This window comes from Peromyscus maniculatus, chromosome 5 (assembly GCF_049852395.1).
Source record: "Peromyscus maniculatus bairdii isolate BWxNUB_F1_BW_parent chromosome 5, HU_Pman_BW_mat_3.1, whole genome shotgun sequence".
In the NCBI taxonomy this organism is placed as follows: Eukaryota; Metazoa; Chordata; class Mammalia; order Rodentia; family Cricetidae; genus Peromyscus; species Peromyscus maniculatus.
Window position 1 is genome coordinate 7143322 of NC_134856.1, and position 144179 is coordinate 7287500.

A 144179-nucleotide genomic window follows, 5' to 3' on the forward strand; every position below is an offset into this window, starting at 1 on the left:
ATGTTGTCATCTAATTAAAATGAACCTCTTGGTATTTTTCTAAGCAAGTCATATTTAAGGCACTGATTATAAGGATTTCTTAGGCTGCATTACGAGGCTAGGTCTGCAATTCCAACTACTCAGGTGGCTGAGGCAGGATAATATAAAATTCAAGGCCAACCTAGGTAATTAATAAGATGCTGCCTCAAAGTAAAACTGCAAACAAAAAAGAAGATAAGGGTTAATAGTAGGGTACTTGAAATGCACCCACAAAAACCAGGCATTAGAAACTCTAGCCCCACAAGACAACAATGGCAACAAAACACATTCTCACCTTGGACATATCGTTCATTCACTTTTGATGCCTGAATTTCCAGGTGAGCTGAAGTGATGAAGGTCCTTGCAGTCCTCTACAAAGCATGCTGGCTACCTAATAGAGTTTGTTTACCGCACCACATTACTTGTTAAGGAAAATCCTCATGAACAGCAGTGCCACTACACCCCACATCTGTAAAGCTAGAACCCAACATTCATCACATTCATCTTGGAATTAAATACCAGTAACAAAAGTGTTCTTCCACATCTGTTCACATCTTTATTTAGAGACACCATTGAAAATGGAGATTTCATTTCTTCCTCATTTAGCAATACCACAGCTAAACATGTACTTAGATTCAGGTGGGTTTTATTTAATCAAAACAGACATTTAATAATGATGACATCTTCTTCAAATCTTGTGTTAGAAACCCTCAAATAGCCATAATTCACCATATCAAGATATACTACTATAATTGAAAAAGACTCTATAATGATGAAGGATTATAATAAATTATGTGTTTGATGAATGAACGTGTATGTTATCCTGAGTTCTGTGTGAAAACAAATGCAAGAGAATGATTCCAGAATAGTTGCACAAAGTAAAACTGGCCTCCATTAGATACAGCTCTTAACAGCTAGAGAAGAAGAATGTTTCTGCACATCCAGTGGCAATAAGGAATTTACGAGCTCAGGTTGTTTTAAAATGTTTAGTGACTCCATTAGAAGTAATCAAAGGGTCATCCACAATGAGGCAGATAGTGACAATTTCTCAACTGTGAAAGTCTATAAGGAACTAGAGCCCTTGGTTATATTGATGTGAGTTAAGATATGTTAATTTGGAACCAGAACAATGAAATAGATGGAATGGAAAAGTACTCATCCACAGTCTAGAGATTTAGCTAATGAAATATTTCCCTAAAGAATGAGGGGAAAGGACAAATTAGAAGAAATTATGTGCTAGGTTAATCTGTAGATATTCATTTTAGAATTTAGAAATGTGGATACACACAGTACTTAGAAGCTGGGGTGATAACTCACTGACTGATAGTCCTTATTTCATAAATATACACATAAGTTGAAATGCAGAGGATCCACCTAGTCCTGGATTTGGTAGATCATATCTGACCAGTCCTCCTACTGCAAGATAGGACATAAGGACAGGAAAAGCCCTAGAACCTGGAGGGTCAAGCTAGCCAAGATGCCATGGCAAAATATCTAGAGATCTTTTTCAAGATGATGTCAATAGGAGATAGTTTCTTTGAGTGGGGAGCATCTGGGAGAACTTGGGAGAGAGGAAACCAAGTTCAGAATACATTGCTTAAATTATTTTCATACTTAGATTTAGGAATAAATATGAAAATAACAGAGAAGAGAGAGGTTCTGTCTTAAACAAGGTACAAAGTGAAGAATGCTACCCATGTTTGTCCTGTGATCTCCTCACACATGCATTCACATGCGTTATACATGTGCCCTCATTTGCACACACACACACACACACACACACACACACACACACACACCTAATAACATATAGATCAATTGCCAAAAAATTTCAACAAGTCCCCAACAAATGGTTCTTCCATTTTTCCATTTAGTAGTATCCCAGAAATGCTCATTAACTAGAATATTTTTAATTGGAAATTTGGTCCTTTTTTGGGCCACCCAGCTATATAACATGCTTCTCTCTTTTTGGTACTTTCAAAACAGCATACAATTAATTACATGATATACTGAACACTTTATTGAAAAATTGACTTAATGTTAGATAATTTTGTCTAACTATAGTGTGGTAAGATCCCTTGATGTCTATGACGATTTATTCTGGAATCATCATCATTAAAACAAAGAAGTGAAGAAAAGAAAGAAAAAAAAGAAAGGAAAGAAAGAGAAAAGAAAAAACTCTACAGATGATAAGTCTCTTCCATAAATTGTAGAAGTTTGCAAATAACAAAGGCATGTCCTGCTATATACTATAAATTATTTCTATGTTACTTATGTACCATATGCCATGTAAATATTTTCTGTGCTGTAATTTTTATGAAATTATGTCTTTTGTTGCTCTCCCCATCCCTGTTCCAGCTTGACCATCCCGTTAGCAATGAAAGAGATACCTTGATAGAGGAAGACATTGTGAGGATAGGGAGAAACCCGGTGCTAGGAAATTCCCAGGAATTCACAAAGATTACTGCTGCTTAGACTACTAGCATTAGTGGAGAGGGTGCCTGAGCTGGCTTACCCCAGTAATCAGATTGGTGAATACCCTAACTGTCATCATAGAGCCTTTATCCAGTAACTGATGGAAGCAGATACAGAGATCCACAACCAAGTGACCAGGCCAAGTTCCAGGAGTCCAGTAAAAGAGAGAGAAGAATTTTATGAGTAAGGGGCATCAAGATCATGATGGGGAAACCTACAGAGGCAATCATACCAAGTTAGTGGGAACTCATGAACTTTAGACCAACAGCTATGGAGGCTCCAGGGGACTGGAATAGGCCCTCTGCATAAGCAAGACAGTTGTGTAGCTTGATCTACTTAAGGAAAACCATGGCAGTAGGATCAGGATCCAACTCTGGTGCATGAGCTGGCATTTTGGACACCTTGAACAGCCTTGATGCAGGGGGAGGGGCTTGGACCTGCCTCAACTGAGTGTACCAGGCTCTGCTGACTCCCCATGGGAGGCCTTACCTTTCAGAGGAGGGAATGGAGGGTGGGTTGAGGGGGGAGACTTAAGGGGGGTTGGAAGAAGAAAGAAAGGGCAATTTGCAATTTTGTTAGTATGCAAAATGAATAAAAGTTTCTTAATAAAGAAAAAAAGAAATTATGACAAGAAGATATAGCTGTATGTGTTCAATATAAAATTGTTCTTAATATCTTTGATCAGAAGTTAGTCAAAACTGAGTGTGGGGAACCTGAATCTACTGGAGAGTGACTGTATTTTATCCATGTTTTATTAGACTAATTATCTATGCTAATGTGCACAATGTGCCCACGATTAAATTCAGATTTTTCTTTCCCTAACTTCACCTTCATGACACTACACTTCCTTATGGTTTCTACATAAGTTAATTCTTTTCATCAACACATGAGGATCTTTTCAATGGGTACTTAGGGCTTAATACACCTAAAATAGCATGCCTTTACCCTCTCTGCACTAAGCAACTCATTTCACTCGACAGGCAAAAGATGTAGTTTTTTTTTTTCTTAGTACGGCTACATTTCACTTAGAAAATTTTGTTTCTTGACTCATGCAACTGAATAATTATCTCCAAATGTCTCCCAAACCCCTGAGCCTATATATCTTTTCATATACTAAGAAAACAACCTGGGCCTCTTACTTTAATTTTAACATTATTTGGAAATATGGGAAACAATACTTCACAAATTTGCAGGAAATTTTTAAAGAGCATTAAAACAAAACTTATTAATCTCCAATTTGAAAATACACACAGGGAGAAATAATATACTATAAATCTTCCCAAAAAAGTGTGTGAGGGCATTTGCAGATACTTTTAAGGATATTTTGATATAAATATGCTAGAAACTCAAATATATGACCATTTGTACTCTTTAAAAAGTAAGATTATTCCCCATCTCAAGACTATAAATTAGTAGAGAATCAGTCTCAGTATTATAATGTTTGAAAATATAATATTATCTTCAAGATACACTAATAATTTTATTTTTATTGACAAAGATATCCAAGGAACACTCTACCTAAAGTATAGCCAGTCTTCTTCTAGACCCTTTTTGTCATCCGTAAGGGTCATTCAATAATTTTTCTTGAAATTTTGGTATAGTTGACTACAGAAAAACATAAGGAAAGCATCTCATCTTTATGATAATTTAAAGGAGAAATTTTGCCTACTGGCTCCAATATTTAAATCCTTGGACCATTGTTACTGGCTCTATTTATTCAAACACTGTTTTCACTTTATATTTCCCTATTATCAGATATAAATTTGCAAAGCCCTGGAAAGTAAAAGCAATAATTTTATTTGGCTTTTTAATTGGCTAAGGTGAATACTACAAGTTTCGTATGAGTTAAACTGGAAGTCTGCATTTTATTTACACATATAACAGCATAGATAGTTGTTACGTATTTGTGGTTAGGATAGGAAACAATATTGTAGAGAGCTGCAGACCAATCTGTTTCTCTTTTAAGTTTTTAGTGGTTATTCAGCAATGTCTAGGAGTAGCTTTGTTTTCATTTGTATTATATGATTTCTTATAGGCTTACCCTGTCTAGGGTTAAATTTCTCTTCTTAAAATTATAAACAATTGCATTCATTTGTGGTTTTTGTTTTGTTTTGTCACCCAGTGCTTTCTACTAAGAAAATGGAGGGTTTTTTTCTGTTTTTCATTCCTAAATCCCTAATTAATATTTGTGCATTATAAATCTGTTTTACTGTTTGTGAGTAATCTCTTCAAGCATAATAGAGAACTTGTTAACTCTCCCTACTGAGATACTAATATTTATTGATTTTTATCCTTGTAAACATTTTCCTTTATTCATTTCTACAGTTAAGAATACATTTTCTCTTTTCTGAAATCCATTATTATTTTCCTATATTGTCCATATTCTTTCTTTTAATATATAACCCAAGGTGACCACAAACTTGTAATCCTGTGTCCTCAGCCTCCTGAGATGATTACAAGTGTATGTCACCATGACTAGCTCTATTTCCTTAAATTAAACTTGTATTGAAATATTACAGAAATAAAATACCTTTATGTTTCCTGCATTGTTGCTAATTCTGGGGAGTTAATTTTACTGTGTAATATGTTATGAGTAATTTTGTCCATAAGGATATAAATTCTTAAAGTTCACTCACCAGGATTATTGATGGATACTCATCATTTAAAATTCTTAAATAGCTTTTATGTTTATTTCCAACTTTGGATTCCCAGAGCTATATTGATAATATAAATAAAAATATAATCATTTCTGGAACATATTTACATATTTTTCCCTAAGTGTCAATTCTTTTTCTTTCTATAGTACTACCTGTAGTCTAGATTTTTTGTTGTTGATTTTGTCTCAAATAAACCAGTTTATGTAGCCAGAAGTTTTCCTGTGCCTGCCCAGCTTCCACAGTCTCACGGTCCTGCCGCTGCTTAGACCCAAATGAACACACAGATACTTATATTGATTATCAATAATATAATTTATATTTTTATGGCCATTAGCTCAGACCTACCACTGACTAGCTCTTGCATTAAACTCAGCCGATTTCTTTTAATCCATATGTTGTCACATGTTCCATGCTATTACCTGTGTGCCATTACATGCTGCTCACTGGACTGCAGGCTGGTTTCCTCTGACTCAGCCTTCCTGTTCTCAGAATTCTCCTTGTCTGTTTACCCCACCTATACTTCGTGCCTGGCTACTAGCCAATCAGCTTTTAATTCTTCAACCAATCAGAGCAACACATTCACAGCATACAGAGCAACATCACCCATCATATATATTAAGTCTTCAATATTTCTTGTTTGCATTGGAATGACTTCTGAATTTCCAGTCTCTTCTAATAAAGAGGGCTAAATCAGTTTCTTACCTCCAAGTGGAGATTAGTGGAGGAATGATCAAGTCTAGTCACTGTAGCAAACTGACCTCAGACCTCTTTTTGCTAGTTCTAAACCTGCAGTCACATTAGATAAAATGTGTTTTTAAACACACACAGTGAAATTTGGAAATAAAGGTAATAAGTTGCTAAAATAATACAGTTTAGAAGAAACTCAAATTTAAGATGTAAGGAAATTTAGGATAAGCCAAAAGGAAACATGTGAATTGTTAAAACAGTTTTCTCTGGTATCTGATTCTAACTTTTTAATGACTTTGAACTATTCTACAGTTCTATAAGGTACAGAAAGCTAACAGCAATGTGAGATACTTATTGTAGAGAACAAAATAGTCTTTTGTTGCAGTGGAGGGTAAACTAACTCTTCTCATCCTGCATGGGCTGGTTTTGCTTGTCAACTTTACACAAACTACAGTCATCGGAGAGGATGGAGCCTCAGTTGAGGAAATGCCTCCATGAGATCCAGCTGTAGGGCATTTTCTCAATTAGTTATTGATAGGGGAGGGCCTAGCCCACTGTGAGTGGTGCTGCTACTGGGTTCTTTAAGAAATCAGGATAAGCAAGCCAGGGGAAGCAAGCCAGTAAGCAGTTCTCCTCTATGGCCTATGCATCAGCTTCTGGATCCAGAATCCTGCCCTGTTTGGGTTCCTGTCCTGACTCTCATCAGTGATGAACAGCAACATGGAAGTAGAAGCCAAGTAAACCTTATCCTCCCAACTTGCTTTATGGTCATGATGTTTTTTCAAAGCAATAGAAACCCAAACTAAGATATATCCCATGGAAAGAGCTAATTTTATACTTGTAAGACATGTCAAAAATCTTGTATAGAAGCTGAATTTTCTTATTTTCACTTTTGAAACATTTGAAAAAAACTACCAGATGTATTAGTTATATAATGAAAGCATCTAACATGTATTCATTCAATATCTGCTTAATTTTACCTTCTCATACATAAATATATGGGTAGATAAACAGGTAGATATAGATAGATAGGTATATAGATACAAAGATGGATGGATACATAGATAGACAGGCAGATTAGATAGATAGATAGATAGATAGATAGATAGATAGATAGATAGATAGATAGATGATAGATAGGTAGGTAGATGGTTCGTCAAAATGCAATGCTATTTCATGCTCTAGGAGACATTTAGTAACCCTTTTTGCATATCCTAAATTTCCTTACATCTTAAATTTGAGTTTCTTCTAAACTGTATTATTTTACAGACTTGTTTCCTTTATTTCCAGCTTTCACTGTGTGTTGAAAAATACAATTTATTTACTGTGACTGCAGGTTTAGAACTAGCAAAAAGAGGTCTGAGGTCAGTTTTCTACATTGAGTAGACTTGACCATTCCTCCACATCAAATGTTTCATGGGGGTTTGGGGGTAATTAATTATTTTTATCATGAGATTATAATAGTATTACATCACTTACCCCTTCCCTTTCCTCCCTCAAAACCCTCTCATGTATTGCCCTTGCTTTCTTTAAAATTCATGGCCTTTTTTTTTTTTCATTAACTGTTTTTTTTTTGTGCTTCAAGTTTATCATCTTTCTACCCCTAATTCATAGACTAGATCTCCTGTTTCCACTGAATTTTCCCATGGCCTAACTTTTGGCAGTGTACAGTGGGTTTTCTCTCTTTTAACTTTTAATTTTGTATTCATTCTACATACCAACTACAGGTCCTTCCTACCTTTTTCCTCCCCCCCAGCCCACTCCCTCATCCACTCCTCCAAAAAAGTAAGGCCTTTCATGGGGTGTCAACAAAGCCTGGTACTTTCAGTTGAGGCAGGACCAAGCCATAATACCCTGCATCAAAGTTGAGCAAGGCATCCCACCATACAGAATGGGCTCCAAAAAGACAGCTCATTCACCAGGGAAAGATCCTGGTCCCACTGCCAAGGGCCCCTCAAACAGACTAAGCTACCAAACTGTCTCCCACATGCAGAAGGCCTAGTTTGGTCCCATGCAGGTTCCACAGCTCCTGGCCTAGTGTTCGTGAGTTCCCACAAACTTCATTCAGTTGTCTCTGTAGATTCCCCCATCATGATCTTGATGCCCCACCTTGCTCATATAATCTCTCTTCCCTCTCTTCGACTGAAATCCTGGAGCTTTGGCCGGGACCTGATGCTTGGCTGTGGATCTCTGCCTCAGCTTCCGCCAGTTACTGGTTAAAGGCTCTATGATGACAGTTAGGGTATTCACCAATCAGATTAAAGGTGAAGGGCAGTTCATGCACCCTCTCCACTATTGCTGGTAGTCTTAGCTGGAGTCATTCTTATGGATTCCTGGGAATTTCCCTAGCACGAGGTTCCTCCCTTACCTCATAATGGCTCCTTCTATCAAGATATCTCTTTCATTGCTCTCCCACTCAATCCCTCCCCCAGCTAGACCACCCTGTTTCCTCATGTGCTCATTCCCCATCCCTTCCCCTCGACTGCCACCGCCTGCCCCCAGTTTACCCAGAGGATGCCATTAATTTCCTCTTCTCAGGGTGATCCATGTGTCCATCTTAGGGTCAGCCTTTTCTCCTAGCTTCTCTGGAGCTGTGGTTTGTAGTCTGGTTAGCCTTTGCTTTACATAGTATCCACTTATGAGTGAGTACATACTGTGTTTGACTTTCTGAGTCTGGGTAACCTCAATCAGGATGATATTTTCTAGTTTCAATCATTTGCCTTCAATTTCGTGATGCCATTCAAAAACACTGTGGACAGCTTATGTTGGAGAGAATGTGGATGGAGAGGATGCTATGTTCATAGCATTATTCGTAATAGCCAGAACCTGGAAACAACCTAGATGTCCCTCAACCAAAGAATTGATAAAGAAAATGATATCATGAAATCTGTAAGAAAATTGATGGAACTAGAAAATATCCTGAGTGAGATAACCCAGACTCAGAAGGACAAACATGGTATGTACCCACACATAAGTGGGTACTAGATATAAAGAAAAAGGAAATCAGGCAACAACCCACAATTCCAGAGAAGCTAACTAATAGGGAAGACCCAAAGAGGGACTCATGGACCACCATGGGAAGAGGAAATAGATGAGATCTCCATGAATTAACTGGTGTGATAGGAATGTCATTCTGTATGCTGTGAATGTGTGTTGCTCTGATTTGGTTGGTCAATAAAACTCTGATTGGCCAGTAGCCAGGCAGGAAGTTTGTATAGGTGGAATGAGGAAAGAGGAGAATTCTAGGAAGAGGAAGGCTGAGTGAGGAGTCACCAGACAGACATAGAGGAAGCAAGATGTGCAGGCAGAACTGAGAAAAGGTATCAAGCCACATGGCTAAACATAAATAAGAATTATGGGTTAATTTAAGTGTAAGACCTAGTCAATAGTTAGCCTCAGTTAATGGCTGAGCAGTTTTAATTAATATAAGCCTCTGAGTGTTTACTTGGGACCAAGCAGCTGCAGGGCATGCGAGCCAGGCAGGACCAGGAAACCTTCAGCTACACTAGGGAAGAGGATTGGGCAATGGAGAGTAGGGGATAGGGGATAAGCTCATAAGGGAATGGGATGGTTGAGCTGGAACAGGAAGGGAGAAGGAATGCAATGAAAGAGATACCATGATAGAGAGAGACATCATGGAGATAGAGAGAAACCCAGTGCTAGGGAAGTTGTCAGGAATCCCCCAGGATGACCCCAGCCTGGGCTACAAGCAATAATGGAGAGGGTGCCTGAACTGGCTTACCCCAGAGATCAGACCGGTGAATACCCTAACTGTAATCACAGAACTTTTCTCTAATGACTGATGGAAGCAGATGCAGAGATCCATAGCCAATCATTAGACAGAGATCCAGTTCAGTCAAAGAGAGAGATGATGAATTGTATGAGCAAGTGCATCAGGATCACGATGGTGAAACATGCAGGGACAACCAAACCAGACTAGAGGGAACACATGAAAGTTGGATCAATGGCGGTGGAGCCTACATGGGACTAGACTAAGCCCTCTGAATGGTGAGACAGTTGTGTAGCTTGATCTGCTTGGAGGCCCCCTGGCAGTAGGATCAGAATCCATCCCTGGTGCATGAGTGGGCTTTGTTGAGCCCATTACCTATGATGTGACACCTCATGCAGCTTTGAAGCAGGGGAAGGGGCTGGACTTGCCTCTACTGAATATGCCTCCCCATGGGAAGCCTCCCCTTATTATGGGTATGAATAGGGAGTGGTTGGAAGTGGGAGGGGATGGGAAGAAGGAAGAGGAAGATCTTTGATTGGTGTGTAAAATGAATTAAAACATTTTCTTTAAAAAAAGAAAGTGTACAAATACACAATAGAGTATTACTCAGTTGTAAAAAAAAATCAATGGATTTTCTATCTTGGTATTTGTTCAGTCTATATCACTGATTTTATTATTAAATACTTTTTCTATTTTGATGACCTGGAAATTGACACCTAATTGCTCTGATGCTTCTGTAACTTACTTCCAATTTTTGCAGCAGATACAAACAAATGTGATTCCCACTGGCAGGTGGATTTGACAAGAATAAAACTAATGTCATCAAATATCCTCTACCCAGTCCTTGAACATAGTTTCCAGACTCTTTCTTTCTTGTGCACCCCTTCCATGTTGTGGTTTGACCAGCAACTCTGCACTTAAAATACACTTTAGCCTTTATAGCAGTGGTTGTCAACCTTCCTAATGCTGTGACACTTTAGTACAATTTCTCAAGTTGTGGTGACCCCAAACCACAGTATTATTTCCTTACTAATTATTAACTGTAATCTTGCTACTGTTATGAATTGCAATGTGAATATCTGTGTTTTCTGGTGGTCTTAATTGACCCTTGTGGAAGGAAGGGTCTTTTGACTCCAAAGAGGTCACGATCCACAGGTTGGGAACCACTGCTTTCCAGATAGATGCTTGTTGCTCATGCTTCCCCACAACTCATCCTTCTTCTGGTGCTATTTTCACTGCTTAACCCACCCTAGCCACAAATTCAGTCTTCATGTAAAGATAGTATGTGTTATCTTTAAGGCTTCTTGCCTACTTCCACATCTTTTGTTATTACTAACATCTACTAAAATTATATTTTATTTGTTTCCCAGTGTTGCTTTTACAATTGGTTCTTTACATTTATCTGCTTCTCTTAGAATTATGTAGAATGCACTGTAATTTGTCATATTATCTTATTTCCAATTGTAAAATCCTCTCCACCTGTTTAACAGATTTGTACCTAAGAGTTGAGTTTTAATATACCCTTTTCCTCTTTTGTAGCAGGGTCCTTGCTGTTGTTTCCTTTTGGGGCAGGGTCCAAGTAGGCACAAAGTCAAACCACACAGAAGCTGGGAGAATGTGGAAACAACAAGCTTAGTTTAGTCAGGAAGAGGCAAGCCTTATATACCCTCCACCCGACCCTGGGGGGAGGTCTGATGAATATGCATCTGCTGGTGTGACATGGCTGCCTCTCATTGGTCCAGGTCATTTCCAGATCATGTTTTAGCTGCTGTTGCTAAGGCCCTTAAGCAGGCCCAGGCTGGCTCTCAGAAAGTATCTTTTTTATTTGTTTGGGCAGGATGGCCCACAAGCCTCTTAGGGATGATGAGTCATCCCACAGTCTCTTAGAAAGGAAAAACAGTGTGTTGGTTTATAATTCACAGTCAACCATAGAAAGATGTAAGCTGAGCTTCTTAGCTTCATCAGCTCATCCACACTTGAAATTAAAAGGCCAACCATACAGAAACACATGCTCTTTCAAAAACTTACTGTGCTGTTTTTTCGATAAAATCACCTTCCCAAGCTATATTCTCTTATATAAACTTTCCTTGGTTAGGAATTACCTGTTCTGTGAAAATACAAGGTTCCTAAATTCTGAGAAATATTTTAATTATATTGTAATATCACCAGAAAAAGAATAAGAAGAGAAGGATCAGAAGGAAAAAAAGAGGAAGAGGAGGAAGAAGAAACTGAACAATATCAGAAAGTCAACTACTCTTTGTTCCAAATTATTATTATTATTATTATTATTATTATTATTATTATTATTTTGAGAGATAGCAACTACCATTAAACATATTTTCCTGTGAGTTCATCATTGTGGACAAGATTACCAAAATGAGAACATGTAAAGACAATTTTTTCATAGCTTATTCAATAGCAAAAGCATAAGCAAATATCATTTGTATTTGGCAGAGACACAAAGACTATCAATGTCATTAGAAAGTTTTATAATGGGGATAAACAGGGAAGAGAGCTTCAGATGTCCTCTACTTAGAAACTGTAGGCACAGGGAAGACCTGGATGAGTAAATGATATCAGGGTGCCCTGTGTGATCAAACATAGGTTCAGCTATGGCTTTGTTCAGATGTTCTGATGATATGAGTGGTGACAAACATTAGGGAAATTCTCAGTTATTAATAAAGTCCTCATTACTTGGGACCAACTATTTTATGTGCTATTAATTGCCTTCCTGGAAAGCTTGCTGAAGATAGCAGTTTGAATTTCTGGACTAGTGGCTACAGATAATGGGTTGGCTTCCTCAGACGGTTGGTGCAGATTGTAAATCAAAGCACAGTGTTGCATGTAGTTAGAAAAATTTTCTTCTTGAGTCTTTTCTATTGCAGGAAATTTGTATTTCTATGACTTACCACCATGATTACACTAAAAACACATGTATGTTAATTTAAATGTTCTAAAATTTCATTTCACATCACAATTCAATTTTCATGTGAATGCCTGTTGACATATAGATAGTTGATATCAGTTTCCATAATATAGGTACAATAGTCATAATAAACAATAAGGTCAGATGAAAGTGGTAGGAACAATACTACATATAAATGCTGATACATGGCTCTAACAAATCATGCACTTTGATTCTCTGATTCCTGGAAGTGGAGGCAAAGGAAGAATATCACCAATTACAAAACATAATATTCTAATGAAGATTTACATTCCTGCCATTAACTTTAAACATCCTTTAACAACTAATTATTTGTACCTGAAAGATGTCTTATGGGTTAAGAGCATTTGCTGCTCTTCTAGAAGACCTGCATTCAGTTCCAAGATGAACTGGAATCCAGGCTGGGATGATCACAAAAGCATTTGCCTTTCTTCTAGAAAAGTCTGCATTCAGTTCCAGATGAACTGGAACCCACACTGGGAGGATCATATTAGTAACCATGTTATTTATTAATTGAATTATTTACTATTGTATCAGTTTATGAGGATCTCCATAACTACCACAAACAATATCTGTTAATATAATGTAAATTTATTTTCTCAAAGTTCTAAGGGATCTCAGTTTAAAAGAAAGATGAGGACATGTCTACACTTCCTCACATATTTCAAGAAGGAGTCATTATTTGCCTCCTTTAGTTTGTGGATGGTTACTGACAAATGTCTGCATTCATTGTATCTATCAGACATTTATGCAATCTAAACAATGCCCTCCTTGCCAGCTCTACAATTTTCTGGCTCCTCCATTTAACTCTTTAGATGTTATTAAATATATTCAAAATAAAGGATCATGGAAGAAATGAAATTCAAATACTGACACCACCATAGATTTGTTATCATATATAAGGATATGAGTATGAGCCAAAGGTTGGTGAGGGTGTTTATCATAATATGGGTGAGATAACTAATCAAAATGAAGAGAATAAATGTCTCTGAACAGAATGCTCACCCACCCATGTAATATATATCACATCCCTCCACAGGACTCAGAGGCCATTATGCAAGGAGGAGAGAGAAAAACTGTAAGCGTTTTCACTCTGAGAAGAATGGAGCAAAACAGCCTCTTCTGGACATGCCAGGAGCACCTCTCTTACAAATGCATGTGTGGTGCCATGCATGATATCAAGCCTGTCAACATTCTAGAAAGAAGGGGAAAAACTCATGGTTATCCTGCCTTACTGAGAAGTTACTAATATTTGGCAGCTTCTGGAAGAGGAGAAGTCAGGTTTTTCTAAGTGTGTGGCCCCTCATAATTCATCAGTGGGTATCTGAGCATCCATGAGTTTAGAGGCTACACTCATTTGACTTCTTGGGTTATTAAAAATAGAGGAGGGGGAGACATGAAGTGGGCATGGAGTACAGTGTGTAGGAGATGGATCTGAGAAGAATTAGGGGGAGAAGTGACTAAACTGGATCAAAATACATTGTACTTAGGTATGACACTCTCAAACAATTAATAAAAATGCTATAATTAAATAGCGCTATTGGGAATTGTAGCAACATACATAATCATTTTGGTGCAGTCTTAAAACATCTGACAATGAAATACAGAAGTTACAGTTCAGCTATGGGCTGAAGGCAAATATAAACATCTTCTCACACAGCTGCTATGTAAAGTAAGGGTGTTATTCATAGTGGATCAAAACTGCAAATAAACCATTGCTATCCAGTTAGAAAATTAGAGAACAAGTGGTATATATATATATATATATATATATATATATATATATATATATATATATATATTGCAGAATTACTGCTTAATAATAATAATGTATAGACACAATAAATTATTATTTGCACAAGTACAGCAATGTGATAATCAAAAGACAGTTTGAAAAAGAATGTATACCTAGTTTTAACAAAGGTTTGAAGGACTCAGACAAAAGAAAAGTGAGGTTTATTAAGAATCAGCATCAGCTGTTGAGGGTCGTGAATAAGGTACTTAAAGCTTGATATCTGAGGGTTGCTGTGTGGTTCCTGTACTGACCAAAAGTGTCCAACTGCACTTATGATTATTCAGTTCAGGTAAGTGAAAATGTACCACTCCAAAGCAATAAAAATTGTAAGTGGCTTGCTTTGAAAATATTTAGTATACTATATTTAATATCAAACTTTCTTAACAGTCCAATAGTGAAAGTTTTGTTTCTAATGTTTTTCATGCCTTTTTTTGCTTGACAACCAGTGGAACAAGACCTTTCTTTTCAAATCCTGTTAATTGTTGTGTCTCTCAAAGATAATTCTCATTTTATCCCAACTCTAGATCCACCACCTGCTCACAGTCCGATTTGGGACAGCCAAATTCATTTAATTCAAATTTTCTTTCCTTTTGTTGTTAATCAACCAGTTAATTTCCAAATATCCTTCCTGTTCTCTTTCTAATAAAGACTAGAGTGTTAGAAGAATCAATCCTGAAAAATGATTTTAACAACAAAACCATTCCAAGTTGAAAAGAAGTTTCTTTGTAGAGAGAGATGTCCTCTTCTTTGTGGGGAGCATGCTCCTGTCTATCTTTCATTTGCAGTCAGGACAGACAGATCCAATGCTGATGGTTTCTTACGCTGGAAGTGAGTCTGTACATCAGATGCATCAGCACTTTCTCTGAATGTACCCCCAAAGCACAGTTCTTCTTTCAGTAAACATTGAATGTGATCACCATCGGAAACATAAAAAGGGAAAGGAGGTTTAAAGCATGAGTCACAATCAGCTCTTTTCACTCAGAATTTAATCCTAACACTGGAACTCAGCACAAAGCTCAATCAGGAAAGCACTTGCCTCACATCCTTCAGGACCTTTGGGTCCTTAGACTCCATGTAAAATAATGCATGCAAGGGATGGGGTCGCAGAAAGAGGAATATCCCTGGGCACATAGGCCAGCTAATGCAGGCAGTTGATGAGATTCAAGTCAGAAAGTTAGGTAAAATGTCGGTTGAGGAACTCATCTGATGTTGAACTATGGCATCTTCACACATTTGTAAAGCATACCAGTGCATGCGAGCACACACACACACACACACACACACACACACACACACACACACACACACACAAATAATAATAATAATAATAATAATAATAATAATAATAATAATAATAACAATAATAATAAAAATAAAAAGCAAAACTTGAAGCCAATTTGTATCACAAACATAGTCACTCTAGCCAAAATCAGCTTTACCATGACTTCACAAATATTTATTTTCTAAAATAAAACTTTTTCTATCCCATTTTTAATACACCCAAAACTTGGCAGAATATGACAAAAATATGACATATATGAAGTAATGTATATGTCATATTTTTGTCATATATATACATACACATTTCATCTTGTGGGAAAAATATGTTTCCAATCACTGAACATCACTCTCTTGATCATGAAATACTATTAATTGGTCACATTCCACATGTCATGCAGAGCACTGTACTTTACAAACCTTGGGTGGTTACTAAATGCCAGTTCAACTGTTGGGTGTTAGGGCCTACAGTGGGGATCTGTCAATTGTATCTTCATTTCTGTGACATTGCATCTGTTCTTTGTCTGTATTCTCTTTATGTATCATCGACAATTTGTTGCTATTCTCTCATGGTACCTCACTTTTTCTAATTCTCTGAGATATTAGTATATAATCTCTTTAGCAGCACTGTTTTAACCGCCTATCTACATACATATACCTTGTGTACTTGTGATACTTTTTTTCTCAACTCTGGTAGTTTCTTTTTAATCAGTAAGAGGGGTAAGATAGTTTATGCTCAATAATTTTATACTTTATATAACCAAGAGACATTACCTAGCTTTCAGTAAATATTGGCTGAATAATTAGATCATCATCATATACTTTCCCTAAACCTGATGCCAATGAATGAATTTCATTTTTCTCTATGAAGTATTCCTCAGAATTTTCTGATTTATCAAGAATTGATTGAGTACCTACAATGTGCCCACATTATGCTATGTGCTTGAAATACATATGTTTAATTGTATAAATTTACTTCTTTCTCCAGAGAACATGACCACAAGAGCAAGTACCACCTGAGCAAATATCACCTTCAACAAACAGCCCACAGTGGATCAGAAAGTGATATTTTTGTCCTAGTGTTGTGCACACCTTTAGTCCTACTGCTCTGGAGGCTCAAGCAAGAAAATTAAGAGTTTGAGGGCAGCCTGGGCTACATAGTGAGTTCTATGTCAATCTTGCCTATATAATCTCTGTCCAAGGAAATAAAACACCCAACTGACTACAACAAAAATGAACAAGGATAATAAAAAGAAAGTGATATTATGGTATAAAAAAATAAAGCCACATAAGAGGATTAGAAGTGTTTGAGAGACTGATATAAATTAAGTAGCGAGATCAGGGTAAACCGGATTTAATGAGCATCACTTGATCCAGGACTTGAAAATGGCAAACGGTTTCAGACATTCAGATTTTGAGGAGCACAATGAGAAGCAGAGCATACATATCGCACAGAACTGTCTTCTCTAGGGTTTAAATATCTCAGGAAGGACACTTCAAAGTCTGGTAGCAGAATTTTCAACTAGGTAAGAAAACTGAACTTCTGGAGAATAAGTAGGTGAGCAGAGATTTTATTCTATATCCTTTCATGTCTTTGAGAATTTTAAATCTTTTGAGTACATTATTTGTTTAAAACAGACACATTCTACAGGGAAGCCTCTGAAGATTTGTTTAAATGTCCTTAAATATTACAATACTATTGTTTCTTGGACAAACAAATAAAACTTGAATATTTAGTATGGGCTAATTTTATTGGTTAGCATTTGCTGCATAATTTAAAATCATAGATATCTCAGAATTGAGAACTGAAAGTAGATTCCATTTATACAGCTCAGGATTCTGTGGCTTCACAATTTAGTTGATTCCAGCTGGGCAGCTCTTCAACTTGGATCATCATGGCTTGATACTATATTGTCCCATTTGTAGGCACAAAGGTTTCCTGGGGTCAGGCATGTGAGATGGAACTAGAAGGGAAGAACTGACATTACTGGGACCCTTCTGACTGTTCTCCTAGCTTGAAATGTGCCTTTTAGGAGTCACAATATACAAGAGAACCAAAGATTCTTATAAGTTTCCTTGGTGTGGGAGCTCAGAATTCCCCCAGCAGTGCTAGGAGATATTTATGGTGATATTTTATTTGTATTAAAATGTTATTTGTATGTTAATAAATAAAGTTGCCTGGGAGTCAGAGCTATTAGCAAGCCATAGAGAAGCAGGGCAGTGATGGCATACACTTGTAATCCCAGCACTTGGTAGACAGAGCTAGGTAAGTCGCTGTGTGTTCAGGGATACAGCCAGCATTGGATACACATGCCTTTAATCTCAATACCAACCATAGAAGACCTGGAGGTCTGTACAGACAGGCAGTGATGAGGCAGCCATGTGGTTGGGTTTACAACCAATGAGATGGCAGAACAGAAAGTCTATATAAAGACTTTAACACAGGAAGTAGGTCTCTTTCGGAGAGGTAGGAGCACTGCAGGAGGAAGGGTAAGGTTTTAGCTCTTAGCTCTGATTTCTTGGCTTTCTTCTTTGCCTTGGTTCTGTGTTTCTTATTGTATAAGATGGTTGGTTACATCTACAAATGGCACCCAACGAGTTGGCAAGAGCTTCCACCGAAAACCTGAGAAAAGATTCTAAAATGGAGCTAAAAACAGCTTCCTAATTGTCTCTCTCAAATGAGTGGCAGCTTGCTGGTTTGAGCTACTGGAGGGTTCCTAGCATGAGTGTTCTATCTGCAGTATGGCAGGAATGAGGCCTCTGCAAGTGGCACATTAAGCTGCATGGTGGATTTAGCCTTTGCTAGTACAAAACAAAAAAGAGGTTTCTGGGCTACACGCTGCTTGGATAAAAGCATAGACCCACAATAGCTCCCAGAGCTGGCGGTAAAGGTACTACTGCCATGTTGGGAAGCTGAGGTGGGTGGAGCCAGCAGCCATAGCGCCATTTCAGTCTTACAAATGCTGCAGTTTAAAGCAATAAATTCACAATAAGACAGATTCAGATGTAATAGTTTACAATGTGTGTAAAATATACATAGGCTTGAAAGAGACAAAAAAGGTGATATATACAGTTATATAAACAAATACATAGTTTAAAAAAAATAAAGGCTTTAAAGAGACAATAAAATGAATATAAAAATAAGCCACATAAAGATGAATATTACACAGAGAATCTGGATTGTGTTGTCTTTGGGATTTTTAACTGCAGAAAAACATTTGATCCTAAAAGATGTTGAGTTAAACCAATGTGTATATTTTAAAGATACCTTGACTTCAAAATTTGTATGTAAGGATGTGTTGCTTTGGAAAGGAGACTCTGCTTTTGTTCCCACAGAAAGCCAGAGGCTATGGATTTGTTCCAGATTAAGATACATCAGGTTTGACCAGCCAAGACCCCCTGAAAGGTCTCTGATGACACCATGGCACAGATGATCCAACATCCAGAATCGTTTCAAGGCAACTGGCTCAGACGATACAGCCTCATGGACTATTCTATAATCCTAAAATTTTCTTTGTGTCCCCATAAGATACTGCGCCCCCCTCTAGCAGGAAGTAGTAAGAGAAGCTATGCCCCAATTCCCAAATTATATGTAATTTTACTTGGTTAGGGGTAAAACCTTCCCTTTTGTAAAAAAAAAAAAAAAAAAAAAAAAAAAAAGAGGAAGTGCTGTGGGATGTTCTGTATGGCAAATGTGTTGCTCTGATTGGTCAATAAATAAAACACTGATTGGCCAGTGGCTAGGCAGGAAGTATAGGCAGGACTAACAGAGGAGAAAAGAAAGAACAGGAAGGCAGAAAGAGTCACTGCCAGCCGCCGCCAGGACAAGTATCATGTTAAGATGCCGGTAAGCCACGAGCTTCGTGGCAGGGTATATATTTGTGGAAATGGATTAATTTAAGCTATAAGAACAGTTAGCAAGAGGCCTGCCATGACCATACAATTTGTAAGCAATATAAGTCTCTGTGTTTACTTGGTTGGGTCTGAGTGGCTGTGGGACTGGTGGATGGATGACAAAGATTTGTCCTGACTGAGGGCAAGGCAGGAAAACTCTAGCTACAGATATTGCTCAAAAGGTAAAGGTATCTGGCTTGAAATCCCAAATTACTTAGTTCAATCCCAGAAAATTATGTAAAGGTAGAAGGAGAGAAATGTATCTACAATTTTAGCCTCTGATTGCCACATGCTCATCATGACATACACACACTCACACACATACAAAATGATAATAAATAAAATAATTTCATTAAAAATACTTTCTACACAATTATTCCCAATAATGCCATATTTAAATGCCATATTTAAAGTGTGGGGAAATAGACTCCATCTCTTGAGAGAAAGAGGTACAATATTGTGGCTATTTTAAAATTTTCTATGAGTACAAAGTGAAAATTAAGAATATTAATGTTGAATTACTCACAGATTGGAGGTGGAAAGCAGATATTCATTCCCTGGTTGTGTATCAAATGTTGCAGTAATAGAGAATTGAGAGGTATTATAAAGATCACCTTAATCATGATTCTGATTTCAAAGTGAGTCTGTGATTCTAATTTTGGAATATTGAGTATATGGTCTCTGTCCAACTGAAGTAGCCTTCTGTTATAAAAATCGAGCTGTTTCTGCGTGAGATGTGTTTCCCATAAAAACCCATGAGATGATGTGGCTCCTGTTACATAATTAAGTGATTTGCAAATTTGCCTTTTTCTTTGGTATATTAAGAATATTAAAAATAGATAAGTTTTTAACTTGGGTCTGGTCAATATCAAATATACTCAAAAGATTAATTTCCTACACCTCTATGCCACTTCAGGTTCTCTATTTTTTCTTCAAGTGGGGCATTCTGGTTTCTGATGCCTTTTGACACAGGACAGTTTTAGCTTGCACATATATTATTGCTTCCATATATTTATGTTGAATCATTCCATAAATATTTGTCTTAACCTGATTGTATTTCATGAATTCTTTAAATAAGGCTCAGTATTTTTAGATGGTGGACTTCGTCTCACTGTATGTATCATTTATTAGTTCTAAGATTCTTTTTTTCTTTATATAATTTCATTTATTTAACTATTAAACAGAAACATAATCCTTAGTCAGCATTTTTTAAAGAAGATAAGAGTGAGTGGAAACCCTTATTGTCTCACATCAACAGTGCATCCTATTTATAGGCCATTCTCATTTTGTTTTTTTGGGGGTTCTGAATCAACCATTTTTTCTCTTGTAATTAAAGTCAGGAATCCATGGAATTTAAAGATGTCTTTTTCTGTTTATGGGTAAATTCTTATCATGACCCAAAAACTCCACTGAGCATCCATAGATGATTTATGGAGGTCTTTTTTTTTTTCAGACAAAATTTCTCTTGTCTAGTTTTGGTGCCTGTCCTTGATCTTGCTCTGTAGACCAGGTTGGCCTCAAACTCACTGGAATCTACCTGGCTCTGCCTCCCTAGTACTAGGATTAAAGGTATGCACCAAAACCACCTGGCTTATGGATATCTTTTTAAAGGAATCCTAGATTTTCACTTATTCTAAGAACTATGTGGACCCTCTAGTCTATATAAAATCTAGCTGTATGTAAGATGGATATAATAATGTCTATTATTATTATTATTATTATTATTATTGGTAATAGTAGAGTAATGGTATTTATCACCATTTTATGTTTGATTAAACCAACCATAATGTAATGGAAGTCAATTTGTGTGTTTGTGTGTGTGTGAGTTTTGTGTATATGTGTGTATTATACTGTGAACTAAGATAAACCTCACACATGCTAATAAACAATCTAGACCCAACTATCTACCTATTACACCATATTCTTCCTCTAATTTTACCGCCTAACCACCAAGCCTCATTGAAACTTACACCTGGATGTTTAGCCTGCTGAGATATGGAAAAATACTTCAATTAGGTCAACTCTGCTGTCTATTCTTTACCCTTACGTACATATTGTGTAAACACAGTCACTGATTTTTGCTAACAGTCCTGTCATGAGTCATATTTATTACTTTTTCAATAGAATATTTAAGAAAAATATGTAGATACAAGTGATTTGAGACACAATGAAAGCATGAATTTCACACAAATTACAACAGCCATCCTTGGATCAGATATAAATTATACCTAATTATGAGATGCTAGAAGATGGTACTGTGGACCTGCAGTGTTGCTAATGGGATGCTGTAGAGGTATGTTCTGGGCTCTGGAGAAAGAGGTGATAGGTGGCAATTATCATTAGTGACTTCTGAATAAAGATGTTGGAGTCTTCTCACTCATTAGACCAAACAGTTCAGTGGTCATTACAAGTGGCTGTAAAAGGCACTGAAATGCTGTCCAAGCGGGAGTATTGCTTATTACTGCAAAAACCTATTATTTCCATAATAGTGGTGTGATTAAGAAATCAGCACTAGGCATCATCCCTCATCAGTTGTGCAGGTTTTAAAAGCTCATGGCAGTCGTCACAAATCAAACTTGGAACAGTTTCTGTACCTTCAGTGGAACTTCCATGACACGTGCTATTTTCTTTTCCAGCTGTGAATTTAATTTGAAAATTATCAGGGACAGGTCAAAACAAATCTGCTATAAATCACTCCAAAAGTTTGGTGAGAGTTGGAGGCACACAGGCAGCATCTCCTATGAAAAAGAGGCAGTGACTTTACAGGCATGGTTTGCTAAAACATCTCTCCAGAACAAGAACAGGAATGAGATTGTCGCTTTTCCCCCCTTATGCACTGGTTGTAAATACAAGACATGAGGCTTTGTTGAAAAGTAATACATCATTTTATGAGAAAAACGCCACCCAGATTCAATGCCAAGGGAAGAAACTGCATAGACCACATTGTAAATTAAAAGATATAAAAACTATCCTAGAGGACATTATGCTTAAGGAAACAAATTCTCATTATCCTGAGTAAGACTTTGAATTTTACAGTCTGACCTAAATGACAATTATAATTGGATATTTACAATGAAAAATATGTAGAAAACCTACAAGCAATAAGTCAGTGATTATGCACTTGCAAAAACATGTGCTTGGCATTTTTTTTAATTCCCTAATTAAATCCTAATTAGGATGTGCGGTGAAGTGTTAATTTTTGCTAGCTATACCTCCAGGGCATTTTTTTTTACACCTTCAGGAGCAAAAGCTTATTCAGATATGTAAAAGATAATTATCAATAAAAAAAGGAACGACCACATTGTTGGCTTGGAGAGTTGCTTATGTGCAGTTTCTGTCCGCCTCTGCCAAAACAAGCCCCAGAAACCTTTGTAATTTCTGTGACTTGCTAAGTCTTCCTTAGCTGAAAATATTTCTATGTTGGCTATTGTATATGCAAAGCATGGCTGTATCATCCAGTTTGGACAGCCTTCCTAAGTGGAGATAGCACTGAACCAAGCACACCTAAAAAGCAAGTGAAATGTCAGGCAAAAGTTGTCAAACTACTTCTCCCCAAGAACTCAGAGTCCTAATATTGAACCATTGTCGCTGGCTCTGAATTTGGGTTGTACATTCCAGCTTGATGTGTCAGGGTTCACATTAAACAAAGACGTTTGTGATAAGGATTGAAATTATCTTTAATCACTATGCCAAGATTTTATAGGAGGAAGGCTGTCTTCCCACCTGAATTCCAACCTCTAACATCTTTTTTGTTTCAGATTGTCAATATATTTCCACTTTCTCCTTTTCAGGTTGCCAATATTTTTTATTGTCTTATATGTTGGAAACTCAAAATAGAACAATTAGAGAAGATAAGAAACTAAAGCTCCAAAGATAAGCTTGCAGTCTGGATACTGAAGCAACCATAGGAATAGAGAGAAAATAATGGTGAACTAAGAATATTAGCAATAACAGTGATGACCAACATATATTAATTTCTAGACATTAAGTAGCCAAGATTTTAGGTCCCCGCCCCTTTTCTCCTCCCTCCCTTCTTTCTCCGTTCCTCCCCCAATCTCTCTCTGGAACAGAAGACAACAGAGTAAATGAAGCTAGCATGTGTAGCATTTAATGAAATTCATGTACAAAGACTAGACGAGGGGCACTTTTTTCTTATGACATTTGACTCTATTTTTAATACTTTATATTTATTGTTCAGAGTAGTGGTTTTAAGGACATTCCCATAATAATACATAATGTGCTTTAGCCATGTTCCCCTCATAGTCTCCATCCTTCCCTTTATCCTGACATTTATGCCCCTCCAATCAAACCCTTTCTTACTTCCACTTTCATATCATTTATAAATACATAATTTTTATATACTGTTTAAAATCCAGGAGCCATAAATTAATGGAAAGTATGAAATTTTTGTTTTGATAAGACTGACTTAATTTCTTTAATGTTATTTTTAAATTACATCTATGTTTGTGCAAATAACACATATGTGGCTGAATAAAACTCAGTTGGATATATAAAGCATGTTTTCTTTACATGTTTCTGAGATGTACAACCTCTCTTCCTGGCCTGTCTCAGCCTAATGATTGCAGTTCTATTGTTGATGGGTGAAGGTAGAGAAGGGGACATTTAATGTTGTACAAGTTTTCATAGTGTTTTAAGGCATTGTACAGGCTACAAGAAGAAGAGAGCCATCAATGGTCTTATCTAGTTCTGGACCATGAATTATACAATACTGGCATTCAATAAACTTGGTCAAAGGCCCAAGATCATAGGAGATCATAGGCCCAGGCTGGGGTGTGGGGGAGTTGTCCTATTAGTGTTGTTTTACATATTTTATGTTTATACCCACATATTTGTGATGCTCTCAACCTTAGCCATAGAAATTAGCCATGAGGGGTGGTTAATGCATAGACTCAAATTGGTCAATGGGCTGCAAGTAAGTAGCTGTGATTGCTCAACTGCAAATGGGTCATCTATATCAATCTATCTACCCAAGGTTCAAAGACCATCATAAAATTTGGGGTGTAGAATAGAGAGCTATGAAATGCTGTCATCTACAAATGGCATGCACATGTCAACTCATAGATATTAAGATTGTCTGCACATTCCTAAACATAATTAAGACAGTCAAAATTTTAGAATAAATGAGGAGGACCTGCTGGGGTCCTAGTGAAAACTGAGGAGCTATTTATAGTTTATGGTTACTGAAGGAAGGTGATTCATTTGGAGATGTGGCCATTGATAGTTTTCTCATGACCCACTTGAGGCCCCCCAACTGATACACATATGGAAAACATTAATTGGAATAAACAGATCAATAATAATAATAACAATAGGTAAAATTAAGTTAGGAAGGAGAAATTTCAGGAATTCCTGGAGAGATTTGAGGTAAGTAGTAGAGGGTAGAAAAGATCAAAACCCACAATGTGTGGGTGTGTGTATAATTTTTAAAGTATAAATACAATTACTATGTATGAAATAAAATAAAACGAAATCAAATGCTGTCATAGTATAGTGAAGAGAGAAAAACATAGACAACCATGAAGGCAATGTATAAGAAAAAAACTTCCAATAAGAACATTCCATTAACACACACACACACACACACACACACACACACATACACACACACTTCCTAGATCTCAAATCATTAATTTTGATAGGCTAGAAAAATGACTCACTAGATCAGAAGAATTGCTACTCATTCAGTAGACATGCATTCAGTTCCTACAACCAAGAAATTAGCTAATGTTGGGAACATTGAAAGAATAACCTTTGATGTCTTAATGCATGGCACCTTACCTCCTAAGGAGATGATTTTTGGTCATGTGGCTAAGTTGTATCTTTATGAATTATATGATCCTAAAGTAGCAGTGCCCAAGAAAAGCAGTATTGAAATTGCATAGGTTTCTAAGACACTTATGGGGGCAGGATAAATTATCACAGAGTAAAGATATTTTTGCTGAAATGATCACTGAGTGGACAACACAAATCAGTGAGTAGTTACATCCCAACATGACAGATGGAAACTCTTATGTTCATGGATGCTAAGAGACTCAACACAGTTCCCAGAGCTTTTGAGCATTGTAGTCATGATTTGAATATAGTGATGAGTCTGAATCTTTGTCTATCTATTATCCAATGAAAACAGTAAAAGAGTTTTGCCAAAGTGACACTTCCATGGCTAACTGCACTATACTCATCGCTCATAATTTTGGCAAGCCCTTCAGTAAACTCATTTTAAATTTCACACTTTTCTCTCATTTTGCTCTCTCTGATAATAGCTGAGCACAACTGTCAACAGATGTGAGGGTTTACAGATCATTAGATTTTCCTCTGCAGTTGACTCTCAGAAGTGCCCTTGTGTCAAAGGACTTACTTCTTTTTTATTTGAAAAGATTGGTTTTAGAGTAGTTTTGCTTCAAAGTCGTTAGTTAGTCAATTTTCCCCAATGAGCAATTAACCTGAACAATTGTGGAGATAGGGGCCACAGTGAGATCAATTAGACTTCTGCTTTTCTTTGTACCTGTACCTATTACTCTTACCTACTAGGCTATCTGGGTCACTTCAAAGCTGTGGGACAGATGGCTCATCAACAAACTTTACAAGAGAGAGTATTTTGTTTAAGGTAAGTCAAGGGGAGATAGTCTTACCAATCCATATATTAATTTGTCCTTCACTGTTTCATATATGGGCATGCACATACATACACATCACAACTGAAAATACACATACTATTTAACATTTTTATTGCTTCATTATTTTTTTTTTTGATCCAGACATGAAAAATGATGAATCATCCTTGTCACTCTAGCTGAGTTACTTACCATAGTCACAAGAAATTCTATTTTGGTGAGCCTAGTAAAATTAACCAGGTTCTCTTTTAATTCTATCTGAATCTTAGGCATACCATAATAACTATGAGATTGGCATGCTTATATGCATGCTTTTATTTTCTTTTCAAACCAATCTACTGTTTGTTTATTCCATGCTTCAGAAACAAGTACAGCTACTATTACATGCTAAATAACTCTACAATGCAGAACATTCTGGCATTATTTTTAATGAGTATATGCAGTCTTATCCATATCTCTCTATGACTCTTCAAATATTCAGCATTGGCATGTGGGAGTGTGAAATGCCAATTTCAATTATGACTCTTGGTGATTTCTGTTTATAGGTATTTATTTACTGTATATTTGCTATGCTACCCTTGGAGATCTACATAAAAATAATGTGGCATCTTTTCCATTTTTAGGTTATAAAATAGTGAAGAATCAGTCTTATACATGGGATGTTCAGTGTTTTTGCTCTTTCTTCCTTGCTCTGATCAATAAATTTGTCATGTTGGAAAATCTCACATGGCAAGGAAAAAACTGAATCTTTCCAATGATAGTTTAAAGGATTTTAATTTCATATATTTCTCCATTTTAATGTCCAATAAAACCCAAAATACTCCCTAGTGTGGTGGTTGCATATTATGGGAAAAACTCTAGAACAGAGGTTCCAGACAACTTATGCTATAGGCGTTAAAGAGAAACAGCTATGAGTTACTGATAAGTATATCACCCATCATGTTTGAGGCTCATTTGTTATAGAGTGATAGACAATACACAGCTGATATTTTACTAGATACTTACAGAATAAAGATGAGTAAGAATTAAAGGGTTCTTTTCTGTTCTCACATTGTAGTAGCCAAATGAAAATTATTAGGTCATTATATTAGCTACTGTCTTAGGGTTTTCATTGTTGTGAAGAGACACCATGACCATGGCTAAACTTATAAAGAAAACACTTAAATGGGTTGGCTCACTTATAGTTTCAGAGGTTCAGTCCATTATCATCATGATGGGGGCATGGAATCATGAAGGCAGATATGGTGCTAGAGCTGAGAGTGCTACGTCTTACAGGCAAATGGAAGTCAACTGACGCTTTGTGGGGTATCCTGAGCATATTAAACCTCAAAGCCCATCCCCACAGTGACATGCTTTATCCAACAAGGCCACACCCTCTCCAACAAAGCCATACCTTCTAATAGTGCCACTCCCTATGAAATTATGAGGGCCAAATACATTCAAATTACCACATTTCTCTTCCTACCTCCCATAACCTTCTAACAAAATCATAATGCAAAACAATTAATTTAGTCCAACTATAAAAGTCCCCATAGTCTCCCATAGTCTCAACAATGTTTTAAAGCCCAAAGTTCAAATCTCTTCTGACATTAATGTGATCTCTTAAGTGTAATCACTTGTAAGTCAAAATAAAAAAAGCAGATCACACACTTACAACATATAATTGTTTAGTTAGAACCTCCAGCTCACCCCTAAATAAACCCCCAAAGCCCCATTTCTGCCTCTCTCTCTCTCTCTCTCTCTCTCTCTCTCTCTCTCTCTCTCTCTCTCTCTCTCTCTCTCTCTCTCTCTCCAAACCCTACCTTCTCAGAAAATCTCTATCAAAGCACCAAACACAGTTTCATATTTCTGGCAACTATTGCAACTTCCTCCCCTGTTGCCACCAGCAGTCCAAAGTCCATGCCTAAGCATTCCAGTTTTTGACCATACTTGGGCACAAACCCAACTTGTGGTGGGGACGTCATCACCTCTCATTTACAGTCTATATAATCTCCCTTCTTTAGTTTGGGCCTGTAGCTTCTCCAGCCTCAATCTCTGGGAGTGGAAAACCTACCCAGGAGTTGCTTTGCTCAAATAAACTTGTTATAACTTTTCAATTCAGCTTGATCTAGCTTACTGCATTGGTGGAGAAACCCATTATCTTGGTACAGAAACCGTATTAATAATGGAGAAGGATACACATTACTATTCTAAAACATAGGGAAGGGAACATATCAAGGAAATACTGGACCAAAGCAACACCCAAAACCAGCTAGGCAAACTCCAACCTGTGTATCTCCATGTCTGATGTCAAAATGCTTTCCACATCTCCAACTCTGCTCAGTTTTATTGACTGCAACACCCTTCTTTGTCTTGGGCTGATTTCACTCTTCTGGGCAGGTATCTCACAACTCTGGCATCTTTAACATCTTGGGTTTTCCAAAGCAATCCAGGCTTCAACTTCACACTTTTATTCAATAGCCTCTCTACTAGGCTTCTATTCAGGGACACCCCTGATACATGGCTGGCATCAGTGGCGTTATTCCATAACTGCTTTCTTCTATCCTTAACTCTAAACCCAGAACCACCTGGCAGAAGCTGCCAAGTTCTGCTTCTTTCTGAGGCTGAAACATGGCCCCATCACTCAGTTACATTCTTATCAGCTTTCCCTCTTTCACTGCCTAAGCTTGGCTGTCCTAAAACTTGTTTTGTATATGAGGCTGGCTTCAGACCCAAAGATCTGCCTACTGCCCTTCCAGTGCTGGGATTAAAAGTATGTCCACTACACCTGGCTCTAAGCTTTTTGTTTGTTTGTTTGTTTATTTGTTTGTTTCCACAAGTAGGAAATTCAGCTGGATGGGATCTTGTCCAGAGGTCACCACTCCCTTTATTCCGTTTCTTAATCTGTTTCTCTTCTTGAACACAGGATTTAGCTGTATTCCACTTCCTGATGTGATGATATTTTATTTCTGTAACCCAATAAAGTTTATCCGAGGATCAGAGCCACTATATTTAACATAGAAGTCAGGCAATGTTAATAAACGCAGGTAGCACATACCTTTAATCCTGCCCAGAAGAGTGAAATCCTGTCATTCGGGAGGCAGGGATCTGTCTTGGATCTCTGTGAGTTCAAGGCCACACTGGGAACAGAGCCAGGCATATTGGCACATGCCTTAAATTCCAACACTAGTTAACCATAAAGGTTTGGAGGTCTGTATAGACAGACAGGAAGTGAAAGAGCTGGGCAGGAAGAGGAACTGATGTAGCTGGACAGAGAGAGCAACTGAGATAACAGAACAGAAAGGCATATAAGTGTGAATATACAGGAAGTAGCTCTCTTTGGAAGCTGAGAGTTGGTAAGGTGAGGTTGGGTTGTGGCTTTTCCTATTCCTCAGATCTCTCAGGTTTTAACCCTGATATCTGGCTCTGTGTTTTTTATTTGAGACTCTTAATCTCGGGGTTGTGGGTTTGAGCCCCACATTGGGCACCAATTGTAGACGAATTGCTAAACCATCTTTTGCAGGCACCCTAGCTTTTGTCCAGAGTCTGTGACCTCTCACTAGCTCAAGTCAGCTGTCTCTGTGGGTTCCCTCATCATGATCTCAATCATATCAAAAGGACCACTGCAACTCTTATAAAGAAAACATTTAAATGGGGTGACTTGCTTGCAGTTTCAGAGGTTCAATCACTATCATCATGAGAGATGTAGATATGCAGTGCTGGAGCTGAGAGTGCTACATCTTGCAGACAATAGGATGTCAACTGACACATTGGTATCCTGAGCATAGGAAACTTCAAAGTCCACCCTCGCAGTGACACACTTTATCCAAAGAAGTCATACCCATTTCAACAAAGCCCTACTTCCTAATAGTGTCACTTTGCTATAAGACTGTGTGGGCCAAATACATTCAAACTACTGCAGTTACTTCTCCTGTTGTAATAGAATATTGTGAACAGGCAACTTAGAGAAGAAAGAGTTCATTCCAGTTTATAGTACCAGATGGAAAGGGCCTCTGATGGCACCAAAGAGGCTTGGAGGCTGGAGCAGGATGCTGAGAAATTGCTTCTTGGACTACAAGCAGAGGAAATGCATCAGAAATTATGTGTAGCTGTGAAACATTAAACCCCACTCTCAGTGATGAACTCCATCCAGCAAGGTCACATCTATGAAGTCAAACATCTGAGCCTATGGGAGACATTTTTATTCAATTATTTTATTTTATAAGTATTTTAGTGTTCTATTTGTGTGAACCCCTTTTCAAATGGTGTGTCAGTTATCTTTTGGATTGTGACAAACTAACCTAAAATATATGTCATAAAATAATAATTGATTATTTCTCAATATATTCTTAGGCAATGATGGCCCTTGCCTAGAAGTCACACCTTGTATTAATAACTACTCCTACATATCAGCTTCTGTGCCTTGGTTATTTTCTGAGTAAGTCTCTATTGTGATTAACTGGATTTCCTACAGTGTGCCTCCACAACAATGTTTCCTGAGGAGCTTTCATGTCTGTGCTTACATGATGGATGCTAATGCCCCCCTGGCCAAGGGAATAAATGGTGAAACCAAGAATGTATATGAGAGGATGATATGCAAACTTATGCTACTGAAGGCAAGGTTTATTTTAATTTATTCTGGAAGAATCTATCATAAATGGTACCAGTATTTAAAGATTTAAAAAGGGATACTACAATGATATGTTTGAAAGGAAATTTAAGTATTATGTAGTTCAAGAATATCACTTGGGTAGGAAACAAATATGGTCAGATGATGCAACTCCTAAGTAAAGAAAACAGTTAACATTAAAACAAACACAGATATTTTAAATCCAGCTCATATCATTTGGCTCAACAATGGTAATTACATGATTGTTAACATTAATACATTCAAGTGGTCCTAAAGAGTCCAAGGCATGCCACCCTAGTTTATTGTATATGACTAGATGATCATGATCTCTCTCTCTCTCTCTCTCTCTCTCTCTCTCTCTCTCTCTCTCTCTCTCTCCTGAGCACTTCAAGATAAAAATATGTTGATATCAAAATAATTAGAAACTTTTCATTTTCAAACTATGTTGGAAAATACAAGACATTTGATAGCTCACTGCTGTTAAACTACTGAATAAATAACCTATCTCCTTTAGTGGATAGAATCAAGTGATTTAGATGATTTTTTATAATAATTTGCTTTCACTGGATATAGCAAAATATGTGTGAACTCATATTTCATAAATTCTGATTTCTAATCTTCTTTGGGATTATTTGTTCTGGTTGAAGCTATTATTGCTGTGCATGTTCTATCCTGAAATAAGCTCAGTGAGAGAAAGGGTCTGGATCAGCACAAAAGGTTTCTCTATGCTGGTAAATGCTTCTGATTTTTCAAGCCTGAATTACTGCAATTCTTATTTTCTGGAGCTTTTGCTCACAATGTTTTCTTAGATAAAGCTCTTGGAGAATGCAGAAGTCTAATCTTCATAAAAATGCACCTGCTTTGGTAAATTATTCCCATTTTGGTATCAATGCACATGATCCTATCTAGTCACCAATAATAGGATTCATATTTAAGAACTGAAGGTGTAGTGGCTGTCTACCCTCAGCTTATGTCATGCTGGTTGTGTTTCTTACGGTTTGAATCAACGTATCTTCTGTAAAATACATTTACTTTCTCAACTTGAGTAGTTGTGATAATCATTAAAAAATTATCTCTGTAGTCCTGCCATGGCCGAGGTGGTGGCATGGGTGAGAGAAGATGCCCTCCCCCATCTGCTCCTTCCTACCTACTGCAAGCTAGAGAACTGGCCCTGGGGTCACAAGACTGAGAGAACTAGCCCTCCTCACTAGCTGCAGCACACAAGGGAGGTGGCCCTGCACCCTGCCTGGGCAGCACATTTGACTGAGCCTGTTGTCAGGAGTGCAGGTAGGCCATCTCTGAGGGCTTGAGAGCAGGAGAGCTGACCCTGGCCCCCTCCCTCATATGCTGCCTACAGCAATCTGGGAGAAAGGGCCCTGTACCTGACCTGGGAAAAACAGTAGAGCTGGCTCTGGTGATGTGACTGTGAGGGACCTGGATCTGAGGGCCTCAGAGCAGGAGAACTGTGGGGCCGCCACTCCTTGCAGCAGGCTGCATTGGATGAGCTAACCAAGGCAGTGCTAGAGAGCTCGCATGGGTAGTGGTGTTGAGGAAAAGCTAGTGGGCTGAGGAACCCAGCTATCACCCAGGGCTACGAGTTGGACCACCCCAACATCTGCTTCATCTATGAACTGTTGTAGCACATGAAGGGGAGGAACCTACAAATCCAAAACAGCAGAATCTCCAAGACACAGGACAACAGCAGGACATAAAAGAGGAGCACCAGTGAGAAGCCATTATTGGTGGTATAGCAGAAGCCAGGGATCTCAAACCAAACTAATGACTCAGGGAAGTGAACACAGGCAAGTAAAGATGAATGACCTAAAGGATAAACTGTGTGACTCAACCTGCCACACTGCAGCCTCCATGACAAGATTCTTCTCTCTTGCTCATTTTTTTTTTTTTGGTGTGGGGAAGAGGGTTATTATTATTATAGTTTTGTTTCCTGTTGTTGTTGTTCTGTTTGATTTTGTTTGGTTTTTGTTTTTTCCTTTATATTTGGTTTTGATTTGGGGAGAGGTTGCAAAGGCAGAGAGCATATGGGAGGGGACAGGACAATAAGTGTGATTGGAATGCATGATGTGAAATCCACAAAAAATCAACAAAAGTGAAAAAAAATCACATATCTATTTGACAATTTTTTAAAAGGATACTAATCAACTATACCTTTTTATTGTAATACTAATTTCATTTCATTTTACCAAATGTAAACTCCAAACCATTTACTCTTTGGAGTCTTTTTGTCTCTTGAATAATGCACATTGTAAATCATAATTTTCATTAAAATATACTTTGATCCTGAAAATATTTATTACAGGAACAGGAGTGTGAGTTACAGGCAGAAAAAAAATAACATTTTAAGTACTAACTCTACATTTTTTAAATCCCTATGAGAAAGTACAATATTCTATTCACTCAAATATTGCTTATTGAGTATAAAATGGGAACTTCATTTGAAGGAAAATTGTTTTACAAACTACACAAGTTGCTGTAGTAAGATGCTTACAAAGTGAAATTTTTCATGATAAATATTGAAACTCTCCCTTTCTGAATGCATCTATGAGTTTCTACTCTGATATCATGGATGGGTTTCTTGGCTTGGCTATGATGTGCTGTCTTAGTTACATTTATATTTCAGATAGATTGTACAGTATTGAAAGCTTTTCAAATAATCTCACAAAATTATTTTTCATTAGAAACATAAAGGAAAAACTATATCTGAAGTAGGAAAGCATTTTAATTCTCATTTGAACAATTCAATTAAGAAACTTTATTATGCTCAGTGGATATGCCTCTAAACCCAACATTTGGGAGACTGAAGCAAGAGATCTCAATGAGTTTAAGGCTAACCTAGGCTACATTAGAACAGCTTATCTGAAGAAACAACAACAATAAAATTTAAAAAAATCTGAGTCTCAGGAAAAAAACAACCTAGAAGATTATAAATAAAACACATCTTGGCAAGAGGGATGGAAACCATGTCCTCTATGGCTCTTTCAGAATTTATTTCTGTTTAAATTTTCTACTAGAGAGAGGTAAGACACACATTTTCAAAAATTATGAATGGTAAATTTTAAGTGAATTATCCAATATCAAGTGGACAGCCTTGAAAACATACATATAAATGACATTTTAAGGCTGAGAAGATTGTATTTTTGTATTTAAGAATATTTCTATGTATATGTCAGCCCACTGAAGGGCAGTATGTTCCTTAGTAACATTATACATATTGAGCAAGTTGTATTTGAGAATATATATGTATGTGCATATACAGAAATGCATGTAACAATAATTAATGAAAAAGATCAGGAATTTGGAAGAGAGCAAGTACAAGGGTTGGAGGGAAGAAAGAGGAAAATAATGTAATTATATCATAATCTCAAAAAATAACCGAGTAAAAAGAAAAGATTATGCTTTAAATATGTAAAACTACCACATCAAATATAAATCCAAAACACATATTTAATTAATTATTCAAAGCTCCAATGAAATAATTATTAAAGAGTTTTCAAAATTTTAAATATCAAAATGAAGAGAACAAGAAGAGACAGGCTCTAAAGGCTCATCGGACAGCTTCTTGACCTCTTGACTTAATGGTGTATCTTATTACTGGCAAGCATGACACAAACCAGGCATGCTGTGTCCTCTCTAATAAACATGAAAAGACCTCCAGAGCTTTCAAAGGAAGACATTTAAAGGGAAGCCAGCAATATTGCTGAAAGGTCAAGACTTGTAAGCAAATGAATCTCGAGTATAATCTGCATTGGATAGTATTCTGAACAATGTGCCATAGGGGTCTGTTGTTTTGAGAGCAAAATAAAGGGGAAAAACACAGTTCTTATGCATGATATCTTTGAGAGACAGGTTTTATGTGCTCTATTTAAAAGTTACAAGGCTGAACAACATGGGAACAACAATTAAATTGAATAATTTTGAAAGAGAGAGAAGACTTTGAGGCTATGATGCCCTAGTTCTTGCTCAAATCTTACTTTAGAGCAAGAAAGCAATCAGTTATGAAATATAGTGAAGAGTGAAACATTTAGTGTAAGTATATAATGGACATACTCTACATCTTGACAATATCTCTTGGACTTTACTGTACCCAAGCCCTTCAAATAACTGACGTCTACCTCTCTGTGTCCCAGAACCTTCTCCATAAAGCCTTTCTATATACTGAGGTACCAGACAGAAGTGACCATAAGGCACCCAACCGCTCTTATATTCCTAATGGGCTTCCTATCTTAAATGTTTGATTTATTTCTGATCCCTAAATTAGCTACTACTTTAGTTAATGGCTCCTAGAAGAGTGGGTGAGATGGCTTAGTCAGCAGTATTCTTGCCTTGCAAGCATGAGGAACTGAGCCCAATTTCCAGAACCCACGTGAGAAATCAACCACAACAGAGGAAATGTAGATTCTTGGTACTTGCTCACCATCCAGCCTTGCTTATTTGTGAATTTCAGGACAATGAGAGACTCCATCTCAGAAACAACATTGATGACTTCCATTTCATGGAGTAGGACTTAAATCAAATCATATATGTTGAGTGCTTACTCTCACAAGCATTGTGGCACTACTGTACCAGCTTAGTTTACAAGCAGGTCACCATTGTAGATGGAACGTTTTGTAACTTGGTTGGTGTTTACCTTTCTCCTTAGGTGGAATGTGAGTACTCTCCAATACCATGAACACTAATCCACAGCACTAAAGGAAGGATCTAAGTGGACACGAGCTCCACTTCTTCATGTTCAATGAGTTGCATAGTTGTCTTCAGCAACAGAGTCTTACAGTCAGTTTGATATAATCCACATTATGACAAGACTTGGTGCCATAGAACCTGAAACTGGACAGGCCAGGGATATAGGGTAAAACCAAACAAATGTAGCAATAAAATGACTACTAATCACATTCTGCTATACTCATACATCAGTGCCTTCCTCAGCCATCATCAGAGAAACTTTTTCCTATAGCAGATGGAAACAAATACGGAGATCTATAGCCAGACAATATGCAGAGAATGAGAGATCTTGGAAAATTCAGCTCCCTATCAAATATTTCCTGTAGGGACTCAGGAAACTCTGCAGAAAATGAGGCAAAAAGAGTCTAAGAGACAGAGGAGATAAACAACCCAAAAGGAGCAAGGCTTTCTAAGCACAGCAGGAACGATGCACACATGAACTCTCAGAGACCCTGGCAGCATACAGAGGGCCTACATGATTCTGTAGTAGATGGGGGTCCTAGAGCTGAGAAGAGAAGTAGACATAGTCTCCCAACACCTATCTTACCCCAAACCTATCTCCAATTGATAACTACTTGCTAATGAAAAAATCACTTTCTCCAGCAGAATCTTACTGGGGAAACAAACTATTCTTAAGGGTCACCCTCATGCCCAGCAGTAGATGGCCAAAATAAAATAAAGTCTAAAGTCAGTGGCATCTTTGGGTGTTCTTTGTCTCATGATGAGTGAGAACATTTAAAAAACTCTTAGAGGTCCTTTGCACATATACTATGGCTTCCAATTTTGTGTTTTTATGGGATCCCTATGTGTGCAAACATGTGTCTCTGCATCTATATGTGTTTCTTGTGTTTTTCTTTGTCTCTTTTTCTTTTGTTTGTTTTGTCTGATTCAGATATATTTAGTTTTTCTTTATATTTTCTTTTTTTTCTTTTTTTGGTTTTTCAAGACAGGGTTTCTTTGTGTAGCTTTGCACCTTTCCTGGGACTCACTTGGTAGCCCAGGCTGACCTCAAACTCACAGAGATCCGCCTGGCTCTGCCTCCTGAGTGCTGGGATTAAAGGCGTGCGCCACCACTGCCCGGCTCTTATTTTCTTGTTATCATCCTTTAAATGATTGTTTTCTATGAAGAGACATAAAGGGTAGATAAGAAGAGGAAAGGAATTGGGAGAAAAGAGAAAGGGAAAATTGTAATTAAAATATAGTTCATAAAATAATAGCTAATTTCAATAAAATAAAATAAAAATCAAAGGTTATAGTAGTGAGGAATGTCACCGAAGTTTGTCCTCTGGCCTCCACATGGACCTATACATGTGCATATTCACACTCATACACAAGCATAAACACACAACAAGTCTCCATCTATAAATTGGTTCTTCTTTCATATAGTCTTAATTTCTAGGATCCTTTAAAATAAACTACTATTGGCACTTCATTGCTTGTCTTTGAATGGGCCCCTGAGGAAACCAATTCAAGAGTTATCTGTGAATATGAAATCAATCCCACATGTCACCAAAATGGCTTGTACACAAGATAAGAAAGTTAACACTGGATTTTATTCTAAGCCCATAGGTATTTTTAAAATCAATGTTTGTGTTTTAATAAATGTAAAGGTATTTATTGATAAGTCATACATATAGAAAAAATAGATAAAACGTGATAGATGGGTAGAGATGATGAGTAGCTAGATAGATAATAGATGAACATCAATATACATGATTGATGGGTAAATTCAAGGACAGATACACAGATGTAGCTAACAGATGGATAGCAGAAAGTTCTTTTGTTATTTTTTTAATTTAATCCAATCAATAGTTAATAGGTACTGATGGAATGAAGCCAACTTTTAATCATTACAAAATTTCTTCTAAACACCAAAGCCAGCTAAGTGTAATAGATGAGCCATAATTCATTTACAATGTTTGAATTGCTTATACATGTGGGGACCATGCCAGTGTGAAATATAGCATGCATAAATTCTACTTGAGAAGTGTCTTTGGTTTCCCAATCCACTAAATCCTCCTTAGACCATCCCCTCAAACTCTTCCTTGTTTGCTTCCCCTGTGTTCTCAGCACAAGCTCCTGACTACATTGATTCGAATTCTCTCCCACACAGTGTCAAGAAAATAGAAACCACAGACTCTCCCTCCATTCTCGTTATACTTCCAGATTTCTAGCTTGTTGAGATATGCATAGCTTGCTGAATGAGTCACGTTCATCTAATTCTCTGATTTAGTGTATTTCACTTGTGCTAATATAGCACAAAATATTTTCAAACAGAGAACTCTATGATTATATATTTCTCTCTGTAAGTCTTTAGCCAAGCTTGTTTTATAGACGAACAACTTAACCTAATAAATTTCTGTACTTCTCAACAATAGATTTGCTTCTAATCAATTTGAAATTATATTTGTTTTGTATCTTTGGCTGTAACTGATTTGCTAAGAAGCCAGGCAAGCCTTGTGCCAGCCCCTCCCTTATATCCAATACAGTATTTCTACTGGGACTTTGTGAATGTTTAAGAACAATAGTTTAAACTGAGGGACTGTGAGTTAGACAGATACCCTTATAGGCAAACAGATAGGGAGAGAGGCTGTTCGTGACTACGCAGTTAAGATGGTGAGCTTGCAAGGTAACTGGCTTCTTCCACATTCCACTGTCCTAAGACAAAGTTGGCAGCTTAAACCAAAGATCTTGTGAGATTTTCTTCCACCAATAGGATCTCAACTCTTCCCACAACCCTGCCTATGGACGGGCCATAGGAATAATTCAAAGCAATACAAGTCAGTTTTAGGGTGGATCAGACATATTTACCCAACAGTTATCCACTAGCCCTAAATTAGGGAAGGAAGATCCTTCAAATACTTAAAAAAAAAAAAGAAAGAAAGAAAAAGAAAAGAAAAGAAGCAAACCTAGCCCTAAGAGAGACTGGGTTTTTCTGGTACCAGGGTCCCAGCTCTGCTCTGCAGAGAGTCTTTCTCCACATGTGGTTGCTGTAGGTGAGCACATCTTCTCACCTCTGATAAAAAAGCCTTTCTTCACCAGTTGTTTCTCTCTGCTGTGTTCCAGAATTCCATGCTGCTACCTGTTGTGGCAGAGATTTCTCCTGCCTTTTAATTTTTTTTTTTAAACAGGGAGAGAAAAATGAACCCCATCAAAATCCCAAGACAGAAACAAAACTATCTATAGGTAAAAACTTCCTTTAGTTTTCAACAAAATTGGAGATGGCTTTATTTGCCTATAGTTCATCCTGTTACAAATATATAGAAAATATCCATCATCTGATGTCTAAGTAATGAAGATTGTTTCTGTTGAGTGAATGTTACACAAATGGTGAGTTTTTCACAAAGGATATTCTTCCCAGGAAAGGGATGTTTTTAGCTTTTCAATAAACTCATTGTTAGAGTTACAGAGTAATGACCTGGGTCCCTCGGTGGCTTAATTTGAGATTAAAAAACATGTTCTTAATATATTCATAGATTCTTTTGATAAATTCTAGAAAGATGAATGTTTTCTTTGTGTGCTAAAATCAGTAATAATGAAACATGCAAGAAATGTAGAAATATAATAATGAGATTAGGAGTCTATTGCTAAGTTCTACATTTTTCTTGCAGTTTTTAAGTTTAAATGTTGTGTTATATTTATTAATACTTGGAATATCATTCCATGTATTTTGAACATGTTCACACCACCTCATGTACTCTCCTCACCATCCTCTCTACCCTCTCACTTTTTTCCAGGCAATTTAAGATTATTTATTTATTGCTTACTTCTTCATTAAGTCTAGTTTGTATTGCTTACCTAGTCTTGGGATTGGTACAAGCTCTGAGGTATGGTCACACCATTAAGAAAAAAAAGCTCCTCATCTTATGGTGGGATTATGTGCTTATCCCTCCCTCTTTCATGCTGAGAATCTGTCTAACTGGAGCCTGCACAGGAACTTTGCTGTCACAGTTGCTGTGAGCTCATAAGTGTATCTGCCCTGCTGTAAAACATGTGTGTCCTTGAAGTTATCCAACACCTCCTCATCTCACCCCAACTTCCATAATGATCCCTCAGTCTTGGGGATAGCATTACAGTATGAAGGTTCATTTTAGGGCTGAGCACTGTGCAATATTTTGTTCTCTGTACATTAACCATTTTAGGGGGATGTGTGTTAATTAGTTCCATCTACTGCAAGAAGTTTCTTTAATGGCATGATGTTCAAAACTGTTCCATATAGTCAGGTGAAGCCTGTGGAGCTAGACACACACTGACAATTAACAACAAGTGAACATGACCTATAAAGATAAAATATAGAAATGTGTGTTGCAAAAAAAATCTAGTTGGAAAATGAGAGAACGCTACCATGTTATCTGAAAGGTGAGTAGGAATGGGCCTACACAGCATTGTGCTATTGTGACAGGGCTTTGTCATCTGGAACATTATCCTCAAGAGTCACATAATTGAGTTACAAAGAGAAATTAACAACAAAAGTCTCACAATGTTTTACATAAGTCTACTTGGAAAATGAGAGAACGCTACCATGTTATCTGAAAGGTGAGTAGGAATGGGCCTACACAGCATTGTGATATTGTGACAGGGCTTTGTCATCTGGAACATTATCCTCAAGAGTCACATAATTGAGTTACAAAGAGAAATTAACAACAAAAGTCTCACAATGTTTTACATAAGTTTTCAATTTTTTCTATTTTAAATGCTATTTAAAATAGATTCTTTTCTCATTACAATAAATCCCAACTGGCCACAGTCTTCCCCTCCTCCACTCCTCCCAGAACCCTCACACACCTACCTTCTTCCCCAGTTCTATTCCCACTTTGTTTCTTCTTCAGAAAAGAGCAGGCTTGCAAGAAAGGACAGCCAAGGAGTGGGGGGATACAATACAATAAGACAAGGCAAAACCCCTCCTATCAAGGTTGGAAAAGGTAACCTAATAGGAAGAAAAGAGTCCCAGGAGCAGGTAAAAGAGTCAGAGATATACTCACTCCCACTGTTAGGAGTCCCCCAAAAAGCAGCAGGCTACTAGCCATACCATATATGCAGAGGCCATGGGGCAGATCTGTGCGTGTTCAGTGATTGTTGCTTCAGTCTCTGAGAGCCCATATGAGTCCTGCTTAGTTGATTCAATGGGCCATCTTCTTCTGGTTTCTTTCATTTCCTCTTACTACTACAATCTTTCCTTTCAATCTCCTGCATGGTTTCTCTAGGAGAGAAACCTGATAGAGACCTCCAATTTAGACTCTTTGCATAGTGTCTGACTATGCGTTTCTGCATCTGCTCCCATCTACTGCTGGAGGAAGCCTCTCTGTGATGACTGGGTAAAGCAATGACCTATGAGTACAGTAAAATATTATTAATAATCATTTGATTGATTAATAATGATTTTTTTCCAATAATATTTGGTTCTACCCTAAGTCTCAAGAATATTCAGTATCTGGTTCCTGGTCATTCAGGAAGTAGAGAGTATGGGCCCACTCTTGCAAAATGGGCCTCAAGTTAAACCATACATTGGTTGGCCACATCCACAAGTTATGTGCCTTCATTACCCCAGCACATTTGGAAGGCAGGACAGATTGTATGTTAAGAGTTTTATGGCTGGGTGATAAGGTCCAGCTTTCCCTTTCCATGGCCTGCAGAGTACCTTCTCATGCCAAAGAGACTGGAATGTGGGGATGAAGGCTCAACGTAGGCACGTTTAGACCTCTACATTCAATGTTCTCTGTGGATGTTATCCTCAGCAATGAGACCCTGAAGTCAGTTAGAGAGCACCTTTCTATCCTAGCACCAACCTTTGTTGTTTAGGGATACCCACAAGAACTCCTCTGTCAACAATTCAACATAGTGCAACCCAGGCCCAACACTGGAAGCCTTGCCTTGATACAAAAGATGCCCAGTTCAGACTCTATGTCCTCTATTACTACGAGTCTTCACTAGGGTCACTCTCATTGATTCCAGGAAGTTTCCACTAGGTTTCAATTTCATGATGGCCTGGAATTCATAGTGGACTGGAACCACTAGAGGTGGTTCAAGGACTAATGATTGGAAGTACCTGAGATCTACAGAAAGTGAGAACTGCTGAAGAAAACAGAAATAATGATTTGCTCTGTAGACACAATGTGGACAAAGGTTCTGAATCAGAGTAAAAATGCCTGTAGATAACATACAACAGAACAGATCCTGAAGACAACATCTAATAAACAAGAGTTTGTTCATACAACACAGCATTTTGTTGCTTCTTTTCCCCACTGTTAGCCAATGTTGAAATGGAAGGAGTTGACATAGAAAACAGTACATCTGTATTTCATCAGATGACAAGGTATAGGAGCAATGTTGACACCACAAGCCTGTGTGGCACCGATAAGCTAAACTGTTGCACTCTACTATTGATGGGTTACTGTCTTTATTCTTACCTGTGTGCACATAACACATTGTCTACAACTTACTAATTTGTGTGTCTGCTCAACTTCACTGGTAATTATTGCCTTACAGTCAGCACTACAGTTTGAATCTGATGTGTCCTCCACAGACTCATCCACTCTGGTGCAGCTATTTAGTCTGTAGCACAGTCCTGGTTGTTGGAAGTAGGTCCCCAGGAAAGACCCTTAAATGTTACATCTCCCACTAGATATTGCCTACTTTCTCTTCTACCTGTTCTGTTTTGACATGAAGAGCTGCCACTTCAAGCACCTGTTCATCTGGACAGTTGTGCTCTGCACTGCCTTCCCCATCCTATTGGACTGGATTCTCTTTGAAATTCAGATCCAAAGCAAACCTTTCCTCCATTCCAATTTCTGTCAGATAGTTACAGAAAAATTAACTAACACACTTGGCCTTTTCCTTCTTACTATAAAAAAAATCTGAGATAAACAACTTAATAAGGACAAGTTTTGTTTCAGCTCACAGTTTGGCAAGTTACTCCAGGCTCAGATGATTCTGTTACATTTGAGGCAGTGGCAAGAGAACATATCACAATGAAACAAAAGCAGAAGAAATAAAATTTCCCATGGTAACCAAAGCCAAAAAGGGAAAAAAAGGAGTGCCAGAAGTATAAATATCACCTTTTCAGCCATACTCTTAATAGCTTTTCTTCCTTCCACTAGGTTCTATGTCCTAAATGTTCCATCATTTACCAATGGCACCCTAGTCTTGTCAGGAAGACTTTTATGATAGGCTGTTAAGGGCCATTCAACTATAACACAGCACTTATGTGAACTGGGTATTCAGGAGCCTCGGTCAATATTTCACCATTTTGTCACCAGTATAAAACATACAATGTAATACAAACTAAAAAAAAATCCATCATGTAATCCAATGCAAACAAAGAATTTGAAGGACATATATACTCTACACTTTTAACTAGTTGTAGGACAGAAAGACAAGTAACAGGAAAAGAAAATGAGAATCAGGTATGAACCATAATAATGTATCTTCATTATTTTGGAGCCAGGAAAGATCATCACATTATCTTTAGCTGAGGACTAGAACCACTATTTGCAAAGTAAGAGTTCCCACCTACCAGAGAGAAGAAGATATTACACTTCATATGTGAATTATAGATAAAGACGTTTTCCACTGTTTTAGTATATTTATGAACCATATGTGAAGATTCCCCAACTGTCTGTAGAGAGTCAACTAAGAGTCGAATAATAAGGTGGTTTGTCCTAAGCACAGCCTGATAGATCTCAGGAGTTACAGGCAAGTTTCATTTGAAAATTCCCTGTGTCCTCACAATAGTACCAGAAAGTATGTGAAGAGATAATGTTCTTTCTTTCCAGTTGCTATGTTGAAGACAAGACCGGGCACTATGGACCAGCACTGGAATAAGTCACAAGAATTAAGTGTACCTCAACAAATACTGTTAAGCAGGAAGATAAGAAAACTTTGCTAGCTGCTTCCTTTGGTAAAACATGCTGATTGATATTGAAACAGCCATCAGTTTAAAAATTAATTTAAATTATTGATTTAAAAATAAAATACAAAGTTCTTGTATTTTTTATGTCCAATTCTCCACACATTTTCAATATTGCTCAAATGAGATTTCTACCTGAAAAGTGAACTTTTGAGTGAAAAATGTGGAAAGAAAAAAAAAACAAAAATTGTGTGCTTAAGTTACAACTAATTAAATTAAAATAAATAAACATTTCATTTTCACACTAAAATAAAAACATATCTTTAAAAATAAGGATGACCCCAGCTTAGACTACTAGCAATAGTAGAGAAGGTGTGTAGGTGTGTAGCTGGAGATTTCTCCAGTCTTACTGGGGCCCTCAGCCACTCAGACCCAAGTAAACATACAGAGACATATTACTTATAAACTGCATGGCTGTGGCAGGCTTCTTGCTATCTAGTTCTTATATCTTAAATTAACCCATTTCTATTAATCTATACGTTGCCTCGTGGCTTGTGGCTTACTGGTAGTTTACATCTTACTTCTGATGGCAGCATTGGCTGGCAATGTCTCCTGACTAAGCCTTCCACTTTACAGAATTCTCTCTCTCTTGTCCCACCTATACTATACTTCCTGCCTGGCTACTGGTCAATTAGCATTTTATTTATCAATCAATCATTCACTGCATACAGAACCATATCCACAGCAAGGGTGCCTGAGCTGGCTGACCCCAGTAATCAGATCAATGAGTACCCTAACTGTCATCATAGAGCCTTCATCCAGTAACTGATGGAAGCAGATGTGGAGATCCACAGCCAAGCACCAGGCCGAGGTCCAAGACTCCAGTCAAAGAGAGAGAGAAGAAGGACTCTATGAACAAGGGGGCATCAAGATCATGGTAGGGAAACCTGCAAAGACAACCAAACCAAACTAGTGGAAATTCATGAACTTTAGACCAACACCTATGGAGCCTCCAAGGGACTAGGCTAGGCCCTCTGCATAAGTGAGACAGATAAGTAGCTTGATCTGCTCAAGGGGCCTCCTGGCAGTAGGATCAGGATCCATCTCTGGTGCACGAGCTGGCTTTTTGGAGTCTACTACCTATTGTGGGATACCTTGCACAGCCTTGATGCAGGCAGGGGTAGGGACTTGGACCTGTCTCAACTGAATGTACCAGGGTCTGCTGACTCCTCATTGGAGACTTTGCCTTGTTGGAGGAGGGAATGAGGGGTGGGTTGGGAGGAAGGTAAGAGGGGCAGGAGGAGGGAGGACAGAGGGACCTGTGATTAGTATGTAAAATTAATAAAAAACTTCCTTAATAAAAATATAGCTAAGATAGATGGATATTTCACTTGATCTTGGAGTAAAATATATTTTGCTGATCTATGAAAAGCAGGGATTTAGTCTATCTGTATTATAGCATTAACTAAATGAAACCTGACTTTTAAGTAAACTACTAGAACCATTGCACATTATCTTTGGTTGCTAACTGGATAGAAAAGAAAGCTTGGCTCCAATACATATGCATGAAACCTGAAAAATTCTTCCAGAGCAAAAAAATCTATTTTTGTTCATGTTTTAATTTAGAAAAATACCTACATTATTACCTCAATTGTATTTTTAAATAAATAATTCAAAATGAAGTATGTTAATGAATGGTAATGGAAAATTACATGTGACCTACAATTATTTCTATTTTGTTTCTTAAGTTTACTTTTTTTCTCCTGCACAGCTGGAACAATATTTTCAAAACAATAATCTAAATTTACAACTGTCATAGAAATTTTTTTCAATGAACACCTGTTGCTTAGATCAATTATGTACAGGCCATTGTGCACACAATGATTAGGTTCTTGGTCATGTTTACAGCTTTCCCTTTTCATAGCCTCATCTTTAAGCCCCCAAAACTTGTTTTACACTGTGTTCCAGATTTACTGGGTACCTTTCTGGCATTGACCTGCAGTTAGCTTTTATCTACCATCAAGTATTTACACATGCTAACCCCCGACCTGAAATGCTTGTCTAAAAATCTTCAAAAGCCAAGTTCACTCTTATCTTTAAAAAAAATATATCTGTAGGGAACGTTGCCCATCCTTGACACATTGGTTATGCAAAGTCAGCCTTATGTTTTTGTTATCATTCGTGTGACAGGAAGTAGTGTTGTTTTGTTCGCAAAGTTCTCCTCGTTCCAAGGTTAGGGTCTCAAAATGGAAGGGTCTTATTAAAAGGTAAAGCAAAGAGGTATCATGTGTTTCTGTAAGTGCATTTTGCTTGTGCCGTAAACACTGCCACTCAACACCCTAGGTTTCAGCTTCTACCAGTAGCTCTGATGTCTAAAGCAAAGCTTCCTCTATCTTTTCTTCCTTAAATACAGTCTCTTAAGGGTTAAAGAGATGCTCTTTTTCTATTATCCTTATCTTTTATTTCTCTATTTCCCATTGTGTTGAGCACCTATGCCAAGAATCTTTTCTAAAACTCTCAACCATTGATCACTGCTCCCTTGTGAAAGCAGAGGAAAGAATTATTGGCATTTCACTGACAGCTTTCCAAGGCATCTGAAGACTAGAGTTGTGTAATCAGTTTTCCCTGCTCCAGTTGAATATGGCCATTTCCTTAAAAAACAAAACATGTTTCACAGATTATTTTAAAAATCACCTCTGGTACAGAGTCATGTCATCAAAATATCTAGCTTGACTTCTGTTTATTTCTTCAAATTGTGATTAGACCCAAGGAAATGGTGTGTAAATTATTAATATATTTAGGGAGTATAAATTCTGGAGTACATTTTGCTCATAGTTGAATACATGAATAAATTAATGCAAATAAAGAAACCTTATTCACATAATAATCTTTAAGGAATCTATCTAAATCTGTTGCCCTACTCAGGCTTACTCACCAGAGAAGAAATACAATATCTAATAAATGAAGTAAAGAGTGGCCCAAAGCATTAACCACCAGGAAAATACAGATTAAAACTGCTTGAGATTATACCTTTCCCTACTTGGAGTGTTTATGACCAAGAAATCAAATGAAAGCACAAATCACTACTGTTGTGGAACTACAAAATTGGTACAGACACTACTGAAATCAGTGTAGATTTTCTTCAAAAACCTAAAGTTGTAACTACTATATAGCACAGCTATCTTCACCTCACTTCTTTGGCATATACTCAGAGGATGCTCTGTTCTACTACAGAGATACATGCTCATTCATGCTGACTGTTCCTCTGTTCACAATAGATAGGGAACAGCCTTCTAACTGATGAATGGATAATGTGGTATCTATACAGAAAAGAACTTATTCAGATATAAAGAAAAATTAAACTTTGCAATGTTCAGGTAAATTGTGAAAACTGGAAACTTTAAGCTGACTAAGAAGACCAACCAGAAAGTAATCAGGATCAATAAGAATAGTACTGCACGTGTCTGAAATCTGTTTAACTTAAAATGCTTATGGAAGCCATTAAACGAGAGACATCCTTTAGGGAAGATGCTTTAGGTAAAGAGAGTTAGTAGAACATAGGCAACATGAAAGCAGAGACAGGAACACTGGGGCTAGAAAGAATAGGTAGGAAAAGAACTGAAGAGATGGGTGAGTCAACAGGTCGAGGGAGGTGTTTAAGCAAAATTAAAGATGTTTGAAAAACAGACACGGAAACCTACTCCTTTGTAAGCTAATTTAAAAGCTTAAGTTATTTCTCTCTCTTCCTCTTCCCTTTTTAGGGCTTCCATATTTCCCATTTACCCCACTAGATAATTCGTGTCCTGCTATTCTTTTGTCTGTTACCCCTCAATCTCCCCAAGTAATGATCCCTTCTTATTTTCATGGTTTCTGAAGTTTCCTCCAGGATATGTGCTCACCTCAAATGAGTTCAAGGAGGTGTATGTGGGAGGGTTTGGAGTGGGAAAGGGAAAGGGGAAATGATGTAATTATATCATAATCTCAAAAAATAGAAGAAATAACTTTAAAACATAATTTAAAGATTCAAACAAAAACACCCCATAAGTTATGAAAAAAAGTTAGAAAGAAGATAGAACTGCTTAGTTGAAAAATGCTGTTTATAGAAACAATGAGTTGTTACACAGAAATCCCAGTAATAGCTATGGGTTATGTATTATAAGCTGTAGATAAGAGGTCTCCAAATAAATATAGTTTTTTTTGTCATTCCTCTTGGTTGCTCACAATAAATAAGTGTTTAATTCTAATTCTCATGACAATATGTGTACCTCAGTTGCAAGATACAGAGAAATCAAGCAAGAGCAGTGGTGAAAGTTTCCTTTCTGATGCCTAGATTTCACAATGCTGGAGATACTGCATCGGCTTCTAGGAAAGGAAAGCAGAGCAGTGGTAAAAGTTTCCTCTCTGATGCCTAGTTTTCATAATGCTGGAGATACTGCATAGGCTTCTAGGGAAGGAAAGCCATCAGTTTTATCCAGTGGTGAACCATATCAATTAAAAAACCAACTCACCAGGCAGGATATGCTCACTTCTACAATAGTGACATCAGTGCAATAGGGGTCACCAAAAAGTCTGTGATTGGATTTGATATCCATTCCACAAGAAGAAATTTATGTCTGATAGAATAAACCTGGTCAAAAAATGGTGGCTGCTGTTTACTTAAATTGACATGGCACCAAATGTCTAATATGTTTCTACTCACAGGCAACTGCTATTCACAGCATTAATAAGAAAATGTTCTCTATGCTAGGAACAGCTGTGAATACAGAGACTCTTGGTTGTTCAAGGTGCTGAGAATAAGGGGTGATGGTGTGCTAAATCTTAAATAAGATATTTATACTATCCCCTCCACAACTCAGGGCATATCATACTAGAAGGAGCAGAAATAATATAAGAGCTGTAAGACAAGTAAGAGGGGCATTCAAAGTGCTAACTTCTAGATGTGACAAAGGCATTTTAACCATGACTTGTAGGAGCTACATCTGCTGGCACTGGCTTGTACAAGACTGGACTTTTCAAAAGCCAATCAAGAAGTAGAGAGTGACTCATGGGGCTCTATTGTTCCCTGAGGGAATTTTGTCTATTGCTGTTTTATAGAGGAGGTAGAATTTACATCTGTACTTGGGACTGGAGAGATGATCCACTGGTTAAAAGCACTGGTTTCTCTTCCAGGTGACTGGGGTTTGATTGCCAGTCCTTGCATGATGGCACTCAATCTTGTTTAAGACCATTCTCAAAGAAACTAATGTCATTTGGGGGGGGGGTGTCCAAAAGCACCAGGCACACTTTTGTTGCACAGACAAGCATGCAAACATCAATAAAACTTAAGCATTAAAATAAATAAATAAATAAATAGTAAAAAATGAAACAAACATTTTTAACCTATCTAATAGTCCAATAACCTTGGTCTCAGATGACCCTAGTTAAATTCAGTGGGTCAAAAGACAAAGGATACAACAATAAGAACATAGTCTGTATACAAAGAAATGAATAATCAAATAATAAAGGCAACAAATGACCCAACTGAAAAATGGACTAGAGCTCTAAACAGAGAGTTCTTAATAGAAGAAAGAAAAGTGGTTAAGAAGTACTTCAAGATCCAGGTGGTGGTGGCCCACGCCTTTAATTCCAGCACTTGGGACACAGAGCCAGGTGGATCTCTGTGAATTCATAGACCAGCCTGGTCTACAGAGTGAGAGATCCAGGACAGGCACCAAAACTACACAGAGAAACCCTGTCTCAAAAAACAAAAAACAAACAAAAAAAAAAAAAAAAAGAAGAGAAAGTATTTCGAAAACTATTTATTTTCCTTAGAAATTGGGGATAACAGAGTAAATTTGGGTAAGATTGCAGAAAAAGAGGACCCCAGATTCACTGTTGGTAAAGAATGCATACTGGCATAGCACTCTGGAAACTCAATGGGGAGAATTCTCAGAAAAATGAAAAATAAATCTGCCATGACACAGCTGCACTACTCCTTTACATAACCCCCAAAACTTGACCCACAATGGGCTGGACCCCCCAACATCCATCACTATTTAAGAAGAGACATGGCTCAGAGGTTAAGAGCACTGGCTGCTCTTCCAGAGGTCCTGAGTTCAATTCCCAGCAACCACATGGTGGCTCACAACCATCTGTAATAAGATCTAGTGCCCTCTTCTGGCCTGCAGGTGTATATGCAGACAGAATACTGTATACATAATAAATAAATAAATCTTAAAAAGAAAAGAAAAGAACCTATAGACTTGCAACAGCCTGATCTTTCAGGGGCATTCTCTCAATTGTGGTTTCCTCCTCTCAGATGACTCTCACTTGTATCAAGTTGACACAAAACTAGGCAGCACAGGAAACACACTAACTGTCCTTCAACAGATGAATAGATGATAGAAATACTGTACATAAATGCAATGGAATAATATTTAGATATAAATATAAATGGAAGTATATAATTTGTAGGTAAGTGGATAGACCTAGACAAGATTATACTGAGTGAAGTAAGGCAGACACAGAAACAAAAACTCTACCTTCTTTCTCATCTCAGGTCCTAGCCCCAAAGCCTTGAATGTGAGTGCTCAACATGGAGCATTCACCAAATCCAGGAAAGTGTAATGTGACCATAGGTGCCGGGGGAAGGATTGGTGGGGAAATGGCAGGATGCCGGTGACAAGAGTGGCAAAGAGAATAACAGGCAAGGGTCTCCAATTGTGAGAAGAAAGGGATCAATGTAGAAGGAGGAGATACAAATAACATGAAGATTGTTTGGTAAATCCTCAAGAAATCACACTATTTTGTATTTACTTAAAATTATGCACCGTACTTTATATAAACACACACACACACATATATACATATATACATATGTGTATATATATGTGTATATATATATATATATATATATATATATATATGGAAGCTGAGCCACTTCGACTGACAGTGCTTCCCATAGGAACAATAGATGAACAGAAACCTCATGAATAGATAGGAGAAACATAGTTTTGAAGGGTTGTTCAGCACATGTGCCTGTCTATACAACATATTTAGCCCTTGGTTGCATCTCAGGGGTTGAAGGTGGATCCTATTGATGAAGACATCACATACTTAGGACACAAGACTCAGATGACTCAAGCCAGAACTAGCATTAAGGCTTCTTTCCTATAATCTAACATCCAAGGTTCCAGCTGCTAGGGGAACATTTTAGTTAATCTTCTATTGATGTGAAGATATACCCTAGCTAAGGCAAGAGGAAAGTATTTAATTGGGAGCTTGCTTACAGTTTCAGAAGATGAGTGTTGTAGAATATAATTTTAAGATGTGTTACATTTGTTTATGCTGTGGAACATTTGTTTAATAATGCAAAGATATATTGCATTTTTTTTAAGTTCCATTTGCTTAACTCTGTGAAGCCGTGCTACTTTGACTTTAAAACACCTGATATTCTAATAAAGATCTGGATGTCAATAGTAAGGCAGGAGAAAGGAAAGTCAGGGCTGCCAGGTAGAGAGAGTAAATAGCAGGAGAATTCTGGAAGGGGAAGAAGATCAAAGACCAAGAGAACAAGGAGAGGAGGATGCCAGGGGCCAGCCACCCAGCCATAGAGCAAGCCAAGGAGTATGAATTATGAAAAGTACACAGAAATAGAGAAAGTTAACAGCTCAGAGGCAAAAGATAGACAGGATAATTTAAGAAAAGCTGGTAAGAAACAAGCCAAGCTAAGGCTGGGCATTGATATTTAAGAATAAACCTCCATGTGTGATTTATTTGGGAGCTGGGTGGTGAGCCACCCCAAACAGTCAAAGAGCAAAAATGACCAACTACAAGCGAGCCTGTCACCATAGTATTATGATGAGCAATATGTAATCTGGCAGGCAGACATAGTACTAGAGCAGAGGCTGAGGATTTCCATCTTATAAGCAAGGTGAGGAGAGAGAAAGAGACAGAGACAGAGACAGCGAGAGACAGACAGACACATAGAGACACAGAGACAGAGATAAATACAAAGAGACACAGAGACAGAGATAAAGACAGAGAAAGGAGACTGGGTCTGGCATGGGATTTTGAAACACAAAGACCACACCCAGTGACTCACATACTCCAAGCACTCAAATATATGAGACTATGGGTGCCAGTCTCATTCAAACCACACAGGGAAGGAAGCAATTAAACAGTACTACTCATCTGTAACAACCGTGAACCATGATACAAACATGACAAGATTGTTTGGATTCTGCTCTCGTTCCTTGGGATCTGGCCAAACATTGGGTTCTGCCATGGCTAGTGACCTTTCCGCCAGTAACAAGTGCTGTGGATATCATTCTATATAAATAAAACACTGATGGCCAGTGACCAGGCAGGAAGTAGGTGGCCAGGCAGGAAGTAGGTGGGACAAGGAGAGAGGAGAATTCTGGGAAGCGGAAGGCTGGGGGAGAGACACTGCAGCCACTGCCAGGAGAGGCAACCTGTAAAGACGCCGGTAAGCCACCAGCCACGTGGCAAGGTATAGATTTATAAAAATGGGTTAATTTAAGATAAAAGAACAGTTAGCAGGAAGCCTGCCACGGCCATACAGTTTATAAGTGATATAAGCGTCTGAGTGATTATTTTATAAGTGGATTGTGGGACTGCGGGGCTTGGGGAACCTGGAGAGAAGCCCTCCAGCAACAAATGGCGCCCAACGGCTCGAGTTTCCACCTTAAACCTGAGAATATTTAATAACCAATTCTAAACAGAGCCAAAACCAGGTTCCTGCTTCTTGTCTCATACGGGCAGCTAGATGCCGCAAAACGCGGGTTTGAACACTGGCGTTTGACCGGCAGTATGGCGGGAATGAGGCGTCTGCCAGCGGCACATTATGCTGTGTAGTAGATTTAGTCTTTACTAGTATTTAAAAAAAAAGGTTTCTGGGCTACACGCTGCTTTGATAAAAGCTTAGACCCACTATTTCTGAGACTTGATGACTCCCAGAGCTGGCAAAAACTTACCACTGCCATGTTGGGAAGCTAAAGTGGGCGGAGCCAGCAGTCAGCGCCGTTTCAGTCTTACAATGGTACAGTTTAAAGCAATAGGCTCAAGGTAATATAAAACATAAGCCACATAAAGATGGCTACCACACAGAGAATCTGGATTATGTTCTCTTTGATATTCGTAACTAAAGAAAAACATTTGATTACAAAAGCTGTTCTGTTATGCCAAAATGTATATTTTAAAGGTACCTTGACTTCAAAATTTGGATATAAGGATATGTTACTTTGGAAAAGAGGTTCTGCTTTTGTTTCCACAGAAAGCCAGAGGCTGTGGATTTGTTCCAGATTAACATACATCAGGTTTCACCAGCCAAGACCTCCTGAAAGGTCTCCGATGACACCATGGCCCAGATGATCCAACATCCAGAGCGGTTTCAAGCCAACTGATTCACACAATACAGCCTCACGGACTACCCCATAGGCCTAAAATTTTCTTTGCGTCCCCATAAGATACAGCGCCCCCCTCCAGCAGGAAGTAGTAAGAGATGCTATGCCCAAATTCCCAAATATACCAAGCTGGCTTTAGAGGTGGAATTGGCTCACTCCCCCTCTATACCCAGACATATTGCTTTAAAAAAAAAATGGTTAAGAGATTCTTGTGTCCCAAATCAGAAGAGCCCTCTGATGTGGGACAGAAAAAAACAAAACAAAACAATATTTTTATTTAAAACAGGTTGATTATAAATGTGATCTCTTTCTAAAAAACAAAAGGGGATATAATATAGATATATAGGACGATATAGAGATGATAAAATAAAAGGGTAGATTAATGAACCTACTTTTAAAGAACAACTTGTTTAAAATGTTTTACATTGGTATAAATTTTAGTTAATTGATACAAACTTAAAGTTAATTTTGTTATACTGTATATATATATTTCTCTTCTTGTTTGAGGTATTATGTTTAACTCATTTAAAATTGTAATGGATAATTAAAAATAGATTAATAATCAGTCATCTATGATAATCATATTTGTAGCCATGTTAGTTAAGTCTTCTAGGTATACATAGATATATTTCAGATAGATAGGTAATCTTCAAACACTTCATAGACCTAGAGAATATGGCATTTAAATAACTTAAAATTCTGTTGATGTGAGACACAATTGCTCCTGGCTGCACCAATTGATCCCAAGAGAATGTTGGGCTTCTAAGACATTTCCATTTGGAAGTTTGTCTTTTTGGCACAAAATGGCCTACTGGGCAAAGAACTGCCCTTGCCTTGATGGCTGACAGTACAAATACAATGCTGTCCTTTCTGGACAAGCGGGACACAAGGAAAGCAACCACTGTACTCTGCCAAGACAGGGTAAGATGGTCTCTCAGAATTCCTGCTTCTAAAAATGGTCTGTCAAATACTCTAGGCCTGTAGCCAATTTGAATGCACCAACAATACTGAGAAACATTAGGTGACTGTCCAGGCTGCCAGCTGTCTTGGTCTACTCTTGCAAGATTCCCGAAAGTTGCTTGCATCCATCTACCATTTCCCAGGTACCATTATGTTCCTTCTCAGGTCTTTGATGTGGTTGAAAACTAGATAGTTGTAATTTCCTCAGTTATGACAAAAGATAAGTTGGATATAAAACCTTAAACTCACAAATATAAGATAAATAGGACATCTTCTTTAATATTGTAACTGTAATTCTTGCTCGATAATTGTTTTGTTATATGTAATTTTACCATGTTAAAGTTAAAACCTTACTTTTTAAAAAAAGAAAAAAAAAGGGAAATGCTGTGGATATCATTCTATATAAATAAAACACTGATGGCCAGTGACCAGGCAGGAAGTAGGTGGCCAGGCAGGAAGTAAGTGGGACAAGGAGAGAGGAGAATTCTGGGAAGCGGAAGGCTGGGGGAGAGACACTGCAGCCACCGCCAGGAGAGGCAACCTGTAAAGACGCCGGTAAGCCACCAGCCACGTGGCAAGGTATAGATTTATAAAAATGGGTTAATTTAAGATAAAAGAACAGTTAGCAGGAAGCCTGCCACGGCCATACAGTTTATAAGTGATATAAGCTTCTGAGTGATTATTTTATAAGTGGATTGTGGGACTGCAGGGCTTGGGGAACCTGGAGAGAAGCCCTCCAGCAACAAACAAGCTTTGCCACCAGCACCGTTCATCCTTTCAAAGACATCCATAAAGTCCAAAATGTGTCACCCAAATGTTGGTGGCAACCAACAGCCTGTCTAACTAGATTCCAGTCTGACTCAAAACAGGAGATGAGCCCTTTGTTCAGCATCCACGGCAGAGTGAAGTAGAGTGGTCATATGTGTGTGTGTGTGTGTGTGTGTGTGTGTGTGTGTGTGTGTGTGTGTGTGTTACATGTATATATGTCACAGTATAATTAAAGATCAACTTGAGAATGAAGGCAAGATGGGAGACATTTGAAGGAGAGTAGGTGAGAGGAGCTGCAGGAAGGAAAGTGAGAGAAATTATGTAATTCTATATCAATAAAAATATTAAAAATTATTAAAGTGACATAGAAATTCCAGTTTTTGCCTTTATCCTACTAAAAATTCCTGGGCCCCAGTGCTAAGGCTTTTTTTCATATGTACTTTCATGGAAGTACACACACAGAGACATAAAATTTGTGATTCTCTATTCATATCTTACTTTCCCTTATTCACTTCCCAGAGACAAAGTAAATAATTTAAGTCTTACCAGCTAAAATGAAGTGAGATGTATAAAAGAATCCCTAGACAGAGACTATAATTGTTCAAGAACATCTAATAGTTCTTTTTCCCTTTTCCTTCTTTATTATTAATGCACAGTCATACTTTCTAGCCTTTCTACTTGGTTAGTTTTTTTAATTCTTAAAAACTTGAGATCATAATTTGATTACAACATTCTCCCTTTCCTCTCCTCCCTCCTAACCCTCCCATAGCCCTCCCCTTGTTCCTTCAAATTCTGCCCTCTTAAAAAAAAAAACTACTGTTAAAAAGCCTAAATGTTATTGAATGCATGTTAATATATATACATATATACAAACATGTGCACACACAATATATATATATATATATATGTGTGTGTGTGTGTGTGTGTGTGTGTGTGTGTGTGTGTGTGTATGTTCCATTCAGTCCTTGTAATGCTACCTGTGTGTTAGGGCTGACAACTTGGCATTCCAAAACCAATTTATGTGCTCTTCCTTGGGGAAGGCCATCTCTCCTGTCCCAGCTTTTCTCCAATGCCTAAGGTTCATTGAATGAGATTGAGGCTTCATAGTCTTTTCTGTGTCCAATTGGGAATGTTCATTGATGGTCATCCTTACAGACTCACATTTAGGCAGTCATGTTAGTGAAACTTTATATGTGTAGCTTTTGATATTTCTAGGAGATGTGGTATTACTGGAAAGGACCCAAGTTTCTGGCCCTTTCCACTTCTTCTGCAGTATTTTCTGAGCCTTAGGTGTTGTAGATGTATCCACTTGGATTGGGCTCCACAACTCTGAAATTTGATTGGTTATGGTTATGTTTTGGTTGTCTTTTTCACCTGTTGCAAAAACAACAGGTTTCCTCAGTAGGAGGCAAATACATTCATCTGTGGGTATCCAGACAAATGTTTATAAATTGTTGCTAGAGTTTATGTTGATTTAGTAATTCAGTAGTTGTAGATTTTCTTCCAATAACCATGAATTTCTTTACTGACTACTTAACTAAGTTTCAAGTACCAGGCACGGTCTCCCTCTTGTTGAATGGAACTTAAGTCCAGTTAGGTATGCATAACACAACTGCACCCTTAAGGTTATGGTGTCATAGTGATCATTGATGTGATTCATAGGCTTCATAGATGGGGAGGACTGTTGGTTGCTTCCAACCTTTGGAAGGTTGCATTGTACCTTCTGGTGCCATGAAAGTGAAGCCTCAGGGAGGAGACATTCAGGTCTATTCCAGCTCAGGGTCTTTGACTCCTGTTTCTGAAGTGCATGATGTCTTTTGAAATAATGACTTACTGGCAATCTCCACCAGCTGGCTGGCAGGAGAAAGACCTACTTGCAGGCTGCACCATCAAGGCTGCCATCCACTGAATTCCTTTCCCCCAAAACTCACTCTGCCAACCGACCCCACCAACTTCAATGTCCTCCCCCATGGTTAGCACTTTCCCCTAACTACAACAGACTCCATAGGCACAGGTACACCCACACCAGTTGGAAAAACAGGAAGATATACTGGATCTAGGCACTGAAACCCCCACAAATCTCAGATGAGACACTCTACTGGACCTAAAGACTTGCCAGTCACCAGAAACCTTGGCTATTCAGGCCAGAAAACAATAAAGGAAACAAAAATAAAGTTCACAAACAACAATGAAAAATATAAGAATCAACACCTAGACCTATAATCACCCCAAATACAGATGTGTAAATGGCAGCATAAAAATACATTCAATAACATAAAGGATATTATGGTACCACCAGAACCCAGTGATCCTACAAAAACAAGAGCTGAACATTCCAACACAGATGAAGCCCAAGAAAATAATTGTAAAATAACTTTTTTTGAAGGTAGTAGAAGCCCTTAATGAGGAAATAAAAAAAAATGGCCTTAAAAAAGTGAAAAGATAAACAAAAAATTAGAAGAAATCAATAAATACCTTAAGGAAAGCAAAGAAAACAATCAAACAGGTGAGGTAAATGGTTCAAGACTTGAATATTGAAATAGAACAAATAAAGAAAACACAAACAATGGGAATTCTGGAAATGGAAAAAAAACTGGGTAAGCAAACAGGAACTACTGGTACAAGCATCACCAACAATGGATGGAAGAAAGACTTTCAGGTGTTGAAGTTAAATAGAGGAAATATATTCATCAGTCAAAGAAAATGTTAAACTCTGAAATTTCCCTACACAAAACATCCAGGAAATCTGGGACACCATGAAAAGATAAAACCTGAGAATGACAGCAATAGAAGGAGAAGAATTCCAACTCAAAAGCACAGAAGATATATTCAACAATGTCATAGAAGAATACTTGGCCAACCTAAAGAAGGACATGCCTATAAAGGTATAAGACGTTTACAGAACATCAAATACACTGGACCAAAAAAAAAAAAGTTGCCTCGCCACATAATAATCAAAACACTGAACATGCAGAATAAAGAAAGAATATTAAGAGCTACAAAGGAAAAAGGCCAAGTAACATTTAAAGGCAGAACTATTAGAATTATATCAGGCTTCTCAATGGATACTCTAAGAGGCAGAAGGTCCAGGACAGACATTTTGCAGCCACTAAGAGACCACAGACTCCAGTCTAGACTACTATATCCAAGAAAACTTTCAATCACCATAGATGAAGTAAACAAGATATTTTATGACAGAACCAGATTTAACAATATCTATCTACAAATAAGTCTTTCAGAAAGTACTAGAAGGAAAACTCCTACCAAGGAAGTTAGCTACATCCACAAAATTTCAGAATATAGATAATCTCATACCAGCAAAATGCAAAGAAAGGAAACACACACACACACACACACACACACACACACACACACACACACACACACACTACCACAACCACCACCAAAAAAAAAGAAAGAAAATACCCAGGAATTAACAATCACTGGTATTAATATCTCTTAATATCAATGGACTCAATTGATCAATAAAAAGACATAGGCTAACAGAATGGATTAGAAAACAGGATCCATCCTCTGCTGCATGAAAGAAACACACCTAAACTTCAAGGAAAGACATTACATCAGAGTAAAGGGTTAGGAAAAGACTTTCCAATCAAATGGACCTAAGAAGTAAGCTGATGTAGATAACTTAATATTTAACAAAATAGACTTCAAAATAAAATTAATCAAAAGAGATAGAAAAGAACATTTCATATTCACCAAAGGAGAAAATCCATCAATATGAAGACTCATTCTGAACATCTATGCTCCAAATATAAGGGGACCCTGATTTGTAAAAGAAGCACTACTAAAGTTTAAATCACACATCAAATCCCACACATTGGTAGTGGGAGACTTCAACACCCCACTCTCACCAATGGATGTGTCTGCCAGACAGAAACTAAACAGAGAAATAAGGGAACTAGAAGATGTTATTACTCAAATGGAACATCTAACAGACATCTACAGAACATTTCACCCAAACACAAAGGAAAATAACTTTTTCTCAGCACCTTATGGAACCCTCTCTAAATGTGGCCATGTACTCGGACACAAAGCAAATCTCAACAGATATAAAATAATTGGAATAACCTCCTATATCTTATTGGTTCACCTTGGGTTGAAGTTAGAGTTCAACAACAGCATAAACTACAGAAAGCTTACAAACTCATGCAAACTGAGAAACTCTCAACTGAGTTACCAATGGGCCAAAGAAGAAATAAGAAAGAAATTAAAGACTTCCTAGAATTCGATGAAAATGAATACACAACATAACAAACATATGGGACACAATGATAGCAGTATTCAGAAGAATGTTCTTAGCCCTAAGAACTTACACAAAGATTTGGAGAAATTTCATACTAGCAACTTAACAACACACCTGAAAACATTAGAACAAAAAGAATCAAATACCCCCAGGAGGAGAAGATGGTAGGAAATAATCAAACTGGGGGCTGAAATCAATAAAATAGAAACAAAGAGGACAATACAAAGAATCAATGAAGCAAAGAATTGATTCTTTGAGAAAATAAAAAAAAGATAAATAAATTCTTATCTAAACTAACTAAAATTCAGACAGAGACTATCCAAATTAACAAAATCATAAACAAAAAGGGAGACATAACAACAGACACTGTGGAAATCCAGACAATCCTTAGGTAATACTTCAAAAGCCTATACTCCACAAAATTGGAAAATCTAAAAGCAATGGACAATTTTCATGATAGATACCACATACCAAAATTAAATCAAGACCAGATAAATAATTTAAATATATCTATAATTCCTAAGGAAATAGAAGTAGCCCTTAAAAGTCTACCAACCAAAAAATACCAAGGCCAAATGGCTTCAGTGAAGAATCCTACCAGATTTTCAAAGAAGTGCTAGTACCAATACTCTTTGGAATTAGCATAATAGAAACAGAAGTAACAGTGTCAAATTCTTTTTAAGAGGCTGCAGTTAACATGATATCCAAACCACACAAAGACTCAGCAAAGAAAGAGAATTACAGACCAATTTCTCTCACAAACATTGATTCAAAAATACTCAATAAAATACTGGCAAACTGAATCCAAGAACACGTCAAAAAGGTCATCCTCTATGATCAAGTAGGCTTCATCCCAGAGATGCAGGAATATTTCAACATATGAAAATATATGAATGTAATCCACAATATAAACAAACTGAAAAAAGAAAAAAAAACACATGATCATCTCATTAGATGCTGAAATAGCCTTTTAAAAAATCCAGCACCCCTTCATGACAAAAGTCTTGGAGAGATCAGGGATACAAGGAACAACCTAACATAATAAAAGCAAGACAAAACAAGTGGACAGCAAACATCAAACTAAACTGAGAGAAACTCGAAACAATTCCACTAAAATCAGGAAGAAGATAAGGCTGTTCACTCTCTACAATCTATTCAATATATTACTTGTAGTTCTATCTAGAGGGAAAAGACAACAAAAGGAGATCAAGGTGATACAAATTGGAAAGGCAGAAGTCAGGCTTTCACTATTTGCAGATGATATGACAGTATACATAAGTGACCCCAAAAATTCCAGCAGAGAGCTCCTTCAACTGATAAACACCTTCAGTGATGTGGCTGGATATAAAATTAACTCAAAAAAATCAGTAGCCCTCCTATATAAAAATGATAAATGGGCTGAGAAAGAAATCAGGGAAACATCACCCCTTACAATAGCCACAAGTAATATAAAATATTTTTGGGTAAATTTAACCAAAAAAAGTGAAAGACCTGTATGACAAGAACTTTAAGAAAGAAATTGGAGAATATATCAGAAAATGGAAAGATCTCCCATGCTCATGGATCAGTAGGATTAACATAGTAAAAATAGTAATTTACCAAAAGCAATCTATAGATTCAATGCAATCCCCATCAAAATCCCAACACAATTTTTCACAGATCTTGAAAGAACAATCCTCAACTTCATATGGAAAAACAAAACAAAAAAAGAACATTATAACTAAACTAATAGTATAAAATAAAGGAAACTGGAGGTATTACCATCCCTGATTTCAGGCTCTACTACAGAGCTATAGTAATAAAAGCAGTGCGGTTTTGGCATGAAAACAGACTGGTGGATAAAGGGAATTGAATCAAATACACTGACATAAATCCATACACACCTATGGGCACCTAATTTTTTTTACAAAGAAGCCAAAACTATACAGTGGAAAAAAGCAAGTATTTTCAACCAATTGTGTGGAAATCAGCATGTAGAAGAATGCAAATAGATCCCTATCTATCACCGTGCACAAAACTCAAGTTCAAGCGGATCAAAGACCTCAATATAAATCCAGTTTCATTGACCCTGATAGAAAAGAAAGTGGGAAAGACCCTTGAACACATTGGCACAGGAAACATCCTCCTGAATAGAACACCAGTAGCAACAGACACCAAGATAGACAATTAACAAATGGGACCTCATGACACTGAAAAGCTTCTGTAAGGCAAGGGCACTGCCAATCAGTTAAAACAGCAGCCTAGAGAATGGGAAAAGACCTTCACTAACCCCACATCTTTCAAAGGACTGATCTCCAAAATAGATGAAGAACTCAAACCAGACATCAAAAAACTAAATAATCCGGTTTAAAAATGAGGTGAAAACCTGGGAGCAAGTGCTGCTGGCCGCAGGAATATATCATAAGAACTCAGCTGGTTATGGCAAAGTCACTACATTCAGAAGGCCCTTGTTGTCCTCCATGTATTCTAACAGTACTCGTTATCACAGACCAAATTGTACTAATAGTGTTTATGGTCACAGACCAAACCAAAGATGGCTTCAAAAAAGCTTCCACCTATCTACCCCAGACCACCCAGCATACAAACAGCTAAATAAGATATACCCAAGAAAAACTGCAACTACATCTTGGTGGCTATGGTTATGTGGACTCCTCATAGAACATAAAGGGAAATAGTCCAGGATAAAAATGACAAACTAGTCACAAAACCAAGAAACATTATGAACATAGTTTAATTAACAGCTAGAAGACAGCAACAAAGTCCAATACCAGCAACACCTGCAAGGTCAACAGTGGGCAGCCCTGTCTGGGATTGGTGGCAGCCAGTAGAAGCTTATAAGGTCAGAACTGGGGCCTTCCGTACATATACATAGGTACCCCCTAGTAGGGAACACCGTATGTGAACAGCCCATGATTGTCACCCTGGTTGGGCCAGGGAAATGTGCAGTCTATGGAGTTTGCCAATTGATTCATCCCCCAATATACTAAAAAACAACTAACCTCAGGAAAACATTACCCTACCTTTTGTCCAGTTTCTGCTACAGACCAATAAAAAGGCCCTGAGCAGCAGTTCAAAAGCAGCCCACTGGGGTCCCCTCCCACTGACACTGGAGTCTCAACTTGCCTTATCTCTGCAGTAACTTTTTAAACTTTTCTTCAATAAGCCTTCTTTTGAGAATAAAATTCCTTTTTAAAAATAAAAATAAAAAATAAATAAAACTAAGTCGCACGAAGCCAGGTGTGATGGCACAAGTCTATAATCCCAGCACTTAGGAAGTTGAGGCAAGGGGATGGCCATCGTGAGCTGAAGAGCAAACCTTGTTTATAATAAACAAAAATTAAGCAATCCTGGGTGTTTAGAGGTGTCTCTACAATCATCAGTGCAAGGCTGCAATCTTCTCAGCTCCCTGATACATGCAGGTCTGCCTAATGTTTACTCACAAGCAAAGATTTATGGAGTATGTAGATGCACACACATATCCATCTGATTACCTGTCAACATATGTTTATAGAGAAATACATTCATAGATATACTCATGTACGTTGCTTTGGTAACTTGACACACCTGGGGAGTCATCTGGAAAGAGGGAACCTCAACTGAGAAAATACCTCCATTTGACTGTCTTGTAGGCAAGTCTGCTGAGCATTTTCTTGATTAAAATGATTTATATGGAAGCCTGTGTGAGTGGTAGCACCCCTGGGCAGGTGGTCTTGAGTTGTATAAAAAATCAAGCTAAAGCCAGGCATTGTAGTGCCAGCCTTTAATCCCAGCACTCAAGAGACAGAGACAGGAGAATCCCTAAATTCAAGGCCTGGTCTACAGAGCAAAATCCAGGACAGCCAGGGCTGCACAGAGAAACCCTGTCTTGCAAAACACCTAAACAAACAAAAAAGTGGAGGGAGCCATGAGGTGCTAACCAATAAGTTGCAATCCTCCATGATCTCTGCTTCAGTTCCTGCCTTAAGTTCCTGACTTCCCTTTATAATGGACTGTAAACTATGAGACAGAATAAAATCTCTCCTCCACAAAATAGTGGGGCGCTAATCTAAACATAGTTCTCAACAGAAGAATCTCAAATGGCCAAGATACACTTAATACATTGTTCAACATCCTTAGCCATCAGGGAAATTAAAATCAAAATGACTCCGAGATGCCATCTCCCACCTGTCAGATTGGCTAAGATCAAAAACACTAATGCTAGCTTATGTTGGATAGAATGTAGAACTAGGGAAACACTCCTTCACTGTTTGGTGGGTGTGCAAACTTATACAGCCACTTTGGAAATCAATGTGGTGATTTCTCAGAAAATTGGGAATCAACCTACCTCAAGACTCAGGTACACCAGTCTTGGGAATATACCCAAATGATGCTCAATCATTTCACAAGTATACTTGCTCAACTGTGTTCACAGCGGCATTATTGGTCACAGCCAGAACCTGGAAACAACCTAGATGTCCCTCAACTAAAGAATGGATAAAGTAAATGTGGTACATCCACACAATGGAGTATTACTCAGCTTTAAAAAACAGTGACATCATGAAATTTGCAGGCAAATGGAATTTTTTTCACCTAGAAAAAAAAAAATCATCCTGAGTGACGTAACCCAGATCCAGAAAGACAAACAAGGTGTGCATTCACTCATAAATGGGTATTAGCTGTAAAGTTATGGATCATCAGGCTACAATCCACAGCCCCAGAGAGGCTAGGTAACAAGAAGGGACATAAGAAGGATACATGGATTTCCCTGGGAAAGGGAAGTAGAAGAGATTTTCTGGGTAAACTGGAGGTGTGGGGTTCATGGGTGGAGTTGTGGGGAATTAGGGATCAGGTTGAATGGATAGGGGTTGCGACAGGGGAGAATATTGAAAGAGATTTCTTGATGGGGCTGGGAGTGGGTGGCATTTAGACTTTTGGAAGAAACCTGTTGCCCGAGAAATTGCCAGGAATCCACAAGGATGACCCCAGCTAAGACTCCTAGCAACAATGGAGAAGGTGCCTGAACTGGCCATCTCATGTAATCAGATTGGTTATTACCCAAATTGTCATCAGAGAGCCTTCATCAAGAAACTGATGGAAACAAATGCAGAGATCCATGGCCAAGCACTGGGCTAAACTCAGGGAACTCATTGAAGAGAGGGACGAATGATTGTATGAGCCAGGGGGTGTCAAGGTCATCACAAGAGAACACACAGAAACAACTAACCTGGGCTAAGGAGCTCACAGACTCTGGAGCCTGCATGGGACCTCCTCGGCCCTTCTGCATATGTTTGACTGGTGTGTAGTTTGGTCTGTTTCTGAGACTCCTAGCAGTGGAACCAGGGCCTGCCCCAGAGCTTGTGTTGTCTTCTGGGAACCTATTCCTCATTCTGGGTTGTCTCACCCAGCCTTAATACAAAGAGGGGAGCTTAGTCCTACCTCAATGTGATATGCTGTACTTTGTTGGAGGCAGAAACAGAGGAGTTGAAGGGGGCAGAGGGGAGGCAGGGGAAGGGAATGGGCGGAGAGATAAGCAAAGAAAGAAAAGAGAAACAGTGACCTTCAAAAGGCTCTCTTTATCTCTATCTCTCTCCAGTTTAAATATATGTAAATTATCTAGAGGTTTTTAAGGTCCTCACTTTTTGTGAAGAATTAAGGAATGAAGAATTAAGAAAATTATTAGCTTAATTCTGTCTCATCAACTGCAGTCTGAACTTTGGAATCTATTATTAATTGTTTTCTAAAGAAGATAAATTTTAGAAGATGCAGGCACAGTATTTTAAGTGTATGTACATACATGGGAAGGCATGTACTCATTCATTGTCATTGTGTCAGCAATGTGGAGAGAATAAAAAGATTTATCACCCAAGTGGAGCTGGTCTGTGACACAGAAGATCTTCATTGACTCGAATTCCACTGTGGAGAATAGATTTTTCACATAGTTTAAAGGTCTGGAGCACAAACTATGACAGTATAGATCTCTGGAAACAATATTTTTGAATTAAACGCAAAAAACAACTATTCTGAGTCAATTTTGACTTCTATGACAAATTCCTTAGATTGGGTCACTTTTAAGTAATAGAAATTTGTTAATGATGCTTGTAGAACCTAGATAGTTCAACAGTGGTAGATTTGACATATTATGGGTCTCATTTCTAGAATTGGGATAGTTGTCCAAGGTGTTTGTTTAAATGTGCCCTTACAAGGTAGAATGATTCTTCAAACTTCTTGACATTTTTTCTGTAGAATTCCTAACCCATTCAAAAGGACCCTTGGCTTGTAATATAACTGTCCCCTAAAGGTGCTGTTGATACTATTGTACTGGTGACAGAATTTCAATATATTAACTTATGAAAGGAAGGAACATGGAAAGAAAGATCATAGCACAGTCTTACTGTGGGGAAAATCTCCATTATAAACAGGAAATTCAGAGTGTTAGGTACTCCTCTTGACAATGAATGTGCCAGCTCATCTCAATACCATTTGGTATCCTCATGATATCCTCTTTGTCTATTCTTTTATATTAAATACTTAATTTCTTCTCTTGGTCATTCTTGAAAATAATTTGAGTGTATTAATGAGACTTTCAGAAAGTTGATAATTTGTTTGATTCCAGAAATCAGGGAACCTACTCATTCATGGATATAGAATAGTAATATAATGTATATATATATATATATATATATATATATATATATATATATATATAATCAATATGATACTATAGTCACATTAATTTATATATAATTATCATATTCTTTATTTAATGACATATTATTATATGACATAGATATATGATATATAATACTAGAGATAGATAGATACTAGAGACAATAGGAAAAATAATGCTATGGCAAACTACTGGAAAAAAGCAACTTAAGAAAATAAATGTTGGTTTTTGTTAATCTAAATCAAGAAAGTATTTCACATATGTGCCTAAGTTTTGTCTTCTTGATGATACTTGTTCTTAACAAGTTGATAATTCATTCTAATTATCAAAAATTTTCCTCTTGTCAACTTACTCCCAAACCTACCATGTTTAAGTCATAACCTGCTTCTCCTTGTCCCTACAGACTCATGGGTGCAGTCCCACTTTGAAAGCCCCTGTAGTATTTAATAGTTGCAACACTATTTAAAAGTCTAAGTGCAGTGTCTCTACTGAGACAGTATATCTCTTAGCTGTGAGCCCCTCTGACATAAAACACCAGTTATGTACTTCCCATATACAACCATACAGAACAATGATAATTGTTCAAAGACAAAAGGATAAGGCACAACAAGGACAGATTAAAAGAAGGACTGAAACCCAGCATGACCAACACCAAACTCTGAAGGTCCATGCAGGCATCTGGCATCTGTGCTGAAATCATCTAGGCTGAGAAGGGCTTAATAATTTCATTCCTCTAATTATCTTCCTGGAGCACACACAGCCTACCACTTAGGCCACCACTACATGTATGCAGTTTTCTTTGGCGTGCAGCTCATGGTCCGGATATATCCAGTACTCTGGGCTCTACTTTCCTTACTATGTTCACTCTGGGACTATTTTTGAGGAACTGAGCCTGCTATAAATTGTCTGGCCCCAGTGGTCTTCTAGAACCTCTGCACAAGCTTCTGTAAACTCCCCACACTCATATCCATCATGTCTATGAGACCAGTGCCATGTGAACAATGATCTCAAGTTCGGTTTTGTAGCTTAGAATGTAAACTTGTCTCTTGGACTGTGGTTGCACTGGCTTCAGTATTCCTCCCAATGTGACCCTTGGAAAACATTTTCTCAGGTGGTTGTTCTCAAGCAGAGGAACTCCTCCAGTGGGGTTTTCAGTTTAGTCGATCTCAGTTCAGATGAATTTGGATTTTTACTAAATAGAGACTTTAGTGAATGTATTCTTACACTCAGGGCATCTTTCCTATCTTCTAAGTGCAGAACAAGAGGTTTCTCTGTAATTGTGCTAATCTCTTTAGCACATACAACTGGTTTCTCTGTATCAGCCTTGTCTGTAATTTTAAATTCTTTTGTTTTTTGTTTCCCTCCAAATGACACATTGTTTATGGTTTTGTTCCTCTTGAGGCACTTTCTTGCATCAATCTGGATGAAAGAATGATCACTAACCATCACAGCCTGGATGCTGTTCTGCCCTAAAATTTCTTTCAATGAATTGATCTATTCCTTCTAAATTCAACCTTACTTACCTTTCCAGGACATAGGCTGAATGCATCCAGATTCTTTGCCAAAATAAAGCACAAATGACATCTGGCCAACTTCCTTGGGGTATTGGTATTGCTGTCTGAAAACTCATGATTCAAATCTCCACATTGACATTGGCATTCTGTTCTCCCAAATGTCCACAAGAACAACCCATTAAAACCTTTTCACAGAATTCTATTAATGTTTTAGACCAAAGCACTAAACTCTTTCATCTTCCTCCCACGTATCAGTTCCAAATGCTTAATAACAGTATTATTTATCATAGAAATGGTCCTACTTCTCAGTATAATTTTTATGGGGTTTTCTTCTAAATCATGACATAATGTCATAAAGCAGTTTTTCTATCTATAGAAAATGACAAGAAAGAAATAGATCTTGAGAAAAATATGTTAACATCAAACAATACTACTGGAAAGTAATAATCCTATGGCATAAGTCAATTTTCATGAGTATTTAATATTCTTTTTATTTATTAAAAAATTTTCACTCATTTTAACACCAAAGATCCCCCTCTTCCCTCCTCCTTCCTCCCCACCCTCCCCCACTAACTCATCCCCCACTTCCCCCACAAGAAGACAAGGCTGCCCATGGGAAGGCATATCCAGTAGAGGCAAGTCCAAGCCCTTCTCCCTGCCTCAAGGCTGCACGAGGTGTCCCATCATAGGTAGTGGGCTCCAAAAAGCCCCTTCATGAACCAGGGATGGGTTCTGATTCTACCTCCAGGTAATATCATTTATTTCCTGCCCTGATTATTTTTATTTCAATTATGTAGTAATTAGTTACATTGACTTCAATAACTGAAACTTATGAAAGAATTCCTGTGTGTTTTGTACGGTAAGAATGTACAAGAAAAATAAGAAATATCAAGAGTAGGGAAGTCATTTCTATGGGGACAGTCGTTCCAGCAGGAATGTATTACAATTCTTTCATAAGTTTGGTATATGAATTCCATTAACATTTGACTCTGATTTGTAGCTTTTGTATTTCCAGAGCCTCAAAATGAAAAAAAAAAGTTCATCTGAATGCTGTATGCTCTCTTAAGTAAGAATATCTGTAAGCCCATTTATTTGTTCACAGCATGCAGCTGAGCTACAGTAAGGTATAGAGTTGAATACCTTAGTGCTAAGCTCAATAAGAATATTCAGTCAGATCCCTCACTCTGCCATCCTTTTGAATCTACATGATTCCAAGCTCAACAGCTTCTTCCAGACTCATCAAGACTGAGACACATGTGAACTCATAGAGACCATGAGAGCATTCGTAGATATACTGTGTGTGCAAGTTCAAACCAGACAAAATCCAAGCACTAAGATGTTGAAGTGAACACAAATTTCCAGCCTAATGAAGAATTTATTTGCAATTGCCATCTTCCTGGGAAGGGAAAATCAGTGTTGCCCAATGGAGTGTCACTGTGGTTTATCAACCACACTCCGGACATGTTCCATGCTCAGAAGTAGCTGGCCAATGTAAATCAGACTCCAAGTCTTTCTGTGACCTTTATGTTATGTTTCGTCCTATTGATATTTGTTTATTTTAATTTTCATTTTAACAGAAGAGAGAGAGAGAGAGAGAGAGAGAGAGAGAGAGAGGGAACACAGAGGCCATAGGTCAATTTGGGGTATCTTCTTCAGTGACTTACCACATCATTTTTCAAACAGAATCTCTTTACAATTTCTTCTTTTATAACTGTATGTGTGGATGTACAAGCATATCTCAGTGAAATTATTCTTAAAAAGATCTGTGTGAGATTAGAGAAATACTTTAGGGGTTTGTCTTTTGCCCCTATCTTTATGTGAGAAACAGGGACCAGACTGAGGTAATTGAGCTTACACAGATAGCCCTTTTACTTTATGTAAAACCTCTATCCCAAAACAAGGTCTCTCACTGAACCGGAACTTACTGATTTGACTAGAGAGCTTACCCAGTGAGGTCCAAAGATGTGCCTGTTTCTGGGACTCCGTAACTGGGGTTTCAGACACTCACTGCCAAATCTGCCTCACACTTGTGGGGCAAATATTTTAATGACTGATTCAACTCTCTAATCTCAACTTTGAATTTTACACTATGTAAAAGGCATAGATGAACAGATTCCAGACAGTGAATATCTATAGCTTCATAAGTAGCAAGGAGTAGTCACATCTTCAACCAATTCTATCACCCAAGGTCTTGGTCACTTGGTTTGAGCATGCGTAGAATGGAAAGGAACTGACTTCATGAACACTGCCTCAGTTACTGTCTTAAAAGCAAATAAACAAGCAGACCAAATGAAAGTTTAGTGTTGGAATATAGTCAATTTGAGATTGCTTTATTATGCAGAGTTACAAGGATAGACATGTTCTTTGATGCATTCACTGTGTTTAGAAATTGAATTAGCAATCATATTCAAATTTGCATTTCATTAAAAAATCTAGTATTCACTGATTTGGCCAGAAGATCTGTGGGCACTGGGTCAACATTCTTACACAGCAAAGTTCAGTTTCAGATGAATAGATTTTGCCTCTTTCAGGTTAATTTTGTCAGGTTTTCCATATTCCCTATTGTTCCTGGCACACATTTGCTTAGATTCTCTATCTGGTTACTACTGGCAATCAAATGTGGACTTTTGAAATTGCCAAATAAACTTCTTTACATAACTAAAATAATTTAAAGCACTAAAGAATGCAAATATCCCAGGATATGATGCAGATATTGAATACTAACACAATTCAATATCTACCTGAGAACAAATACTTCATTACTGGAGAAGTTTATATTTAAGTAGAGTTTTTGGTTTAAGCATGTTCATTTCCATATCCACAGCAGTCCAGTTGTAGGTTGGGAAACAGTTCAATCTTCCATGTTTAAGGAATGTCTACTTGGGATGGTGGTGTTGCACTTGCCTGACATGCCTGTGCCCTGTAGTCAGATCCCTAACTTTGGGAAAAATAAAACAAATCCAAGCACCAACTAAATTGTATCATACAGAAGTTTCAGGGATAATGAATCTTCTAGAGCTTATTTGCAAAATGAGTAAAATGTGTCCATTTTGTTTGTTGCTAGTTTTTTTATTTAATTTATTTCTTTACTTTACATCAAAACCACAGCCTCTTTCCCCTCCTCTCCTCCCACTCCCTCCCCCATCCTCCCCTCTGCCCTACTGACAATCCACCCCTCCTCTGTATCCTCTCAGAGAGGGGCAGGCCCTCCATGGGCACCACCAATGCATGGCATATCAAGCTACCTTAAGACCCAGCAATTCCCCCTGTATTCAGGCTGGGCAAGCAATCTAACAGGAAGAATGTGTTCCCAAGAGCCACCCAAGGCATCAGGAACAGCTCTGCTCCTATTGCCTGGAGTCCCACAAACAGACCAAGCTACTCAACTGTCACATATATGCAGAGGGCCTTGGTCAGTCCCATGCAGGCTCCCTGGTTGTTGGTTCATACTCTGTGAGTTCCCATGAGCCAAGCTAGCCTTTTCTGTGGCTTTTCTTCTAATGTCCCTAACACCTCTCGATCCTCCCAGTCTTCAGAAGGACTCCAGGGGCTTGGCCCGGGGTTTGGCTGTGGGTCTCTGAATCTGCTTCCCGAATGAAGGCTCCCTGAAGACAATTGGGATAGTCACCAAGCTGATCATAGTGGATGGTCAGTTCAGGCTTTGCATTCACTGCTGCCAATAGTCTTAGCTGGAGCCATTCTTGTTGACTTGTGTGAGTTTCTCTTGCATCAGGCTTCCACCTGACCCTGAGCAGCCCTCCTTTGCAGTCATCTCTCAGCACTCTACCTGTCCTCCATACCCCAATCCCGATCCCTCAAGTTCTCATGCCCATCCGGGAGATTTCCTCTATTTCCACTTCCCAGGGAGATCTGTGAGTAGCCTCTTGGGTCCTCCTTGTCACATAGCCTCTCTGGGTCTGTGAATTATAGCATGGTTATCCTTTACTTTACAGATAATGTCCACATATGAGTAAGTACACACCCCAGACCCAGAAAATTAGTCTTTTTAATTGTTCCATAACTTCCACAATATAAAGCTGCTGCTTTACTATCTCGTTACCCCTTCCTTGATTGCAGGGAGTTTCTGTGTCGCTTTGACTCATTTGATTAAGTTTGCCCAATATCAGTGACTTTTTTGTAAGTTTACATTTACCATGGTTTCAGGGAAATCTTTATACATACACACACACACACACACACACACACACACACACACACACACATATGTGTGTGTGTGTGTGTATACATACATATATATATATATATGATCATGTCTGACAAAATTTTTTTATCTAGGAATGAATGTTTCTGGGAAATTTATAAACAAATAATCTAGGAGAATATCAGGACAGAATGCAAATTCATTTTCTGAGCAAAGTAATTAAAATAATGACTCCCTCTGGGCTGAAATTAGTACTCATTTACCACTAGTACTATGATAAGAATGGGGTTTTCTTCAGCTTGGATATGTCTTCAGTATCTACCTGGCTACATAGAGATTGTATGGCTACTGATATGGACATTCACAGAAGGCTATGCTGTGAGTTATCCTGGAGTTTGTTTTGACAGTGGTTTCTAGTACCTTCTACTGTCTCCAATCAAACTGGCAAGTTCACTGGTTTGTTTCTGAGATCTGTGATTCACAGAAGCAACATGAAAGAGCAGAACTAGGAGAAGGGAAATATTATCAAAACATGCTGTAAAAACCTCTGAAAGAGTCAATAAAAAGTTTCAAAAATATGTCTTGTGGTTTTAAAATAATAGTCCAGGATCCGGTTATTGGGGGATTTTTGTTGAGACTGCTTGAAAATCTAGCACTACATTATTCTTTCACTAGATGAGGGAAAATGTTTCTTGATGGCTAGATCCCCTTTAGTACAGACATATCACCACCTGACCCTAACTATCAGTCATAAACATGATATGAATCATATCACTGTCCCACTAGCTTCAAACACTGTGCATAAGAACATCATATTTGAACCTCTTATCTCAAAGCTGGGAAGGAAAAGTGTTATATCAGCGACACCAAGAGGGTCAGAAGGATTCCTAGTAGAAGTATCTGGAAAGTGTACTGGAGCAAAGACTGATGAGCATCAGAAAATGAAGGTCTTGGACAGTCAGGTGCACATCAGGTTTTGGTCTAATGATACAGATTAAACCAAGCTTCAGGGGTTGAGAAGCAGTCAAACTGTGATTTTTTCCCCCTGCATGTGAAAATGGACAAATACAGTCCTCACAGCTTCTTTGAGAATAACAATGACAGAGGTTTCATGGCTCAGTCCCAAAGGCTTTTCAATCAGTTTTATAGATGCCCATGTGACCAAACCTCTATGGTAGTGCACTGGTTGGTGTCCCTTTGTATCTGGAGAAAAACAACCAATTGGAATTTACTACATGGGTAGCTTTTTTCACTACTTCTTCTTAGAGGGCTTCCTTCTCTCTTTAGGGGAGAACATAGAATTATAAGCCTACTTTCAGAGTTATTCGATGGGATGAATTCGATGCTCTGCTTGGTCTGAGCAAATACAAATACTTATAAGGACTTGTATTTTTCCTTCCATAAAATGTATTAAACCATGGTTCTACTATATTTTTTCCATTTATGTTTGAGAAATTAGAAGAACAATGCCAATATTTTCTGGTTTCTATAGCCAGTCAAAAATGGCTTTAAATATTGGGGGTTAGGGACTGAATACTGTCTTCTTCCAAGCCTATACTTTAAAATCCATGTGTTTAACCCCTAGATGCAGGTATTTTCATAGGTTGAATTGATATTTTGGAATTAGTAAAGGTTGCAGAATGTCATTAGAGGAGGAAATCCATTCCAACAGCTTAGTATCCTCATATAAAGAAGAAACACAAGGAACCATGTTTCTAGTGGGAAGTGCATTGAGCTCATGGGAAGAAGGCAGCAATATCCAACCTGTGTCTCATTCTCTAGATATCTTTGTTTTAGGTCCTATCCTCCAGAATATATGAGCAAAAAATATTCTACTTAAGGTTTCTAGTCTGAGGTATTCTGTTATAGCAGCCCTACCAAACAAATGTGTAGGGGACTTAACATTTACACCCACAGCTTTTTCCTGTGACACATTGCCTTTCATGATGATGACCCAGACATCTTCAAATACAAAAGCATTCAAGTCCATTAGAAAGTTACTCTATTTTACATTTGAACTGTGCATGGAAAAGGATAAAAATAACCCATCGACTTGTTTTTCATTTTTTTGCAGGTTATTTTCCTTACTTGCTCCCAGATAATGAAATGATAAAAGTGCTCAAAATACTTTTAGTTGGTTATCAAGAGAAATCAATACTGCTTTGTGTTTCAAAAGGGAAAGGCATGCAAGGACGCTGAGGTATTAAACACAAGTGGACTGAATAGTTATTTGTGAGGGGTTGCTAACAATTGAATTACTATTTTATTTTAATGTCATAACATGGCAGCACTCAAGATTACCTTTCACTTCTAATCATACCATTTACATGGAAGTGGGAAAATGCTTCTGAAGTAGCCAAATGCTGTTTGCTGAATGGATCATGATAACACTAGAAATTACTCTGGAGGAAAAATAATCAGATTCCCTGCCAGGCTCTGGGGAAAGGTTAATGTTCCTTCATTGAAATAAAGTAAAGTAAAAACAAAATCCATAATACACACATTTATGAAGGTGGGGAAAGAAATAATGGCCTTTGGCTCTGATCTTAACTCTTAATACTTCAGAATTAGATGCCATGGTTTTGATTTGGTACTGTCAGTGGTGGTAGTTTTAGGGTTTTGTTTTATTATTTATTTACTTAAGGTTTTTTTTGTTGTTGTTTGCTGTTGTTGTGCTTTTTAACTGGTAAGATTGCAGTGGAATATGCTTCAAAATTAAAACATAAATCTCAGCATTTCTGTCGATCATTTTGTCACCAATAATTTATGACATGTTTTGAGACTGGTATGTATAATACCACCATCATCACTTTGCACAAGAAACTGTTGGAACGCCCAGATTGGGGAAGCAAGATAGCAAGGGTTCATGGATAAGCCCATCTGTTCTGAGAGGAAGCCAATGCGATACTATAACTACAAACTCTAGGCAGCTCCATCAGATAGTGCATCCCTATAGGATGGCCCAGGGCTCATATGCTACTTCATAAGCTACTTCATTGGCACACAAATGTGATGTCTTTGTTCAACCGAACAGCTCATAAATGGGGAATCTGAGATTTAAACAAAAATACATAGCTCTGAACCCATGGGAATGCTAATTTCTCCTTACTGACTCAAACATGATGAGCTAAGTCTCTGTGATTTCACATGGCTAAACAGTCCAGGATATCAAGTAAAATCAAGCATCTGCTTTCTATGTGGAAAAAACTACTCTACCTTTTTTTTTCACTGATTCTTTTCTTGCGGTTATATCTGGTTATATCTGATGACAGCCTCCCAGTATCTACTATAAAGCAAGAATCTCTCCTTAACCCATACTCTGCAACAATGATGCTTGTACCGAATGGTTTATAAATGCACAGTTCTAATAAGGACTCACAACGTAAGTGGTTTGGAACACTTGTCATTTATGTGATTCTCACAAAACTCCTTGTCTGGCAACATTTTAAGGACAGATAATTATGAACATTTTTTTTTCTAAAACAGTAGCCAGATGGACTAAACTTGATAACTATACCCACAGCACATCAAAAGTAATCGTGCTGCCTCTCCAATTCTAGCTTTCTCTATGTCTACATGTATGAATGTGAAGCAGGGATTGTAACCACATATTTTCCAATATTTACTACCTTCTGATTAATTTTAAATTTAAAACTGTGAAAGTGAATATGTTTCAAGGCTTTATAAAATCGTTCTAAAATTTAGTTTGTGGAAAAAAATCCTTGTTTTCCAATACCAAATAATCAGCCCTCAAAACATACATTCCAAGTGACATTATACAGACTGAACAAGTTGTATTTATGTATTTAGGAATATATATGTATATACAGATACCAAAGCCTATGTAACAACAACCAGTGGAAAAAAACATAAATTTGAAAGAGAACAGGGAAGAGTATACAGGAGGAGGGTTTGAAGAGGAGGAAGAGAAGAGAGAAATGATGCAGTTACATTATAATCTCCAAAATTAAAAGAAATAACAAAAAATGATTAAAATAATAGAGAATTAAACACACCCCATCTAAATGTATGGTATATCTGTATGTACATGAATGTGTGTGCCTCTGTGTGTGTTTCTGTGTGTATGTGAATCAATAAAGTCAATTTGAAGAATTATTAGGAATCATGGATGATTATAATCTACTACATTTGTAGGTTTTAACATATGTATTATTATTTTACTTAAAGCAGGTGCTTAGAATCATCATCTCCCTTACTTATATTTCTAGAAAGAAAAAATATTTTAGATGCAAAAGAGTTACCTTTAATACAAAATATCAAATTAAGGGATAAAAGTGGCTTAAAGTTTGAGGGTCATTAACCAAATTAGGAAGGATGGCTGTTGAGATGGAAAAATGGATTTTGAGCCATGTGATCATTTTTTTTATTTTTAGAAATAAATTTTTATTTTTTAATTCATTTTACATACCAACCACAGATTCCTCACTCATATCTCTTCCTGCTCTCTCCAGCCTTCCCCCAAACACACCCCACCCCCTCCTCCAGAAGGGTAAGGACTACCATAGGGAGTCAGCAAAGCCTGGTACATTCTGCTGAGGCAGGACCAAGACTCTCGCCCTGCATCAAGGCTGAGCAAGGCTTCCCACCATAAGTAATGGGCTCCAGAAAGCCAGCTCATGCTCAAGGGATAGATCCTATTCTCACTGGCAGGGGCCCTTCAAACAGGCCAACTACACAGCTGTCTCCCATATGCAGAGAGCCTATTTCAATCCCATGCAGGTTCCACAGGTGTTGGTCTGTAGTTCATGACTTCCTATGAGCTTGGTTCAGCTGTCTTTATGATTTCTCCATGATGATCTTGACCCATTTCCTCATATAGTCTTTTTTCCCTGTCTTTGACTGGACTCCCAGAGCTCAGCCTGGTACTTGGCTATGAATCTCTACATCTGCTTCCATCAATGATATCATGAAATTTGCAGGCAAATAGATAGACCTAGGAAATAGCATCCTGAGTGATATAACCCAGACTCAGAAAGACAAACATAGTATGTACTCACTCATAAATTGTTACTAGAGGTAAAGTAAAGGATAACCAGACTACAAGCCACAGCTCCAGAGAAGCTAGGAAACAAGGAAGACCCTAAGAGGGATGTATGGAATGCCCTGAGAAGGGGAAAATAGATGAGATCTCTGTGAGCAAACTGGAGATGAAGGGGAATAATAGAGGGGAGAGGATGGGGTGAGAATATGAATACGTGGGAACGGGGGGAAGGATGGAGTGGAAGAGCAATGAAAGAGGCATCTTGATAGAGGAAGACATTATGGGGTTAGGGAGGAACCTGGTGCTAGGGAAACTACCAAGAATCCACAAGGATGATCCCCGATTAGACTACTAGCAATAGTGAAGAGGGTGCCTGAGCTGGCCTACCCCGATAATCAGATTGGTGGGTACCCTGTCATCATAGAGCCTTCATCCAGTAACTTAGGGAAGCCACCTGATCTTAAAACTAGCATTTTCTCACTACACATCAAGACTATTTCAGCTTCAGTGAAGTTTTTGGTTGCTTCTGATGAGCACGTAAAGTAAACATACCTATCCTCTTACTTCAGGTCATATTCTACCACTTCTTATGGCCTGTGTGGACAACATCCCAGACTTATTCCAGAGAAGGAGGTTTTCTACTTGTATACTCTCAGTTATAGTTTCCATCTTAGGCATCCCCTCAGATAGGTGTCTACCTGTTCCAGGTATGGCCTGCTAGTGTAGTCTATTGTGAATTTGTGGTATCTCTTTGTAAGTAGGGTCTTATAGGTTCTATTTAAATCATTATGGGCATACCCTGGATGGACAGTGTGGGTTCCTTGACCCTTCAATGGAGTAGAGTTTTCTATTCATAAGATAAAAGATTTTGCTCAACTGAGGCCCCTGAAGATGTCTGCTGGCACTCTCACAAAAGTCTGAAAACACAGACACTTTATTTGGAAAAATACACACACACACACACACACACACACACACACACACACACACACACACACATATATATATATATATATATATATGTATGTATATGGGAGAAACTGTCTCTATCATGGACTGTATTCTGTAAATTTATTTTGCTTTACATTAATTATTTCAGGTGTCTTGTAATAGGAATAGGAAACCAAATAACCCACCCTTCCTTCAAGCAACAAAGTTCTCATCAGCCTCTCTTTGATGTCTGCCTTTACCCCAAACATTTACTCACTGCAAACTTCATATCTTCCTTCCCTTAGCATACACTTAAGCCTATTGCTTATGGGGACTTTGCACAGTTACAATCTGATGAAAGGTACCTTCAGCCATTAAGAAGTAAAAGCAAATTTTAAGAGGTCTTTTAGTAATCAGTTTCATTAGTTCTATAGAGTCTGCTCCTAGACTTATTTTAATGTCTTACTATATCATCTGAGCATGTGTCACTGGTATGTAATAGAAGCAATGGATAGTAGCTGTTGTCTTCACTCTCATGATGATTGGTTCAGGTTTCTGGCTTTGTCTATTACCTCCAGTCTCTTTGAAAAATATTTAGAATAGATATAAAACACGATTTTTCATCAAGTTATTGGTAACTGATGATGTGTGTTGACTTAAGGGTGTTTTAAAAAGCATAGATAAATAAAATGTATTCTTTTTCACACTAGAGAATATATACATGCAGCAAAAATTCATAACACTTCAAGTACATAAACACCCATGGTAAGTAATACAGAATCACTGTAGTTAACGTATTGAGTTCTTCTTCATTTAGTGTGGCTGGCTAGAGGTGAGTACATGTATAATAAAATATTCCTGAGAATCATTTTTCTACTCTTAAGTCATGACATTTATTGTACTTTCTCACACTGTGGCTTCTTGATAAAACCTGTCATTATAACTTTATAAGCTTGTTCTAAAAATAGATATGTATTCCACTCCAGATTCAAGCAATCAGGTACTAAAAATGAAACCTAGAGTTCTCTAACTCTTACATCCAAGATCTGTGTTTCTGGTTTCTCTTATCCTTTCTTCTGTGTCTCTACGAAGCAGAAAAAGAAAGGTAAGACTCTGGACCCAGCCTAAGGATACTCAGAGTTCACTCTGGAGTTTCCAAATGTATCTGTTACTTGATCTTGTTCAAGATTTTCAAGAGCAATGGAGGTGTCATTGAAGTAGTTTTAGTATCCTATACGTGTGCTAATATATCTTGTTGTCTACTTGACAGGATTAAGAGAGATCTAGGAATGATGAAACATACATGTGTGTGAGTGTGTGTATATGAGTGTGAGTGTGTAAGTGTATTGTGTGAGTGTATGTGAGTATATGTATTGTGTGTATGTGTGTGTGTGTGTGTGTGTGTGTGTGTGTGTGTGTGTGTGTGTGCCTCCAGGAGGACTGAATGGCACCTTCCAAAGGACAGCCAAATGACATGTAAGAAACAGCAGCATGACAACTGTGCCTCTTTCCCCTTTTCTCTGAGTGTGAGAGAGAGTGTGTTGTTACAGGGCTATAACTCTGATGATATTGCATGCCAACTTCTTTATCCTTTCAATATAAGTTCAACACCTCAACTCTCCAAGGAGTTCCAAAGGTTTTAGAGCTGCACTGGGACTTCTGAGGCATCCAGCTTCCTTTCTGTCTAGTGTGCAGTTGACTATTGTTGTACAACTCAGCCCTTACTGTGTCAACAACCTAACAAATCAAATTAGTTTATATGTGTATATATGTATATGTAAGTGTGTGTATGCACACACATTTGCATTACCCTATAATGTTTTATGTGATTTTTCCAAGGTCTAGCTTGAATGCAGAACTTGGACCTTGACCATTACAATTCACCTTTCTCCCCACTTTCATTCTCATTATAAGACATGATCTCACTCTGTACTCATGTATGGTCTGAAAATAACTGTATAGACCAAGACATCCTCATACTCATGGCATTCTTCTTGCTTCATACTTGCAAGTTCTAGGATTGCAAGAATGCCTCATCATACATGGCTTACAGTTCACTTCTCTTGCCTAGGTTGGTATTGTCTAGATTGTTTTGTCTTATGCATAGTTGTATTGCCTCGAACTGGTAGGGTCTGAATGAAAGCCAGATATTTTAAATGCTAAGTCTAGACTCTTATATAAAAATTCTTGATGTCCAACCAAAATGCTAATATTAATGTCCATCAGCATTTATGAGTGGAAAGTATTGATATTATATTGAATTTTCAGTTTTGAATATATATAGTTGTTGATATTTTTATACTTGTTTGAAATAGGCAAGCTTCATAATTATTCTTAGTGTGATCATGACTATGGCATAAAGATAGTATTTAATATGTTAACTGTCACCACAGACTCACTTATAGATTCATTTCTCCCATGGTGCTATTGAATATTTTAGATAATTCTATTTCTATTTTCCTCCAATGAAAAGGATCACATCGCATATTGCTAATATTATTTATTTATTATTAAGCCTATTTTCTCAGCTAAAGTAGTAATATTTCCAGCCATTTCAAAAACTCTTGAAAACAAATTTTGTTTCTTGCTGTTTGTGTTAATATGATCTTACATAGCCAAAACTGGCCTTAAACTAGTTATATTGTTGATGGTAGACTTGAATCCTTTATCCAGCTGCTTCTCTTTTCTAGGTGCTACAACTACAGGAGTGATCCAGCAATTATAGCTTTGCCATGTTAAAATATATTTTTCACAGCTTTTCATTTGGAAGTAAATACGAAGGACATTTTTGTCATACAGTAGAAAAAGGAGGAAAAGGATACACAGAAGTGTGGAGAGGGAACTAAGAGAGGCAGGGTAAAGGGACATGAATTGACACTTTAAAATTGTAAATTCTAACAATCTAACTGAGAGGCAAGCTGAGTTACCTTCATGGGTCAGTTATCTTTTTCTTGAATGAATTCTGCCTAGAAATATTAAGTAACAATTTATCTATCTTTATGTGTGCATAGCTGCTCCTGACCCTCAATATTACAAAGTAGCAGGGCATCAACCCAGCCTCAGCTTAAGGACTTTTATAAATGCAATCCAGGCAAACTATCAGGAACCTGGACCTTCTCTATTAAACTATAATTTGCAAGAGACTACTTTAAATAACAAGCAAGGGTGAGTTTGCAAAAGTGGTTTATCTAGAAGTGAGCTTCTCAGGATTGCTAAGAACCACTGCATCAGGTAAGGCAGAGAAACATGCATTTTTTTTATTCAGGTGAATGGATCCAAATGTCTTCATTATTTACAAGCTGTGTGACCTTCAAGGAATTATTTAGCCCCACTGTGTCCAGGGTTCTTTACTTGAACAGACACAGTACTTGCTTTAAGCATATTTTTATATCGATTGGGACATGATACATAGTCACTACACAACCATGATTTTTTTTCTAGTATTAAGTGGAAGTTTAAAAAGTAAACTTTCTGTACTCTTTGCAACAAATGTCAGAAACTAGCAAAAACCACAACCAATCAAAATATAGAGTTGTGGAGCCCAGTCCCGATGGATACATCTACAAAATACTCCCATACCTAAGGCCCAGGGAACTCTGCCAAAAAAGAGGCAGAACAATTGTAAGAGCAAGAGGATCAGGGAGATCCTGTTTGCTGTGAGACTGTGACTTTTTGTGTTGTCAGAAGCCACATTCACTAAATCTTACCAACATGACTTCCCAAACACGAGCTAAATAAGGATGACTCCATATGGACAGAGCACACTGAACAGGAAAAGACCCATGAGATCTGAACACTACACAAAGAACTATAGGCAACTGAGAAGAGCTGGGAACAGAAGAGTTGGTCCCCCAAGGGAAGACTACACCAAATGATTGTCTATTGCCAAATGGTCAACCCTGAAAACATAAGTAAAAGTCACATTTTATAGACTGAACAGATTATATTCAGGAATTTATATGTATATATTCATATGTATAAATAACAATTAATGAAAAATAGGTCATTAATTTGGAGAGTGTGAGGCTGTCTAGGAGTGTTTAGGGGGAGGAAAAACAAAGGGAAATGCTATAATGCTATCATTTCAAAAATTAAAAAAAGAAAGGTAGTTATGCCATGCTAGTTAGGGATCTGATGAACACAAAGAATTGTTCACATCAGGAAGTTGTAGAGACCAAGGAACCTACCATTTTAACATGATTAACTCATTATATAGTATTTGTTATCTAGTGTATATACAACATGGGAACCCAATGGTGGAGAAGGCAGATATAGCCCTACCTCACAAAGCAATTGTAACAGCAGTATATCCATCTAAGGCACATAGATGGCACCAGATTAGTAAAAGAGACTTTGAGTGGAAGGTGGGCAGAGGGGGCTTTAGGAAGTCTGAGAATGGAATTTGATACCTAAATAACAAGGAAGAGTTGAATAGGTAGAAGCTAGGCCATTAGATAATACATTCAGAATCAGGCACACAAGCCCGTGTCCATCTACACAATGGGAAGATGATTTCCGTAGAGTTTTATTATCATTCTCAGACGGGAGTTTAAGAGAAAGAAGGCAGAGCTCTCTCACAGTAGAAGAGGGACCCAGAAATGGAGTATCATGAAATTGCTCTTCGAGGAGCTTTTTTTCTATTTTTAATTACTTTATTTTAAATTAATTTTTCCTATATATGTTTTTTATATTCTTTTCTCTCCCTCAAGCTCTCCCAGGTCCTCCGCACCAGCCTACCCACCAAACTTCTTGTTCTTTCTCTCTTTCTTAAAAAAAAAAGTGTTAATCAAAACAAACTAACAATAACAACAACAACAACAAATCCCAATAGAATGAAAAATACCAAAATAAAACTAAACAAAGAAAAGGTACACAAAAAAATCCATTTTATATTGTGCATTTTTGCATTGGCCACCTACGCAAGTGCACAGGGCCTGCCTTGAAGTATGTTTTTTACAACCAGTGCCACTCCATTGAAAAAAAAAAACCTATTTTTCCATTTCCCACAGTAAACAATTGGATCGTCTTCTTGTCAAGACAGTAGTGCACCAGAGCAGCCTTGACCAAAAACAGTCCAAGACAAACAATGGACCCTGGCCAATTCTACCTAACCTGGACCTCATTTAATGGGTGATCTAAGCTGTATTCCTATCCCCTTGGCTACTCAAGGAATTTCCATACTTGAACTGTAGTCTGAAAATTTCATTATTCAGTCTTATATCCATTCTTCTGCCATTTCACAAGAAAAAAAGCTTATATACCTCCCTTCTTTTGCCGTCTTCTGGAAACACTAGGTACCAACCCCTGCCAAACTGTTTGTATTTCTTCACTCATATCAGCATCTCTTTTCCAGAAGATCAAAAGGTCACAAAGCCCCTTCCTTATTCCAACCAGCTGTAATTTGTTTAGGAAAGGTATTGAATATCCATACATCTTTAACTCTCGAAATCTGCATGTGGACTGTGCACAGATGAATTTCTATATTTTGGGCAAATATAAATGCTTAAAATTTCTGGGTTTTTTTCATGTATTTGGTTACATTTATATCTACATCAAAATCATCTTGTGCCCCTCTTAGCCAATTGTTCTAATGTGCCACATATCCTGTATTTGTTCTCTATAACAGAAAGAATAAATATTGTTTTAAGATAAGTACATGTCAGTTCAGCACCCTTGTAATATATAACTTATAAATAAAAATCTCTAAGTGAGCAACTGCTGTCTCCAAGGTAGCTAGGAATGAAAACACATTGTGTAGTTCCAGGTCTGGAGTTTTAGCTCAGTGGTTTGCCTGGCATAACCAAAAAGGCCTGGGTTCAACTCCAGTATCAAGAGAAGTGGTGCCTGTGTTTGGAGTCTTTATGCTTCTTATGCTGTCCCCAATATGTAAGCTTGTCCTTCCATCTTTGTCCTTGACATTTCTTTTAGATATCTTCCCTAGAAGAACACAGAATGCTCTGTGCTCCAGTGAGTAGCACTGTTAGTACTCTGAATGACCGCAAACTTTATTTTCTGTTACATTTGAAGACTTTCTATTAATGGAATCAGATCGTGAACTTCACTTTGAATGAAGACTTTGCTCAGAACTCTGCAGCATCTTTGATAAGAGGGGAGACTGCTGCTTAGCAGCTTTTATTATAACCCCCATTCCCTGTCAAAATGTCCTTTAATAAGACTGTTTTTAATCTCTTTAAATTAATGAATCTTGTTAAATGGCTCTTAAGGAAATCATTTTGATAATGGTTGACAGATTTTTTTTTGTCCCAGATGGATAGCTTAAGACAGGGTTTTCTTTTTTTTTTCTTTTTTCTTTTTTTCCTAACAGAGGGGAAAGGGCCATTCCCAAACTGCACTATCTTCTCTGTTACAGATGAGTATCTCCCAGTGTTGGGTTTCTGGTATGTGACTGAGTCATTTAGTTACAAGAATAGAACAACAACATAGGTACATAACAAAGAATACATCTCAGGTACAAAAATGCTGATAGTTTTGGTCTGTAATACCCTTAAGTCTGTCTTGTTTTTAGGATTGGAGCTTTTATTACTGGATTTATACAATTACCAGATTTTTTCTGTTAAAATATAACTCTTAGCAGAACCCACAAAAGGTCTTCCAACATTTCTTTCATTACAACAAACAACTTATTTTAATATTTAAGACATTACATTTATTTATGGCTTATTTTTAATCTTTTCAGATTTTAATTAATTTGGAATGCATTTTATGAATATAAGAACATGATTGATTTTGCCATCATTACTACATGAGGCTAGAAACCTACATGGAGGATAATGCCACATTTGAGTTATTTGATCTCTCACAACTAAAAGTAAGAATTTTGATATAGAGTTCTCAGTCTTTTAGAGGGATTCCCAGTATTTTAATGGGACTGGCTTCTGTTACTCTAAACTTTTTCTCCAAGTTGCCTCCATTCCAACAATAATCTATAATATAATGAATATTATAAAACAGCCACCACAGATAAAAACAATTATGTGTTTATTAAGAATTACTAGTTTATGAAATACAGGCATTACAGCTATCTTCGGCACAGGGAAACGATGGAGAGTAGAGTTGTTAGCAAAGCTAAGGGAAAAAACATAAACTAGCAGTATCCAAGGGAAGATACCAACAATTCTACATTGCACAGTAAGAACAATTGGTCTTCAGCTTTCATACTGGGTGCATCTTTCTTCTCTGGAGCTTCATTAAGCCCTAAAAGGCACAGGATAAATACTTTTTGGAATGAAATAAGACAACCAGAGAGAGTATGAATGAGGAAATAAATGTCCTATAACCCAAAGCAAAATTCCTACTGTGTGTGTCTCTGTGTGTATCTTTGTTGTTTGTGCCTGTGTATATATGTGTGTGCATATGCATGTGCATTCATGTGTATGTGAGTACATATATGAGTCTATACATGGGTGTGTGCTTGTGTATGTATAAGTCTGTGTATGAATGTGTGTGCATCTCTGTGTGTGTGTGTATGTGTGTGTGTGTGTGTGTGTGTGTGTGTGTGTGTGTTGTATAGACAGAGAGAGACTGATTTGTATTATACCTCAATACTTTCTGCCAAACAGGAAAATCAGAATGAAGTAATCTGATGTTTGCTATTTCCCTATATTTTTTGTTGAATTTGATCTTTGACATTTTCATACATATCTGCTGTTCATTTGATTGCAGTCATATCCACTCTCCTTTGTCTGACTTCTACCCTATCAGGCCCCTCTCCTACCTATCTGATCTTTTTCCATATTAATGTTTGTTTCTTTTTTCCTTTAAGATTCAATCAGTATAACCAGTATAACCATCTGTATGACCATGTAGAGGGTGGAACTCTACATTGAACCCTGGTGAAGTTATTTAACTAATGACAGTAATTTCAGAATCTACCAATGGCCACCAGTTCAGTGGTAGATAAAGTAACAAGGCCTCTTGAGCCCTTCTCCAGGCCTTGGTTGATTATTGATAGATCCCATCTTTGTTCAAACTGAATGAAGGCATGTATAATTGCACTGTATTCATAAAGAGAATGGAGGTACTTTGCCCACAGTGTGATGTTTCATAAGCTTTTTCCTATTTTCTAGATCTTATATTCTTTCTGTCCCGTCTTCAAGAATGTTCTCTGGCCTTAAAGAGAATGGCATAAGTCTGGAAAAGAAAGCTCTGTAGCTTGATTTTTTCGCCTTGCCCACAGTCAGGACAAATCTCTGTCACCCGCCAGTCCCACAGCCTATCAGACCCAACCAAGTAAACACAGAGACTTATTTTGCTTACAAACTGCATGGCCGTGGCAGGCTTCCTGCTAACTGTCCTTATCTTGCTAACTGTGCTTTTATCTTAAATTGATCCATTTCCATACATCTATACCTTGCCATGTGGCTGGTAGCTTACTGTCGTCTTCACATGCTGCTGGTCATGGCGGCAGCTGCAGTGTCTCTGGTCATGGCGGCGGCTGCAGCGTCTCCTTCTGCCTTTCTGTCCTTTTATATTTCTCCTCTCTGTTAGTCCCGCCTATCTTTCCTGCCTAGCCACGGCCGATCAGGTTTTATTTATTAACCAATCAGAGCAACTTGACATACAGACCATCCCCCAGCACAGCCAAGTGCAGACCATCTCAAACACCTGCACTCAGGCCCATGGTCCTAATCATCCTCTATACGGACCTGCTGGGTAACGCCACAAAGAACCCAAGAAAGGCTCCCACAGGACAAACAGAACATCCCACAGCAAAGCTCCTAAAATCATGTGTTACTAAACAAAAAAAATTAATATCCAGTGTGGGATATTTCTTTTTTTGTTGTTGTTGGCCAGAGAGAACCCAGAGCTACTCCTCACCCACCAAAAACAAAACCATAAGCTCTTGCAAACTTTGTTTCCCCAGAAAATTACATGATAAAGCCTTATGTTTTTAAGAAGATAAAGACATAAAATGCCAACACCTCACATTCCAACACCTCACAATGCAGACTGTAAAGAGATTCCTTATCTGGTGTTTAGTAATCACTGTAGAACATTCTCTATCATCTTAAGATACCCTACATGCCTGGATTTGTAGGTCTCCAGATCTATAAATATTTACTATTTGAGCTAGTTAATCATCATAGATACAAATAGACAAAAATTTATTGAAAGAACAAGCTAAGCAAACTTCTGCTTGTGTCTTAACTGCTGCCGTATTCCAAGCTCAATGGAAAATACTGGCCAGTTTACTCTAACTAGTGTTTCATAGCTGATTTCATTGTAATGGGAGTAGGACCACTTTAATTGAACACGGAAGGTAAATCTCATGAATTTGATTGGGGGGTGCATTTAACATAAAATGACATAGCTAAGTAGGTTTGTCGGAACCAAGAAGATAATAATCTTTATTTTAGGATTCAATGTGTGTATGGTGCACATATGTGTGCAAGCTCATGTGTGCACACGTGTTCACCATTAAATATGCATATGTGTGAATGTGCATCTGGAGGCTGGAGTACAACCTCATATATGAAGATCATTGTCCACCTCCTTTGGAACAAGGTCTCTCATTAGCCTTAAGCTCCATAATTAGACAAAACTGACCCCAGTATGTGGTCTTCCTGTCTCCATTGTTCCAGTGTTGGTAATGCAAATCCACATCACTTTATTTGGTATTTTTTTGTACAGGAGCCAGAGATCAAACTCGGGTACCCATGCATGTACAGGTAAGTATTTTACCAAGCACCATTTCAGAGAGTTATTCTCACTGACAAATGGAGGGCCCAGAAATTTTTGATGATAACAACATGTGTAAATAGAATTGGAGCAAGAAGAGAGTATCAGAGGTAGCTTTTTGATGCATTTCTGCAGAAGGTATAGTCAAATTTAATCATGAGACAAAATCACTAACTGTCAGATCTTGAACAACAGGGTCTATATATTTATCAGCATTAATCTTAATCCATTAATTCTGTTCTTCATAGGGGAAATGGGATAATTAACAGAAGCTTTGGGGTATTCTTTATTATTCATAAAGATTTCAAATCACATACACTTTCTCAAATGGTATTCAACAGCATTTAAGATGCAGCAATTTTATTTGTAGACAAAATGAAAATAAAAGGTAAATCTTTTATCTGCCCTTGGAGTTTCCCCAGCATATACTCATGCATTTTTCCTGCTTTATCCCAAGGTGATAGATTATCAGAAGGCTGCTAAAAATCACAGGGATTTAAATAATATATTCATGAGACTACCAGTAACAAAACTTGAAAGTACAAGAGGAAACTGAACGTGGAAAGAATGCATGGGATGTGAACTGGAAGAGACAATGTTCTTTAATATTCGGTGTCATTCAAGGGCTTGCCATCCATCAGACTTGGGCTTTCAATAATGTTGCTTCACTGGCCAAACATATCCTTTCTCCATCCTCTGTCATCATGGACTCCTCCAGCTAGTCAGGTTGAACAACTTCATTTATGCAAGTAAACTGACAAGAATTGAAGACATACATCTGGAATCATCTTATATATTTTTTCATGTCAGAAAATTAAAAATTCTCCCTACATATTACTTACTTCTGACAAAACCTTTTTCTTTTTTGCAAAGGTTTGTGAATTAAATAATAATCCTGAAATAAAAGATCAGCAAATTTAGCACCTGTCTATGTGGCCTGAGTGATAAGAATGCAGTTTTTTTTATCTTTATAATGTTTATATTTCAAGAGTAGCTATGCACTCCTACACATTGTACTCAGTTTGGTTGACACTGACTTGGTTAGCTTTATTGGTCAATGCAATAAGACTTGCAGTTATCTGAAAAGAAACCTAAATTGAAGGATTTCCTAAATTAAGGGAATGCATGTGGGGGATTATCTCAAACGTTAAATGAGGTAAGAGGTCCCTGCCTGTGGTTGGTGTAACTATTCCATGGGCAGATGGGCCCATGGGTACTGGAATGTGTAAGAAAATTAAGCACAATTTAGAGCAAAAGAGGAAGCAACATTCTTCCATGGTTTATGTTTTGATCACAGAGACAGAAATAACTTAAACAAAAATTGTACAATTACCTTTGTAGATTATGACCCCTTAGGCTCTATGGTTAGGTAATGTATACATAGATCTAGATGTACCAGAGAAATGACAAAATACAAAATTATGCTGAAATTTTTCTTTGTGATTCCTGAATTAGTTTTCAAACACATACCATCAGCATTGAATTGAATTCATAATACATCAGTGGAAAAGATGCATGGAGAGTAGCTTGGAGCCAAAGTGAACAAAGTTTTAGAGCTACAAGCAGTTTAAAAACTTAATTTTGCACGATAATTAGGGTGTTCAGTGATCCTATCACCAGAGTAGGTCAGCTTGGGCTTTTTCTACACCATTGCAAGTAGTCGATTGTGGGGATATCTTTGTGGATTCCTGTGGGCCTCTCTAGCACTTTGCTTGTTCCTATTCTCATGTGGTCTTCATTTACCATGGTCTTTTATTCCTTGTTCTCTCTCTCTGTCCTTGATCCAGCTGGGATCTCCTGCTCCCCTAAGCTCTGAATGAAACAGATACAGAGATCCACGCCCAGGCCCCAGGTGCAGCTCCAGGAGTCCAATTGGCAAGAAAGTGGAGAGTTTGTATGAGCAAGAATTGTTGAGACCAAGGTTGGACAAAGCACAGGGACAAATAGCCAAACGAATGGAAACACATGAACTATGAACCAATAGCTGAGGAGCCCCCAACTGGATCAGGCCCTCTGGATAAGTGAGAGAGTTGATTAGCTTGATCTGTTTGGGAGGCATCCAGACAGTGGGACCGGGTCCTGTCCTCAGTGCATGAGCTGGCTGTTTGAAACTTGGGGCTTATGCAGGGACACTTGGCTCAGCCTGGGAGAAGGGGACTGGACCTGCCTGGACTGAATCTACCAGGTTGAACTCAATTCTCAGGGGAGTCTTTGCCCTGTAGGAGATGGGAATGGGGGGTGGGCTGGGGGAAATCCGAGAGGGGGGGAAAACAAGGGAATCCGTGGCTGATATGTAAAATTAAATTAAATTATAAAATAAAATTTAAAAAAATACTTAACTTTTTCTGTTTTAGAATCTGATAGGCTATTACCCTCCTCTACTAGTCTTATCCTTTCTATGTTACAACAGGAAATATGTTTTCAAGGCACAAAATGAGACTTTAGTGAACCACAGGGCTTGTACTTTAAATAGTAATACATCAGCCCATAATTAATAGCTATTAAAGATCAGAACATTATGTGGGGGTGGAGTACAGATATTCTGATGCCCAAGTTGAGTCCCAGGGTGCTGCTAGCTTTATAATGTCTTTGGAGTGACATGCATAGTTTTGAATCTATCTGCCTATCTCTCTCTCCCTATATATCCATACAGACAGGTGAATACACAGAGATGACCACTGATGTTCAAGATAGTCATCCCCAATGCTAAAATTGGGGGAAACATTTACCTTTTTCTTCATGTTTGTATTTTTCTTTGCATTGTTTGCACTGAGTATACATGTTAATGTTTAATTGCTACAAAAGGGTTTGTGCACTGTGTTCCATGTCCTACTTCTGTGAAAAAAAAATAAAACAAAAAATCAGAAAAAAGCAAAATTTTACCTAGGGCTTCCATTGCATGTGCTAAACATGATAATACATTTTTGTGTATTTATTTATTTAGTTATATTTAAAATTATAATATAATTACACCATTCCCCGTTCTTTTCAAACCTGTCATACACCCTTTATTCTCTTCCAAATTCACACTGTAGTTCACATTAATTGTTGTTACATACATACACGTATATGTACATAAATACATACTTCCAAACAACTTTCTCAGTCTGTACCATGTTACTAAGTAATATCCTGCCTTTCAGTGGGCTGCCATTTCTAAGCCTGACTTAATTACTCATGTTTCTTTGAATGGAGGTGATAGACAATATGATTCACAAGCACTGCTTGAATTTGCCATCCAGGAATTTGAAACTAGCTTAGAAAGTGACCTAACATAAAAGGCAAACTTAGTAGAATATAATATTATTAAATTTAATTAAATACTTCTAGTGCCTGTGGACGAAAAGGGTAAAAGGTTTAAGATTAAGTGGTGTGTGTGTGTGTGTGTGTGTGTGTGTGTATGTGTGTGTGCATATCTTTTGTTGACGGTAGTAAGAGAAGTGGTAACTTAGCTAATGCATGATTTTTCCCAGAGTCTTCTCTCTCAGTTGCTCATAGCACATTTTCCAAACAGATGCAACCATACAACCAGTTTACAAAGTGTACATAATACCAGGCAACAAAGAAGTTAAATTCTCTCTTAAGGTCACTGAGAACTTAATGGGAGACTCCAGACTAGTCTTCAGATCTGACTGATGGTAAGGCTTATTTCATTTAAATAACAACACATTTTAATTAGAAAGTTATATATGATGAAATGTATAATTAAAATCACTTCTACTCTACAACATGGAAAATTTGGATATATATTCTTCCAATTATTTTCTACTCTTATACTATTTTCTACTATACTATTATTGTATATACTATAATATATACTATTACACTCTACTCACAATGATAACATTTAAGCAAAAATAGTATCATTTAAGCAGGCACTTACAGGTTTCAAATGCTAATATTTTTATACCTACAGTGATATTTATTTCTTTCACTTAATGGAAACTAAAAAATAAAAAGTAACCACACAGGCAGATTTTCATGAATAGTACAAAGGGGTCATGAAGAAGGACAGCATTAGTTCAGGAAATATATCTCTTCGTTGGTGACAGAGGACATTCCATCCATCCCTCATTTCATAGACAGACTATTTAAGTACTCAGGAAACATTTGGCTGCAATAACTTGTGGACATTAAAATGAACTTGGTAAATCAGAAATTGTTGACTAGCTCATGTCTATGTTATTATTGGTCCAGGTATGAATGATGAATAGAGTGATTTTAGTGCAGAATCAGGCATTGATCAGTTGTGTCTAGATATTAGTCCTTCAGGTTGGCAACTTTTCTTCCTGCCTACCAGCTACTAAACTGACAGAAATATTATACAGTTACATAATTGCATTAGGATGACAAGGCAGTTTCTGGAGAGGCTGCTACCTGGGCTGTAATTCTGGAATAATTTTGGGGGAACTGCTGTTACCATCCAGTTGAGGCCTGTCTTAATTTGTTCAGGAGGGACAGAGAGCAGCAACTTTGTCATATAGTTTTCAGATTAATGGAAGATGAATAAAAAGGGGCACTATGGCTTGAAAAATGCTAGCATGAAAGGTGTTGGTAAACCTCTACAGTGACTTGCCTGTTTATTCAGTATTTATTTTTAAATTAAACATATAATTTGTATCAGGCTTCATTCCTTCTCCAAATATCCTTGCTTTCTTTCTTTCTCATTTTTCTATCACAGTAGATAGAGATATACATTTAGGTACATAAAATAGACAAATATAAACACAGGGGCAGAAGATAAATACAGGAATATATCTCTGTACCACATCATTATAATATAAACTTCTAAACCATTTCTTAATTTTCATTTTCCTGATCTTCAATTTTATAAGCTATAAAATCAGAATAATAATACCATCTCACCAAAATTATGATAAAATTTTGGTACTACCAAAAAGTCTTTTTAATTAAAAGCCACATAAATTTATATTATTCTCTCTGTAAGTTTTATTTTAATTCTTCAAAATGTTACTAGCATAATTATCTATATTTATGAGGTACAGTGTGATAATTTAACACATATATATTATATGCAGTAAATCAGAATGGCCAACATTCCCATTTTAGTTATTCTTTGAAAATTGTGTATATATGTATGCATATATACAATGTACATTAATCATATCAACTCTTCCCCTTCTCTACAACTCTCTCCATCACAACTCCTTCCCAACTTCATATCCTCTATTTATGAGTTTAAAGCATTTTCATCTCTTTAACATCTTTTTTTAAAAGGTGGTTAACATGATAACTATATATCCTTCTGAGGTACTATGTGAAACTCCATATCTGTGTACAGATAGAAGTAATCCATCTAGGTAATTAGTGTTACTATCACCAAAGTGAATTATGATTAGAGCATGCAAGCTCTTTTATGTTAGTTATTTCCAAACCGTGTAATAGGTTATGCTAAACAGCATTCTTCCCTTAACTCTGTGCAGGAAGAACAGTGACTACCAGACACTGGTGAGGGACAGAAAAAGGGAAACTGGATAATAAGATAAAAACTGGTGTATTGTATCTTCTCAGACAGAAAATAAATAGAAACCTTTCTCTGGTAAAATGACCATGCCCCACAGAAATACCTGTGTAGCCTGGGTTTAAGTAGTTCCAAGAATGTCAACTTTCTACCCAGGCAAAATATATGTACAGCTGTCCCAACAGGTCTTAACATTCATGTGGACATTGCCTTCCTCTGATTTTATATTGCTGTATTACTCCAAACACCAAATCTTAGATCTAAAAATATGTTACCAATACCCATTTATTTAAAATATACATATATATATATATGTGTGTGTGTGTGTGTGTGTGTGTGTGTGTGTGTGTGTATGTGTATAAAGAGTTTAAATAGAGCTACCCTACAACAGAGGGACAATACCATTAGTAAGTCCTACATATTAGCAATGAAACTCTACTACCAGGAATCAGTAACATGTTCTGAGTTGTTGGCCAGTGGAATTCCAAAGACACTCTTCCCAAAATTTCAGGCTGTTTCTATTACTGTTGGTTTCTTCCCAGAAATTGACACTAAAACTCTATTACTGAATGCGTCACATACTTCAGTCATGAAACATGGAGAAATCAAGCTGATATTTACGTGGACATATCATCCCTACTGATGAGCACTCACAGCATTGGAAGGTGCAATACACAATGCCGGAGGAGAGAAGTAATCATCTATCTTCCCCAGCTGTGAACTTGTGCACTACACTGACAACTGTCCTGGCAACTGTTCTGCTCTCTAATGAAATAGTGGTGTGAAAGAGATGGAAACAATCAAACACTTCTTGATTGCATTTAAGGCCTACTCCATAAGCTGGAACTCACACTTGCTATCATTACTGGGGCCAAGAAGCGGCAGCTAATTAGGTCATAGGCCCTAGGGATTACAAACTGCATTTTATATTTTTCCAAATTAAGATTAAGACAACTACAGATGAATTGTTGCTATTCTCATACACTAGTGTATCTCTCAACCCTCATCAGAGAGGCTTCATCTTGCAATAGACAGCAATCAACACAGAGACCCACAAGTGTCCAATGTTCAGAGGAAGAGACTTAGGAATACTCAACCCTAAATAGAATATTTACATCACAACCCTGATCCCAAGACTCAGGAATCTTCATAAGAGAGTTGACTAAAAGAAAACAGTTTTTCCATACACAACATGGAAGCCTCAAAGTAATGTCATCATGATCTTAATAGCATGTGCAAAACCTACACAACTTCAGTCCAGAAGAAAACCCTAGCACATGGGGTGGGTGTGGGGGAACAGAGTCCTATGAGTCCCAATCAATATTGTCAGTTGATAGCTATTTGGAGATGAAGAGTCTGTTTTCTTGAAGGGAATGACATTTGACCACAGTACAAGACAGGTCCCACAACTAACAGTATATGGGCGGCACAAACTGGGCTCAATGCTTTGAAAATAGAGGTCATGAAATTAGGTGGGTTGAGATTTGGGGGTTGATATGAGAGATCTTGTGGAGTAAATGTGATAGAATTATCAAAAAAGTATCTAAAATAATGAGTGAAGCATGAACAGAGTATGGTAGAATATGTGTATAATTGAACAACTGTGTTAGAGGCAGGAGAATTATGAATTCCAAACCACTCTAAGCTCCATAGTGAGACACTTTCTCAAGACAAAAAGAAAATATGAAAGAGACAAAAAAGAAATGCTAGTGTGTCCGGAGAGAAGGAAAAAGAGGTAGAAGCAGACTAGGTCGAGGTGGAAAAGAAACAACAGGCAAAGTTATTCCTCTTTGTTCTTTCTGGAATAGGACAAAGACAGAGCCCAAGTCACTGCTGACAAAGAGGGTGATTGGCTTCTGCATTAGCTGAAATGTGCTCACTGTCCAACACTGACAGAAAATCAGCCTGCTACATATTTCACTTTCAATCTCTTCTTCACTATGCTAACTCTCCCATTAGTTTTATTTTTTACATGAAAATTTGGCTCCCAAATCACACAGCTGTTTCACCACACTAACCCCCAGTGAGTTCATTCACACATACTCAATATATATCTCACTGAGGTCATATTCCTGCTATGAGGCTCTTTTGGCAACTGGTGAGTAGAGGCAATTTCCCCAGTGGATTCTATTTCCAGGCCAAATTTTCAGATACGAACACATATTTCTGACTAAATGCCACCTTTAAAAATATCTATATTGTTTTTCAATCTTAACTCCAAAAGATGAATCTAGAAATTAAAGGAACATCAAAATACTCGGAGTCCACCATTGAATTTGTAGACTAACTTAAAGGGAAAAAAGCCACTTGGACTCTCATCGGTTCTAAACATATCAAAATATGTGATTTGAGCATTTACAAAGAAGGATTAAATTTGCTGTGGTTCTGGCAGTTTTGTGTCTGTCTTATAATGAAGATGAAGTGGGCATTTAAAGAGTAGCTGGTGAATGAGTAAAAACATATATAAATGAAATCTGTTCCTGTGGTAAGTGGATTTGTGATGTAGAGTATTAAGTATAACTGCCATTTCATTTGAAAACTCAAAAGAATTTTTAAAAGGTGAAGGATTAAAATCTATCAAAAAGGTAATTTTTTATTATAACCTGTATATCTATCTTTGAAGAAAGCAACAATGTATACATTTTATAGGTAATTTGTCTGTCCTATATCATAAAGATTTAGGCTAGCTGTTCTCAACCTATTGGTTGCAACCCCAGATATCCTGCATATTCATTATTTACAATATGATTCATAACTGTAGCAAAATTACAGTTATGAAGTTGCAGCAAAATAGTTTTGTGGTATGAGGTCACCACAACATGAAGAACTGTATTAAAATGTTGCAGCATTAGGAAGGTTGGAAACCACTGATTTAGGCAGAAAGAGCATTACAAGAATTGTTGAACCCTTTGCTCTTCTAATTAAGATTCTTCAATGAGAGATCTAACACAAGATGTGCCCTTGTTTACTACCAGAATTGATTCGTTTGAATGTTTTTTGTATTCTTCTTTTTCCTTCCTGGAACAAGACCTTACCACTTATTTGCGCCTCCATAAAATACCAAGCACCCACCTTCTGCATAATAAAAGACTCAGAAAGGTAGAAATTATCAATAGACTCAGATTTTGGTGGGCTTTCTCTAATAACAATAGGTTGGAGAGTATCTTCTATGATCAGGGATTAGATTTAACTCTTGTCAGGAATGAGTTCAAAAGGAAAATGTGGACTAAGAGATTAAGCAGCAAAGGCTATATGAGAGGAAGAGCATCCACTCCATTCCACACAGTGACAGGCAAAGGGCTGAGGGTATGGCATGTTTGAGTTTTCATGAAGAACACACTGTCCCATGAGTCAGATGAACAGCACTGACAATGGCAGAGCTGTGTGACAAGTGCTTGGCCAAAACCCAAGAGCAATGCCTCAAAGACATCCTGAAAGAACCCTGCTTCTTGTTGGAGGTTTGGGTGTTAAGAGAAGGCACCTAGGGAAGAACTAACATAAAATAACACGTGTATAATAAACAAGACCACAGAGGCAAAGCCCAGAGGTATAGACTGTGGTAGGATTCTCCATGGATGATCTGTTCTTACAGCAGTTTCTTACACAAGGAAGCATACCATTCCCTGGTGAAGAAAATGTAAGATTCTGCAGTTTCCTTAAATTTGAACATGCGTCAGAGCTTAGAAGAAGATATGAATGAAATCATTATAAAATGAAAAACTTATCCCGAACATTTGAAACTTTAGTGAGATACTCTAGCATGAATCTATTTGAGTGAAAATCACAATACAACATATTTTCAGCATCCAGTGACACACCCAGAGTAGTCCCTAGTATGAAACCAGTCCCTCCTAAAAGAGGCCAAAACTTCACATAAACCAGAGAAGTAAGGTGTAAAGGGAATAAATACAATGTAGGTGGAGAGAAAAACAGGTGAGCAGACTTTATTATTGTTGACAGACTGAGTCGGGTTTGTTTTGATTCCTCTATTTGATTATAATCCCTTTCATTTGTGTAGTAATGCAAATTGACTGGCATTTCAGCTATATGTCAAGCCTGGTATTGATTAGGAAGGTTGACAGACATCAGTTAGTCAGGTGTTTCAGCATAAGTACAAAAAATCAGATGAGTGTACTAAAACTTTCTACACAAGTATAATGAGATAAGACAGGACAATTTGAGAAAAATTTATATGGTGCTTAGTGGGCAAACAGGGGCTAGATTATGCAAGGGAACCATTATAAACAAAGATTAAGGGATCATAAATCATGTTTCTATTTGGGGAATCATATAGGGGGTTTGTAGGGAATGATTAGTTATAGAGAAGGGAGCATACTACTGAGAAAATGGTTACAAATACAGCTTTATGTGTTGTGAAATGTAGCTTAATTTAACAGTAAATGAGAAAAAACATATGGCATAAATATGCTAAGAATTTAAGAATTCATTATTTCCTATTTGACATATGTGGACACTTTTATTTCCTTACATTGCATTTTTCTTTTTTGAGGTTTTATTTTTTAAATACTCACTAAACACGTTTTTGTTTTTACTTAACATACAAACTTATAGGTCACAATATGTCAGTTTCATACATATTTTATTTTTCTTTATTCTTCTCTGGCTTCTCTCTCCCATCTTGCCGCCATCTCCTGGCTGTACCTTTCCACTCCCAGGAACCTCCATCTCCTCTCCATGCATATCACACAGATCCTATTATCTAGTTTTCTTCTCTGTCGCTGTGAAAGATTCCTGACCAAAACCTACTGGGAAGGAAAGGAAAGGGTTCATTTCATCTCACAACTTCCAGTTCACAATGCAAAACTGACAGAAGTCAGAGCCGGAGCTCAAGGCAGGAAGTTGGTCCAGAATAACTGAGGTAGAGACTACTTAGGCACACCGTTTGCTGGATTGCTATTCATGGCTTCCCCAGCCTGCTTGCTATATAACCCAAGGTCACCTGCGCAGAGGAGGCACTGCCACAGTAGGCTGAGCCTCCACCATCATCATAAATCAAGAAAATGCACTACCTCCACGCCCACAGGTAAGTCTGATGAGGGCAATTTCTCAATCAAGTTTTCCTCTTTACATTTGACAAGTTGTACAAGTTGTACAAGTTGACAAGATGTACAAGTTGACAAAACCAACAGGCACGGCACACCTTCCTTAAACCCCTTTTTCCTCTCATAGTCCCATTTCTAGAGGTATAACTTACACACCCTCTTACAACACATAAATACAGATACAAAACATCAAGAACTGGAATTCACCACCTATAAAAATAAATGTGTAACATATGTCTTTCTGAATGTGTGTTACCCCCATTTAATATAATAATTTCTAGACCCATCCATTATCCTGAAGATTTCATAATTTCAGTTGTCTTTGGGACTTAAAGAACTCCATTGTATACCTATACCACAATCTCATTATCTATTCATCTGTGTTTTTAGTGGTGGTGGTTTGATTTCAGTTTTATGTCTGTATTAAGAACTGAATCCTGGGCTTGTGGATGCTAGGTAAGTGCTCTAGCACTGATCCAAACCCCTTATTTGGTAGACATCTATGCAGATTCCTTTTTATTGTGACTAGAACAGCAATAAAATAGATGTGCAGGATTCTCAGTGGTAGTATTTAGAGTCCTTTATGTATGTGCCCAACAGTGGTATGGCTTCATTATACAGTAGTTCTACTTTTAGTTTTTTCAGAAGTCGCCATCCCGATTTCCACGATGGCTGCACAAGTGTATTACTTTCACTAGCTACTAATAAGGGGTCCTTGTTTATTTTCTTGCTAAAATATCATTCTTATTTGGCTAATATGGACACTGATGTGGTATTAATTTGCATTTCACTGATGGTTAAAGATGCTTAACATTTAAAAATATTTATTAGACATTTATGGTTTTGAGAACTATCTATTCAGTTCACAAGTATATTTACTTACTGGGAGTTGCTTATTAATGTTTATTTATTTTGATTATTTCACTTTTTTACATAGCCAACAACTGTGTATCTGAAATATAGCTGGAGGAAAGTTTTCTCCATCCTTCTGGCTCTCTGTCAATTCTGCTGATGATTTTCTGTGCTGTGCAGAAGCTTTTTATTACCATGTAATCCTTTCGGTCAGTTCTTAGCACATTTTTTATGCTACAGAGAGTTCTTGCTTATACCTAGATCTTGAAGTGTTTTATCTGTTTTTAACCTCACACTGGAAGTATGTTCAATGTCAAATTTTGCCTTTTGGCCTATTGAATTGATTTTTTTAACCAAGTGAGAGATATGGATCTAATTTTGTTTTGCAGGTGACTAACAAAATTTAGGCACCATTTACTTCATCAGATATGAGAATCCCTTTGACTGTTCAGGGTGTTTGTTTGTTAATATTAAAATAAGTTAATTTAGGTTATTATTGAGAGAGTTTTCTATTTCCTGTGGTCTGGGAGGTTGTGCATTTTACTTTTTATGTTCAAGAAATTCATGATTATAATTTCACTGAGTAAACTGTTTAAGCCTTTAGACTTTACCCAAATCTCCTTTTCTACTTCATAGATTTTAGAAATCTTGAAAGTTTGGATCAGACTTGCTCATTTTTTTCTTCTTTATATCTGCCTGTAGCAATGGTCTTAAGGACATTAAATCTGTGATGTTTCGACAATTATTTTGTGCAAAAGTGTATATGACTGAGGCTGACCTGAGTTTACCTTTTGTCTTTCCTACTCTCTGCCTTCAAATGTGTCAGAATACTGCATCATATTCCCCCACAGGTAGTCTATGAGCTTGTTCTAGATATAGCTTGTCCTGTGGGTGTTTGGTGTGGGAAGCATCTAGGAACCCCAGCTTTATAATCCCTGGGCATCATTCTGTTGCTATGTCCACCACTTGTCTGTTGCTTGGTAGTCTTTTGTTTTGGTCAGAATAATGTACAGTGTCCCAAGTTCCTCTGTGAACTATCTATCTGTTTTCCAGACTGTTGTGGGTTCTGTCAATGATAGGTGTGTATGAGTGGGAGGGTTCACAATTATCTCAACCTGGCACACCAGTAGCAGTCTTCCTGTATTGTAGCTGCTACCTGGTGTGTAATACTCATTAGTATGACACTTCCACCACCAAAGATTCCCTCTCCTTTGCTTTTGGCTTTCATAGTGTCCAGTGCCCAATGTCCTCAAGCATAATTCCCAGTAAGGCCCAAGTTCAGCTTAAGTCTTGTTTGTTTGTTCAAAGAGCCTTGTTCTTGTACATAAGTCTTATCTTGCATTCTTGGTAATTCTCCTATCTCTGGTTCTCAATGACACCATAAGCATGTACCAACATGCCCAGTTTTCTTTTTACATTTCTTGTATTTTATAAATTGTTTTAAAAAATACTTATTTCATGTTTAGTAGAGATAATACATATAATACACAGGTTACAGGCTGAAATGTCATTGAGTGATTTAGAAGGCCAGATATGTGAGGCACAAGAGAAAAAAGGAAACCAAGAGGCAGAAATTCAGCTCAATACAATATCATGAGTGTAAATAGTGAGAAAAAACTTGAATCTGTTCCAGAAAATAAATTATTATTGATACAAAACAACGTTATTTATTGGAAGAAGTGCATAAATATGCTTGATCTCATCAAAACTACCCTCAGTTGATAAGATCATTTTTTCCAATGCAGAAGGTGGAAGCAACTCAGCAAATCCACATAGGATCTATCTCTAAATGACAAGAGTCTGATTCAGAAGCTTAAGTGTAGTTATTATGCAAAAATGACCTTTATACTTGCAAATATGGTAATTCTATATAAATGACACTTATCCAGATTTAGTTATAAGTAAATATTTTCTAATGTAAACCCAAGCCCAAGATCAAACCAAGATATCCTTTCCATATTATGTTGCTCTATTATTCTTCTCATTGAAAGTATTATAGTATATACTTAAACATCCTTTGCTCATTTAACTTCAAGCAGAAGGAATTCCTTACTTAGGCTAACTCAACTCTGTAATGAAAACTTTCTGGGGAGCTTCTCAGTGGGATTCTGGATTTAAGCTTTTCAGAGAAGTCAGGTCAGCTGTAGTCTTCCTGTTTATTTCAACTAAATTCTGTGGAAGATAAGTTTTAATACTTATAATCAATTTTGAAATAGTTTGTCTAGCTATCCAATAATTTTTCAAGGAAGGTAAAGCAAAGCTAAAATGTATTCGCTGTGTTTTCCTATTTAGAACCAGTATATACTGTAGATATTGGACATACTAATGGGTCACAATGTGGAGATTTGATTTTTCTTTCCACACTAGGGAATTGAACCTGAGGCCTGACAGGTTCAATGGACTCAGCTGTGTTGTATCTTCAGCCATCATTTGATTCTTTTAGGTTCTGAGACAAGGTTTTACTAAGTGACCTTCAAGTCATTCCTTAGCCTTTGGCATTGAACTTATGATCCTCCTCTCTCGGCCTTTTAAACTGCTGGGATTGTGGGCATTTGCCTCTAGCCCTTGCTTTATATGTTATCACTAAATGTACAATCACCCCCACCATACAACAGCAAACCAGAATCATTTGCCTTTTTCAACTCTTTCTACCATTTTCTCAGCCTTTTCCCATCTCTCTCTTGGACTTGCTCTTCCTAGCTTTTGACGGCCATGTATTATCATATGCTATCAGATGTGCTATAAGATCAACATTTTTATATTCTACATGGGTGGAACCATGGAGTACTTGCCCTCCTGTGCTCATTTTTTCCATGTAACAATGATTTTCCGTTATATAAATGCTGACACAAGTGAGAGGATGTCTCATATATACTCCTGGACAACAATCCCTTGTGTATATGCACCAAATTTTCTATCTCTATCCATCAGAAGTGAGATGTTTAGATCATTTCCATTGCTTAGCTTTTGCAAATTGTGTCTTTTGAATTTGGGTGTCCAGGTTACTATTGCTGTGATGAAATAACACAACCAAAAGCAACTTGGGTGGGAGAGATGTTTATGTGACTTCCACTTCCACATTGTAGTCCTTTATTAAGTGAAATCAGGATAGACACTCAAACAGAACCAAAACCTGAATGCAGGAGCTGATGTGGAGGCAATGTAGTAAGTCTTATTTACTGACTTTCTCTCCATGACTTGCTGAGTTTATTTTCTTATAGAACTGGGATTACCTACCCAGGGATGGTTCCACCTACCATGGGCTGGGCTCTCCCCATCAATCATTAATTAAGAAAATGTCTTACAGCTTAATTTTACAGAAGAATCCCCCCTTAATTATTCTTTTCTCGTGTATTACCTCTCAACTGCTGTTTCCCCTCTCTCCATTACTCCCAGTTCCCTCCAACTTCCCCTCTTCTCCAAATCTAATTCTCCTCCAATTCCCTTCAGAAAAAGAGAAGGCCTCCCAGAGACATCAACTGAACACAGCATAACAAGTTACAATAAGACTAGGCACATACCCTTATATCAAGGCTGGACCAGGCAACCCTATGGAGCAAAGGGTCCCAAGAGTAGGCAAAAGAGTCAGAGACAATCCCCAAACCCACTCTTAGGAGGTCCACAAGAACACCAAGCCTCACAACCATAATGCATATGCAGAGGACCTAGCTCAGAACAATACAGACTTCATGATTCTTCATGAGTCTCTGTGAGCTTCTATAAGCCCTGCTTAGTTGATTCTGTGGTCCATGTTTTTAGGTTGCCCTGGACTGTTTGGCTCCTACAGTCCTCCGGAAACATTTTCTTAATTGTAGTTCCCTCATTTCAAATGACTCTATTGTATCTGGTTAACTTGCAACTAGCCAACACAGGTGATAAAAGAATTTCCTTGATACATAGATTTCCTTTTCTCTGGTTATGCACCTTGTAGTTGGACTACAGTTACATCTGGTATTCTAATTTTAAAGTCATGCTGTTTACCACAATGGTTGCTACTCATACAAAGTTTTCAGGCCCAATATCAAAGTGCAAGATTTCTGTTTTCTTCATATTTTGAGAGAATTTCTCTTGTGGCTTTCATAATAGTGATTGTAGTGAGATGGCATCCCATTGAGGTTTTATTTCTCACTTCCTTCTTGTTTGATGATATTTAAGGGGGGTTTGTACACTTAGTAATCACATGCCTGGCTTCTTTTAAGAAATGTCCACTTTGGTCTACCACATGCTTTTAAATAGTGTTATTTGTGGAGAGAGGTTTGTTTTAAATTTTTGGATTTCTTTCTTTATCCTAGATCAGAGGTTCTCAACCCAGGGGTTGTGATCCCTTTGGGCATTAAAAAAAAAAAAAACTTTTGCAGGGGTCCTGTGTCAGATATTAGATATTTACATTACTTGAACATCGCACTTACATTGTTTACATATCAGATATTTACATTATGATTCATAACAGTAGCAAAATAACAGTCATAAAGTAGCAATAAAAATAATTTTATAGTTGGTGGTCACCACAGCATGAGGACCTGTATTAAAGGGTTGTAGCATGAGAAAAGTTGAGAACCACTGTGTAGAGATCTTAGTCATTTGTCATAATACATTATGCAAATATCTTCAAGTGATTGCTTACTTTGCTCTGCAGAAGTCTTTTGGTATGACATAATCACACTTGTAAATTTTTACTTCCGTGTCCTTTGCTTTGTGGTTTACATACCCCAAAATTCTGCCCATTCAAATGTCTGGAGTTGTTCTTATATTCTTGGTTCTAGTACTTTCATAGTTTTCAGTATTGTATGTATTATATTTTATTCATGTGTATTTGATTGGGTAAATCATGAGAAATAGGGATATAGCTTCACTCTTCTGAACGGGATAACTAATTTTCCTAGCATCATTTTCTGAAAAGCTTATCCCCTCGCCCACTAGTGTCTGTGGCACAGTTTCAAAATTCAACCAAAAACAAATGCAAAGATTTGCTTCTAAAATTTTTTTGGTTCTGTTTATCTGTTTTTATGGAAAAAATGCTATTTTCATAACACAATTCTTGTTATATTTTTAGGTTTTTTAACATTAATATTATTTTCTCTTTTATGGTTTGAAGATTTTATATTAAGTCCAAAATGCTGATAGGATCTTAGGGTTTTTTTTGTTGTTGTTGTTTTGCCAAAACTGTAGTAATGTCATAGGAATATAGGAATATATTATTAGATAACAGTGGTAAATCACATGAGAGTTTGATGATCATTATCTAAAATGCAATATATTGATTTCTTTCAAAAAGTCTATTGTTTTCTAATGAATATCAAATTTTTATTTTCCATATGATAGCTGGTTACTGGAAATGCTTTCTGAACCAGTCTTTTTCCTTTAGTTCCTTAAATAAAATTTATTTATAGTGTTGGTAAATGAAAACTTACAAACATATAAATAAAATTCAACTGATAAGAGAAACTATTAATAAAATATTGTAAAATATTTTCTGGCTTTTGTCTTCTTTTTTTCACCATTCTATTTTATTTAATACTTTTTCACTATACATACCAACCACAGTTTTCCCTCCTTCCCTTCCTTCTCCTTCCCCCTATCTCCTCTCCCACTTCCCTTCCATGCCTCAGAAGGTAAGGCCTCCATGGGGAGTCAACAAAATCTGGCATCTCAAGTTGAGGCAGGCTCAAGCCCCTCTGCCCTGCATCGAGGCTGAGCAAGATATCCCACCATTGGGAATGGGCTCCAGAAAGCCAGTTCATCCCCTAGGGACATACCCTCTTCCCTCTTCCAGGGGCTCCACAAACAGACCAAGCTACACAACTATCACCCACATTCAGAGGGCCTGTTTCAGTTCCCCTCAGGTTCTCCTGCGGTCAATCCAGAGTCACCCCATTGCTCATACAATCCTTCCTCCCTCTCTTCAACTGGACTCCTGGTGCTCAAGCCAGATGCTTAGCTGTGGGTCTCTGCATCTGTTTCCACCCATCACTGGATAAAGGTTCTACAATACCAATTAGGGTAGTCACTATTCTGATTACAGGGGAAGGCCAGTTCAGGCACTCTCTCCACTCTTGCTAGGAGTCTTAGCTGAAGTCATCCTTGTGGTTTACTGGGAATTTTCCTAATGTTTCTTCCTAATTCTATAATGGATTCCTCCCTCTATCAAGATATCTCTTTCATTGCTCTCTGCTCTCCCTTTCCATCCCTTCCCCTACTTGATCATCCTGTTTTCATCCCCATCCCTTCCCCTCTCCCTCACCCCATCTCAGTTTACCCAGGAGATCTTATCTATTTCCCCCCTACCAGGGTGATTCATGCATGTCCCTCTTAGGGTCCTCCATGTTACCTAGGTTCTCTCTGGGTTTGTGGATTGTGGCCTGATTATCCTTTGCTTTATATCTAAAATCTACTTGTGAGTGAGTATATATCATGTTTGTCTTTCTGGGTCTGGATTATCTCACTCCCAATGATTTTTTCTACTCCATCCACATACCTGTAAACTTCATGATTTCATTATTTCTTACAAGTGAGTAATATTCCATTGTGTAAATGTACCACATTTTCTTTTTCCATTCTTTGGTTGATAGGCATGTAGGCTGTTTCCAGGTTCTGGCTATTATAAATAATGCTTCTATGAACATAGTTGAGCACATGTCCTTGTGGTATGATTGAACATCCTATGGGTATATGCCCAAGAATGGTATTGCTGGGTCTTGAGGTAGATTGATTCCCAATTTTCTGAGAACCTGCCATACTGATTTCCAAAGGTTAATACTTTGCAGCCACCTTATAATAAAAGTGAGGAACACTTAAAACACTCCATATAAGAGTTGGAGATTGCCTTAGTCCCCACTGTTAAAAGTCCCACAAGTAGACCAAACTACATAATTGTGACATATATGCAGAGTGTCTAGGTCAGTCCCATGCAGGCTCCCTAATTGTTCAGTATCTGTAAGCCCCTAAGAACACATGTTAGTTGATTCTATAAATTTCCTTGTGGTGTCCTTGACCCCTCTTACTCCTGCAACCCTTTCTCCCCCTCTTATGCAGGATTCCCTGATGTCCACCTAATGTTTGACTTTGAGTCTGTATCTGTTTGCATCAGTAGCTGGATAACACCTATCTGAAGGCAATTGGACTAGGCACCAATCTGGTCACAGGAGATGGCCATATCTGGTTATGTATCCACTATTGCTAGGAGTCTAAGCTGGGGACTTCCTTGTTGATTCCTGAGAGATTCTTTGTGCCAGGTTTTTATCTGACCCTGAAATGCCCACCCACTTCCATTAGTCTGTTTTAGTACTCTCTTCCTCTGCTGCCCCCAACCTGATCACTCATGTTCCCATCCTGACCTGCACTATGTCCACTCACTAAACCTCTTCTATTTCCTCTTCCCAGAGATATCTGGGTTTCTCCCCATAAACCCTTCTTGTTACCTTGACTTTCTGTGACTCTGGATTGTAGCATAGTTATCCTTTCTTTTACAGCTAATATCCACTTATGAGTGAATACATACCATCTTTGTCTTTGTAGGTCTGGGTTACCTCACTCAGGATGATTTTTTTTTCTACTTCCATCCATTTGTGTTCAAATTTTCTGGTGTCTTTGTCTTTAACAGCTGAGTAATACTCCATTATGTAAATGTACCATATTTTTTGTTATCCATTCCTCAGCTGAGGGGCTTCTAGGTTGTTTCCAGGTTCTGACTATTACAAATAAACCTGCTATGAACATAGTTGTGCAAGTGCCCTTGTGGTATGATTGAGTATCCTTTGGGTAGATAACCAAGAGCTGTATAGCTGGGTCTTGTGGTAGGTTGACTCAAAGTTTTCTTAGCAGCACCACACTGACTTCCAAAGTGGCTGTATAAGTTTGCACTCCTACCAGCAATGAAGGAGTGTTCTCCTTGCTCTACGTCATCACCAGCATGAGCTGTCAGTTGTGTTTTTGATCTTAGCCATTCTAATATTCTGATGGAATCTCAGAGTCATTTTGAATTGCATTTGCCCAATGGCTAAGAATGTTGAACGTCTCCTTTAGGGTTTCTCAGACATTTGAGAATGTTCCATTGAGAATTCTCTGTTTAGATTGGTACACCATTTTTTAATTGGATTATTTACTTTGTTGATATCTAGTTCCTTGTGTTCTTTACATATATTGCAAATCAACCCTCTGTCAGATGTGGGGTAGGGGAAGATCTCCCAGTATGTAGGCTGGTGTTTTGTCCTACTGATGGTATCCTTTGCCTTACAGAAACTTTTCAGGTACATTAGGTCCTGTTTATTAATTGTCAATCTCAGTGACTGTGCTATTGGTGTTCTTTTCTGACTCTTTATAGGCCTTTGGGACCCTACTCATCATACTGGGTTGCCTTGCCCAGCCTTAATACATGGGTAGGTGCTTAGTCTTATGGAAACTTATCATGTCATGTTTATTGATACTCATAGGAGACCTGTCCTTTCCTAAACAGAAACCAAGGAGGGGTAGATTGGGGAGTGGATACTGAGGAGGTATGAGGGAAGGGACTGGAAGGAGAGGGGAATCATTGGCCAGGATATAAAATAAACAAGTAAATTTATTAAAAATTTTAAAGGTCTATATGAAAATAATTGACCAATCACCTAGGAAAAACAGAACCTTTTAAAATGGCAATTTACTTTTCCAAAACTAAAAACTAAATTGTAAAACAAAGATAAAAGCTCATTGCATAAAATTGGGGACCTGAACTTGGACCACAAACACTCAAAAGCAAGCACAGAAGTACTAGAGAATAGATATTTGCAGTGCCGTGGGGTGTATAGCAAACCAGTCAAGCCAAAATAATTATCTCCAGGTTCATTGTGAGACAATGTCTCAAAAGATAAGATGAAAATCAATAGAGTAAGACACTCAGTGTCAACCACTGATGTCTACACATTCATGCATGGGGAAGTGAACTCATATATACCTATAACACACACACACACACACACACACACACACACACACACACACGAGAGAGAGAGAGAGAGAGAGAGAGAGAGAGAGAGAGAGAGAGAGAGAGAGAGAACAAATGCATGCACAGACATCATTGCTAATCTATGACCTATCACCACAAATACAAATCATTCAAATAAATTCCCCCACATAATAAATCCCAAGTTGAAGAGTTGAGATTTAAAATGTAGTACACTGGTGATCCAAGAAATGGTATACTTCTGTGTTCAACCACATGCTTCACACCTGTTGTGTTGTTAGCCTGGAGTCATGCATGATAAAGAATTTATGTCACAAAATTGACAACTGCTACAAAACATTTATTCTCAAGTGTAACTCATTATTCCTTTGATGGCCAGTTCAGCACACACTGGTCCAATGACTACTCTGGAAATTACAGACATTCCAAGCAAATAAATGTTGTATTTTAAATTATTGGTGTAAATTACCAGCTAAACAATGCCTTCGCTGTCCTGATGCTAGCAATAATCAAGTAGAGAGTGTATAATCATACTTGAATACTAAAATAGAGCACATTTAAACATTGGGTAGAATGATTGAAATTATTCAGTCTAGAATTGTTTGTCTGTTTACTATCCTAATATTGAAAGGAATCCACCAAATGTCTCTACCAAAGTGGGGAAAATACCTTCACATTGTACTAGGCACATGACTAAGCCTCTCCAGTAAAAAATAGATACAAATTTAATTTTTTATGAGTTTACCTAAAATGGGAGACTCCATAAAGAGATGAAAACATAAGAAGTAGTAAATGTGCCTATTTTAAAACCAAATTTGTTGAAGAAATTGATATTTATGGAGAGGAATGTTTGAAATGATCCAGTGGATTTTAGCTGGAACAATTAACAAGGTACATTTGCTCACATTCTCTATATGCAAGGGAGGACAAGCTACTGAACAACAGTCTTAGGGCAACTTTAGGAACTGACTCGAAAATCATTCCTAACTTTTCCAACCTGGTTCCAGAAACAGGACAGAGGGTGTGAGGTTGTATTTCTACTTCTGCTATCTTCTCAAATGCTCACATGCCATGTTGTTGAGGTCCTTACTTCAAGTCAGAGTGCTGACTCATGGACCCAAGTAAACATGTCCTAAAACTGGTAGCTGAGGTGTCTGGAAAGGGCATTTTATTTTGGGTGTGCATATTTCAGAGATGTAGGACATATTCTTAGTATTGTTTGATGTAAAATATTGCACTAATATAAAAGTTAATGTTAGCAAACTTTAGAATCTTTATTTTCATAAAAATAAAAAACAATGTCAATGTTCGCCTTTATGCAAAATGCAAGGTCCCAGAGTTCAGACATATTGTTTAATGAAAGTAAATTTAAAATTCATCATTTGTTTACTGCCTTCGAAGAAAGAGGGTCTGAAATAGAGGGATATATATATAAAAATTCTAATTATAATTTATGAACAACTAATACTAATTGAAAACAAGGAAGTGATAGCGTAAAATAGAAAATGTTTTGTTGCAGTTACTTCATATTAGCAAGGCTCTCTTTCTAGCCTGTGGGTGTGCATTAGTTCCCTGCTGAAGGCTCCCTTAAGGTAGGGACCTCCAGGGAGATAAGTGCTCTTCACCTTTGCTGTCTCCCACTTTAAGCCTCTCCAGGTGTATACTCTGGAAGATAATTGTCTCTTCTGACCTTGACCACAAGGATAGGCTGTGAATGGTTCCATCATTATCACTCATCCCCCACAAAAACACACTCAAAGCTGCTTCCTCCTTTATTTGAAGGATACATAATCTTTGTCTTTCATGTCACGCCATATTTATTCTCTCACACTGAATAAATAATGATCATATTTGAGAGCAAATGGATCAATTTTACCATTTAAAACAAGTCTTCCAATTATCTATAAACTTGAGGAAAAAAAGATGATATTAGAGCTTTCTCTTTTAAAGTTATTATTAAATGTTGTTAATCTTTCAATACTCAAAAGTACAGTATTTTTCTCTGCCTTTTTATATATATAAAATAATGAAGAAAGTGCAAAGAATGTAAAAGAATGAAAGAAAATAGAAAAAAATAGAGGTAATAAAATATGAATGAGTTCTGTTATATATATATATATATATATATATTATTTATTTCTCTTACTTTAAATGACTTAATATTAATAGTCCAATGTAAAATTTTGCTGAGAAAATGTAATTATATATTACATGATTATAAGTAAATATATTACTATGTTAATATATGCTATTATACTCAACATAGTAATATATTTATTATATAAAGTATATAATGTTATGTATAATAGTGTAACGTAAGTATATAATATACAACACAACAAAATATTGTTAATTATTAAGAATAAAAATATACATCAGGACTCTATTAAAATACAAGAATCCCATGGGCAAAGTGCAGCAGTTCAGCTTCAGAAAAGCTTAATTTTTGGCAAATGATATATTGTAAAACTTCCATCTCAGAGTTAAAATTTAAGTTGTCAATGAGTAGTCTTTCCACTATCCCCAAGGAAAACCTATACAAGTCTACAAATTTAAGCAAATTTTAGAGTAAAGATAAGTGGTTTCATTTCTTATTTTTAGTCACAAAATATTAAGCCATTTTCTATGTGTATTTCTTACATCCAAATACTGAAATCATAGCAGAGTGGTAGTTTACATTATTTACACAAAACATGTAATTAAATCAGAAACACACCAAGAGCCCAATATGAGTATCTCAAAACATTGTTAGGATTCCCTCAGATCTCATGTTATCACCCATGCTCTAGTCAGGTCTTTATTGAGACTTTTTAATGTAAAGTTTCACCAGTGAATCTCCATTCTGTTTTTATCTGAGATAATTTCATCCCTGTAATGTTCCTTATTAAGACAGGATTTTAAGCAGGACGATATCTTCTTGCTTTCCCAAATGCATTGCCAGGCTCATGGTAAGCATAACACACTTCCACCGGTCCTTCTACTTCTCAATATATGTAATAATAGAGGAGAAAGATGTGGGAGGAAGTAAACAAACAAACAGAGAGGTGGACATTTCAGACAATAGCTATTGAGACTATCTTTATTATTTCATTTAAAAATCCACAAGCATACCACATTTAATTCATTATTAAAATACCACCATTCACACAGTGCCTTTTGTACAATACCTTTGAAAGCCTCAACTGATGAGAGTGTGCCACCTTCAAATACTTCACTAAAGAAAGAATTATTTGAACATGAGGGCTTGGCCTGTCTTCAACACTTTGGTTTACCCTGCACTATTTTTACCACTAGAATTACCTCATGCAGCTGGGTGGTGGTGGAGCATACCTTTAATCCCCACACTCGGGAGGCAGAGGCAGATGGATGTCTGTGAGTTCGAGGCCAGCCTGAGCTACAGAGTGAGTTCCAGGAAAGGATTTATCTCATGCAAATTCTAATTCTAATTAGCTTGTTACATTTTAATATTATTTTATGACAAATTTGTTCGTGTAAGTGAACAATAAACTGAACTATAATCCAAATAACCAAAGTAAGTTAAGACTCATGAAAATCAACTGTCTCAGAAAAGTAAATGTAATAAAAAATCTACAGCAAGCTTGTGAAAATCTAAGCCCCTTGTTCTTTTTACTTGAATACACAAACCAAGTGGTAAATAGAGAGCAATGATTCAAGTTTTTACTTCACTGGTCACTGCCAAACTTTGGCCACTTTACCTTCTTTGCAAATCTTAGTTATATAATTTTTAAAACCATAGCAAAATATTTGAAATTTAATGTTGAAATATTATTATCAGGTTATGTTGACACTTGAAACTCTAGTTACTTAAAAATTCAGCTCTTATCCCCAGGGTTAAAAAATACTTCTTATTCTTAAGTTGTCATCCCTTACACCTGGAGTAAGCACTGCTATAGGAATCACTGTATCAAGAAGACAGCCATAATGAGAATGATGCTAGAGAATGAATAGCATCTTCCCTGAGAGATGTGGGTGGTTTACATACTTTATTCATCATCTTAATGTTATTGGATCAACTTGATACTTAGCTTAAGTCTACTATAATAAGATACCTGAGGGAGTAAAACTTATAAAGGCAAAAGGTTTATATTAGCTCAGTGTCTTTCAAGTTACAAAGATTAGTTAGTGCCATTTCTGTGGGCATATAGCAGCCCATCATGGTGAGGGTGTATTTGGCAGAAAACTTGTGCACACCACATGACCAGGAAGGAAAGGAGAGGAGGGTGCTGGATTCCATCAATTACTTTCAGGGTCACTAGACCCCATCTTCTAAAGGATCCACTGTTTTGTTGGCATCCCCATGAAGACTAATGTTTAAACCATAGGCCTTTGGAGACTACTAAGTTCCAAACCACAGCAGTAAGTAAATATTGAATATCGTTTTGCAAGTGAGTAAACACCTGACTCTGCATATACATTCTATATGTCATTACCATCCTCACGGTACATTATGATACATTTAAATCACTGTCTACATAAAACTAGGTTTTGGGAGCCCAATTGCCATTAGTAGACTCATTCTTGTGTACGAGTTACTCTATAATCTCACTATCATCATCACTACTACCATTCACTTTTTCATCCTTATCACATGGAATGTTGGAAATTTAGTTACCTCCTTCTCAAAAATCATTAGATAGAAGTCCTATGGATAAAAAACATGATGATATATAATTAACATATAATTAATAGATGAACCAATAGTTAGATAGATGAGAGATATAGATAGATGACAGATAGATAGATAGATAGATAGATAGATAGATAGATAGATAGATAGACAGACAAATAGATTATAGAGTGATAAAGACTTTATCATTGGGGAATTTTCATATAATGGCAATACCAGAAAATCTCTACCTAATAACAAAATATAACTCAACAAATATCTGTCATGTCAATCCCATATTAATAGTCTTCTTGGTCAGTGGACTGTTACTCACATCACCAGTGAGGCTACCTGGAAAACGGGACCCCAAGAAACACAAGGAGAAATGGATGAGATCTACACAAACAGCCTGGTCATGAGTGGGAGCAATGAAGGGCGAGGGTCGAGGGAAAGAGAGCGGGAGATCCTAGCTGGATCAAGAAAAGAGAGGGAGAACAAGGAATAGGAGACCATGGTAAATGAAGACCACATGAGAAAAGGAAGAAACAAAGAGCTAAAGAGGCCCACAGAAATCCACAAAGAAACCCACACAAAAGACTGCTGGTAATGGTCGAGAGACAGTCGGGACTGACCTACTCTGGTGATAGGATGGCCAAACACCCTAAAAGTTGTGCCAGAAACCCCATCCAAGGACTGAGGAATCTAGATGCAGACGTCCACGGCTAGGCCCCTGGTAGAGCGCTGGGAGTCTAATTGGTGAGAAAGAGGAGGGTGTATATGAGCGAGAATTGTTGAAATGAAGGTTGGATAAAGCACAGGGACAAATGACCAAATGAATGGAAACACATGAACTATGGACCAAGGGCTGAGGGGCCCCCAGCTGGATCAGGCCCTCTGAATGGGTGAGACAGTCGATTGGCTTGATCTGTTTGGGAGGCATCTAGTCAGTGGTACCAGGTCCTGGGCTCATTGCATGAGTTAGCTGTTTGAAGCCTGGGACTTATGCAGGGACGCTTGGCTCAATCTGGGAAGAGGGGACTGGACCTGCCTGGACTGAGTCTATCAGGTCGATCCCAGGCCTCAGGGGAGACCTTGATCTGGAGGAGGTGGGAATGGGGGGTGGGCTGGGGGGAAGGGAAGGGGGCAGGAGGGGAGAGAACAAGGGAATCTGTGGCAATTATGTAGAATTGAATAGTATTGTAAAATAAATAAAAAAAATATGATAAAAATAAATAAATAAATAAAATACAAAAAAATAGTCTTCTTGGTCAGTACTATTCTGACTTCTGTTATCATGATTGATTTTGGTCTACTTTTAAAATTTACATAATTGAAACTAGAAATTATGTAGACTTTTTAAAATTTGAATCCCATTTATTTTATTCAATATTATATTTATAATATTTTTGAAATGTATAATCTATGACATGTACCATTAGTTTGTTCATTTAATTGTGGCATTTACATTATTCTCTTGCACAAATTTAAAAGAAATTTTGTTTAAAAATATTTCATACTATATTTTGATCATATTCTTCTTTTTCCCATCTCATCCCAGATCGTCTCCACTTCCCTACTGAGCCAACATCATATTCTATCTATCTATCTATCTATCTATCTATCTATCTATCTATCTATCTATCTATCTATCTAACATCTATCATCTATTTATCTGTCTATCATCTATGTGCCTATCATCTATCTATCACCAATCTATTTCTCAAAACCCTCCCCCAAATAAATCAAAATCAAGCATACAAATCCAATAAGATCAAAAGAACAAATAAAAAAGCACACCGACAAATAAAACGGATTCTCTTTTGGGTTGAACAGCTACTCCTGGGGATGTGACCCGCCCTGGAGTGTGGTTGATATCACCAGTGCCACACTCCACTGGGTAAAAACAGTTTTCTCTTTTGCAGCTGGCATCAATTGCAAGTAGATTCTTGGTTAGACATAGGACTTTGTTTCTACTTTTCCTTCTCAGTGCTTGGATTCTAACTGTTTTGAATTTGTGGAGGTCTTATGTGTGTTGTCTGTGAGTTCATGTGTGTCAGTCCTGTTGTGTCTTGAAGACACCATTTTCCTGGAGTCATCTACAACCTTTGGCCTTTATAATCTTACCACCTGCTCTTCAGCATAGATCCCTTCGCCTCGTGGGTAAGGATTTTCTGAAGATATCCAGTTTAGTCCTGACTGTTCCAAAGTCTCTCATTTTCTGTATATTGTATGGTTTTGGGCCTCTGTGTTAATTACCAACTACTACAAGGAGAAGTTTATCTGATGCATGTTGAATTTTGAATGTTAAATGATATACTGGTCTATAGATATAGAAATATGTCATTAGGAGTCATTTTATAGTTATATTCCTTTAGTGGAATAAAAGAAGAAGCCTTTCCCCTAGGGCTCATGGCCTAGGTTCTTGGCCTGGTTAGTAGGGATAAAATACCCTAAATCTGACAGAATAGAAATTAGGAAGTAGGCTGAATTCATTTGGTAAGCAAGTGACTTTCAGAACAAGACACCAATAGCATGGGTATTAAGACTAACAATTGATAAATAGGATATCATGAAGCTGAAAATGTTCTGTACAGCAAAGACTATAATAGCATTTGTACAGAGTGGCAGGTTACAAAATGGGAAAAATGTATTTACCAATTTTGCACCTTATAAAGCTGATAGAGGGTGAGTATCTAGAATATATAAAGAGCCAAGGAAAATGAACATCAAGGAAACAAATAATAATAAAATGGGTTTAGAATTGACCAGAGAATTCTCAAAAGATGAAGCACAAATGGTAAGAAACATTTAAAATGTTCAACATCCTTGCCTTCAGGAAAATACAAATTAAAATTACTTTGAGATTTTATCTTACTCTAGTCAGAATGGCCAAGAACAATGAAATAAATGACAGATTATGCTAGAAATGATACAAAGAAAGGAGAACACTTATTCATTGCTCGTGGGCTTGAAAAGTTGTCCTGCTACTATGTAAATTAGTGTGAAATTTCCTCAAAAATCTCAAAATTGATCTACCACAATATTCAGCCATACCACTCTTGGGAGCATACCCAAAGGGCTCTACATCTTACTACAGAGATACATACCAGTATTTTTTAAAATTTATTTGTTATTGTTGTTGTTATTGCTATTTTCAGTATAATTTTTGTAATTTAAAACTGATTTTAAATGTAAATATATTTTGATTATATATTTCTCCTTCCCTAAGAGCTTACATATCCTCTCCCCCTCCCTATCCACCTAACTTTAAGTTCTTTCTCAAAAATCAAACAAAACACCTATATAACAACAAACACACCCAAAATCAAGAAAATAAATTAAAATATCACCCAAAAAGAAACAAACAAAAGAATAAAATAAACAAACAACAAAAAACCACACCGAACTGTAACCAAACAAAAACTCATAAAAAACACTGTGGAGTCCATTATATGTTGGTCAACTATTCCTCAATATGAGGTTTGTCCTGGAGTTGTTGATATACACAGTGTCACTCCACTGGAGAAAACTGAATATCCCTCTCCCAGCAAGTTTAAATGACAGTTATTATCCTTTATGCTATTGGATAGGTTTTATTCACTCACTCATTTTTTATTCTTTTTTATTATTATTAAGAGATTTTTTTATTCATTTTACATACCAAAGACAGATTCCCCTCTCCCCCTCTTCCTGCCCCTCAGCCTTTCCCCCAAACCCACACTCCATTTCTACCTCCTCTAAGGCAAGGTCTCCCACGGGAAGTCAATAGATCCTGGTACATTAAGTTGAGGCAGGTCCAGGTCCCTTCTCCTGCACAAAGGCTGCACAAAGTGTCCCACCATAGATACTAGGCTCCAAAAAGCTGGCTCATGCACCAGGGATGGGTCCTAATCCCACTACCTGGGGGCCCGCTAAACAGTTCCAGCTAAACAAATGTCTCACCTATCCAGAAGGCCTAGTCTAGTACCATGGTGCCTCCTCAGCTATTGGTCCACAGTTCATGCATTTCCACTACTTTGGCTGGTCATCTCTGTATGTTTTCCCACCATGATCTCAATGTTCCTTGCTCATAGAATCCCTCCTTTCTCATCGATGGCACCCAGACATGGATCTCTGCATCTGCTTCCATCAATCACTGGATGAGGGCTCTATGATGACAGTTAGGGTATTCAGCCATCTGATCACCAGAGTTGGCCAATTCAGGCACCCTCTCGACTATTGCCAGTAGTCTAAGGTGGGGTCATCCTTGTGGATTCCTGGAAACTTCCCTAGCACTCTGTTTCTCCCTATTCTCATGATGTCTTCATTTATCATGGAATCTCTTTCCTTGCTCTCCCACTCTGTCCCTGTTCCAGGTCAAACCTCCCATTCCCCTATGTTCTCATCCCCCATCCCTTGCCTTCCATTACCTGCCTCACCCCCAGTTTGCCCATGTAGAGCTCAACTATTTCTCCTTTGCTGGGCGAAACACTCATCCTTCCTAGGGTCTCTCCTGCTAGCTAGCCTCCCTGGAGCTATGGGTTGCAATCTGGTTATCCTTTGCTTTACATCTAGTATTCACTTATAAGTGAGTACATACCATGTTTGTCCTTCTGACTGTGGGCAAGAATCAGTGTGAATTGCATTCACTCATTTTTTAAAAATATAAGTTATATAAAACTATTACATCAAAGTTGGACAAGACAAACCAATGGAAGGAAATGAGCCCAAGAGAAAGCACAAGAATCAAAGACTCATTCATTCATACCTCAGGAATCCAATGAAAACACTAAAGTGAAAGTCATAATATAAATGCAAAGGACCTAGTACAGACCTGTGCAGGCCCTGTGCATGCTGCTTAGTCTCATTGAGTTCATATGAGCTTTGCTCATGTTTATTTGGCCTTGTTTTCTTGGTGTCTTCCATCCACTCTGGCTCTTATACTCTTTCTACTTTCTCTTTCCCAGGGTTCCCTGAACTTTGAGGGGAGGGATTTTGTAGAGGCATCTCTTTTAGGGGTGCATGTTCCAAGATTTGTCCATGTGCACTGTGTGATTGTGGGTTGTTGCGTTTGTTCCCATCTGCTTCAGGATGAAGCTCCACTGATGATGGCTGAACAAAGCATCAATCTATGAGTATAGCAGAATATCATTAGTAGTAATTTTATTATTGATTTTTTTTCTTTTTTAGACAAGTATTATTTGGTTTTACTCTAGGTCCCTGGGTTATATAGTCTCAGGTTCTTGGTCACCCAAGTAGTGTCGGGTATGGTTTCCATCTTGTTTGTGTACTGGGCCTTAAGTCAAATCAGTTATGTATTGGTAACTGTCACAACCCTTGTGCTACCCTTACAATAGCATATATTGTAAACACTACACTTTTTCTTTTTCAAGAGCATATGCAGTATATTCCTGTACCAAAGGCAATAGAAAATGGGAGTGAAGGCTCTATGTAGGCACCAGCTTGACATCTTCATGTTCAACGAGTTGTGTATGTGTTGTCTTCAGCACTGGGGCCTTGCTGTCAGTTTCTGGAGAGCAACTTATAGTCTTAGCAATAGCCTGGGCTGTTCAGGGATTCCAGCACACTTAGTTTGGCCAACAACTCAATTACATGTAATCAAATACTAGTATTGGAAGCTTTGTTTGGTGACAAGACAAGAGAAACAGTTGGGGCTCTGCCCCCAAGCCCATTATTTGGAAATTTTATTCCATCTTAATGTATAGACATGATATTGGCAACTGCAGATTTATGAACTAAGAGATGAAGATACTTTTTCCTTTGGTTGTTAGAAAGGCTGTTCAAATGGTAATAAGCTGGAATTAACATTTAAAAAGATCTCTTATTTTCCTGTAAAATGACTGCAGCCACCTTTAAAATAAATTTTTCTGTCATCTCTCAGAGGAGGAAAATGATCCATCATTATGGTTATTGAGAATTTTTCCACCTATACTAATAAAGGTAACCCTTCTTTTGTATGATAAAATAATGCACTGATTTTTAAACATCTACCCATTAGTGTTTTTCATATCAAGAAATAGTACATACATTCATTTCAAAAATTAAAATGATGATTTCCCTTAAAAGGCAATAAGCACAGAGAGTTTAACAGGATTCCACTAGTGCAGGTTTGACTTGTGTGGTTGGGTAGAGCACTAAGGCTCAACCCTGGGCAACTTTTTTTGTTTTTAATTAGTTTCTTTTTCTGCTTTAGATCTATGCTACAAGATCAAATGGGCTCACTTTGTGTAAAAATGTGAAATTGCTTTTACACATAAAGGGTAATTGTAGAACTTTGCCAACCATTCCTTTTTCATAATTTTTGTACTTCAAGATAGCATGTGAATGAATTAATTCCTAACAGCTGTTCCCTTATAGAATCCCACTAATTCCCCTGTATTTAGAAGACTGGCTTGTGCTAAGGTAATAGGGGGGTGATTTGATGGTTTCTGACATGGAAAATATGTGTCTTTTATATATGAATTTTTAATATCAATATCAACCATTTGCTTTATAGTTAATGGCATCTTAGGGCCTTTGCATTGTTTTAGTTTCCATTGAAAAGTCTTCTCTTTCCAGGATCTATACCTTGCTATTATTCTTTCAGCCAGATGCTGGAGGCCACCTCACCACATCTGGTATCTTCCTGGGTACTTCATTTGTTACTTTGCTCATCTTTCCATTCACCATAGTTATTACTAGCATGGGCTTTGGAGTTACTCAGAAGCAATGTGAGTCTAGCCCTACTTAAATCTATTCTGAGTCTGAAACATCTTCCATTATGTCTCTGGGCAATGATTTCCAATTTGGGGACCTGAGGTTAATAATGCACATAATTCACAGGGCTAGCTAAAATCAGATTAAGTAAATTCTTATCATTCCTGATACTTATCAAATGATAAATGCTCAAGACTAGGACTATCATATTTATATTTTTGCACAACTGTCTCTGCCAAGTTCTCATAATGTCCTTGAGAATATGAAGATATATCTGTTTCAGTAGGCTCTACAAAATGAGATGAAATTGACCCAAAGTAAAATCTTAATATGTGATTTTATTTTAATTTATACAAATCAATTAAATGACCATGTCTTCCTGAGCATTCTGTATGTCTGTCCTCAATCAACCTGGCAGTGTTTCTGCCAGAGTCTTTGTTCCTACCTCATTTCTGTCTTGTGACCTATATTCTGCTGCTGTCATTGTTCCTGGGGTCTTATCGTAGGACTTATGCAAAAGAAGCATCTATACCTTTAAGCCTATTTCTTATATTCTCACCTTTCTGTAGACAAATTTCTAAATGGTCTTTATACATAAAAAAGACAGAGCCAGAAATTTGAGTTAAAGCCTGAAACAAGACCAGAGGAATAGGACAAACCATGAGTTAAACTCACCTCATCAACTTTGCAGCTCCCAAAGAGAGCGACTTGCTTTATACCCAGGCTTATATGCCTTGCTGTTCTGCCATCTGATTTGTTCTCTGTCTAGCTACATCACTTCCTCTTCCTGGTCAGCTCTGTCATATCCTGTTTGTTCAGACATCCAGAACTCTATGGTTGGTAATGGGATTCAAGGCATGTGTCACCATGCTTGGCTCTGTTCCCTAGTGTGGCCTTGAACACACAGAGATCTTGCCTGCCAAGTGATAGGATTAAGGGCGTGTGCTACTGCTGCCTGACTTCTTTGTTTACTTAAAATGGCTTGCCATTTCCCCTGATCTGCAGGCAAACTTTATTTATTAAAGCACAAATAAAATATCACCATACTTAACACAAATAAAATATCACCACATTTTCTCTTTTTGTCTAATAAAATTTAAAAAAATTAAAAAGTTATAACTAATATAAGAAAAACTATATACAATAAGTACAATAACTATATATAATATATACAACCAATAAACACATCCCCAAAGTCTAGTCCATTTGCAATTGACAAATTCAGAGAAAACATTCCATTATCTATTCTATTTTGGTGAGTCCAAAATGTACCTAATTTACTTTCTATCCTAACTTATATTACCAATAGAAAAGTATCTTAAGATGTCTTTCAAACTTATACACTTAACACCTCTTAGTGAGTTTCTTTTTTCTGAATTTCTTAACAAGGAAAACTGTAACTTTAACTATCTAATCTTTAACTCCCTCAGAGACCTGAGAAGGAAATAATATTACCTAGTAAAACAGGAAATGCAAACAAGTGATTTCCAAAAAATCAGTTATGACAGAAACAGTCAGCTTCCTAGACAATCACCAGAGGTTTCTCTGCATGTTGGGGAATCATCTTGAGCCTACAGGCTTAGCTTATCTGACAGACTCATTTGTGAAGTAGGATGTACACAAGGCCCACAGCTCGACCTCACATCCAGTATAAGTATTCCATGTACCGGATAAACTTGAATTCTGCCAGTGTCCTGTCATGATTTTTTTCCATTACAGTGTTATAGTCTTATATAATAATTGAGGTGGAAAATTAGCAAATTTGTGTTCTTGCAACTGAAAACCCTCGTATATATCAGAGTTCATTCTTTGTGTTGTCTGTGTCTCTGGGTTTAGATTTTACTGCAGTGTAATACAGCATGTTTTCATTTTTTTAAACTTTTGTTCCTCATTGATTTATCAAAATTTAGGCATCCATTCTTTCACTTTTTCAAGAATGTCATATAGTTGGAATTATGAGTTATTTAGGATTTCCTGAGTGGCTTATTTCTGTTAGCAGTGAGCATATAGGCTCTCTGTCTTTGCATTGCTTCATTGCTCACTTTCAGGGGCTGAGTAATACTCTTTTATTTAAATATATTTGTTTCTTTATCCATTCCCTACATGAAAATATCTTTGTTGCTTCAAGATTTGGAAAATTATGAATAAAAATAGCAGATATATTATTGTCCATTTTTTTCAAGGATGTGTTTCTTTGGAGTAAGTATCTAAAAATCCAGTTGTACACAATATATTAAGACTGTCTAGCCTTATTAGAAAACTGTCTCGGACTCCTCTAAAGCAGCTTCTCAATTTCCTTCTCTATTAAAAAAAAAAGAATTTACTCTTTCTCCAACTCTGCACATCTATTTGTTATTGCAGTGTTTATGTTTTAGCCATCATTATACATACCTAGAATATCTTATTGTTGTATAATATTTTAATTATTTAATGGCACATTGGGCTAAGCATTTGTTCTATGTTATTTCCCACTTTCACATTGTCTTGCTGAGGTGTCTGTCCAGATAAGTATTCAAGTATCTCTTAGTTACTCTTTTTTTTTGGTTTTTACATTTTTCTTGTAATTATTAACTACTTATGATTCACCTATTCTGCTTCTGGATGGAAGCAAAGGAAATGAAGTCAGAATATAAAAAAAGACTCGTGCATATATATTTTTATCACTATGTTAGTCACACAAGTAATGTATGGAAAACAGTCTGCATACTTGTCAATGGATGAAGGAAACAAGGAAGACATGCACAGTATGACATCATTCACCCCAAATTAGAATGATATCCTATCATTCACTGGAAAATAATGTGCAGAGTGGAGATTAGTTAATAATATCAAGTTCACACTCACATTAACCTAACTTTCTTTTAGGAGGTACTGCCTCTTAAATGTTATCAATTCCAAAAACCACCACAGGCTGGAAGGTTCAAACTGTAACACTTCCTTTGTGGGTGATTGTAAAGTCTTTCAGAACAAAACCCTATCTGTGTCTCTGCCCTGTGTGTTACCAAGAACAAGGAAACACTTAAGTCATTTGAAGGAAAGTCATTACTTAGGTCAGCTAACAATCTCTACAGCTAGTTACCCAAGTCACTATTTCAGATACACGGGGAAATTCCTGTTTCATATACAGAAGTAGAATAGGTTTGTTTTAAAGGAAGATAAACCTGAAAGGGGACACCCATCTATCAGACAGATTAAAAACTATTAATTCTATCATATTTCATTTTATAGTTTCTGAAAAGTTGAAATGGCTTGGAGTTAGCAAACTATTCTTCACCAAAAATCTCACTTTCCAGCTGGGCAGTGGTGATGCATGCCTTTAGTCCCAGCACTTGGGAGGCAGAATGGGGTGGATCTCTGTGAGTTCGAGGCCAGCCTGGGCTACAGAATGAGTTCCAGGAAAGGCACAAAGCTACACAGAGAAACCCTGTCTTGGAAAAAAAAAAAAAACTCACTTTCCTTAACCTAAAGACTAAGGTACAGAATTAAGAGTAAAGCACTTATTTATCAGTTTCAGTTAATCAGAAATCCATCAAATTGGGGATAAGAAGACAATGGTGAAGGGTCACTTCACTTTTTTTTTTGTTTTGTTTTGTTTTGTTTTTTGTTTTTTGAGACAGTGTTTCTCTGTGTAGCTTTGCGCCTTTCCTGGAACTTGCTTTGTAGACCAGGCTGGCCTCGAACTCACAGAGATCTGCCTGTCTCTGCCTCCCAAGTGCTGGGATTACAGGCGTGTGCCACCACCACCCGGCTGGGTCACTTCACTTCTTTCATGGCATATGCATAATTAGAAGAATGAGAAGATGTAATTCACTAGTATCCGGTACAACAGAAAAGAGCATGTATGTTTAACTTAGAACTTACTGATAGGTATTTCTTCTTTCAATATTTTTATACATACTCATAAGCAATAATATTAAATACATAACTTTTAATTGTAAAATATTGCACATAACCTGGATAATCATAAATATTTTAACAGATGACAGAATGCTATGGTACAGATTAAGTAAAGATGATATAATGAACATTGATAGTTCTCACAAAAAAAAATTTGAATTGGAGAATTCTATGTAAAGTTGGAATACTTATATAAATTAAAAATATTTTGTCTAAGGAATATAAATTTTGAAATATATAGTATAAATCAAAGATTTTAGGAACACAGTAAATAAGTAAGCCCTTAGAATTTGTCATTTTAATAGACACTTGTATTATTATGCTCTCTCTATTTCAAAAATTCTTTTAGAAATTCTAGACTATATGAAAATGTGCAAACTTCAGGCTGGGATGCTAAATTAGGTTAACTTTGGTCATTGAGTTCCTGAGGAGGTGTATATTTCTTTCCAAAGATATTTGGAACATTTTGTGAAAAGGGTTATTTTAAAAAACTCCCAGGAATCTATAAAAATGACCCCAGCTAGGACTCCTAACAAAAGAGGATACATAGCCTGAACTAGCCACCACCTACGACCAGGCCAGAATATCAGTGGAGGGATTGGAACACCAACCCAGCCACATAACCTTTGATCTACAGTCTGTCCTGCCTATGGGATATGCTAGGATAAAGGTGACACAGAAATTGTGGGAGTGTCCAAGCAATGACCAGTATTGGTGAAATTATTAAGGCCACTCCACGTAGTTAAAAAGGAGGTTTATTTAGTGGCGTAACTTACAAAGGAAGGGATAGGCAGGTTGCAGGGTCTAGGAAAGGCGTGGTACAGTCAGGCGGTATTCTCTGGAGAACACTGCTGAGTCTACCTCCAATGTCCAGGGTCCAGGAACCAAGAGAGGGCAGCACATCTGGATCTCGGGTCTTCAGGGTCCTCTCTTGGCCCCGCCTTGTAGGTGTGACAGTTATCGAAGCCTCAATGGGGGTTGGAACTTCCAGATCAAGGTTGGAATGGTTACCCACTACACACTAGTGTGGCTGACTAGTCTAGTCTAGCCTGAGACCCATGTCACTATGTCGTTATGCGAGGAGAGTCAGCACACTGGTAATACTGACTGGAGGGTGGGGATCCAGACACTGGATGGCCCAGAGACCTGGATAGAACCAAACATGACTGGAGAAAAAAAATCAATAATGGTGCCTAATGCTAATCTGCTATACTCATAGATTGCTGCCTAGCCCAATATTCATTCAGAGAGACTTCATCCAGCAGCTAGTGAAAAGAGATGCAGAGTCTCACAGTCAAATATTTTAGGATGAGCTCTGGGAATCCTGCTGAAGAGAGGGAGGAAGGATTGTAGGAGCTGAGAAGTCAAGGACAGAACAAGAAAACTCACAGAATCAATAGCCTGGGCTCACAGGAGCTCACAGCCTCTGAACTGACAATAAGGGAGCCTGGGACTGACCTAGGCCCTCTGTATCTATGCGATAGTTGTATAGCTTAGTCTTCCTGTGGGACTCCTAACAGTGGGAGCAGGAGCTTTCTCTGACACATTTGCTGGCTTTTGGGACCCTATTCCTCACGCTGGGTTGCTTTGCCATACATGGGGAGGTGTTTAGTCTTTCTACAACTTGATAGGCCCCATTTGTCAATATCCATGGGAGGGCTGCCCTTTTCTGAACAGAAACAGAGGAGTGGATGGGGGACGGACTAGGAGAAGAGGACAGATGGAAAACTGAGGTCGGGGTGTGAAATAAATAAATAAATAAATAAATAAATAAATAAATAAATAAATAAATAAATAAATAAATAAATATTATAAACTTTTAAAATAAAAAGAGCACAAGATTTTCGAGAGACAAGTAGTTAGGGAACAGAGGAGGGTCAAAACACATTATATACATGTATTCCAAGCAATAAAAAATAAATTTTTTTTTCTTAAAAAAATACAAACAAACAAACAAACCACATCTCATTCATTGCATTCATGTTTCAAGTACTGCAGATGACAGCAGGCAAACTGAAGCACACTATAAAATTAGCTTCTACTGCTCTAACGCTTTGGGCTTTGTTAGAGAGGGGAAAGATCATTTCCTTTTTGGGGAGCTGCACTCTAATGTGGGAATTTCCAGAGCATTTACCAGTGCATATATGTTCCAGTAGTGGTGCCACACTGTCTTCCTCAGAGTCTCTGCCCTTTCTCTGTGGGGTGCCTTGCCTGTTCTTTTTAGCTAAGTCATCCTTCACCATTCTGGGCTGCAGGAGTACTGCTCAAATGTAACACCAAGCTAATCAACAGAATAGCTGTCAGGTCTTCGCTGGAAACTGTATTAACCTCGTCTCTTCGTACTGAGAGCAGAATGGAAGCGACACAAATAAAACGTAATGGGATAAAATACATCGCCCCATGGACAGTAACAAGGAACTAGGAGTTGACTTCCTTTTTCTCTCTGCTCACTGTGTTTCCACCCCCTTCGCTATGATCTCTTCACAGTGTTATCTACTTAAGTGCTTCTGTCAAACACATAGTAGTAGAGAGGCAATGAATGCACTTTTAAATGATGAGAAAAAGAGACGAGCTGAAGAAGACTCAATAAATTGGCAATGAAATTTGCTGTTAAGAATACAGAATTTAAAATCTGCAAACATATCATATTTAAAAAGAAGTATTTTTTTTCTGAAAAACAAATCTTCTACCGTGGGCTCCTTACATACAGTTTTAGTCTGAAAATAAAATCTGTTAACACACAATCCACCTAATTCTAATGACTTACACTAAAATTCTCAGTTTCTTGTATTAATAATAACAATAATCCTTATGGCAGCTCACACTAAACCAATCGAGATGTATTGCAAGGATTAGAGAAATATAAAAGCGATTATGTAAGCCAACACTATTGTATTTGGTTCTATGGAACTCATAATAATTTATTACAAGCAATATATCCAAGGTCACACAACCAGTAAACAATATACCTGGCCCTTGAACTTATGCCTAGACAGCTAGAAAGTTCTTGCTTTAAGGCCATCTGTACTGTCAGTTAGCTATGTTTATCATTTCTTTCCTCAAATGAATCAGAAAAAAACTAAATATATTCTTGGCCAAGGAATTGCTTGGTAAAACACACATGCCACTGGTTTTTCTCTAACATTTAACATTTGTGATCGTGTTTGCTGAGTGAAGAGAAATGCTAAGACTCAAGACCAAATGTTTACTGAGCAGATTATTCTTGATGGCCTTCTGCTTGAAAGTTTAAAATTAAAAATAGAACAGTATTCTCTCCTTGTCCCCTGTCAAACTCTGTAGGAAAAGCAGCACACTGCAGGGCAAGGCCCCAGAAGCTTTAGTACGTCTTCTTGGCTGTAGTGTTAATATCTGTTCTCTTTCAGAACAGAATGTAGTCACTAATAGCTTCAATGACTGCAACTTTCATGACTTGAATTGCAAACACACCCTGTTTTTCTTTGACTTTCAAGAATCCACAGACAGAGAATGGTCACTCATGGCTGTGTGAAGTTCTAGCAGTGTTGCTTTGAAAGACTGGTGACCCTGCTTCTTCAAATACCCCCTTCCACACAAATGGTACATGGTGTTAAAGAAGCAAGGACAGTGCTACAGGAGCCTGTAAGTAAGCCTCAGGTCTGTGATGATGCTGTGAGGATGTGGTTGAAGTCATGGAGTGGAAGACAAAGAGAGTGTTTCTTTGTCTTCTGACACAATGGAGGGACACAGTGGAGTTTTGTCTGAGCAGGAGAAAAAATGAAATTAAATGTTACCTTACCCAATGATGTGTTCAGAAAATCTACATCATATTAATAGAAGATAACATTGTCCATTCTATACCCAGATGTCTTGATGTCCTTGATAGACACAGAGGCAAGTCAGGTCTTCCTGAGTGAGAATGTACCATGACCCTTTGGCCTCCTGCTCGCAGACCATCCCATCCCCTCCTGCTGCCATGTCTTCCCTGTAATTATAGAATGATCCCCTAGAACTGTAAGCCAGAATAAACTCTGTTTCCATTTATTAAAGGATAAATAAAAATAATACATGGCATCTTGCTTCTTAGTTGTTATTGTCACATCAGTTTATAAATACAATTTGTTTAGACCCTTTAGTGCTGCTTGGATGTATAAGTGTTGAGGGATGAACGCATATGACTACTTAGACTATCAGAAGTGTTATCATTAAAAAAATACTGACTCTTCTACTCAGGAAGTAAAAAGACATTTTTGGACAAACATTGAGATTGTGGAGAGACACATCATGGTGTAATTTCTGCTTTTGACACTTCTGATTGAGTGCAAACTTGTTTCTAAGAATCCCAGCTTTACTAACTATTTTATATGGGGGCAGAATCAGCATTCATTGCATGCCAGGAGAATGGAATTACCAGATAAAGAAAATTAAAAAACAAAAACAAAAAAAACGGCATGATTCTCAATTAAGATGGAAATTAAGATAAGCAAAAGCAAGAAAAAAATGGTGTTTATATCACAAATAAACAAATATATATATATATATATATATATATATATATATATATTAAAATTTTTTACTTGTTTAGTTGAATTCCAATTCATCCTGAAGTTCTATATTTTACAAACAGTCTCCTTTGGGTAATAGTGGTACAATATTCGACATAAATGTATCAGTCAACACAATTTGTTCTATTCTCCTACACAATACATTTTATTTTCAGGCTTCATACAAGGACTTCTTTTTTTTTTTTTTTTTTTTTTTGGTTTTTCGAGACAGGGTTTCTCTGTGTAGCTTTGCACCTTTCCTGGAACTCTCTTGGTAGCCCAGGCTGGCCTTGAACTCACAGAGATCCGCCTGGCTCTGCCTCCCGAGTGCTGGGATTAAAGGCGTGCGCAACCACTGCCCGGCCTCAAGGACTTCTTTTTTAAGAGTAAATTTTAGTATTTTTCCCCTTGAAGCCCAAATTAGTAAAATATCAAATGTTTCCTTTGTCAAAGGTTTGCTAAGGAATTTTTGTCCCTTTTCATCAAAGATTCCAATGAAGTTAATCATGTCAAGATTGAACCACTATCTAGAACTGACTCAGGAAGTGACTGCAACATCTAACTAGAATCACACAAAAGTATTGCCCAGATTTCCACAGCACTACTTTTGTATGCAATATAGACATTTCATTTCATGATATTTCTACTATACAGCGTGGATGGGTGACCAAAGGATGGCCCTTTGTTTTTGTTTGTTTGTTGTTTTTTTTTTTTTCAGAAACCGAGGCACTGATGAGATCCTGAAGAAAGGACACACACACACACACACACACACACACACACACACACACACACACAAAGTCAATCAGTCAGAATATATGGAGATTATAAAATTAGAAGGCAGTTCTTGAATTCTTACAATCTTTTTCCTATATTTAGCATCAAAGAATGAAGAAGAAAAAAGAAGATAGAGCATGTGGACACATGTGACAACCTCCAGAAAAATATAGGAAACCTGAAAATATCATTGCAACATGGAAATTCAATGTAATTGTCAAATTACATATATATTTTCCTCCTTTCAATATTAAAATAGAGTGTATATAAGCTATACTTAAACAGCACTTAAATTATACTAATGTGCAGAGAGGTTGGTAATATGAAACATAACTCTAATTTTCATTTTACACTTGGATTAAGTCCAGTCTTCTATCAATGTTTTATTAAATTCAATTAAAAATTCATTTTACTACTAAAAATAAGCACTTTAAAAGCATAATTATGAGAAAAGAGCATATTTATTTTAATATTTATCTATTAAATGTAATAAACACTAAAATGCTATTTTATTGATCTATTACACATAGACTATACCAAATAAATTTTATTTTTAATGACCTGATGTTGTAGGAAAGGATGCCTGAATTCTTAGTGCATGTTGGCTTTAAAACTTGTGTACTGTGTTTAAAATTAAATTTGGTTAATGTCCCAGTGTGTACATCATCTCATTTCTTTGCATGTCCCTCATATGAAAGAAATGCCACTTTATTTTGGCAGGGACTCATTTGTAATATTCTAAAAATAAAGAAATAATATAAAGAATATTTTAAAATGTGGGAAATATAACTTCAAACTTGGCTTAGAAAAGGTTTCTATTTATATTCAAGGAAAACTGAATATATGTAAACATATACAGTATTGGAAAGAAATTTGTTTTAAGGTCTCATTGGTACTAGTATTGACACAGTTTGGCCTCATGTCAGCAGTTATCTGCTTCCTAATTTTCCATCATCTAGATTTATAAAAGAAAATAAGAGAGAAAGAGAAGAAAGGAAAAAGGAATTACACACACAATAGTAACAACAAAGCCAATGGTGCTCTGCTAATGCCAAATAATTGTTTTTGGAATTGCTTTTTATGCTCTAAGTATTTCACCTTTCTGTTTTCCTATAGCCAGTGTGAAGCCCACAGGAGGAAGTCTACAGCTTTCATCTTGATTTATAGAGATGATGATAAAAGTTTAGTCTCACAGCTTGGTGCCCACTGCTCTCTTAAAATGCAGCCTACAGCATATGTTCAAAGACAGGTTAGCCATAGCTGAATGTAGTTTGATTCCAGTAAACATAGCCTACAGTAGAAACATATTGAATTCAGGTTCAATGATACAAGAAAGAAAAGTAAGGATATTCCAATAAACAATGTGTTTCCCAATTAATTTTTCACATAGGGTATTGGTTTTGTTTTCTTGGCAATCCTTAGGACATTACATTTGTACTACAGTATGATCAATGCAGAATTTAAATGTATTGTTAGAAGATTTAGCCTATAAATTAAAGTTATGACATTAATACAGTGCAATGCAGTATTTTTTGGGTGTTCTCTACATAGTAATCACTGTACTTGGGATATCTGTATACTCTCAAGCACTTATCAGACCTGTAAACTATTATAGAAACTAAATATGCAAGGATGCATGTTTCAATGAGAAAGCACAGGATTCCTTGAAATAACATGGCATAATTAGTAAAGACTTCACTGAGGATATGATATTTCACTTAAAACCATGAAAAATGAGAGTCAGCCAAGCTATGAATAGAAGGGCTGCTGTGCCTGTCAGAAGATGGGAAACTTGAAGATACTTGGCAAAGGGGTGTGGCGCTGATCAGAGATGGAAGCCAGATTGGCTAACCTTTGGAAAGCCAATGGCAAAGGAATGACACATTGCTTTACATTTTCCCTTTCTCTGCAGCAGATAATGAATGCTGTCATTTTGACAAGGGTGCCAATTACAGAATCCGATTAAGACTGTTTAGCAGCAAGAGCAGTGGAGAGAAGAGTGTGTATATTCTGGATTTTTAAGTGAATAGCATACCATAAAGTATATGCATAAAACTAACTGAAAAAAAATGTGTCATATTGTTGCTGCAAAAAATGCCTGAGTACAAAAATATAAAGGTTACTATTTGGTTTCAATTTCAGAAGTTTCAAACCATGGCCCCTCACATGATCCTGTGTCTTTAGGTCTGTGGCAAGGTTGAACATGGTTGGAGTGTGTGATTGAAAGCTCTACCCTTAGGGAAGCCAGAGTGTTTAGAGAAAGGAAGGGTCCAAGCACAAAGTGCATCGTTCCTAATGACATTCTAATAACATACTTCCTTCAGTTAGTTCTTACCTCTCAGTAATGCCATGTTATGAATGCATTAAGTGATTACTCCATTAACCAGATCAGATTCTTCAGGATATATTTCTCTCAGTATCTGGAAACAAAACACACAACAACTGAACCTTCTGAGGTGAAATTTCACCAAGAAGAATGAAATGCTTTGTTACAGAATAATTCTTTGAAAAAATTCAGAGAAGTCTGAAACACATACAACTAAAACATTAAAGAATTAAACGGTAGTAAGTAAAAGATGTATGTGCTTTGAAAAGGCATGATCACAGGAAGTTTAAGTGGATCATCTTTTTTCCATAGGACACATTTAACAGTCCAATCCTAGTCAGAATGTGGAGAATTTATGTATTCCTTTTGGCTATGCATATAAGGGCTTTTTATTATAACATACCTTTCTTTTATCTGTCTTCTCACTAAAGTTTTGTATGTACCTTTCACATTATATATGTACTAACTGATGGAAAGGACAATATCGACATGAAATAATTAGAATTAATACTATTTTAAAAAGTAGTGGTTACTGCTGGTGTTCTTGCTTCTCCTTCTCTTGGTTCTTCTCCCTCACCTCATCCTCTCTCTTGTCCCTCTCTCTTCTCTTCTTCTCTAGCTCTCTCTGTCCCTCTCTCATGTCCCAGTCAATTCTGCTGGCATGTTCAGTCTGAACTCTTTCAGATGACTCTGGTTGTCTTCTCCTCTATGTCAACAATAAAAACCTCATCAACCACAAAAGAAACAGAACAAAACAGTGGTTAACAAACAGTAAATCACAGAAGAATGTATTCATCCCTTTGGTCATCCTAAATTAGGATAAACATGTCATTTCATAAAGTATTTCCAGAATATTTATAGAACACAGGTAGTCAAGGTGACCACATGGGAACCTGACACTGAGAACTATAAGTTAGTATTTATGATCAAAATGGACTATCATTAATAAATTTAACAAAAATGCCAGAGGTGGTAGATGACTGTAAGGGAACAATGTTTTTGACACACAACAGGGCAGCTGCATAAATATAACAACACAGTGGTTTTGACCGTATGTCCAACACCTTAGAAATCTCAAGACAGATAAAATGTTAGAATGGGAGTGGTGGATACAAAGGGCTACCCTTTGTTGATGAACTCAGAAATTCCTGGAAACTGATAGTTGCTTGGTGGGAGGAAGAAAGAGTTAGAGATAGAACAAGAGAAAGCAAAAGACAGTGAGAGAGGTGGGAGGGGGAGAGAGAGAGAGAGAGAGAGAGAGAGAGAGAGAGAGAGAGAGAGAGAGAGAGAGAGAGAGAGAGAGAGATTGAGATTCCTTAAAGGGCACAAACCCAAATAGGTCCAGTATATTTCAGTATAGGGCCACATACCATGGGTATATAGGCAACCTTAATTATACTTAATGTGTATTTTTTTTAATGAAGGACACAAAGTTGGATTGTATAGAATGGAGCATGTGGATCTTCTTTTGGGGGTGTGTGGGGAGTACACATCTTTAGTTCCAGTACTTAGGAGGCAGAGGCAGGCAGATCTCTGAGTTTAAGGCCAGCCTGTTCTACAGATGAGTACAGAATGAGTTCTTTTTTTAAAATTAATTTTTTTTTGTGTGTGAGTCTTGAAGGAGGTGGTGTAAACAGATGAGCATGACCAAAATAGAATGGGTGAAATTCTCTAAGAATTTTTTTTCTAAGACCATTAGTATTTGGTTTTACTGCGGATCTAGAGGCTATCTATTCTCTGGTTCTTCATTACCCAGTCATATCTTGGTTGTTGTCTATTACCACAAGTTCTGTGCCACCATTGCCCTAGAACATCTTTCAGGGAAGTCAAATTGTAGGCCAGAGGCTTTTGTGGCTGGGTTGATGTTCACATATATTTTTTTAATAGCCTGCAGAGTACCTTCCCGCACCAAAGCAAATAGAACACAGGAATGAAGGTTCCCTGTAGGCACCAGCTTGACTTCTCTGAGTTCAGTGAGTTGTTGCCAATGTTGGCAATATCCAGTTGCCAATGGATATTGTCCTTGGCAATGTGGTCCTGCTGTTGGTTTACAGAGAACAACCCTTTGCCTTAGCAACAGCCTGGGTTGTTTGGGAATTTTCATGGGAATCCCATTGGTTAGCAACTTCATACAACATGGTCCTGTCACTGGAAGCCTCACATAATGACAAGTGATGGTCAGTTGAGACCAATAATTGACTCTTAATGATATTCTGCTTTGCTCATAGATGACTGCCTTATCCAATCATTAGCAGACAGGCCTCCTCTGACAGCAGACTGGGAGAAATGCAAAGACTCACAGCCAGATATTACATGGAAAGAGAGTCTAAGTGGGATATCTCCACCAAATACCTCCCCCCAGAGCTCAAGGAAACCCAAGGAAGAGGAAATAGAAAGATGGCAAGAGCCAGAGGGGCTGGAGGACACCAGGATTACAATATCTTCTGAATCACCTTAGCAAGGTGCATATCAGTTCACAGAGAATGTAGCATCAAGTACATCCATGTAAGCAGGGCCTACATGGGTCTGCACCAGCTCCTCAGCATATGTATTATAGCTTTTAGCTTAGATTTTATGGGATTCCTTAGTGTGAGAATGAGGGGGTCTCTGACTCTTGTACTTGCTCTTGGGATCTTTCTCCTTCTGTTGGGTTTCTGTGTCCAACTCCAATATGATATCTTTTGCTTCATCTTATTACATTTTATTTTGTCATGTTTGGTTTTTATCTCTTAGAAGCCTGTTCTTTTCCAAAAAGAGACAGAAATATAATGCATTCATAGAAAAGAGAATGTGGAGAAGAACTGAGAGGATCAGAAGGAGGGCAAACTATAATGTATGGGAAAATAATCCATTTTAAATAAAAAAGAAGATAGAAAAAAGAAATTCTCAAAGAATTTACTCATTCAGCAAAGCACCATTTTATCATTTTAATGAGAAACAAAATGACAAAAAGCTCTCTAGATAACTTTGATATAATTTTAACATAAAATATTTGATTTCTTTAAAATTGGCACACTAATTGTTGTTATCCTTTTGGAGTGGTGTGCCTTGGAAATGCCATCAACTCATTTAGATGTTTAGAATCAAGAAATAGTCCAGTTAATAAGAAAACATGGCAATGAGTGATAGCTTGTTGCTACAACTTATTTCCAATCAAGCAACATACTACAGCTACAACTTGTTAAAATATGATATCCCAAGTCAATCTAAAGAATGACAGAGCTTACAAAAGCTTTCACAATTATACATCACCCTTTACCTGTGATCTCTTAAAATGTTCCTGGAAGCCCATTGACTTGTCATTTATTTGTTCATTTTGCTTTATATACCGGACACAAAGCTGAATGACTCATTGGGAATGGACCTGCACATTTAACAAGTATAACTTGTCCTTATAATTGTTTTCAACGTGTGTGTGTGTGTGTGTGTGTGTGTGTGTGAGTGTGTTTACATATGTGCACACATGCTGTCATGTGCATGATTGCCAGTTCCAGCAGAGGCCAGAAGAGGGTATTAGATTCCCATGGAGCTGGAGTTACAGCCAGTTGGGAGCTCTGGGGTAAAGGTCCAGGATTCAAACTCTAGTCCTTTGAAAGAGAATCACGTGCCTTTAACTGCTGAGCCATCTTTTCCTGCTCCTCTCTTTATACATATTTTAAAATCTTAATCATGTACTTCCCATAACAAAATAACAACCAAAAGAAAATCATGATAGATATTCAGATAATTTCGTAAATGTTGATTTTTCACTTGCAATGGAAACATTAAGGCATTTAAGCTGCATCCGTGAATGGGCAAATACCAGTTCTTTAAGAAATAGTTGTTTAGTGGTGTCAATGGACAATAGCAATTACTTTGAAATTGCCAATACAATTGAATGCCATAAATATTTTAACTTTGCAGGGGCTTAACACACTGCTGGAACCATTCCTTTATTCTCTGTTTGAGCCACCAAGTGTCATCTCTTTAGAGCACTATTGATTATCCAATTAAGTCATCTGGTTTTTAAAAAGACCTAGTGGAATACTAGAGAAATTGATTGATTTTTTTTTGCCTAGGAACTCAGACAAACTGAAGCTCAAAAAACATACTCTATGTATGTGTACACATGTGAGTTGATGTAATTACTTTCTTGTAGCATATAGCTGTATATGTGCCCAGATTCTCTTAAAGAATACTATGCAGCATATTTCACTATTCTTTTTAAATCACAGACAGAATGGATAATGAAGGCCACTTCCAAGTTATAACCATTTCTTTAAAATAACAGAAATATTTTATTAACATATTACCCTGCAAATTAACCATTTTCTTGGAATGTACAAGATATATAAAAATATTTTGCTAAAAAGCTTACATCAGAGCATCAAAAGGGGTGGAGAAAGAGTGTTGGATGCTATATTAGAAGATCACTGTTGCCAACACAATGTTTTAAGGAAGCAATTAGTATTACACATGCTATCTTCAGTCTCTAAGGATCTGTAGAGCTACTCTCTGTAGACTGGATGACTAGTTTTTAGTGTAACGGGGAAGGTGCTGGTAGGTATAGAAAGAGTAGTAGGCTGGTTGTATATAAACTTCCATCAGCAAAGGCGAGCAATGGGGGAATCTCCATTCACAAGATGTACAGAGAGTTGGGGTGAGATTTTTCTGTGTAGTTTCCTGACATGTAATTCATATCCCAAGAATTTAGGAGGCTCAGATCAGCTAGTGTGCAGTGAAGGGAGGGAAACTTAAATCTCTCTCTGCATGTGTAGAAATTTTCACATGTTTAATCTCTGCCACTTCAATAATGATCATGCAAATTAGAATCATGCAAATAAGAGCAAGACTAGTTGATCAAAATCTAGTCCTGGTGAAAGGGTAGGATCACAGGGAGTACAGGTTGGGCTACAACTCTGTGGTGTCAGCTTAACATTCGTAGATCATTTTAATCAAAGTGCCCTGATGGAGATCAGGTGTGGGTTTCTTCATACTGATCTCTTAGTTTCTGAAGAAATATGTTTGGATCTTTGTGATAAGAGGCTTCATGGAACCTTACTTCTGTACTTAAGAAAACATAATTGAAGGGAAATTTCATTTTTGCACAAATGTATTTCCACAGAATCTCTCCTTAATTGATATTAGAGATATTTATATACTCCCTAGTAACTATGTGTGGGATTTCATCAGAATGTTGTAGAATAAATCTGAATCCACGGGTAACTTGTACAGTTGTCAAGCCCTTGTTTCTCCAGGGAAATTAAGGGACAAGGGACTCATGGTTAAAAGAGAAGGGTCAGATTTTTTGTTTTTTGTTGTTGGTTTTTGTTTGTTTGTTTGTTTGTTTGTTTTAAGAAGTGACAAACACATTCAAGAATGGAAGTGGACTGGTGAGTTCAAGGAAAGATATCTGTTCACAAAGTACTGGGTCCTGAGTCTAATGACATTCAGTAACATAGCGCTCATCTTTGCCATGTTGTTCATCTCTCAGGTTTTCTGGGTTTGAGGCATGTTGTATTTCTTATATGTATCCCCGATGGGGGAGGGCTTCCCCAGTCTCTCTTCCAGCTGTCTTCTTTCATATGTTAGCCTTTTATCCATTTCCTCTGGCTCTTTCTTGCCTTAAGAGCAAAGCTAATTATTAAAATCTATGTTGAGCATGTCTTCTGTGGAGGTACTAGATACCAGCAGGCATGTAGTTCTAAAAAGTACTGACATGACGATGTATATCAAAACTTTTGCTTTCAGGATTGAAGCAGAGTGGAAAGTGATTCAAATGTGGCTTCTTTCAAGGGACACACAGTTCTTGTCTTCCTTTAAAGTTGAAGAAAAGTATCTGTCACTATCTGTTTGCCAAGTTTTGATAAATGTCATTTAAAAAATCCTTACTACTCTGTGCATTTATCAAAACTCCTGGTATATGCAAGGATCTAGTCTTCAAAGAAAATTCAAGCATCAGGTAGTTACCTCTCAGAGTCCTAAAAGCTCACTGACAATCCAGGGAATCTATCAGGCTGCTCAAGCAAGAATTAAATACTAAGTCCATCTGCAGAGAGGAAATTAGAACAAGGAAATAAAAAGTGTGAAGGATGTGTTGAAACACAATTGTAAGCAACATGTAGTAACTGTGAATGGCTGAGAAATCACAGCCATTTAATAGACCTGCTGGGCATATGTAAGGAGAGAAGCATGTTTTTTCTTTGAACAAAGATGTTACCTAGGTCTGTCTACACTGTGGGAGCTGGGGGCTAAGACTGAAGATGAAAATAACCATTCAAAGCCTTCTTAGGATGAAAAAAGAAAGCCATTTTTATTGTTATTTTCATCCACAAGTAATAATCAGTACTAACAATAACAAGGAGAAAAATAATTGCAAGTAAGTATTATATTAGATATTTCTAGGATGCAGTTCTCTAGGTGTTCATTACATATTAATATGAAAGGAAACACAGGAAGCTAAAAAGCACAGAATTCACAGTAGCTTATTCAAGAGGGAGGATGTATTATTGTTTTATGTAAATTAAACACTTCAGATATGGTTGATTCCAGGAGCTTGGTCACTGTATCACCCCTCATATTTTCCTCCCCTCCTTGGGGTCCCATGGTTTCCTCTCATACCAGCAGAATCTATAAGCAGCTCCAGACATCAAGAATGTCTTTTCTGTGAGTTCCAAAGAGAACATCTCTTCCCAATTTTTCAACCAAAGACCTATATCAATTACCAATATTTTTACTGCCTCTTCTTTTTATTGAAAATAGATACTTTTCAATATAATATATCCTGATTAGTTTCCCCTTCCTACATTCCTCCCAGTTCTCCTCCACTTCCCATCCTCTTCTGATCCACTTCTTTTCTGTCTCTCATTAGAAAAGAACAGGCTTCTAAGAGATTACAATAAAACATAACAAAATTAAATATAATAAAACAAAACAAAACAATCACATTGACGTTGGACAAGGCAAACCAACAGAAGGAAAAGAGCCCCATGAGAAGTCAAAAGAATCAGAGACCTGCTCCTTTACACATTCAGGAGTCTCATAATATTATTGAGCTGAAAATGTAATCTGCACACAGAGAACCTGGTACAGACCTGTGCAGGCCCTGTGCTTCCTGCTTCAGTCTCTGTGAGTTCATATGAGTTTTGCTCAGTGATTTAGAGGGCCTTGTTTTCCTGGTGACCTCCATGCATTTTGGTTCTTATACTCCTTCCAAATATCTTCCACAGGATTTTCTGAGCTCGGGAGACAGAAGGGGTTGATGGAGACATCCCAGTTAAGGCTGAGTATTCCAAGGTCTGCCTGCCTGCCTGCCTCTCTGTCTATCTGTCCTTCTTTTACTCCCTCTTTTTTCCTCTGTAATGCCTGGTTGTGGGTCTGTATTTTGTCTCTGCTGCTGCAGGAGGAAGCTTCTCTGATTCTAGCTAAATGAGGCACTGATCTCTCAGTATAGCAGAACATTATTAAGAATATTTTATCACTTCTTTCTCTCTTCTTTTCTTTTTAGATCAGTAGTATATGGTTTCACCTTAGGTCTCTGAGCTACCTACTGTCGGGATTTGTTCACTCAAACACTATTGTGTATGGGATCCATCCTGTGGAGTGAGCCTTAAGTCAAATCAGACATTAGTTGGTTACTCCCACATGCTTTGTGCCACTATTGCCCTAGCATATTTTACAGGCAGAACTTTCTTTAAGTCCCTTGTCCTGTTTGTCATTGAACCATGTGGACTGCAGGTCAGTGAGAGCTTGCCTGATGTGGAATGAGAAAGAGTTGCAATGGGTTAACTGAGAGGTTTCTTGAGGAGTTGAGTGAATCATGGCTAATACACACAGATTTCCCCTGTTCTGTTGTATTTGGAACACCTGAAGCTGCTAAAGTGGAATGGGAAATATCCAGGGACCCCAACCCTTGACAAAGAACTACAGTCAACTAATAAGTGCAGAGACTAGGGATAGTACTCAGTCTCAGGGAAGAACACCCTAATTTCTTATTCAATGCTAAGTAGTTAGCCCTGAAATCATACACAGACAAGCAACACTAAACAGACTGAGCAAGTTGCTTTAGTATATTTATGGATGTATATTTAAAAATAATCAAAAAAGAAGAAGCAATGAATCTGTGAGGCAGTGGGGAGAGGATGGAAGGGATAGGAATGACGAAGGGGAAGGGAGGGAAGTGATGTAATAATATTTTAGCTATTTTTTTAAATTTAAAAGAAATTTGAGACTTAATATGGAAGGATGCAAAATCTAAATCATAACTAAAACTTTCAAAACCAACATGCAAAAAGGCCAACATGCCATTCTCATAGAGAACAAAGCTGAAAAGCAACAGTGAAGAGAGATTAGGAAATTAAATGTAAGTCTTAGCTCATGGAACTTAATGCTTAACAATTGTATGTTTTATGCATCATAAATGAATTCACTTTTTTCAAAGGAGATAGTGGAAATATGCAAAATATTTTTGCAAGATTTTGCAAGCTACATATAGTAATTCATTGTGTGCATGGAGAAGAGGGAAATAAGAAAAGAACAGATGTACAAATCAGCTCATCACTTGTTACATTTTGGATTTATTTATTTTTATTAATTTTGGCTATCATACAATGAATTGGATTTTTCTGTGCAATTTTCAGACATATGTGTCATAGTTGCCCCCCCACCCACACACACACATCCTTCCCTCCCTTCCCTGCTCGCTATATAGATCTTGTACTCATTTTAGATGTGAAAGGACTGATCATCAGAGAAGGAACATATGGTCTTCATGTCAGTGAGCTAATAAGCACAGAGTAAGAATTAGAATTGAGGTTTAGTTATTCTAAAGGAATTTCTAAAGAAAAAAAGCCACCACCTTCCACCTATCCTGCTAAGATAGAAACAGATGAGTAAAGAAATTGCATTTAGCTCAGACATTCCACTAATGTAGCTTGGATGCTTTACTTTTTCATAAGAAAATTGTCAAGAGGAAGTTACCAGAATAAAGTGCATAACATTTGATAAACCCATACTTCTTATAAAGATATTTATAGTTAAGGCAGACAAATTAACAATCTGTATTCTAAAGAGCCTATGACTACTGGTTGGCAGTTAGATATGTATACATTTGTACATATTGACATATTGGTAGAAAGATGAAGAAAAAGTAACTGTTTTAAACAATCTTCATATGTAAGAGGAACAATTTCCTTCTACATATTGCCTCAAATGTTATAACTTGAGTAGTTAAACATAAATTATGGAAAGGGTGTTTGGGAAAAAAACAAGAATATAATTATTTAGAAGGTGAATGCTGCCGCTTTGTATTGTGCTATGTTCAATATCTTTTTCTTTTTCCAGTCCTTTTCTGTGTGTGTGTGTGTGTGTGTGTGTGTGTGTGTGTGTGTGTGTGTGTGTGTGTGGCTATGTGAGGGAGCATTTGAAATGAAAAAAACCTTATTTTTCTATCATTGACAGCGTTGTCATATGTCTTTAGCATTTGATTCCATCTTTCCAACCTCCTACTATTTATTATTTTGATCACACTTCATGAATGACTTAAAGAATATCTTTGAGTGTTTATTCCTGGCTCAATATCACTCACAGTTTGGACCTAGCTCATTCAATTTCTCCTAGCTACAATGGTCTGCCATCTTTAAGCATCAATAAGCAAAATGTTATTCATCTGTTGAATGAAATCCTTAAAGTGATATTGTTCCTTATATTTTAAGAAGATTCCTATTATCTGTGTTTTTCTTTTCTCTCTCTCCTTTTTCTCCTCAAGCTCCAGAACCATCTGTGCCTTCCCATTTATGGCCAAGACTTTTTTTTGAGTTTCAAATTTGCTTAGAACTGACAAAACATAACATCTGGATTTCAATTCAAGAAGGAAGGCTCATTTGAAAGCTTTTTAATGCCCCTGGACCACAATGAGATCAAATTGAAGAACAGTTTTTATGAGTTGAGTGCAAATGAATTAGAAACATGTGGATTAAATTTCTCTTAAACCTCAAAGGGAATTTAAATTTAAATTTAAATTTGTGGCTTCTGATGAAGTCAGGCACTTGAAAAAAGAGTTGGTGATAACTATTGAATCCAAAATGTGCCCAGCCTTTTTTTCACTCACAGAAAAAGGACATTTTGATCTTTGCATAAAAGAGAATAGAACTAGGGATTGCAAGTTACTTATGCAAAAACACTTTATATTTGCTTTTTTATTCTAATATACACGTAATTGTAAATTTGGGTCTTTCCTTTTATGAGAGAATGTTATTGTTTGTTTTGTTTAAGAATATTAAACAGATAAATATATGAGAGGATGATATAATAGTACAACATAACATAAAACCTTAGTTATTGCATGTGTTTTCTTGTAGATATTGGAGAAAGTGATTAATAAATATAGATTTCATATTTTTAATTTCATTTTTTAATATGAGTCTTTTTTTTTTTGGTTTTTCGAGACAGGGTTTCTCTGTGTAGCTTTGTGCCTTTCCTGGGACTCACTTGGTAGCCCAGGCTGGCCTCAAACTCGCAGAGATCCGCCTGGCTCTGCCTCCCAAGTGCTGGGATTAAAGGCGTGCGCCACCACCGCCCGGCAAATATGAGTCTATTTTAAAACCTAGTTTTGCTTCAGTTTAAAAAGCTTTTCTGACAAATGAAACTACTTGCCTCAACAACTCAACGTGCTGTCTCTTTCATATCCATTCCAATGGTATCCAAATAACATTTATGACTGTGTGTGTGTGTGTGTGTGTGTGTGTGTGTGTGTGTGTGTGTGTAATACTATTAATTCTTCAGGTCAGTCTATCTGACTTTGAGGGTCCCATACACCATGAGATAATCCCTCATTTATTTACATGAATCACTATACTATGACTGTGGACCTCAAGAGAGTTCCTGCATATGACAGCCTTGAAGAAGACAGGCTAGAAAAACAATCATCAATAAAGGAGTACAATTTCCCCAGTTGCCTGAGCTGGAAGCAGCTTACAGAGATGCTTTGCTGATCACCACACATGTTAACAGTGACAAGGAGCAATTCTCCCTTCTGCCCTTCCTCTGAGATCATTGATCTACTCTTATTTTGAGGGTCATCAGTGTCATGACACATCTGTGGTTTTCCTTATTACCACTGCTAATAACATTCCCACCTGGATGTACCAATGCAAGTACAATTTTAAATAGTCTTTTCTGGCACAAAATGATTCAATAAAGCAGAGCCCCAAGTTGAGGCAAATATTCCCAAATGTGCTAGCAATAAGTTGATGATATTCAGATAAAACTTTGTAAGTGACAACTTTCCTGCCCCTCACTCCATCTTGTATTTTAACACTAGATCTTTGATACATTCTCATGCTACCACCTACTTCAGAATTATGCTAAGATGCAACTTTTAATCTAAGTGAGAGAAAAAATTTACACCTTCCTTCTGGCAGAACAATGAGGGCTGGCTAGTTAAATTGAAGGGAGATGAGACAAACCAACTATCCCAAATTGGATGAGCAAGATAGCTCCAGGATATACAGATTTATTTATTTATTTATTTTATTTATTTATTTTATTTGTTTATTTTTGTCCACAATAAAGTTGATATTGGGTGTACTTCAATAAAAGACTAGTCTTAATAGTCTTACTAGCTGCCCCTGCGGATTATCTTTTAAGAAAATATCCTCATGCTGCTCACTGTCAGCTATTTACCCATGGTAGAAAAAATTGGAAAAAATGCTTACTTGAGTGGCCCAATCAACATACTATGCCTTATAGTAGGACTCTGCTACTTCACGGAAACATCAAGAATAAGCATGAGTCAAGAGAACAGGTAAGTTTTAGGGAAAAATACATCTGTATAGAGAGCAGAGACGTGAAAATTGCTAAAACCGTGTGTTATTGAAACAAAAGTTATTCATGAATATAATATTATCTCATACTTGATTTCTTTATCATGTTTTATATCTCTACAATCTGATGGATAACCATTATTTCCTGCCAGGATGTTATTTTTCCAGGCAATCCATGTGTCTTCATTTTTCTTTACCTACTTTTTCAACTTAAATATCTGTTAAGTCATTATTAAACAAATGTACCCATAGTCTTAGGACGTGTCTGAAGATGTTATAAACATTTCCTGAAATGTTACATTGTTTGGAGGGACAAAAGAGGAGTAAAAATGGGAACACTTAAAGAAAAATAACAAAAATTACCCAATATTTGTTGATCATAATCTTCCTGTGTGATGGTTATTGTTGTCAACTGACAGGATTTGGAACAGAAAGCCTCCAGGAACAAATTAGTCTCTGAGTGTGCCTGTAAAGAACAGTCTTCATAATGTTGATTCATCTGCTATGGATGTCAAGATTCCCCGATTTGGGATCCTGGTCTCTATAAAAAGGGAGAATGAGGTGAGCACAGGAATTCATTGTTCTCTCTTCCTGACTATGAATGTAACATTGCCAGCTGCTTCAAGATCCTTTTGCCTTTACTAAGCTTTGGACTATGAACTTGAATCAGCCCTTGCTTCTTTACATTGCTTCTGCCAGAGTATTTTATCCCAGCAACAGAAAGTGGCTAAGATAGCCTGGCAAATATTTAGCCACCTGATTTTCAAGGACTATCTCTGCTTTCTTCCAGTGCTGTTTTTTAGTAAACATGTTTATTCTACCCATGAGGAATATAAGACCTGTAGAAATTGAATGACTTAAGATAGGCCCTCATGTCAGAAGCCAACAGTCTCATGTGAAGCAAAGTAGTTTAAGTCCCAACCATTGGATGTTTTCTTCCTGGGACTCATTTTGTCATAGAATCTGAGTGGAGGGCTTGAAACAAATTAAAGATAAGGTACCCTGGCCAAGACTTTTTTTTTAAAGATGAAAATGTGAAGAAGCCAGTTATGACTGAACAAACACAAAGCACAATCTAGACTTACTGGATGAGGGAAGAACTCTTCAAGAATCTCCCTCATCGATTTTTTTACAGCTCATCTCATAATGAATGCATCTTTATGACAAAGATTGCACTAACCTCTGACACAAAGCCAAATGAGACATGGGACAATACCCAGAGAGTCACAATACCAGATAGATCCTGGCTCTATAGCTGAACCCTATCCTATCCTAATCAGGAATACATATGAATATTAACTTTAAATAAAATTAAAATTAAATTCAGTTACTCTTCTTTGCCACATTTCAAGCACTTCACCATTACACTGAGCAAGTAGCTAGCAGAGAGACAATAGGCATTGAAAGATGCAGTGAATAGTACTGTCTAAAACACCAAGTAAATCAGAGTGATGAGACTTAAAATCCAACTCTGAAATGGAATGCTGAGCATCACTATATATATATATATATATATATATATATATATATATATGTATGTATGTATACACACACACACACACAAACACACATATGGTTAGTTCCTTTATCTGTAAGTGAAATATTACTATAGATTTTATCTTTGAGAGTCACTGAAGGGATTTGGTAATAAACATTGTGACTATATGTTTACTTCATAGATACTTAACAGTGATTTTGTTTTAAAGTTATTAAATATCATATATTACCACTGAAATGATTTATGTATATGTTATAAAATACAAGATTTGCTGTGATATAAAGAGATTTATCATTGATGCCCTTTCAACTATATTCACCACTTAATGAACTGATTGCAGAGTCCCATAGACTTTATGTTATACAAATATCTGGAATAGACTCTCCTTTCTGGCAAACTCCAGAGAAGGGGATAAGGTGTTTTGTATCATCTTTCATAAAATTTTGTAGAAGCAAAAAAATATATATAAGGGGTCTATAGATCCATTTTCCATTAATAATAGATAATTCGCTGAGTAAAGTTTTGGGGATCTTGAACAATACAAAAAATTGAACAATTTGAATTTGCTTGGGGTACATATTTTTGTTATTTAAAACCTGAGCTGTGTCATTGCATTTAATTATAGTTTAATATCAGAAACAGTATTGATATTCAAATGATAGTTGCTTTATCTTCATTAAAAACTATTCAAGTATTAATGCTAAAGTGTGCAACCTTCTAATTTATAAGAGGAAGAACCATGGCCCCCAACCCCAGCAGACTTCTGTCACCGAGGCATAGACCACACCAGTCAGAATGAGTGAGTAACCAGCCTGCCACTGAACTCTAATCCTCTCTGGATTCTGTGTGGTGATATATTTGTACCCCAATCAAACTTACCTGGTGATCAGAGGATAGAGCCAGGCATTAAAACAGACATAGAGGCCAGGCAGCAGTGGCACACAACTTTAATCCTATCACTCTAGAGGCAGAAATCCATCTGGATATTTGTGAGTTCAAGTGTGGTATTGTATTCCCCCAAATATTGTGCATGCTAATAAACTTATCT